The sequence below is a fragment of the Rhopalosiphum padi genome, chromosome 1 (genome assembly GCF_020882245.1).
Source record: "Rhopalosiphum padi isolate XX-2018 chromosome 1, ASM2088224v1, whole genome shotgun sequence".
NCBI lineage: Eukaryota > Metazoa > Arthropoda > Insecta > Hemiptera > Aphididae > Rhopalosiphum > Rhopalosiphum padi.
In genome coordinates, this window is record NC_083597.1 from 80,650,061 (window position 1) to 80,776,189 (window position 126,129).

Here is a 126,129-nt window from a genome sequence, read left to right on the forward strand (position 1 = left end):
TAATTAACTCCTATGTACCAGGCACGTGAGAATTAAATTATATAATCATAATAATTAATTTAAAATGATATAATATAAAACAGTTATAACCTATACTCTTTACGTGCAAACTTAGTGTTATCTTATCAGCTAATCATATTTACAAAAAGCGATGTTAAATGTACATGTTTACATACTGGGAAAAGTAAATTAACTAACCCATACTACACAAAAGACTGAATTTCAACTTGGATAAAGTTGTTAGTGTGTCTTTAATATATAATTATTTTTTTATAAGTTAACAAAGATTGGCCAAATAGAAAATATTTCTATCATTGGCAATAATAGGTGTAAAACAATAATACTAATTGTTAACGTAAAATTAACATCTCTTAGATCAATTAATAGATCTGTATTAGACAATATTATACAACATGAATTTAAACCCTCCCATTTATTTACTTATTTTCTGGCAGACCGTTACAGTAATTCTGGACATACAACGTGTAACTGACAGTTGAAATAAATCTGACCTTCGGCTTTAATCATGATCTGCGAAAATAAAAGTAAAAACAAATTTTAAAAATTGACACTAAAAAGTCTATGATGGCAAGCACAGCCGGGACTAGTATTTCTGTAGCTGATACCATTAGCTTTTAACAATAATACTAAAAACAATGACAAAAACGTTTGACATTTTGACGAGCAGTCATCGATGAAGATCGCAGTTCACAAATCCACACGCAACTAAATGCTGGGCTAGTGTTGTCAAAATGCGTTACGATAGCCGTGCACGACATAAATAAAAATTATTGATTAATACACATCATTGATCTCATAAGTGTAAACGATAAACTGACCTTGACTTGCAGCTCGAATCACTGAAACCAGCGCTCGACGCACGCACAAATTAATCGAAACTCGTTATGAAAAAACTTAATACGGCCAGAAGAGCGACGTGTAATGATGTCCAAATTTCCGACAGCCAGACAAAAATCGTATATTCGTATATGATACTGCGGGACAACTAGTGTGTAGTGTACATTTGGTAGTCTGTGCACTACACGGAACAAAAACAACGGACAGCGGCGATAACAACGATGGACGGACCCCCCGCAGAGCGAGAAGTAATAATGTTGAAACGCAAATCGAGGAAAACAACAAGACGAGCAACAACGTTGTCGATTACGCGAATAATAATAATAATAATATCTAATAATAAATAAATGATAATATTATAATGATAATGGAAATAATAATAATAATAAATTGCAGTATAAAAGAATTAAATTAATAGCTCAGGCGGCGTACACTGACTGTTATCACATCACAACGCAGGGCCGTAGACCAGCAGCAGCTGTTGCAGTAGTAAATACAGCTGTTATTGCATTATTGACAGACTCCAAACTACAGGTTAGCCGCGACGTTGGCCAATAAAAATTGTGCAATAACGAAGAAAGACGTGAATTCAATGTGATTCAAATAATTTCATCGAGCAAAAATAATCACAAACGGCCAAGTCGTGGCTGGTCACAGTAATAATAGTAAACTAGTAAATATTAATCAGTAAATAGATTTTGTCATAGTAGTCATGCAGTCGAGTACACGAGTTGCACGTGTTTTTTCTTCAATAATGCACGAAATTACGCGTAGAATAGCCAATAGGTATGTTATAATTATAAAATTGTAATTATTTTATACTTAATAAAATATTTGATGATTTTATATTTCTGATTATAATAGACATAATAATATTTTATATTAATAAAAGGAAATATAGCAAAGACATCACGGCACTAGAATTATTTCCAGGGGGGGACAGAGTGGGGCAAATATTTTTTTTACATCGGCTAAAGTTTTTTCAGCAATCAATGAGGTTATTAAATAAAATATAAATATGTTCGTATCATATAACATAACATAATATAGCTATTAGCTATATAATAGTACAAACTTTTGAATAGTTAAAAATGTTTTAAGAATGATGTAAAATACCTTATATAAGAAAAATTGTAATCACAGACTTTCAAGAACTATATTAACAATGATGTACAAAAATGACAATTTCTTTATTACTTTAACATTACATACCTTTGTGAATGAATGATTATGTTTTTTTACTTACATTTCATAAATATAAATTAAAGTAATTGTGTTTAGTAATGAACAGATGAATTTGTTTGACTCAACTTTAATGCAATGATTTAGGATATATGTGTTATCACATGTTATGTGTTTTCATCCAGTAATTAGTATTCAATAAAGGTAGGAAATAATAAAAAAATAAAAGATTTTCCTTATTAGACAATACTAGTAGGTTAATCCATAATAAAAAGACCAAAGATGTTATTTGTTCAAACTTCATTAAATCAATTATAAATTATTTCAATTTATTCCGCAATTTATAATGTTGTATGACTATTATAATATATCGTACATATTTTTCAGTGGGGGGGCTGGCGAGGGGGCTGAACTGTTTTCTGGGGGGGCCAGAGCCCCCCCTTGGCGCCGTGCCTGGCAGTGTTGTTCTGATTATTCGTGCATTGCATTTCACGTTTTATTAATTATGCTGACTCGGCTTTCAGCTTTCAGCTTTCTATCCAGTTATTTTATACACGAATACTTTAATAGTATTGTTACCAATTATTATTTTAAGACGTAGAATAAATTGTTTAAAATAATATAAATAATAACAATGAATTTGTTATAAAATAGAATATTAAAATAAAATCTATTCACTATAGAAACTAGAAAGTTAAAGCGGGCATTGCTGACTTACATTGGTACTCATTACTCAATGATTACCGTGTACACATTTTGTGTAATATGTCAAGAGCTTTTTCAAATTATATTATAATAAAGTATAGTAAATAAAAAAAAATATTACCGACTATTCATCAATGGATACAATATATTGATATATTACTAAGTTGGATATTATCTATTCTGTTGTTTTAAATGTATAAGTACACAAATGTTTATACTTCTCTAGAACATTGTCTTAAGAAAATAATATTAAATTTATTTTGAATTTGTTATTTAAATATGTATGTTTGTACAATTGTATATAAATAGGCTAATATAGAATCACAAATAACTTGGTCAATTTTGATGAAAGTTCAGAGATCAACTTTATAGATACCAAGAGGCAAGAAGGCAGGAAAGTTTAGAGAGTAGTTTGAATCACGTTAGAAAAAATATTTAGTGCTACATCCAATATGCCACAACTCGATTGTCCATCTCTTCGTTTACCTATAATATTTACATATTTATATTATAATAACATGGTTTGTATGTAATTATTTATGTATTATACAATTTTCTGGACACCAAGTTAAACCTTTGTTTCAATGAATGTATTTTAGTAATAAAATAGTCGAATTATGTGACATCATCTATCGATTTTTAGAGTATATCGTATAAAGTGGAATTTAATAAATATCTAAATTATTTTATTATAAAAATAAGTAAACTTAAAAAAGTCAACCCGAGTTCTGTATATAATGAAAAAAATTGTAATTATTACATGGAACCTTGAGTATGTTTGAACAATTAAATATATATTAAATAACTGCTGCAACCATAATAATAAATAAAAAAAATGTCCAATTTATAGTAGATATAATATAGCAGCCAGTAGATAATATGATATTTTGTCAAATCGTGTAAATTGGCATTATGTCAATTTAACCAGTAAAGCATTATTGTTTGTTATGACTTTATGACAATAATGGATTACTTTATACCTATCTCAGCCACGGATGAACGTGTTTAATAATAATATTACTTTTTAAATATAATTTAATTGCTAGATAATATAATATATCGATGAATAAAAGTGTTTGGAAAAATAAACGGAATGAATCATTCCTGAATCAAATTAACTAATCATTTAAATCATTTGTGTTTAAATATAAAAAATACATTGTTCGACAAATATTTCAATCATAAATTAGAAAGATTTTACAAGATTAATAAACTTTTAGTTGAGTTTTTAACAACAACATTTGAAGTGTCAATTTATTGACCAATAAATTACAGAGTTACATGATGATATTATTAAAAATATTATAAAAATGTACGTACTATTCTTATGGTATATTTTATAAATATCTAATCAATTTATATTACTTGATAAAAAAAAAACACTTGAAGCCAAATTAAAATGTAAAAACTCAACAGAACATAAAACGAATAACAAAAAGACAATATTAATACATATTTATAAGACGTATGAGTGAATGACTCCTATATAATTACAAAAATAAATACAATTTTAATAGTTCATTAAAAATAGTTTAAAAATCATTGGACAAAATTATTTATACAAATGTATAATATTTATTCAATGTTACATTCACATTTAATATAAATTTTCTTAATTCACAAATATTAAAGAAGTATATTTACCTATTTTTACCATAAGTGGTTAAACAACTTAGGATGTTTTTATATTATACGTCTTAATACTTATATAAATCAAATAAATTATTTACTATTTACATATGCACAAGTCCTTCAACGTTGTCAGATTTCATCTCATTAGTATTAGTAGTAGTATTAGCATTGAGATCATTTGATGTATCTTCCAAATTATTTTTCTGGATTGGTTTAACCGGCTCTTTTTGATTTCGGGTCAAATAATAAGTAATTCTAAAATTCAAAACCATGACAAAGGTTATTTTTAAATTTAAGTGACAATACTATAGTATATATTACTATTAATTGTATATACTGTATATCAGGGGCGGCCAAACGGTCGATCGCAAACGATTTCAAAGTCGATCGTGTTAAAATTTATTTTTAGGCTACGCACAAAGTTTGTTTCTTAATTATTATATATACTAAATATACTTAATAATAAAAAAAAATATTTTTATGGAAGTCTATCCTCAAAGGTGAAGTATATTTTTAGTAGATCACGGCCCAAAAAAAGTTTGGCCGCCCCTGTTGTATATTATAAAAATCTTACCCAAAACATCCGATTAATGGTACGGTTAAACATATGCTGATGATAAAAAAGGCACTAGGCATAGATTCCAGCGTTTTATTGTATACTATACTATATAATGGCAGGATTGCACTTTTTGATAAATTTTCTATGGCCATTCTCACGGAATTCATGGACCCTATTATATAGACACAAAAACACGGTTATAACATAATAATTAAATAAGTTGTTATTTACAAAAGGAATTTATTATGTGTTTTAAATAATATCCTATTATATTAGTTATATCTTATATCCTTATATCTATGATAAATGTAACGATATATGCATATAATAATTTTAAACATTGGTTGTTAAGGCATTATAAGTAGACATATTATTATTATTACTATTTATAAATTGACTAAGTACTTACCTAATTCATGAGATTCCACACATTTCGAAGCTATGGCACCTGAGAGAGCTAATGCTGCACCACGGAAAAGTTCTAATGGAGGTACTATAATATACAAAAACCGATTAATTTTTGTATTGTGTTTATTCATAATAAGTAGGAAAAATAAGTAGTTATAAACATTGGTTTTATAATAAACAATAGATAATATAATGAAGTCAACGTCTAATATCAGTATAACTTATACCATTATAAATTAATATTGTATAAATAATTTAATATTAAAATTAATATAATCTGTCTGTTCGTTTATATAATAATACAATTAGTTCCTAGTTGTTGGTAAAAGGCGAATTGATAGTATTTTTTGTTTTATAAGTTTGATTACTCAGTCGTGTAGTGTGTATATAATATTCGTTTATTTTAACATACAATAGGTAGTCTTTATTATCACTCATTTTTTTTCATTCTTTCAAACAAAAACTTAAATTTCTCCTTTGAAACTTTAAACGACATGTATTAAAAAATAAGTCGAATTATATTTTGTTATAAAAACAATTATTTAAGTAATTTTAAATTCAAATTTAGATTAAATTAAATATATCATCAACGATTAATGGTTTTAATTATTTTTTATAATTTTTAGTTTATAAATATTATTCTTGAATACTTGAAACTTTTAATGGATTTATTATATCTATGTGAAAATTACTATAATGTCATTTTGAAATATAATGTTTTCGGCGTAACTTAAATTAACCAACTTTATTATTTTAATAGCGATTTAAATGTATTTATTAATATAATAATAGACTGATAGACCGTTTTCTTTCAGATTATCAGAACCGTTTTTCGTATGTATAAGTAATGTTTTATAATTAAACTAGGTAGTAAATATAATAATTTGCTTCACAATAATGAGGTACAGTCGATTACTCTAAAACCGAGTGATTACTACCTACTTTTTTCTTTTTGAAATACCTCTATACTTTGCCAATATTTTGTACACTACCAATAATAGTATAAATTTATATAGAAAAAAGCTACAATAAAAAGATTCAATCGGTATAATTGTATTAATTTTAATCAAGAGGAATTATTATGTAGGTAATTGTTTTTTACGAAACTGTAATAATACTTGTATAATGTGGTAATTTGTATTAATATAATATTAAGAAAAGCATGTTTTAATTGTATATAAAATATAATACCATCAATAAATACAAAATTGTATCCAAGATAAATAAATAGGCATTAATTATATCTTTAGTAGATACTATAAAATATAAACCATGTGGTTTTGTATAGCATATTACATACTCGAAACTTTAAAATGTATTTATCAAATATTTTTATGTTTAAATAAAGTTAAGACATGTACCTACTCGTATTACATAAAATGTGTCAATAATTTTTTACAGTACCAAGGTCAATGTTTTATGTAGGTGAGGGGGCTACAGTATTAAAAGTTTACTTACCGAATAATAAATATTGCAATTTAGTAACTAATAGAAATCCGATAGCAGTTGCAATATCAAAGGAAGTAGCAATCAAGCCGATCATTGCATCATTCATTTTAAGTTTTCGACTCAAAATTCCAAGAGTAAACAGTGATCCTAAAATGTATATTATTTTAATAATAAATTTTTATAAAAAAAAAAAAACATGAACACCTTACCAAATAGCATGATTCCCATTGTGTACGCATTGAATAAACTAAAATCAATTTCTTTGAAGCCAAACTGCTTTCTCAAATACAAATACATCAGACCTATTTCACCTGCAAATTGACAAAAAGAAACATTATTTAAATTAATAATTCGTATCATATAAACGAAATAGGTACATTATATACGCTGCTGTTCCATTTATCGTCTTCCCTTACATAATAGTGCATCTAAACTGTAGTTAACCGTCAAAGACGCAATTTCGCTAGAGCCTATGCCCTATGGTAACCAACGCTTTTTTGATAAAGAGAAATATTTTAACTCACTTATATAAATAAATATATATATTGATTAGGACAAATGACCTAAAATGGAACTTGGAGCGGATTTCAAGAGCATAGAAGTATAGAACGTAGAATAGATTTAAAAATAGCTATGCGTATACAATTTATAACACGCATACCTATATAGCTGAATGGAGCGATAATAGAGTTTTTAGAGGCCACAGCCTAAGGTGTAACGTTGTCCGCACGGTACACTCGGTACCACATAGACATACATCACAGACGCGTGAAAAAAATAATGAATATTGTTGTAGTATGTATACAAATGTATAACAGCAGGATTTAGGCATGAAATCAATTTTATAATTTTATTCAAATATAGGCTGCCCCGCGTTAGTGGTGGGAGTAAAATTATGATGGTGACTGTAAGTGTAGTGTTTGGTATGTACATATAAAAAAAAAATGTTCAACCCCACCAAAAAAAATTGTTCACCACGCCGTGTATTTAGTTTATACTGCAGGTAGCGTAGGCCTATTAACACAGACTTATATTCAATAAACGAAACAAGCAATATATTATGTATGTATACTTAAGTGCAACAGTTAGAATTACACTACGTCAAAGGGCGGTACCGTGTTGTCGTATGTCAATATAATAATAAGTATATCGTCTCTGTATCTCACCCACAAAAGGAGCGCCAGTCAACGGCGAGGCGACGACCATCAGCAAGAGGATAAGGCGATTGTGGTTGTCCCGCTTGACGAACACGGTCTTGCAGCTCTTGACCACGATATTTGGGTCGAACGTACTCCTGTACAGCGAACCGGTCGCCTTGTACGGCTCGGACGTGTCGTAAATGAACAGCAGTCCCAGGCATAGAGCGACCGCGTTCAGGCACACGTTCAAGGCGAACACGGCGGTGAACCCGAGCCTCACGTTCAGGTAACCGCCGGACAGCGCGCCCAGGGTGGCGGCCAGCGGCAGGACGGCCGAGGCGAACCCGATGCGCATGGTCCGGTTGGACGTGTCTGTGATGTCGGCCAGGTACGCGAACATGCCGATGAAGAAGCAATGCTGCGACCCGGTGACGGACAAGATCAACGACTGCGTGATGCCGGTGACGGTAGGCGACACACCGCTCCAGAACACGGAGGACAGCAGGTTGAACGCGTCGCAGGTCATCTGCCCGATCACCGGCACGAACATCAGCGGCCGTCGCCGGCGGCCGTGCCGGTCGCTCCACGGGCCAGCGAACATGATGAACACCAGCGACAGCAGTTCCTGGATCATGTGCTTCCACACGTTGATTGTCGACACTCCGTGCTGCGCGCCGTTCTCCATCATACATTCCGGCGAGACGTGCAGGTCTGGTGCCGCAGTCGCGTTCGGGTTGCATCCCTTGTGCAAAAGCATGTTCGTGCCCACGTTGTTCGACAGGATGGTGGCCACGAAGTACAAGAACAGCATGGGCTCTATCGTCACCGCGCAACGAAACGTTTTGAATTTCGGCATGTACATCGTCATGATGACGCCGACGACGACACTCGCGTACCAACAAACCTAGTCTAAAACAAAAATAAATCGATATTGTTATAATAATGCGTTTACTGCAGCATTAGGTGTTTTTGTAAAATTTTCAAAAAATTATGTTAGATTTTTTTATTTTTTTATGATATGAAATACTATAGTTTTTTTTTTCAGGGATTCAAGAATAAAAAATAGATATTGGATTTTTTTTTAGTCTCTTTCAAAAAAAATAATAATAAATTAATTTACGTACGTAGGCAAATACTTATAAATAATAAAAATAATATAAATAATATAAATAATATAATAATATAAATAGGTGATTATAAATAATAGCAAATTCATCTACTACAAACCATAAAAATTATAATTTATAGGTAAATGATGTAGTGAAATACATTTAGGGTTGAGGTTAGGTTGAACTTGAACCACCAAACCTTCGTTTATACGGACCAGAAATTACATATATACTTTAAAATGCCTGTATGATTTTTATATCATAGCAGTCTAAAACATGTACACCTGGAAACCCCAACTATCTTCACATATTCGTTCAATCCTTGCGGAATCACTCTTGGTCTGAACCAAACATCCGCCCAAAAATCTATTGGACTATTATAGTAGATACTATAGGTACTATACGTCTATACCACAAGTAATGCAATATATTATCTGGACATGTATTAATTTATCTATAGTTATAAGGTAATAACATTAAAGCATATATCACATAATCCGTAAATAAATACAAGTATATTAACATTTACTCGAACGATTTTGTATGCAATTAGCTATATACTTATATACTTGTATATTATGTATGTATTTATAATTATATATGTTACGAGCAAAGTGGGAAATCCGAGCATTGTTACTGTTTTAAGTTTAATTTCTGCCGTAACATTTTGTCAAACTGTTACATGTTACATATTCGCAGTTTTGTTAGGCTAGTGTGTACGCACCTTTATATAATGCCCGAACATTTTGGGCAATGTAATAATGATCATTTTAATACTCGAATTGTTCATACATTGACCGGGCATTGTTCGAGATTGCCCGGGCAAAGTGTACCTTGCCCGGATTCAAGTAGGCAAAGTAAATTAAATACAGTGCGCTGCACACATTTGTATCGAATAGCATTTATACATAACAATAACACTATAGAAAACTATACTTAGATATTTTATTTGTACGTGATACTCGTAACCGACAATACGAACCGATCCGTAATCTTAACAATAAAGTGATTGCATATCGTACATTGCGAACACTATTGCTATTCACGATATTATACAAAAAGGTGTTTATCCAGACTAATGAGGTACTCCACCAGTATAAATTTCTTTAACTGATGAAGTGGCAAGAAAACTTCTAAATTAATTGGTAAAGACTAAGATATGATATGATGGTGTATTTGCAATACATTATGTAAGACCAACCGGTGTAAATGTAAAAAATCTGGTCGTCTTTGCAACTCAAAGTGCCACAATAGTGGTGTATGTTGTAATAATTTAAGTAAACTAATGCTATCTCTATGTGCTTAGAATTTTTTTTAGTAATAAACTAATAATTAACTAAAATGATTATAATTTAATAATAAAAAGTATATATTTTAATAATGTCAAACCACTTTTAGATAATAATATTAACTCTTCAGTTGTATGTACTGTATACAATGCCCAGACAATGTTAACTTATTCCAACTTTGCCCTTGAAAATCGGGCATTATACACATTGACCGAGCACTGTGCACAATACCCGACTTGCTACTTTACTCGTAACAATAGGCGTGCGCACGGGGGGTTCCGGGTGTGCCTGGGCACCCCCCCGACATGTAATTGAGGCCCTAAAATTTAAGTCCTATAGCATATAATATATGGGTCCGTATTTTAACTAATGTTACTAAAATTATATTTTTTCTAAAATATTTTGTAAAAAATTATGTTTTGAGATAAAAAAAATAATACAACTTAAAATATTTTAAATTTGCGTGGTAAAACTTATTATGATTATAACAGCTAGATGTTATTGACTATAAAAGTAAAAATAATAAATAAAAATATTGCAATTATCTTGAAAATAGATTTTAGATCCAACTATATCTAATGAAATATTATATAACTTGGTACTAGTAATAATACTGATTAATATGTGATATAATTTAAGTAATGTTTATTCAGGCATTATAATTTATTAAAATATGTACATGTCTTGTTAAGAGAGGGCCCAAATTAAGAAAAGGGTCCGAAAAAATTGTAGGCACCCCCGAAATGCAGGTCTGCGCACGCCTATGCTCGTAACATATACAAGACACATACGAACGAGACATAAAAAGGTACTCGTCGTCTTGTTCACTGAAAACAGATTTGATACACAAGAGAGAGCCAAGAGTATAATATATACAAATTCGTACTCAGAATATATTATTTTTCGGATTGTTGGGGTTAATAATAATAATAATAATAAAATATCATTTTTTTTAAGCTGAAGTAAAATGTTGTTAAATATTATATTAAAGTAGTTTAGTTAACGTACCATAGATCCACGAACCCTGTCATACAGTTATATAATTTTAGCTCGAGGTATATAGTCAAGTCTTTTATAGTGACTAGTAATTTAAGATGAATTCGGTGACCATAGGTTTACGAAGGTGTTTATGAAACGATGCGTTCGTAATGAACCAGCAAGCTCTAAAGTCGATAACCTATACTCGCATAGTATTTGAAATGTCTTTCCCCATGGTTATTTTTATTGATATTATGATTTTTTTTTTTTTAATTAATATCTCTGTAACATTGGATTAATTATGATTATAATTAAAATAACAATTTTTATCAATTAAACATGTCAAGGTTACACAATTCGCTTTATGGTTTATATTACTGCGATGAATGGTGTATTCTCTATCAAGTATAATCGCAATATGAAAAAAAATGTGAATTAAGCATGTTATCGGAATTTAATATTTAGCTATCTCAGTCACCTGCTTAGCGTGTTAACGATAATAAAACTATTTATTATACAATATAGGTATATAATATGATGTTCTATGTACAGTTACTTCTTAGTTCTCGCAAAGGATTATATTACAAAGCGTTTTTTGTGGGATATCGATTATTTGTATATACAATAAGAGTATAAGACATAATATATGAATTGGCAGAATTGTCATAAAGCCTGCATTAGAAAATTAATAATTATACATTTTATCGTAATAATAAATATATCGTTTGTGTATACTATATAAAATAAATGGTATATAATATATTTATGTATATTATTTATATTAATATTTAATAATAATAAAACTAAAACTAAATCAAATACACGTAAAAAGTTCAAATTTACCGCTAAATATCAATGTATTATTACTATTATTAATAATCGGAGTATGTATTTGATTCAGTTTTATTAGTTAAACAATCACAATAGTACATGGTTTGAGAGTTGTAAGATTAATACCACTACCGACGCCAGTTAGGTTCGTGAAGTTATAGCGATAAAAGTAATAATTTATACTACGAGTATATTGCGAATTTTAGTTCCCAATTAGTGCTTTTAGGATGCTCAAAAATAAAAATAAATATTATAATCCTTCATTCTATACTGACTATACTGGTTTACTACCACTTATCTTCAATCCCATAAAATCACCTCCTGCTAACATCACGACGCGGCTGAATAAAAACCTTAAATTTAATACAATCAAATTCTAGTGCTCAGTCGGTGCATATTCAGGATATATACAAATAAAAATGATTGCTCTATCCAAACAAGAGTTATTACTCCTGCGATTTTTCATAAGGTTACACCAAAACAACAAGATATTAGTGAGGGTTACGTCAAGGTCGACAGATATAACCAAGTCCATATTCACACATCGTATGATATAGGTAACGAAACTGCTTAAACAACAATATTTTATACAAAATCTTAACATCAAACATCAAAAATTATATTGAAAATTTTTGCTCTCAAATTTGAATTATTTAACCATTTTTTTTTTCAAATTACGTAATTACTTGATTCCCTTTTTCAAAATATCTCCGATCGTTTGATACCTTATAAAACTTATAATTTTAGTTATTAGACAATGTCTAGTCTAATAGACATTTAGTCTTGTACTTTTAATTATGAAAGAATTCACACAACTTAAATGGATATATTATTATGGTTATAGAAATACGACCGTGACTCATCATGATGACCGCCATGATGCATTATTTTTTATTCACAGCTTCGCTGGATAATATAATATTTAAATATTAAATACGTATTTAACTAAACGCGTATTTAATGCTACCATGCATGGCATGAATCGACAAGTTTCTAACCGGTATCTAGATATCGGTAAATATAATATTATTAAAGATCATTCATCACTGATCATAGGATCATATATCCTATATTATTAATTGAGCCATGTGTATGCATATATATCAGATTTCCCTTTAAGGGTTACACGAAATATTTCTGTTCAGTGACCTCGGATTGAAATTGAGTTTTCGGAAGAAGCTAGAGTCTAGACTCTAAGTACACGTTTTTGATTAATTTAAAATGTTGAACATTTTCATAATTCGCTTGCGCAATACAATTGTTTTTAAACGACAAAATGTATTTTAAAAATTTAAACATCAGATTATTCCGATTATTGTAATTATCTGAATCCTGTAAATATTTTATTTTTTTTTGAAAATTGTTTTCAAGAGGCTTTTAAAATTATAGTTATACCATATGCTAAATTCAATACGCCAAAGTTAGATTGGCCATTTGACCATTTCTATCGAATATTTCACAATGCAAGGCCGCCAATTTGCTTAGATTGTAATTAAGATATAATTATACTGAGATAATGTATGCTTTCTTAATATAATTTCAAGCTCATCTAATTATTATTATATTGAACACGAATATAATTTTAAATTATAATACCAGGAAAATAGTTTGTTGTGAAAGAAATATATCATTCATATCTATAAATCGCTTTAAGTAGGTACCCAGTGCCCACCAAGAATTGTATTTCAACAAATACATTTTATAGTAACGGCATACTATAATAACCCTTATTGCAGATGTCACAAAATAAATAATATTTTTATATACCTTTATATTGTACAAATTTTTATTGTGTCAGAAAAAACCTGTCTTTATCTACACATTATGCTAAAAATTACAATTGTACAAAATTATAGAACCAACTTTTGGGAAAGTTATAACTTTATAAGGTATATTATGTTCACCGCTGTAGTCCGTATATCGCGTTTAAATCTCAAAAATACATAACGACGTCTAGAACTTTAATTATTTTATAGCCAACTGACATATGTAGGTATTTAATATTAATAATATTAAATTTATTATGTGTTCATAATTTTATTTTAACTGGTTATTGACATTCATTATATGTAATATAAATTTGGGGGGGAGGGCAAACATTTTTTTAGTTCATATAAGATATAAGATTAAAATTATACCGAAATTGAGAATATCAAAAATTGTTCAAAAGGGGGGGCTAAAACCCTTTAACCCCTCTGGATACGCGTTAGGTTACACGTCTGAATACGCGTTACATTCTGCATATAAAGTCTGGGTCACGCTGTCTAGTATGACATACCCACAAGCCATAACACAAAGATAATTAACTAATAATGATCAACAGTATTTAATATCTATACAAAAATAGTTTTTAGATCAATTAAAAAGTAATTTTACAGCTCTTCGGACGAAAATATTTTTGTGATTCCATCATAATTGATAAATATTAAATTTTAAACACACGTTGAAATTTTTATTCTAACCATTTCAAAAAATTGAACTTTTTTTTATACATGGGGGAAGTTTTCCTGAATTTCCCCCACCCTTTGTACACCACTGATTATTGTCAAAAATCGTGTTCAAAATAGTTGAATATATTATTTATATAATTTAATTACAGACTACTATTAAATAATACAATAATTAATATAATGTTTATACAATGAATTATTTATTTAACTGTCCAACAAATTGGGTTGTTATACATAAGTACTTATTGAAATTAGTACTTCAACAAACTACATATAGTACGTTTAAAATCCATTTGAACAATTTACAATTCACTTTGCAGATAATAATAACACCAACACACCATTTTTATACTTTTTTTAATATAGATATATAGATAAGCATAATATACTATATAAAATCATTAACGAATAATGTGTTTATTTATGATGTATGTACCTTACAATACAATTATGACTTTGAATGGTTTTCCTATTTAATTAATGATCAGTTGTGGTTTGATAATAATTTTGATTAACTTCATTCTAAATTCGTTGAAATTTTAAATAATTTGAACCCAAATATTACAAAATTATAATCGTAACTACCTACCTAAATAATAAATACATTGTACATAGAATATTATAATTTATAATATTATTACGTCATGAGATAAGCCGTAATTAAAAACTTAAAAATTATTCATCTTTTTACCTTTGTCATAACTCATGGATTTTCTAAATAAGTATTATCTATTAGTTTAATTACAAAAAATTATTCATAATTATTTTCATTATTTTTACCAATAAATATAATTATTTTTCCGGTGTAAATTTTTTTTTTTTATTGAAATTAAACAATTGATTGACAATCTACATATTAATATATAGATACTTATTATTGTATTTCTCAAAATTATTTAAAAATTAAGATAGGGAATGAACTGCCACACGCAAATGTTTGTTATTGAGATACAGTGCATTTAAATAATTTATAGAAAGTAATAGTAAATTGTCATAGTAAAAATCAATCGGTATTAATGTATGGATAAGCATAGATACTCCATACTTAGCAGTTATGTAACTAGTCAATGGATTTAAATGGTCAAATTAAATTCAGTTTGATAATTACATAAGTACTTACATATCTTTTTGTAATAATTATTTTTTTTTTTTACATCTAGAATTATAATTTATATCGTCAAGTTAAATTTTAAAATATAAAATGTTATTCCGTCATTATTATTTTCATTTGTTTTGATTAAGTGTTAGATTTATAGTACCTAGTATAGTAGAATTATCAGTTTTTTTTAATTCAAAAATAAATTAAAAATTATATCATCATCATATTAGATAAAACAATAATAAAATAAAATGAAAAATTCTAAGAAATATGTATTATATTTAGTCATAAAATTATTAAAATCCAATAAGATCAACAAAATCTATTTAAGTATAAATAATTCGTTATTAACATATCTAGACTCTATAAATATGAGTCACACTTTTGAATTGATCCAAATAAATTAATCGTGTTTGGTGATAATATTGTACGAATTACGGTATCTGTAAATAATAAAATGAATAACCTTTAGATCAATTTGTATTAATTTTATTCTACTCATAAAGTGTATCCGCTTATCAGGATTATAATATAATAATATTTAAACTACCAATCTTATTATTATTTTTTATTTTTTATTTTGTATGTTGTATCTTATTTAAATGGTGTTATTGTATATTAATAGTTCCCTCTTAATCATTATTTATTAGTAGCACTGACAACCTTGCTGTTTATGTGAATAAATATTATGTATAATAATAAAAAATACATCAAATACTTAAGTGATTTTAATGAATTTACGTATTTGTTAATAATAGTTTTTTTAGATATACAAAGATACTATGTCTTACAAATAAATTACCTACTAATCAGTACTTATACTATAAAATCTAAGCAATTATTTAGAAAAAGCTTTTAAGTCTCAAGTGAGCAACATATATAAAAATATACAATGTACCAATTAAGAGCTACGCGGTAATTGCTTATAGTTTTAAATATACCTCGTATACGACATTATTCACATAAAGTAAATAAGATAAGTTGAACTAAACGACCAAAAGTTAGGCGTGTGAAAATGAAATAAGTAGTAGTATATCATAAATTATATAATATTATAACATAATATAAAAACATTTACATTTAATTTAATTTAATTTAAAAATAATGAAAATAATTATTATGTTAGATAAAAATGTCTTGACATTTTATAATTCAAAACATAAAAAATATGTTTATAATTTTCTCCATAAGATGACTAACTATTGGGAAAAACAAATTAGTAATTACAAATATACAATAATTATTCATAAACGAAAACTAAAGTAGTTTTTATTTCCTAAATAAATAATTTTAAGTCATAACTAGTTAATATCAAAAAAATTTCAAAGAATAGAAAGGAAATATAATAACTTTTATTTGTCTAAATGTAATGGTACATATTGCAATAAATGTTTGTCTAATGTATAATTTGATTAAGTTATTGGTTACTTATATTATTAAACAGGACAGGAAAATAGTGATAACTATCTAAATATAAGTCAAAAATATTATTATGATATTATTATTGGGAAGATTAAATTCTAAAACAGTTGATTAAAATTATGTCAATAATCTTATTCTAATATTGTTTACGTAATAAAATTGTATAAATGACCAGTAAATGCGGATCTCAACCATTAAATATGAAAGACCTATGGTCATTTTAATCACAACCAATGTTTTGAAAAAAATTATTTTATTGTTTTAAAACTTTCCATATTGTGTTTAAAATACAGTGACCTTGTCTATAACGCTAATTTAGCCAGGACAATTTAAATAGAGAAGTTGGTAGGCATTAAAAAAAAAGATCAACAGATTTGGATACAATATACCTATATTGAGTATATAATTATATTGTGTTTGTATATTTATATACTGATAGTGTAAATGTAGATATAGGTAATATAATATTCATTATAATGTCCAATATTTTTTTTAAACATATTATCGTACAAGCCCGACACAAAAAAAATATTAATATTTCAAAACAGTAATGATGCTTGGATTTCGAAAACGTAGGTATATAGTAATTTCGTAAACGGAATAAACAAATTATGGATTTGTAATAAATTTATATTACTTAATATTGTCATAGATAATAGATACCCTATATAATAATCTATGCACCATGTGGTTTATCTAAATATCATACATGGGTAGATATATACCCGAGGGCATGCCTGAGGACGGTGTTATAATATAATGTGTCCTAAATAAAATCGCTCTCGCAACATTCACTCTCGCGTTTCTCGCGAACACCGACTGTCATGCGTCGGCTATAATATAGCGGACTATAATAAATAATAATGTGTAGGTACGACGAGTATATTTTCGTTTCACGGAAAAAAATAATACAACAATTTATGTAAAAAAAAAAAATAATACGATTTTCATTTTTACGTACGATTTACAAAGCTTTATTTTCTGTTGAGGTACGTGTGTAGGTGTGTGATGTCGACCTTAGTCCAGTGACAACCGCACTAATAGAATTCGTTCGACCGGATGACAATAAAACGATGATTTGGATTTTATCGATGCTATTTTGACTCAAGTTACTTAATAAAAACCCATAGGTAACTGCCGGATCAATTATTGCAATACGAATACAAATCGTTCAGATGAAATGATCGCGATCGCGCACAGCTGCACACACACATAATAATCGTAAACACAAGCACCCGCAAGCACTCACGCGGACGGTCGCGGATGATATGTGCTGATGGACGAGTCGAGCAGACGGGCTCGCAAGGATCTACGTAGCGGCGACCGTACGCCAGCAGATCGACGGTGGTCGGGTCGCATACTATTTTATTTAATGCGAGATCACTTCTATCATTATTTTCTCATACACTTTATACACACGATTAAGTTAATTATTCCTTTAATATACCTGTTACATACCACCTTTCATCTAAACACGACAACCTGACACACGTATATACTGCAGGGAATAGTTTTTCCTTTACAACTATCCGACCGCTATACGCTCCTCTCAATCCTTATTCACGCGGATGATTTTCGTGTTTTCTAACACAAAATATTCACGTTCATACGACTCGTGAGTCTGTACCTGTGTACGATCAATGATCATAACAACTATTAACAATATTACTTTGAAAAACATAATCAAATCATTTTGTTTGTGGTGGTGATTTTTGATTTTTTAAATAAAGAGTGTCTATTTAAATGGCAATGGATTTTGATTTTTTTTTTTAAGTATTTGAAGTCTGGATGTAGTACGTGACTATTATACAGAATATACTTCATAATAGCAAACAACCCAAACTTGTTTACTTCCACCATATTAACCAATGGTTAAATAAATGTCTCTGAAAAACATAATCATAATATTCATGGTGATGATTTTTGATTTTTATGTTTAGATATGAATGGTAGCGGATTTTGTATTGTTTCACAAGTTTGGAGGTGACTTTTAAACGGAATATGCTACGTAATAGTGGAAAATGTAATTATGTATAGAAAACTCAAAACAATGATATTTAATATAGTGATAGTCCGTAGTCGATTTATCTATGATTTATATTTTTTGAATCACAACTAAATAACTCAATTTGATTGGATTAAAATCGTTATTTTTCGTTTAAATATACAATAGTGACGTTTAAGGAGAACGATTTAATTATTAGTAGCGTCAACATTTAATTTTACCTATTTGTAAAAAATCACCAGTTCCGGCCCTGTTTATGTAAAAATTGTGAACAATGTGCGATATAAGATATTGTAATAAGTAATAATCGATATTATTGCAAATAGTTCCCATCAACAATTATTCATAGGTTACTAATACCATTATACAAGGACTCTGAGTTGTATATGTATTTTATTTCATGATATGTCACAGGATATATTTTTATAAGTCGTGCCTATTTTATGCAAATATTGAAATACCCAACTAATGTTTCGTACGAGATACTGATTCGCCGTAAATTTTTCACTGAACATGTTTATTCTTGGAATCATAATATAATAATTTATTAGTTATAACACTCGTCACTCGTTGTAATACCAATGTACTATAAAGCGCATGTTATTTGCTGAACTTGGCCTTCAGATTGTATATTTATATAGTAATACACAAATAATACATAATATTATTATAAAATATACGCATTTTAGTATTTACTAACAAAATCACGACGAGATACAATAATAAACAAAAATTTCCGTTGTGAATATAATGTTGACGATTGCGAATATCAATTGTTATTGTATATTATATAATATATTATTTAACAAGGTCATCGAAATCGTGTTTTATATTAGATATTTCATAAAATATTCTATGCATGTGCAACACAAGTAACAGAATTAAGTACTTATACCAATGGTATATCTGAAGTTTGTCCAAGATGTGGACGGGTTATATTTTAATTTCTTTTACAACTTGACATATGGAAAGCGCCTCATGATTAATTAAGTTATATTATTTTCTAACGGTTTTATCATTATTTTTTATTTAATTCAATGTTAATATTTGTCAACTTTGTTACCTATTATAAATATATAGAAAAATAACTAACGGGAGTGTGATCTTCTCGTCGTCGCCTTTAAATTCTTTACAATAATCGAGCCCACTTTAATCTATGCGTACTCTTATACTTTAATTATACTGCTATCTGCTAATATTTATAGCTCACATTATTATGTTAGACTGTTACTTGTTAGTGATGTATACTAACGTAGAAACGTGCTTATAAATATAAATTATATAATCACACCACGCGTGCATACAACTCAACAGGTATACATGTGTGTTAGTTGTCAAATCGTATACAAAAACACACATACGTGTGCTCGAATATCGTAAACGATGGCAATGGAAAAGTTGGCCGAAATCGTCGACCATAACCAATTATTTAAATTTGTATGTAAATCAAGGATGTGACATCCTGCATATACACTATAAATTGTCACTTACATTATTGCACAAGAAATAGCAATTTATTTACCTAAAAAATTACATTGATTCAGTAGATCATTCTCGCACACATCTTAAACAAAAGAGATTAAGAAAGAGAATACAGTATTCTACAGTTCACTTATTATTAAATATTATATATATATATATATATATATATATTATATAATATATATGCACGTCGAACTGTTGAAGAACTTTACACAGAATAGTGATATTTTTTGGATGTAAACATATTATAAATATTATGTACCTAAATAACGAAATGGTATTTTCGTTACTTTCAAAATGAACGGTAGGTTGTTTGCACTTGTCATTGCAACAATGGACCATGGACCCATCTCACTATTGTTATCGTACCTCGTCAAGTATTCATTCCTTTTTATACCATTTTTATACCATTTACAATACTAAAATACATCTTGCAATTTATCTATGAATATACATATTGAGAGTTTTAAAAATTATAATCATCAAAAATAATGAATGAACGTATTAGCTAACGCCTAATTCACTGTTATTTACCTTTTGAAAGACACACTTTATAAATATACACACACAGGACATCGTTGAGAGCAATAACCTTTAAATGCAAGTATTAATAATCATGCAGACAAATAAAAATTCAAATCATAGTATACTGCATACTGTACAGTATCTATATTATAAAATTATGTTACATAATAGGCCTAGCCCATGTAGGATTATCATAAAATAAAATATATCGGCTAAACTCTACTTTTAAAATATCATTGTAATATGGTTATCAGAATAACTTTGATAAATTATTTAAAATAATTTAATTAAAGAAAAATATAAAATAATAATATTTTAAAAAATATTGTAATATTATTCCTTAGTCGGAGATTCGCTGGGCACCCAGCCACTTATGAAAGTATTTCTAAAACTATTAAATACTCGGGAACGGGAAGAGCACTATTATTATTTAATCGGCATATAGCACGTTAAACAACATATCAACTAATATACTGAATTGAATAATTTTTTCATAATTACAATATTAAAGGTAGACCAGTGGGCATTGGGCAGTGGATATCGCTCTGCTGTTTGTTAGGTATCTAGTGCAGGATCACTGCCAGGGGCGTATTTAGAAATGTCTTAAGGGGGGGGGGCAGAAACAAAAAGTTCAAATTTGCATACATGGGGCATAGAATTGTAAAATTGCTCATATAATAAAAATTAGTATAAAATACGGTGAATGGGGGAGGCACGAGCCCCATGTGCCCCTCCCTTAAATACGCCCCTGGTCACTGCTATAGTTGTGTTAAAGTTAAATTCAGTGACGTATCATGGTATACCAAAAACGATTCTGAGCGTAGATGGAGTGCCAGCAAATATCAACAAATATATTTCATGATAGGCTCTTTGATAAAACTATTAAAGTAATTTATTTTATTTATGGTAGTACGGTAGGTAGATTGATATATTTTTCAGAAAACATTTCATTTATTATATTATTAGTATATTAGTTTATCTGATATCATAAATCATAATAATATATATTTAATATTTATACCAAATTATATTATTGTTATTAACTTTTGACTTTTTAAGTTAATATACCTTACTGTAAATACCGTAAAACAGTGTGAATAGTCAATAGTAAATTCGTAGTATAATTAGATAGTATCTTAAAATGTATTAACAAGTTATGAAAATGTCATTGCGTGCTGTAAATTTGCTAATAAACGTAAAAGATTTAAGTCCCCCACGAATAATGTTTTTGAATTATAAAAAATAAAAAAAACATTATAAATTATCATTAAAATACGTACCTAATTTCGTCCAAATCTGAACTACAAATATGTATAAAAAAATAACTGTGCTTGTATATTTTTAGATTGTTTTGTTTCAGTATGAACTACTTGTGAGGAACATTGTTTTAAATTTTCAAGCCTTAGCTACAAAAATTGTCAAGCATTTTTAGTTTTTCCTAGCTAAATAAAACAATAAAAAAAATAAAATTCCGTAAATAGCACAAAAATATTTAAAATATTTTGAAAATTATATTATGATAATAAATAAATATTTGGTGAAAAATTCAAATAACTATGTAGGGTTATTTAAACATTTTTACGGCTCAAAAAAGTGATGACAACAGATAAAAATACACATCAATGTAAAATCAATTCATTAATTGCTCCACTCAAAATTTAAAATACAGAACTTATTATAATGTGTGAGTGTAATATAAAGATGAAATAATTAGGTAACGTAAATATAAAATAAAATATAAAATAGTTCAACATATACACGACATACACATTATAGAGTAGGTATTTGGTACTGGTACAAATGTATAATGTATTATAGAATTATTAATTATTATATGTATAAAACGGACCGAAATATGTAGAATTTAGATGTATTCTATCACTGAGACCGAGTCTGTAAGCTGGTTCACGTCAGACACCAGCGGGTTTAAGACGGCGATGAGCAGTCTCCTTTGCCACTTAGCCTAAGTCAAGTTTTTTTTAAATATAGAAATATTATGCTTTAACCAGAATTCTTATAAAATTAAAGTAAAATGCTGTTGACAGATCCGGGATCGTCGTCGATGAATTATTAAAATATTAAATTAGATATTATTATGAATTTAAAGCGGTTTTTGAATTATTTTTCCATTCGGTGTGCGTCATTTCACTACCACATCAATAATAGTAATATTAATTATTAATTTAAATACCCATGTATTATATAATTTATCGTTTTATATATTTGTTATATGAATTGTTATCTTTATATTATTAGACCATAAATAAGAAGGACATAAAATACAATTAGTCAAATTTTTAAATCTTAATTCCCCTATCTGCACACTTGGTAGGTGATAAAATCCACCCGTTACGTCAGATGTTGTTAAAAATATTATTTTGTATTTATGATTTTACAATTATTTAATTACTAGAACTAGTATTTTTCTACGAAATAAATATTTTGTATTTTTAAAAAGAGATTTATGTGTCGATATTTATAATTATAATATTTATTTTTTTTTTTTTTATTTGTTTATTTAGACAGGCAAGATGCCCAATAAAAAGTGAATATAAAGGTCAATATATAGTGATCTATTCAATAAATGTCGAATAATAATAATAACAACAACATGATACCTTTTTTATAAAAGGTAATCAATCACTAATCAACATTTATTCCTATTCTTCGGTATGATACTATGATTACTAATTAAAATTATCACTGATCACCTAACAACATTTATGTACAAATATGCATCATATGTATACCTATGTACTGTATATATTATGTGAAAGCTAAACAGAAAGATTTTTTTATAGGTTTTAATCTTTTACATTTGTGAGCCATGGCTCATATACCTACCTATAAGACATAAAAGTACTAATGAGAATAAATATCTATTTTTGTGCATTGACGAGTGTGGACGTATTATTACACTGATGAGTTTAATACTATAAATACGTCCTTGAGATTGAAGATTTTCTCACCATTTGAAATCGCATTGACTTTTTTAAAAGTCAATGTGTTATAAGAAATTACGTTTGGAAAAAACCCGACGTCCTCGAAAATATATTTAAATATTCATCGTGAACTTAAGCCTAAATTTAAGCAAATAATGCAGTTATAATAAAACAAATAAAATATACCTACTCATATCATAGTAAACGTGTTGTATTATACATATGAATATTTACCCAATAATATATTATACTTCGATTAAAAAAAAAACTAAAATCCTTCAAGTGGTTATGCTGGTTTCAAAGACAACATTCACTAGAATATATCTATGTATTATATTAAACGTAATAATAGTCATCATAATGGAACGTGACACGCGCTATAATTTCTATTAGACTGTATCGTTTTTTTTTGTTTTTTTGAATTTCTCATATGTACCTATGCAATATGCAAATATGTAATGTATATACAAAATATAATAAGTTTGTACTTTCAAAATTTTCCCAAATATTGATCAACGATAGATTTTATTTGTTTTTTTTATATACAAGTACTAAACCAAAAAACAAAACTAATTAATATATTATATAATGTTATATTGTTATCTATTATTATAATCGAGTATCACTGTAAAAAACGCTATTAAATTTCAACTTTTAATGACTCATAAATTTAATTTTCAAATTCGTTTTTTTAAGTAAAAGTGCTTTCAATACCTAATTACATTTAACAATACATGTTAATTTACAAACTTAATGCTGCGTGGTCTGTGTGTATTTTAATTTCAAAGACTAAATTTACAGTTTATAAGCTTGTGCACATTGTATACGGTAGTAGGTAAATTGTAATTAAATTTTTTGTTACAAGTCTGTTAATTGGATGGTATATATCATATATCTGATTTCTTTTATTTATAATTTTTTTTGAAACTTTTAAAACAGTTGAACCCAAATAATTTCATATATTTTGTCATTCACTTCAATTAAACAATATTGAATAAATTACTAATAAAATTACATATTGTATTTTATACATGCAATAAAAAAGTATAGCTAAACCTCAAAACATAGTCTATAATTATTCATTATAACCCACGCGTGTTGTAAAGTATTTGTGTAAAAGTATTCAAATACTTTTTTACTTATTGAATACTTTTTTAAATACTTTTTAATTTGAATTATTTGAATGGTATTTTAAATAATTTTTTTTTTATTCCTTTAATTCTTAATTTGTTTGTATTTTAAATCCTTGTTAAATAAAAAACGCTTGCCAAGTCAAAGATCGGCATGTAAACTTTCTTGATTTTCAATTTTTAGAAATTTATTATTTGTATGCAATATGTATGTATAATATATTTTATTTTCATTTTCATTTAGTGAGATAGATCTCCGAAACCGGAGAGCGGATTTTCTTGTATAGGGTTTTGTTAGATTCACATTGGCCAGGAGAAGTGCAGTGAAGATTTTCAGAACTTTATCTTGTATAGTCAATTCACTACAGAGCTTCAAAAAAATTAAAACACATTTTATTGGGCGTTTTTTTTATGTTTTTCAGCTTTATAGCTTTGTAGTGAGTTAACAATTGAAGATAAAGTGCTGAAAATCTTCACTGCACTTCTCCTAGCCAATTTAAATCTAACAAGACCCCAAATAACAAAATCCGTTCTTCAGTTTTGGTAATCTACCACGCTAAATGAAAATCTAGCATAAAATAACTATTTTTTAACTGTAAAAAACTAAATAATAATTTTTTTAAATTTTTAATCCCACATTTTGTATCTACTTGACAATCCCTTTTTAATGAGCTATCAACCAACTTTTTAAGTATACTAGTTTTGGAGAAAAGTTAAAAAATAGAAATTTTGGGACTGTTCACGCCGACGTTTTTGTGGATTGAAATCGTTTACCGCTTGGGTGTGATATCGGATCTTTCTCATTAATATTTTAAGTTAAAGCTAGCTTAATTATCCACCTAATTATTACAACTGAGTTACATTTTTATCATTTTCCTATTTAACATAAATTCTTGAAGTTTTAAAAATTCAGACTTTTTTCATTTTAATTACCGTGCCGTCGTCGTCATGCTTTAACGTTATAAAATAATATTATATATTTATATTATATTATTAATTATTATTCATTTATGAACAATTTTATATCGGTTTAGGTTTTCATCTTTTAAAAAATAACGAATACGACAGATCAGCATTTTGAACAAATAATGCTTTTAAAATACAACACTTGAATTTTTGATTTATATACCTAAATACGTAGAATTAAATTTTAATATAGACAATAGACAGTATTTGGATGGTATTTTAAATACTTTATTTTATAAGTACTTGAGTAGTTACTCAAATACATTTCAAAAGTATTCTTTACAACACGTCAACACTGATTTTAACAAATACAAATACAAATACAATTTTTCTAGGGAGACCTATGTGTACACAAATATATTTTTATACTATAGCATTGTTATGTCTGATGTTTAATTTTAATAAGCCAGGTGATAAATACCTTAAATTATAGTTTATTAACCGTTTTTAAATATACATAAATGCATAACATATAGGTATAAATCATCAGTCGTACCGAAAAACTGATAACTATACTACATTTAATCTATAATACAGGTACCTAATAAACTTGTAGGTTGTAACCTATTCGTCATGAAGTTAGTATTTGATATGTAAATACTAGCTAATTAGTAATTTTAGTTATGAATTTATTTTAAAATATATCATTGTTAATTTTTTATAATAGGTATATTATATAGATATAAAATTAATTATAATGACACCTCAATGATGAAAATATGTATCTTTATCTACAAGTTAAACACAATTTTTCAAAACATTTAGTAAAGCGTTTTGAAACATAAAAGGTTCAAGTTAAAGTAATAAATACTTCGAAGGCCATGATTTAAGTGTTCGCATAGGTAACTAATCAATTTACAAATTGTAACAATATATAATTTTACATTTTACAAAAAACTTTAAGTTTTGAATTTTGTAGTTTACAACTATATTTGTGGTAGGTATATATATAAAATGGCAAATGTATAATTATAACATAAAATTAATACGACTGCTGTAGTTATCATTACCTTTACAACTGCTCCACATTGAACTGGCTCTTAATGAAAATAATCAACAATTCTTCAAGATTAATAAACTACCCGTTGTGGTTATCGAGAAACTAAACGCTTAACGAAACAGCCCATCTCAATAACAATCTTATCAAGCATAAGGGCATACGTAACTACTGCAGCCAACAGTCAAGGTGCGTCAAATGCGACCAAGATCATTCTACTGAAAAGTGCACCAAAGATTGTAGCCTCCCGATTAGGTTAGCATTATGTTCTGGTGCATATACAGCATACTATAAAGTTAAGGTTATCCAATACACAAAAAACTGACAAAATATTTAATATACAAAAAACCTTATGGTAAAATTTCAAACTTAACACATCCCCATACGTCGTCACATATTCAATATATCCACTCCCAGCGACAGTATATGCCAAAATAACAGCCTCTCAACCAACATCCTATACTTCCGATTTAATTTCTAGAATAAAACCTTATTAAACTCTCTAATCTTTCTACTCACCGTCCTTTTAAATAAACTTACAACAAACTGACTATAATAGTTACCATTTTCAATGTCAAAACACCTATTCACAAATCCCATTAAAATAAATATCATTATTCATTATCTATACTTAATTGACTTGTAAAACTGTGTATCCGATAACTGTAATATATTTTATATGCTATTTTAATATTAATATATTATTTATATGGTATATTAAATAAATTATATGATATTAAACTTGTAAAAGTATTTATTTGCAGAATGATTTAAAATAAATTAAAACAAAGTAAATTGGCGTTTTAAAATTATTCATAAAATTAATATAGTTTATTGCGCAAAGTGAATTTTTCGAAACTTATTTTTAAAATAATATATACTTGTAACAATATTTACAATAATACATCCTTGCAACCTGTAAACCATTAAATGCCATATGGTCAAATTATTACATACATATATTATACTATACTACTATAGATACTGTAATAAGTAGTACATTGCATAAATATACTGAGATCCATTTTTCAATCGTCTACTTATAGGCGGTTTAACATTATAATATTAAGAAATTTACCAGTTAATTATCCCAATAAAAATCTTCAAAATTGTCGGAACTAATGTCTATATTCTGTAACATTCTTTATAAATACTAGCTATTAAGCAATATTTATAAGTTAGATGTACATTACGAGCTCTAATCTTCTATAAAATAAGACCATTTTCATTAATGTAACAAATAAACTCACGTGGAGTGTTGTATTTAACAAACTACATGGACTTGTATATGCAAAATTGTTAATGTAATTAGTCAAACTCATTTTACTTAATTGAGAACAAAGACAAAAATAATATAAACTTGGTTTGTCGATTACACCTAATATTATCTATATCTAACTACGCGTAGTCATATTTTCTATTTAACTACAACTGATTGTAAAATATAGTTCACTTGTAATCACCACTTAAACCAGTGATAACTTTTACGCTAGAAACTAGGCCCCACCGGACGCCGATCTTTTAAATAGGTAAATCAAAACTATAACTATAAAAAGTGAACTCGACCCGGATCATGTACATCTATATAGTTGATATAAAATCTTATTTTTTACCGAATGGCCATCACGTCCATCATATCGTAATTTATTCATAATCCTGGTGTAGTATAACTTGTAGTATAACAGACTGTGTGACAAACCGGTCAACGTACTTATCCTATTTTCGATCTAAATGTACAACATATTTTCATATTCACAAATAAAGTAAACAGTTTAAAAAATAAAATTTATCTGAATACTTACATACCTGTAAAATCACAGTACCTATAATGATATTAATCTAATTAAACATTAATGACTTTTACATCTAATGTATTATACGCATTTGAGAATTGAAATATTTAAAATTATATTAAATTATAGATATATAACTATTTGTTTTATATAGCTGTAACATTTGTATTTATTTATTAAGATACGCAGATACGGGATAACCCAAAATGATAATACGCGTAGTATAAAGTTATAATATAATTTTTAGAAGTATACCTAGTATATGAAAAAATATAAAATAATATTTTTAATAAATACTAGTAGATTGTAGGTATATATGTACTATGCAGAGTATCTGCTTTTATTTTATTATTTCTATAATTATTATTATTATTATAACTACTATATTAGTTCTTATAGTTTTTCAATCAATAATTAAAAAAAAAATTTAATTCTACTGGAAATTCAATAAAAATATACAAACACAATTATTTTTTATAGTTATTTGAAATTTCCTGGAAGAAATTACATATTTTAACGATTATGTTAATTATATTGTTATAGTTGAAAAAACATTATTAGTGGGAACTTAAAACTTTAACACATATTATGAATTTTATAATGATCTAAAATCATTTTAATTTAAATATTATCTCTTATTTAGTAGTTAGATATATTGTAAATTGTTATGTACAATTATTTTATAAATGTTTAAGGCGGCGCGTTTGATTCTTCGAATAGGTCAATCATTGTTTCCCAAACAGTATAAAATAAAAATATCTAGTTGAAATTTACATAACATAATTAATTATAATTTAATATAAAATTTAAAGATATTAAAAGTTGGGCCTATATGAATATGAATTAATTATATGTTTATATTATAAATAAACTATTATTTTGACAGTTATAATCGCCCTAATCACCTTGACAATTATATTTAGGCCAAAGAACGGTATGGCCCGCGCTTCACAATAAAAATCCGCAGTTCACCCTGAAATTGTTTATATTATATAAATCAATAATATTTAAAATTATTAAATATTTCTAGCTAATAACAACAAAATATAAAAAACGGAAAGCCGTTCTGCTGTCTAGTAAAAACAAAATGTATTAATTTAAATAAACAATAGATAATAATATAATTCATCGATAATTAAAATTAATTATGCACAAATATAAATCCCATATAATATTATAATTAATAAGTAGATAGTTAATTATCTAAATCCGAGTCTTTAGCTGACAACAGTTAAAATTATTTGATTATTATTATTATTTATTATATCATAATCATTTCAAAACAAAATATACTATAATATAATATTGCGATTTGGGACTAAATAGGCAATATATTTTAATAATATTGAAATTAAATTCACTTGATTATTAACGCAGATTAACTATTTATTTACGTTCAGGACCTAAGATCTAGTAATAGTTCATTATTTATTTGTATTTTAGCTTATTGGTACCTAGTAAAAAAGTGTTATCTATACTTTTATAATTTTTTATGATTTTTAATATTAAAAAATAAAATAAATATTATAAATATTATATTTTTGGTTAGATACAATATAAAATATTCTTACATAGTACCTACCTATTAGTAGCCCTATAGTTACAATAGTATATAGAAAATTATACTTATTTCCAAACACAAATTTACTTGTTAGGTACCGTGTATTTAATTTTAAAGGTAACAAAAAATATTTCGAACGCATGACTGAGTTTGATTCGGAGTTTTTTACTGCATACTGGACATACATCTATTTTTGATAAATTCTAATTTTTAACTATTTTTATATGCGCTTGCTCAATAAAATAAAAAATTCTTAACTAAGAACCACTATTTTTTGGACTGTTTTATTTTTTCTGAGCAAAATTTTATCTTTACAGTTTTTTGATATCTTCAAAATTGACATTTTTAGGACAGTTTTAAATTAGGTGATTCGTATAATTATAGGTATTATTATAATAATTTATTTTGATTAAAACTACAAGGTGTATTTATTATTTCATCGAATTTATAAAATAATATCATTGAAATTTATCGATAAATTATACTTATAAATGCATGATTAAGATAGAGCGTTGATGTGATAAATACAAAATTACCTAATTTAAAAATTTCGACTATCCTAAAAATATCAATTTTGAAGATATCAAAAAACTGTAAAGATTATAATTGCTAAGAAAAAATAAAGCAGTGAAATCCAGTATCAAATATAGTGGTTCCTGTTTAAGAAATCTTTATTTTACTGTGAATGCGTAGATAAAAATAGTTAAAAATTAGAATTTATCAAAAACAAATGCATTACTTAATATGTCCTGTATGCAACAAAAATTCGAATCAAACTCGAAGTCATACGTTTGAAATATTTCCTGTTACCTTTAAAATTGAACACACAGTATATATTATTACTTTTTTTATTACAGATTGTAAATTTTATTTTTTAGTAATAAATTTAAAAAATTAAAGAACTTTAATTTACATGTTTAGTACAAATTTTAAACTTTAAATCATAAGAATCATATTGATTATTGCTATTTTAAACATGAATAATGTATGTATTTCAAATGTAGGTTATTGCAGTCAATTTCATAAATGCTATGACTACATGACACTGGTTAATAAATTATATTGAAACAACTCACTGAGGTCTGAGGATATATAAATGAGCACGTAGCAATTTCGTATTATAATATAATTATTCCCTTACGATTTTAAATTATTTTACTGGACTGGCAGTGACCTATCACAGATATTAAGATATAAACTAATTAAAATTGTTTAAAAACAACTGAAACAAATATCTTTAGATTTTCAAACAATGATAGAAAAAAATGAAATATTTTGAAAATACACATCATTGTATAATACAAAAATTATTTCTTCGGCTCTTCGCTATGATCGAAAATTTAAATAAAGTAATTGTTAGCTTCAGATTGACTAATCTATACCAAGTTAGACATTTTTGAAGAAAAAACTGATACTGCAGCTGGCCGATATTTTTATACAAGGCTGATAGATTTTCTTTTATTTATATTAAACAAATAATTTTTTTCTGATTTAATTAATCAGGTTCAACTATTAGGTTATCTATGTATACGCGCATCATGCTAAATTAGTTTTTATTTGCTACATTAATACATTGTACTTATAGTTATAAACTTATAATTATTATTTGAACAACATATTATATAAAATATATATAGGTACCTTCAGACTATGTTTATAGTATGGGTACGTCATTCAAGCCCACAATTATGTTAAATATGTTATATGTTAAATTTGAATACAATGACAGGTATCAATGACCATTGTATACGAAAAACGATTCTGAACGGAGATGATTTGTCAGTCTAGGATAATTAGTAGGATATATTTATATTATATGATTACCTATATTTAAATTGTAATATATCGTTATTTTACACGTTTCGTAAAAAATAAATTTCATACGCTCATACAATTTTTTTTATATTGACGCTGGAGTTTTTTTTTACAGTTATTTGAAGAAAAAATTATGGATAACTTTGTGTTGAGTTTTTTAACTTTAGATATAAATTACAAACATTTTATGAATTTTTAACTTCGAAATTCCTTGCAAAGTTGCAAGTGTTCCCGATTTTAACATATTTCGTAAACATTTAAACTTTTAATGCTTATATGAACAAAAATTGTGATTAACAATTTTTGATTTTTTTTTTTTTTTACTACAATTAAAACAAATTATAATAAACCTTGTATGTATTAAATTTTAAAGATTTTTTGGGAAGCCAAATTTTTTTTATCGGGATTTCAAGAAAAAAAATTTAGAATAATCAAAAATTGCAATGGACTATAAATAAATTAAAAAAATTCTAAATATTTTAAAAAATTAATCGTAAATATATAACGCTAATACAAACATTTTGTGAAAAATTCAAGTATTTACAATGATTCGTTTTTGAGTTACAGCAAAATCAAAAAATCGATTTTGTCGAAAAGTGCACTATATCCATAAATATGCGTAAAAATTCCCGTTTTTCCGTTACTTTTTCGGGGTTTTTTCTAACGCTTTCGATCTACTTAAGTACCAACTAGATTCAATTTCCTTTTCAAAGAGGGGCTGAAGTCAAAATTCAAAGCACTATTACTACTCCAAATCGTGATGACAGACACAAAAATAAAAAACACACATCATTGTAAATAATAAATACATTCATCACTCCGTTCAGAATCTAAAATACATTTACTTTTAAAAACGATATTTTATTTTAAAATTGTTTACCCTAATAACAAAAACTATAATTAAATCTATTAAATTTCTGTTTTGCTTTTTTCAGTGATTATTATATAATAATAATATTCAATTTAACAGCGAAAAAACAAAATACACAATTAAACAAAATTAACAAATAACTTTTAAATAATCGGTAGTCGGAACACGAATCCTTCAATAATTACATGATATTCTGTTATACAGTGAAACCTGTATAAAACAAACAGTCACGAGACCAAAATAATTGTCCGTTTTAGACAGCTTTCAGTGTTTTATAAGTAAAATTAGAAACATAATATAGAAACTGAAAATTTTGTACGTATATTATATTATATATATTAATATTGTACATATTATTATAATATTTATCATTATTATTATATTATTATATTTTACATATACGTTAATAGGTTATAAATTTAATTTTAATATTTATCAGCATGTTTACAAATAGACAAACCGCTAGACTCTTTACAACGAATAATATTCACCTTTTGTTTTAACTTGAAAGATTTACGCGGTACAGTAAGTGCCATTGCTAAGAAAAATATATAAAATTTGACTGCGAACCGATAGAAACTGAATAGAAACATTAGAATTACTTATGAGTTATGGTTTTCTTTTATACGTATTATTACAATTTATTTTTGATTTATTTCTATATAATTGTATCTCAACTTCATAAATTCAATAGTTACTCGCAATTAACGTTATCGATATCGGGGATAATGCAATCGGTCGTAATCTATGTTTTCGCGTGTACTTAATTGCGCTCTGTACTGAAGCTGTTTCGTAGTTTGTAGTGTTTGTACATACTTAATTTGATATAACATTTAGATTTGAACTAGGATTTTTGTCCGTTATGAAATCACCGAGGTAAAATATTGGTGTCCGTGTCTGTAATACAAAGAGTCCGTTATAGACAGGTCGAAACACATTGGAATGCCTATCTTTTTGCCGGGACCGGGTCATTTTATCCGTTAAGAGAGGTGTCCGTTAAGTCAGGTTTCACTGTAATTTTGTGTGTATCGAAAATATGATGTTCATCACAAGAAAAATATAATAGATATTTTATCATAAACCATGAACGAAATAATAATATTTGGTAGTCTTCTCTTGATTTAGAATACATTAAATATGTATGATAAAATTGTATGTTTAACGAAAAACTTAATAATATGAATATTTTTTATTAAAATAACAAAATAAGCATTACACTAATTCATAAAACAAGAAAATATTTGAAAAAATATGCAAAAAATTTACACACCAATGCATCCCTGGTGGGGATCGAACCCACGACCTTTGGATTAGAAGTCCAACGCGCTATCCTCTGCGCTACAGGGACTGTTACGAATTTTTGTCAAGAACCATGTTCTTGGTGTGTAATATTAGTTATAAATTATCAACAAGAATATTAAATATTTTCAAAATTCAAATACAGAACGTATTTATGCAATCAAATTTTTTGAACGACAAAATAATATCATTACTATATCAGTGACAGTTCTGTCTATCAAAAATAACTTAATTCAATCAAATAATTCACCTGCGCTCCTCATGAGTATTCATCGTCAAATTGTCAAAACTTATAGCCTTATAGGTACCTACTTAACTCAAATTGTCTTCTTTAATTGATCGTGGTTACTCGAGTAAAAATTACATTTTCATTCTTTAATTATGAGTGTTATAGCAAATATCATAATTTTCTTTATTTAATCTCCCTCTATTCTTTCTTATGTTAATTTAAAAGCGCCTTCCTGTCTTACATGCCAAAGAATTCCTTTTTTTATTTCTTTTGCTCAATTCTCATCACCCTCAATCTGCAATGCAATTAATCGAATACCTAATTAAAATAAACAAATGAGGACCTCTCTATCCTTTATATCAGATACTTACCAGTTACCTATCAGATGTTTTTTTATAGGTACCTACCTACTTATTTTACATAATATTTGTGTTTTAATTTGCCTTTGATTGTAATACATTTGATCCATCGGACATTATAATTTATAATTTTTATTAAAAGCAAAAAGGTATTTTATTTTATAATTAATTTAATTATAATTAAGTAGTTACTAATTACTACGATTAATTATGCATCTACTTTTAAATGTTGTCTAATCTTTACTTTATAACAATACAAATTAGGTAGGTACATCAATTTTATTCAATGTATTTAGTAATTTAAATTTAAATGAAGATGAATGTGTTAATTTACTTAAGGACATGAAACTAGACCGGTTTCTAAATGAAAAAAAGTAAACGACTACTACATTTTTATACATTAAACGTGAATATTTAACAAATTCAATCTTCTAGTGAAACTTCCACACTTCGTAGGTATCAATATAATATTTAACTATTACCTACCATCCTTGTTTTTAAAAATTGTAAAAAATCCTAAAATTTTTAATTTATAGGTAAAACTATCACCAAAAACATTTTCCAATCACAAATCATAAAACCTATATTTGGAATAAATATAACAAGGAATTGAATCGTAAAAGTTTATCAGATTTGTACATCCCTGGTGGGGATCGAACCCACGACCTTTGGATTAGAAGTCCAACGCGCTATCCTCTGCGCTACAGGGACTGATAAGAGACAATTAACAAAATTATGTTTTTCATTCGAAATTTTATTTGATATTTTTATAGATTAATTTATAAATTATTTTACAGACTAAATTATAGCACTCACATCTTAGACACAAGTAAATTTCTATTACAATTCCAGTAATTTCTAGAACAGCGGACGAAACACTTACCAGACATTGCAAAAACAGCCTTTAGATAATTGAATAAATTATAATAGGCAAGCATACATTTTTTTCGTAGATTTTAGATAATTAAATTAAAAACCTAAACTATGATAATTTAATAAATTCAATTTTATCTTACAGAGTTTTTTTATTCAAAACTGTAGTTTCACAAATTGTGCTGTTTTATTAGTAATATATATTATATATCAGCGTTTCTCAACCTATGGGTCGTGGTGGTCAAAAATAATAAAACACCAATTTTCAAAATGAACTTTTCGTTCAAAATTTGGATTTCCCAACGATATGATACAAATTTATACTTAATATAGATAGGAGGGGCCAAGGGTGGTCGCAAAGTGATTGAGCATATTTTATACTTTTTTAGTATAGTTCGTAAGGGTTGCGAGACTAGAAAGGTTGAGAAACACTGTTATGTATAATATAATATATAGTACATTAGTACCTAGTGCCTACATATCTTTATAAAGGTCGTGTTACTTATACGTTATATAAATATATATTATATAAGATATAAATGAGATATTGAGATTAAATTTCTTATTTTCGTGGACTGTATTAATTATTAAATATAATATACGTATAATTGTGTAAGGTCTATGGAGTCTTACGATTTCAGGTTTACGTGATCGGACGATAACAACAGTGGCATCTAGTGCTATGAGGTTTTCAACACGTGCCAGATAACCAATGGGCTGTTAACATTTATCACTAGATGACATTATTTTAAGTTTTTGTCTTAGATTTTTACTATGTGTGGTAGTGTGGTACTGTGGTCGTGGTGTTAGTAGAGATAAAAATGATTGATTTATAATTAAAAATATTAAATACCTATTTAAATGTAACTACTAACTATTATAGTTCAAACATAATTGACGAAAATAATACTTGTTTATTTGATTTTTTAACGCGAACTTCTAAAGTCTCAATATATTATATTATTATTCAGTATTCTCGAAGTTAAAAAAATGTTCACAAGAAGTAATGTAACATCAATCTCAATCAAATTATTTTATTTTTTCAGTCAGTGGCGGCTTGAATTTTTTTCCTCGAATCACATTTAGTATTTTTTAATATTTTTACATTTTACACCACTTATGCACACCCTAAAATCGAATATGTGGATTATTCTCAAATAATTTTTCTTAGAAGCTTAGGACCTTTTTTTTGGTCATCAAATCTCTTCCTTAAACACCTAAAGAACCGTTGTCTATTTATCTATTACTATACAACTTCTACTGAGTACCCATTTACAGCTATCTATCTATTCTATCTATTTATATATATATATATTATATTTATTATTTATAATTTAATTATCAACCTTTAACAATGATCCAGTCTATCTTTTCCAACCCACCCACCCATTAATATTATTGTGAATCAAATATACCCCTTTCGAGCCGCCATTGCTTTCAGTCTATAGATCTGACTCAGGTGGCGGATGAATGACCTTATCCACAGAACTAGAAAATCTACTGGTGTAATGCTCATCATCATCAATAAAATAACTAGGTGCCTGCACAAACTAAGTTAAATTTTAATATACTTATAAGTTATAATATATTATATACTATACATTTATATGACAGCCAACATCCATAATCCACATAGTTTTTTCTAAATAAAAATAGTAATACTAAATTAGTTAAAGGATCAATTATAATTTATTATTGTTAATAAATGAAACAGATATCTTAGTTATATTTTTTAATATTTTAATTAGTCTTAGTCCTGATTAAATTAATTTTTTCTTGCCAAAAGATATCACTTGGTCAGTGGTCACATTGGTATAATTACGTGTATTTATATTAACTGTATTTTTTACATCCTATGATGTGTTTAAACCAATATCATTGATTATTTATAATAATCATGTAATAAATGCCAATATAGATGTCCTTTATTATTTTGCAAATCAATAAATCATTGCTAGGATTTATTAATCTATTGGCATTTACTAAATCGCCCTTGATCCTCACTGAATAAAATATTTCAGTCAATCCTATATTTTTGATGAACAACCATCTTACTTTGTTTTTTATTTAAAACTTTGTAGTTTTATTATTTTAGGACATATTATATATAATCAATTTTACGACTTTCATACTTATAATTTTGTTACAACAAATGTTAATTTATTGAACAATATGCACAATAGCTATACCTAACCTACAGAAATTAAAAATTAAACAGTATAAAGTTGAGTAAAATATATAAGTAATGCAAAATAAAGACAATCTTAATAGATAAACCATTAAAAAATATTAAGTATAACATTTAAGTAATGAAAAAATATGAATAAACACTCTTATTGAAGTGATGTAAAATAATTCATTCCTATGAATACAATAATGGTTTAACATTACATAAATAACAAACAACTATAACATTTACAAAATATATGTTATAAACAACACAAACCATTATTAAATTCTTTTTATATGATCAATAATAAAACAATTAAGCTCAATACATCACAGACTTTCATAAATTGACAATATTGATTCGTTTAAATTGGTTTATACATAAATTAAGTATAGAATAAAAAAATAAAGCATTCAAAGTGTGAGAAATAAGCTGAGAGATAGTCAATAGTGTTTAATTTTCTGCACTATTAATAAGTGATACATTAGAAGACTGGGTAGATTTCATATCTGGATCATCACTTTCCATAAGCTCACTAATTTTATCAACTATCCACTAAAAATAAATGAATAAATTATAATTAGTTATATTAATAAATATACATTATGTTTAGATATAAATACATACAGAGCATAGTTCAGGGTCTGATACCAAAACTAATTTAACATTAGATTGTTTAACTTTGAAACACCACCAACGACGTAAATTAGGATTATGTTTTCCATAGAGAGATATTCCGTTTTGTTTTATTTTTGGATGCCTAGTCATGGCTGACCAAACATATTCCCATTCAATCTAATTGAAACAATATTTTAAATGTACATTTTTTCATAATATTATAATTATATAAAAAATACTTTATAAGAACCAGTCCAGTAACTCCGAGTAATATACATAACTCTTTGTGATGTGACTATGAAAATTTCTTTATCAGTAGGCATAGTTGGTATGTGATAAATATAATTATCTGATAGTTTATACACCCCTTTTCCAGCAATCTGTAAAATTTTATCTCATAAAGTAGAGTATAATATAAACATTTTAACTTTCTTACCATACAATTTTAAATAACAGGAATCTTAATTTGCTTTTGCATTGAAACTCTGTCAATATTAATTAAATTCTAGATTTCTTTTATTAACTCATTAGAAAATAAATAAAATGTAATAAATAACCTCAGGAGAGGGGAAAAGATCAAAAACTAAGAAACATGTTTTTTGCAAAAATATTTTATTAAAAAACAAATTTTTTTTTTTTATTATTTTTCTATTCTAAAATTATTTGAAATATAAATACTACATTAGGTTAGGTACATAAATGATAATACAGTCCAAAAAGTGCTATTATATATTAAATATAAAATAATTACAAGTTGAATCATTTAAAGGTAATTTGTTAATACAATTATTTGTTACATTTAAATTAATTAATGTAAACAAAAGATGAAGAGTAAGTTAACAGTGATTAGAAATTCAAAAACAAAGAAGAATATACACATATAATTATCTCAATTAATTATGTAAAAGATAAATCTAATAGTATCTATTATCTCATCACTATTTCCTTACTCTCCCTAAGTCAATAAACAATAATACATTTAGTAAAAGAATTTATTTATACTAACGGTTTAAATATAATTAAAAACATTAGTTTGGTTCACCTTTAAAAGTTTATATCCTTCAGCATCTCGTTTACTGTATGGTCGTACTTGTTTATCTTCTCTAAAAAACCTTGGTAAACGAACACGTTGTACTTCCGATGTAGTATCAGTAACCCTGATTAAAAATGTCAATAAATTTTAATTTCAATTTAATGATTTGTTAAATTTGTGTGTCATCTCATTATAAACGTACAACATAGGACAATTTACAATCATAATAATCGATTTCACTCAGTTATTTTTAAAATCATAGTGAATTTATTATAGAATTTAAAGGTAAGATTAATATCTAGAGCATATCGAAAGCTTTTTATTGATATTTTAATTACAAAACAAGTCATGGAAATTTTAAAATGTAAAACAATTACAAAATGCTCATAACTTAATTTGTAATTAAAATATCAATAAAAATCCTTGAAATGCACAACATATTAATCTTACTTTTAAATTTTAATATAGTCAATTTACTGAAATTTTAAAAATAACAGTAAAATAGATTATTGTGAATACAAAGTTTGCTATGTTATGTTTGTTAGACAGAAACAATATATGCAGGTATGAAAATTATCTGAAGTTGTATACATCATGCAATTAATACAAACCGTTTTATGGTGTTCAAAGTTCCACTAGTAAAATCTAATGCTCCAGATAAAGGTCTAGCTACAAGGCCAACCATTCCTTTACAACCTCCCTTGAAAAATCCTTTTATGCCATCACTACGAGCACCACTAATAGGTTTTTCAAAGACGCCTTCTACACCTTCCACAACACCCTAATAAATTTTAAACCATTAATTATAACAATAAATGTATTATTGTATTGTAATATTGTATCACACTTAAAAATAAAAATAAATAATTACCAGAACAAAACCTCGTCCCCCTTGTGCTAATCCAGCTGGTATATTACTTGGTTGCTGATTCATTATTTCTTGACGCTTTTTTTGATAATCTTTGTCAAATGTTAAAGCAGCAATACCTTTTCCTTTAATATTAAAATTAATGTGTATATAAATAAAAAATGATTAAAAACAATTGAAGATTTTTTTTCAATTTAATAAATTACCCATGGCACCAGTAATTCTTCCAACTGCTCCTGCTGCACCTCCAACTGTATGCCCAAATAAACTCTTTACTCCTAATACTAATCCTTCGGCAAATTCTTCAGGGCCTTGAATTGCACCCTTAATTAATTAAATAAATTAAATTTACCCAAAATACCAATCAACGTTTTTAAAGTCCCATTAACTAGATTCTATAACATCTAAAGAGGATGATAACACACTACTTGTTTTTCCTCTCTAATCCAGGCACATCATAACAAATTTGTGTTTAGCCAAAATATTCTTGTGTTGTTAGTTTTAATAATAGAAAGAATATGTTTGTAAATTGGTATTTTTTTGTATTAAAATTTTTATGTAAGTTTTAAAAGTACATAAAATATTGCAAGTAAAATCTCAGGAAAGCAAATCTACAAATACAGATAATGTTCTTAACTTTAAATTTGATAAATTTTAATAAGAGGATGTCGTACCTGTATGTGTTATCTCCGTTTTACTAACATATACTATACCAAAATATATGTTCAACAATCCTAATTTTTGTGTTGAGCTTAAATATTAAATTGAAATTCTCTTAAAGGTATAAGGTTAAAACTTAAAGGTAAGAACATTATCTGTGTTTTTTCCATATTTTTAATAAAATTATGAGTATGTAAAATATTAATATTTAAAAATACTGATAATTTACTTAAAAATTAAAATATCATAGAAAACTGACGAGTAAATATAGATATGTTCTTATTTATAAGTTTGATAATAAGGAATTTTACTCTAATATTTAAACCAAACACACAAAATTGGAACTATTAAACATATATTTTAATATAGTATATCTTACAGACAGAGACAACATGTGCAGGACGACATCCTCTTAAAGCTAACATAGGATTAATTCTGCTGAATGTAAATTTGCTATATTGTATGTGAGTTAGACAGAAAAAACAAATACTGCACCGACGTACGACATACTCTTAAATTCAAAAATAATTTTAATCTTAATGTTTATTTTAAAATTGTTAAACTTAGAATCTTTAAATGTACGTAGACACTTATCATACAACACCTTTCTCACAAAATTGCTGAATAACGAGATTGATGATTCATTTTTATTAAGTCAATTAAATTTCAAAGTCAATTACCACTACACTTGCAACAATCATTTATTTTATATTCCTCATTCATATAAAAAGTATACATCTACAACCCCATAAATATTTTAATGTCTTTGGGAAATAATAAATTATTTTAATAAACATTGAATGTATTATTATTATTATTATTATCAGGGCCGGCGTTATGTGGAGGCAAAGCAGGACATTTGTACAGGGCCTCGAGTATTCAAAAGCCTCACGCTTTTAATTACACCTATATTCTATAGGCTATAGGTGACTATGGTTATTGGTTAAATAAGTTTTGCCCAGAGCCTTGCAAAAGGTAGCACCGGCCCTGATTATTATAATTACTATCATTCTATATATTAATCTTTTATCTTTTATTATGTTAAATCTTATTATTTTAAATTATATTATATTATTGTTATTTATTAAAATATATTGTGAATTGGACTTTTGTCCATATTAATAAATAAATAAATTATATACTTGGAAAGGTTCATAAAATAAATCTTCGACTCCTTGTTTAAAGCCTGATACCAGACCAAATGGATTTCCCAACACATCAAGACCCAAGACAAGCACATAAAGTTGTTTTATTAGTTGACTGACATAATGATGTTGAGCTTCCATCATTAACTGTCGCTGATTAAGCAAAACATATTGTCTTTCAAAAAAAGCCAATCTATAAACATAATATTGTTTTAATTTTTTTAGAAATTAAAACATATCTAGTAGTTTTTTTTATAAATAAAATTATTTCTATTATTTAACAGACATTTTTATATAATATTATAATACTTACTTTAAAACAACATCTTGAACACTAGTAATAGTTACACCAATACTTTGCAAGATTATATTGATAATAGGAGGAATATTTTCTAATTCATCTCCACTTAATGAAAATGTAACGTGTATCTAAATTTAAAAGAGTATGATTTAAAATTAAGTTTATAGACAATATAATATTTGTGGTAAGTAGTTATATGCTGATTATGAAATTCAAATACTTTACAATTACAAACCTTAAGTGGTGAAAAATGAAGCATATCGTAATAATTCTTTTGTTCTTGTAAAGAAAGAGTTATCATTTGAGATTGTAATGGCTTACTGGCATATGTCAAATCTTCATTGAACATTGTTAACTAAAATAAAATGTATGTTTTGATTTGTGACATACAAATTAACTATGATAAAATAATCAATTAAACAAACCCTTTCTTCTTCAGAGAGCTCATATTTTTCAGTCATTTTTATTAATGCATTGATAAAACCAATATCAAGTTTGATATGAAACTCTTGAATAAGCATTTTATAATACTTATATTGTTTAACTGAACTATATTTATTCAATCGTTCTACAATGCTAAGCTCCACAAATGGTTTTCGTTCTAAAATATTAATTTATTAATTAATTAGAGTTAGAATTAGTTTTCATATGCAGGATAATCCAAAATATGTAGTCTTTGAATACAATATTTATTTAGTTTAATTTCAGTTCATAAATTATTTGTACATAACTTTCCTTAATGTTAAAATGTACTTTTAAGTGTACATACTTAGCAACTTAAATAACTTTAATCTAAAATTTTAATTGTTATTGGTCATTGACCAAGCACTATTTGTTAATATGAATACAATTAAAAATATATCAACTTTAAGATTTTTATAGTTAGTTTTTCTTCTTTTTTTTTTATGTACAGTATTCAAAAAAATTAAACTTGATACTATTTTAAGCACACTTTAATAGCTAAATTCAAAAGTAGTCCATGTATATTTCAAGCCATTTAATTTATTTACGCCCCTGATCACGCCAAGACCTAGTTATGGTTCTATGTACCATAAATTATTATAATATTTTTATAAAATATCATAACTTACCAGTTTGTGCAATTGTTTTTGGTGGTGGTACAGGAGCAAATACAACAGGAAAGATACAATTGTCTATTTGACTATCAATTTGTAAGTTATTGATTTTAGCATGTATCTGGGATGTATAATCAGAAGATTGCAAATTAAGCCAAAATCCAGTATTGTAAATTCGTCTAATATTTTTTTTAGAAGGTTTTGTAACAACATTTTCTGCAAAATTCACCTGAAAATATCAATTGATATAAATTTATTTAATTTAATAGTAGGTAAAATTAATCTAAAACATACCTCAATATTTAATTCTTTAATGAAGACAATGGGTTCATTTTCGCCAATTGCCAACATTCTAGTGTAGCGTATATAAGCGGTTTCAATTAATTCACATTCTTTTTTTGTCATTGGTACGTAACGAGAACCACTTAATTTTTTTGTTTCCCATATTACTCCAGAACTATAATAAAAATTCAACTTAAAAAAATTTCAATCTAAAAAGCACATTTTTAATTCTGAGCAGAGAAATTAATGTATAGATTTTACAATTATGTGTTTTATTTTATTATTTGTATATGTATTCACAATAAGTAAAAGTAAAAATATTTCAATTGCCAACATTTTTATTTATTATTTTGATATGCATAATATTATAAAAATTTAATAATGCCTGCCTATCTAGTGCTACTAACCAAATGTAAACGATAATTAAATCTCAAAAATATTAATCATTAAATATATTTATAATTTTTACCTTCCAATTCTCAAGTACATTAATTCCATACAAACATCATTATTTACCAATGATAAACCTAACGAATGTATAGAAACTAATATTTCTCTATTTATTATTTCAAGTTTGCTTGAAGCTTGACATTCTTCAGCTATACTAGCATCAGTAGTAAACATAAGAATACGTTGTATACCATCTAAAAATGAAATCCAATACACTTTTATACCATCATCATGATTGAATGTCCCTACACCGTCCTGGAAAAATATATAAAAAATATAATTCAGATTAAAACAGATTTTTTTCATATATTTTGATTAATAATAATATGTAAATTTTTAATCCAAAGTATCTTTATCTATAGAACTATGTTTGGAACTTATTAACTGACTATTTAAAAATGTTATAGTTTTGAATATGGAAATCTAAAAATAAGTATTGAATAAAGTCATTTGGTTAAAATTAACACATAGTATGTAACTATATATAATTACTATAGTATATATTTTAACTTATATTGAGTTGAATTTAAAGTAAAAAATAATCAATATTAATATAATTATTATTTATTTAACTAGTGTATAAACTAGTTGAATACAGCATTTTTTTAGAATTATAATAAAAATAATATCCACAAAGAACTCTGGAAATATATAACTCTGATAGTCAATAAAAGCAATAGAAAATTATATTTACTACTCCTAACATTACTTATACATAGAAAAAATAAATAAGTATTAAATGTATATTAACCTTTCTTAAATCTGCTTGATTCTGCATCATATTCCAATAAATAATAGGGTTATCTGTTGGAGTAGTCCATGCAAAGAACATTTTATGTCTAGGCGGTAATATTTTTCTGCAAAAAACAGGTAAGTTATAAAATTGTGTAAGTTAACACTAAAACTTATAAGCAATAAGTATAACTAACATTTCATCTAAATATTCTGACAAATCATGTTCAATAAACTTAAGATAACTTTCTGTATGATTTATAATTAAAGCAGGTGCCATTCCCTCCATGTAAGGACTAAATGTGATGTAAGTTCCACCTTCTGTCATTTGAATATCCACTTGAACAGCACTATACTATAAACATATTTTTAATATTAAAAACCTAAATATTATTTTTGATAAGCAAAATTATTGTTATATTTATTAGTATTCATTAATAATAGTAACTAAAAATATATGCTATAACATAAATTTAACCCAACTAGTAAAATAGTTTTTAATAATTTACTTTATTTCGGAGACGTATTAAATCACTTCTTGATTTATAATATGGCAATGGTGTTGAAGCATCCAAAGTACCAGTTACACGAAAAATAAATATTTTGTCTACATTTAGTTTATCTGTTATATTTTGAGGCCAAAATGGTATACAGCTATTTGGATCTACCTATTTAAATAAATTGCACAATTTTAATATTTAAAAGGATAAACTCTAATATTAAAGTATACTTTAATCCAAGTTTGTTGTAATTTATACATTTCTTGAACATCTATAGCAAATGGACATTGATTAGATGTTATGTAAAATGGAGTAAATGTAACTTGTTTTGTTAAAGAATTGTTAGTAAGTTGTATGTGTACACCCATCTACAAAAAACAAATACTAATAAGAAAAAAATATTCATAATCTAAAACTTATGATAAAAATATTACTTGATATAGAATGTTATTTGATTTACTCATAATAGAACCAGAGTTTCCAGCCACATCCAGAGAAAATTTATCAGACCAAAGACCTGAATCAATTTTAACATAAGCTTTTTTATTAGCGAAAAATATCTTTTTTTTAAATGACCACATTAAAGGTTCTGTAGAATTTGGTGAATGTTGTAACATATTTGCCTCATCATCAACAGCCTATAAATAGTAAAAGTTACAGGTAATTTTTTTAGAATAAACATTTGATTATTACTAAAATATTTACATAGTATTTTTAACAGATACCTTATAAGTAAGAGTTTTTCCAGTCTTGTTAATCATCCAAAATGGACAATAAAGTGTTTTTATATGTGTTCCTCCTTCATGAAATTCTGTTCTTATGCCAAAATTTATAACATTTGCATTTGTATCAGGCTTATCCTCATTATTAGTAAATGACCAAATGGAAAATTCATCTGGATGTTCCTCAACAGTACATTTGCAATCCCAATATTTATCTAAATATTTGATCTGTAAAAAGAAATTATTTAATACATATACTCAAAATTCATAATTTTTGAATTATAGTATTAATAAATAAAATAAATACATAAAGTATAAATTAATAAATATACAAGGTATCACCAAGAATGCTACCTCTTCTTTTTATCTATTATCATTTTTATATTGATTATATCATTTAAGCACTATCATGTGGCTACTTTTTACTTCCTTTACATTTTTTATTTTCTTTACTTTTCTTAATAATAGTTAATAATAAGTTATTTAGGCTGTGATTCAATATGTTATCTACCACCAGTTTTTTGGTTCAGTAAATCATCTACCATATATATATTTTTTTTTAATTTAATATAAAATATTATTAAAACACAAGATGTGTTATATTGAAAAAATATAAATAATAATTAAAATATTCAATAAAAATGTTGAAGTAATTTTAATATTAAAAAAAAAACTAATAATTAAATATTTAGATAGATTTTAATAGGTATTACGGTTGTTAGTATATTGTATTCTAAAATACGGTTTTTTTTTAGTACGAGCTAAAAACCATGAGCCTCTGTACATAATTTCAATAATTGTAATTATTTTATCTTTTATTTTTTTACCTTCAGATCTATCATAGAAAAGATTTGAATCTAACCTGGATAACTCCTCGAACTCTTATTTAGTTTTATCACTTTTTTCAATGGAAATCTTAATTTTTAGTAACTTTGCAAGCAGTATTAAACTGTACTAAACAAATTGATTAAATTATAGTTTACCTATAGGTAGATAACATATTAAACTAAAAATAGAATATAATATATATATTCGTGATTGTAGTCGGTAGATAATATATTGGACCATATCCTTTACTTCAATTAAAATTTCCCAAAATAATTTTATTGTATTTTATAGATTTCATTAAACAAAATATAATCATTTATTTGAAAAAAATATTCATAACTGAAATAACATATTATTACTTTTAAATAAAAAATAATAACATAGCACCATGTTATTTAATAACAAACAAAGTACATAAGACAAATTCTACAAATAAGTGCTTAATGAGAGACTAAATTAATTTTTTTAAATTTATAATAGGTAGTTGTTATTGATTTCTAGATTAATAATTAGCACTTAGTTGTAAAATTTGTTTTCCTTTACTATATCTAAATTAATTAAACTTATTTAAATGTTTATTCAAAACCAAGTTATAGATATAAATACCTGCAGTGTAAGACAAGAATAGCCAATTTCTACAATTGGTAAGTTAATTTTTTCTCCAGGAGCCAAAGTTTTTAATTCAGAATCACCTTGCATTAAACAATCCAAATTTACTGGTAGAGCATTGACTAATATAACTGTAGGATATAAATGAATATTGTAGCAATTACTAGACATCAAATATCGATCAGTGTGCTCAAAATATATATGTTCCATATTTCCTAATAACTAATAACAAAAATAAAATATTTATGATATTCGAAACATTTTTATAATTAACTTTACTTGTATAAAAAATGGATCTCTGTCCTCAACTTGATTTGGTGGACACTGTAGCATTGCGCGTAACTTCATAACTGGTTGAATATCTTTCCAAATAAAAGATTTAACACATATTTGATATCTAGATTTAACAGTATTATTAGAATTGTCAAAAACTCTATTATAGATTAATTTACTTTTCCGGACAAAATAATATTTCTTTAGTTTGTGAATAAATTGAATGAACGGGCAAATTGAATGGTTTGTTGGGTTTTGCTTTACCGATCATTTTCAATTTCCCTTGTTTCTTATAATAAAGAAAAATGCTTTCATTGAAGTGATTATGAATCTATGTCAGTAAAATTATAGTTATTTAAATAATCAAATCTTATTTTATAAATATAAAATTACTTGTACAACACTTCGTAATGTTACAACCATGCTACCATCAATTACTTGAGTGTCAGTTACTAATCCCCACGGTTCATTTACAGTACTTAGTTTATGTTTAATATTAAAATATCTTTTGTCGGCCTTTATTAACGGTAAGCTAAATTCTGTTACATTATTATTTTCCTGAATCTAAAAAGGAAATATATCATTTTAATACTCTGTTCTTAAATCATACTAGTTAAAATGATTTATGCCAACCTTAATTTTTAGAGATCTTTCAGTTATTTTATTCTGACGTAAATGATCTGACACCGAATCATCATTTTTTAGACAAAGACTGATCTGTTCTCGATCTTTTAAAACAGTATTATCACCATTTTCTTCTAAGTCATTTATATTGTACAACTATAATTCAAATAAATTAAATAATTTAAGTAAATATATATTTTTTTGATCAATTATTACTTTAAATGGTGTATTTGATATCATGATAGTTATATCAAATCCAAGATTATTTTGTACGACATATGGAGCAGCTTCAATTCTTTTTGAAAGTGGTATTTCTGCTGTAATTGCTTCATTAAACGCTTTACCTAAACTTGTTAAAACTTCTAAAGCAGTTTTTGTCATTGTTATTTCAATAGTTTCCTGAATTAAAATAACAACAAAATTAATGTCTTGCATACTCGTGTTATTAATTCATTTGTTAAAAATCATACATATGATATCAAAGAAATTTTCATTGTTGGCTGTCTTTGAAATACTTCTTCTTGAGAACTTAGATTTTGGTCAAAAGTCTCCAACTAAAATGTTAATTAAATTAAGATTATTAATTGAATTAATTAAGTTTAAATTGTGTACCTTAATCTCAAGTAACCACGGTTTATATTTAGTACCAATAGCAGATTCAACTTCAACAGGCTCAATAAATGGCTCCCAAAGAGCTAATCGACTGTTATAATAATTCATTTGCATTGTTAATTCTCCTGCTACAGATAACTAAAAATAAAATATTAAAATTATATTTTGAACTATACAAAATGAAAATAAATAAATAATTTTTAATATTTAAATAATTATCAAAATAATTTAACAATAAATGCATAGATTTTGAGAAGATAAAGAAAAAAAAATTGGTTCTAAAACCAATTAAAAAAAAAAAAAAAATCAATTTTTGCTTAGTAATTGTTGTATACAGTTAGAAACTATTGTTTATAAATGTTAAACATTAAAAGTACTTTCACAGAAAGTTTGTTTAAACTCTTGAAATATTACAGTATTTAAATAATTAAAAAATTTAATGTTGAATGTCATTATACAAAAAATAATTTCTAATCTCATCACAACTCTTAAAAAGTGATTTTTGAGCATTTTTAATTAGTTAACAAGTATTCGGATATACAATTTAATCATCCTCACATATCGCTGAAGCGTTAGTTTTATTTATTTATTTTTTTGTTTCAATGGCCTATTCTCTAGAACTATCAGTCAGATTTGAAGAATTGTTTTTTCATTTGATATTCCAATTCTTAAGGAAGGTTATAGATTATTTAACATGCCACTTATGAATATTAGAAACCAGGCTTAAAGAAAAAGTCAGAAAAACACTAAGCATTTAAAGTAATAGCATGGGTAGGTGATATGAAAAGGGAGGTCAAAGGTAAAAAATGTTCACAATATCAGTTAACGGTAAAATACATTTTAAAAAGTTCTAAATAAGAGGTGGCCTATTTTTTACAGGCAATGAAGTGCACACCTAGTTTTAATCTATTAATATAGAAAATATTTAAATTATAATAAATTAAATCCCTTGTATTTAGTTTTTAAACAGTTTAAATTATATAAGAGCAATGGTTAAATAAATTATTTCATAATAGTATAATTAGCTTACCTTAGAGCTCCAATTATTAACTGAACCATTAAATGTACACTCTGTTAATAACATTGGCATTGTTTTGGTGCCAATTCCTGCTTCAATGGTAAAAACTATCGAAGGAATAGATATAATACAGACTTCACTTTTCTTTAAAACAGGTAATACATCATCTTTGTCTAAATTACTAGCTTCAACACCCAACTCTGGAATATTTCAGTAATATCAATCAGTAATCAATTTTGAGGAACTTTAATAAATATACTAACCAGTTTTTAAAAACCAAAAATCTGTATCATTAAACATAGTTTTATTCCACAAATCTTCATATTTTTGTTCATCATACTTGTGTTCTTCAGTTAAATTTTCTTTTTTTTCTGTCAAGCTTTGATTGATACGATTTAACATTTCAATATTAGCTAAGAAATACAAACATATTCTAAAAATCTATAAAAGTTAAATTAAATAGCTTTTTAAAAATAATTACCTGGTGTAACTGATATAATCAAAGGAGTCATTGTTACATCAACATGAAGACAAGTATCATCAGGTGTTGAACCAATAACATTTATAGTAACTGGTCTTAATATCTATTTATTATAAATATTATATATAAATAAATAGATTAAATTTAACATATTTATAAAAACACATAAAATAAATATTAACTTGATTCATTGTATCTTTCCTTCTCATAGGATTATAGCAACAAGAATATATTTGCAAATCTTTAATTTCTCCATTTATAGTTTGACGAGTTGGAGTAGACATGCGTAGTTTCAATGTGGCTTCAGTCTGAAATTAATTTATGGTAATTATAAAGTTATTAAACTATTTATTTTAATAATATTACATTCATAATAATTGCATTTGTATTGATGTCGTCCAAACTTTCTACTAATATAATATCAGGTTTTTCTAATTGTACTTTTAACAAAAGTGTTTTATTGTTATCTTTTTGTTCCAGGGCATTTGATTTTTCTTTCTACAACATATATGAAAAATAAAGAATTTAAAAATTTCATAGTAGGTATATATATTATTTATTTTATTTTATTACAACAAACCATTATGTTTTGTTTGACATTTTTTGTCACATCATTTATTGCTAAATCTTGATTTTGAGATGGCAATATAAAGAAATTCAATAAGTACTGAATATATTCCACATTAAATATTAAATTAAAACTAAATATTTTCAGTTGAACTATAATATAAAAAAGAGTTAGACAATTTGTGATTTTAAAGGAATTTTTGAATAATAAAAATTACCATCAGATCCAGCAAGGGTTTGTTTATACTTCAAATCAATAGTGTTTTTCAAACTTTCATTTTCGAGATTACTTTTTTTTCTCTCCATATAACGTACTACCTTATTTCCTGGAGATTTATTTAGTCGTGTATCATCTAGTGTAACATCTAACAAATTTAATGTCAGAGCTAATGAAAGATCTGTCTGCATTGATCCGTCTACAGTTAATGAGGAAAACATAAATTGCCCCATACTATTATTCTTTATTTGCAAACCATTCTAAAAAAATAAATAAATAAGTGATAAATACAAAATATATTATTCTTAAGTTATTAGTATTATAATTGTATATCATGATGTTATTGTATAAACAACAACATAAGTGTTTTAGTTTCTTTTTTTGTCGCACTAGATGGCAGAAGTAGACCAATTTTTGCATGGTACCACTTTGCCACTTCACTACAATCATTTAAACTTTAAAGACTTATAACTCATAAACTATTTGTCCAAAATTTTATATTATACATCTAAGTACTCCAACAAATGTTCTATTTTGTAAAAGGAAATTAAAAATGTATGATGTCATTAAAAAGTCAAAAACTTAAAAACTTACATAAAATATAATTCATAATAAAACTTAATGTTCTTAAATAAAATAATCACCTGGTATAAAAGATTCTAATTATGGGTGGAGAAATGAAATATTTTAGATAAACCTTCTACTCCCATCTCTCTCTCAAAAAAAAATCCTGGATACGTGCCAGTTGGTGGGCATATCATTAAAGTGGTATTCATGTAGTTACAATAAACATTTTAATATATTTGAATTGTTAATGTTTTAATAAAGAAATTAATGTATAGTTTTGAACATAATTCATTAAAGAATTCCAAAAAACAAAATATAATTTGTTATAAAGAGCGATCAATAATAGTAATATAAACACTTAACATTCATAGGCGTGCGCAAAGATCTGAATTTCGGGGGTGCCTACTATTTTTCGGGCCCTTTTATTAATTTGGACCCTCTCTTCACAAGACATGTACATATTTTAATAAATTATAATGCATGAATAAACATTACTTACATTATATCACATATTTATCAGTGGTATTACTAGTACTAAATTATATAATATTTCATTAGATAGTACGATCTAAAATCTATTTTCAAGATAATTGCAATATTTATTTATTATTTTTACTTTTGTAGTCAATAACATCATCTAGCTGTTATAATCATAGTAAGTTTTACCACGCAAATTTAAAATATTTTAGACGTATTATTTTTTTTATCCCAAAACAGAATTTTTTTTTTGCTACATATTTTAGAAAAAATACTATTTTTATTCTAGTAGCATTAGTTAAAATATGGACCCATATATATGCTATAGGACTTAAATTGTAGGGCCCCAATTACATGTCGGGGGTGCCCAGGCACATCCGGAACCCCCCGTGCGCATGCCTATGTTAACATTTTATAAGACTATTATATGAAACCTAACTTTACTACTACAACAAGTGTAACCTAATTACCAAAAAATGTGTTTGATTTCATGAAACTATATTCACAGATATAATCTAAAATAAATAAATCTGTTAATTAATAATTTTTTAAGAATTACAATAATCAAATTGTAAATTAGATGATACTAATCTCAGTTTAAATATATATATATTAAAGTCAAAATTAAATTAATTTATCAATTACCTTATCAGGACCTTCTTTAAATAGCTCTAGTATAATATTTTTTACAGAAAATTCAAATTTAGCTAATGTTCTGATTTCTTGAGATTGGGATTTATCTTTTTCAACATCAACAATTACTTTGATTTCTAATAAAATAAAAAATAAAAACATTTGAGATATTTTAATTTACAAAATTAACTATAGAAGTTTTCAATATATACAACTAACCATTTGAATTATTTTGTGATGTGCTTAAAGATGATTGATTATTTGGAGGAGTCGAGACATCTTTTCCTTCACTTAGATTTTCATTTAATACCTTCATTACTAAAATGTAATCAATATGACTAACAGTTACCTATAACAATTACAATTAAATATTAAATTAAATTCAATTTTAGATATATGTAAAAATATTTTAAAAATTTTAATTATACTTTGATAGAGTCAAATTTAGCCACTACATCAAAATCTGGGTGATCGGTATACCATGCTGATGATAAATTACGTTTTACAATTAGAGAAAATGTAATAGGTTGTAATAATAGACAGTCAAACACAAAATATTTAATACCATCATTCAATTTTACTCTGAAAATAATATATTAAAAATATATAATATTATACCTATATATTACAAACTTATAGTAATCAAACCTGGATACTTTAAGATCTTGTAAATTTAAACTCAATTGATCAATAATTGCTGGAATATAATCAGTTCCTTTGTGAATGACTAAAAATGAATTAGTAATGGATAAATATCCAAAATCAAAACATAATGCTTCCAAACTAAAAGAATTTTGTGGTACAACAATGACTGGAGCCTTTGATAAAAACATAATTAATTTTTTGAAAATAAGAAAAGAGAAATTAAATAATAAATACATACTTTCAGATTAATATCAAGAGCAACTCGAGTAGCAGATTTCACATTCATTTTAGCAGTAGCTACAGCAGCAGCTCCTGCTTCATAAACAGCAGCTTTACCAGCTTGAAAATGATTTATAAAGCTCTGCGAATAAAAATAAAACAAATGCAATTAGATATATGACTTTATATGGTTATTTTTATAAATGAGATAACTTATTCATTTTAATTTTTTATATATTTAATAAAGAGTAAACAATACTTACTAATAATTTTGTCATAAAACTATTTAAAAATACACATTTTATACACCCTGATGAAATTGACATAAAAATTTCTGGTGAATCATAATCAACAAGAAATTGTTCATTATACATTATCATTTTAAATTTCAAAGCTTCATCATTTTCAGCAACATGAATAATCTAAATATGTAAAAGTCAAATGGTTCATAAATTATTATACTAAAAAAAATAAAATAGTAATTTTCTTTGACAATTGATTGTTTAAATTATGCTAGTCTAGAAGTGTTTTGATTCTATGTAAAAGTTGATCTTATTAAATAAATTATATTAAACAAGACTGATTATATTCTAATTGAAAGCATTTATTACTTACATGTTTATAAATTGTATCTGACGATGGATCAAAAACACTAATATTTTGTAGTTTAGCATCAATCTGAATATCAGATTTTTTTATTGAAACACATGACTCAAGTTTAGTTATAAGCATATGAGCTAAGTCTTCAGCTTCAGATACAATTATCAATTGTATTTCACCTATTTGAGCTACTAATTTTAAATCTTTGATGTCTTTGTCCTCGGATTTTTTATTTACTAATTATAACAATTTTAATTTTAAAATAAATAGCAATATTTTATTTAATTATATCATACATACATTGTTGAACTTTATTTGCAGCAGATTCTTCAAGAATAGTTGACAATGCATTAGAAACTAAATGCATTCTTTTAAGTTTAATAGGTTTTTGAACTTGCAACGGAGGTTCTGAGTTATAACTATACTGTTTTTGCATGTTTGTTATATTAGTACTGACATTGTTCATCCAATCAAAAAAGTAGAGTAATGCATCTCTATTAGCTGTTGCTAATAACTTAGTGAAATTTAATTCAAGTAGTTGCAATACGTTATCATTAGTATAAAATTGTGGAGAGTTTTTATCTACCTATAAAAATAGATTTGGTTATCATTTAAATAATTATCAAATAATAAATTTATACTAACTAGAGTATACTTCATAAGTAAGAGGTACTGGTTTTCATCTTCATTTGGTGTGTCAACTAAAGGTATAATAGTTTCTTTATAATATTGAGCTAAAAATAGTCTACCCAATTTCAAAGCAAGACTCGTATTAAATGATTGCTGAGTTAATGACAGTTCTAGGGTAAGCAAATTAAAGTCTAATAATGGACTTAACCAAGAGCCTTTGTCATCATATGATAACACTTTAATTGATAAACCTAGAATTACAGAAAAACAAGAAAATTATACATATATTTAATATCAGCTAGAACTAATAAATAAATATGATTAATTATATTTTGTGTATTAATCTCACGTTTAAGAACTAATTTAACATCTAATGATGTAAATTGCACATTTACATCTGAAGATTTTTCTGCTTCTTTTCTTTGGCTAGTTAAATTTTTGGTCATATTGAATGAATCAATTTTTTGACGTAATGACATTGCTGAACCAAGTATATCAATATCCTTAAGAAAAATTAATATTAATATTTAATTTTTAAAAAAATGGATAATTTTGGTATTTTAAAAATTATTTATTTTACCATTCAAAATGAGAATAATCTATTAAAACACTTACATGAGGATTATCATCAGATTCTTTAGCTTTCTTTGGTAAAGGAACACTTAAAAATACTGACAGAGCATCCAAAATTCGATTTTCTGATGTAATATAAAATAAAATAAATAATAATATAAAATAACAAATGTACAAAAAATAGAATATACCAATATAATTTATTTATTTAAAATTTAACTATTGATCAATTCATAAAAACCCATTTTTAAATAATTTAATTTTAATAAAAATCTTATTAGATTTATTATCCACGCTTATTTTTTGTAATAGTATTTACTATTTCGATTAAAATATACATTATTGCTAACTACAAAAGTCAATTTAATTATATCAACTTCTTTTCAACTAAGAAGAATTAACTCAAATTGTATATAATATTTTACAAAACAATAATATATATTTTATAAAATGTGGTAACTATGTAAATACTAACACCACTAAATTATAAATATTAATGGTTAATGTTAATTAATTAGTCAATGAGTAGAAAGCTAGACAATACATAAACATCATAATAAAATATTTAAAATATATCAAATTTTAAGTAATATTAATTCTATATTCACCTGCAATTTTTATATCAATAGCTGGAAGTTCTCCAGTCACCTTAAGTAATGGCAAACGAGGATCATCAGTTATTAAACATTTTTCAACTTGAATGGATAGAGTGGTAGGCTTCAGAATATAAAGTTCATTTTGAAATGATTCATTAAACTTATTTTTCCACTTGTCACCTTTATTAGCAATTAATATCTAAAAATGAATAGTTATTATTATCATTACATACATATTTATTTTTAGTATTATCACATACTTGAGCATTTTCTAGTTCAATGTAATAGCGATCATAACTACGACTAACAATTTCTTGTAAAACTTCAGATTGTGATGCTCCCATTTTATGCATTGAATGAATACTTACTAAATTCTCTGTAGTTTGTGGTTTAGATTTTATTTTTAAACACCCTAAATTAAAAACTAATAAAGACTGGTTTCTGTAAAAAAGAAAATTATGTTAATTAATATTTGCTTATTTTTAATATTTTAAAATAATTTATTACTTTTTGTAAAATCCCCCATGAGGTATAACAATGTAAGATGGCATCATATCAATCTTTAATTCAAGTCTTTTATGTTCCTCTATGATATGCTGCATACCCAGAGCAGATTTTTCTTTGATCTCAGCTAGTTTTGTACCAGCTGCTACTTGTAATCTTTTTAATTAAAAAAATGTTGATATTTTACATAACCATAAAATAAAATACAATTTTTAAAACCAATGTACTAAAATATAACTTAATATTTGAAAATATTGAAACATAAAAATAAACTATTAACTTATTAAAAAAACAAAATGTATACTTGACGTACTGTGTTGTAACATTTGATTGTTGTATGGTGAATATATTCATAATTTTAATTATAGTTTGAGCATCATATACCATTTTTAAAGGTCTGAATGATAATATTACTCTACTATCACAATTTTGATCAAGAGGATTTGTTTCAAACAAAAAACTGAATAAAAACTTTTGTCTATCAAAGCTATCTTGATCAAAGTCTTGATTACATGCTAAATCTTGAGCGCTTTTATATTGATCAAATGATTTAGAGATAATAAGTTTTGGTATTGTATTTGATTGTTGCAGACCTAATACTGATAATGTTTCACCAGAAGCTTCCACTCTGAAACACAAATTATTTTATGTAATTAAAGGAAAATAATAAATTACAAATAATTATATTATAATACTTTATAGCATTAGCTGTTAATCTTCTTTGAAGTTCCAGAGAAAATTCTTTAAAACAAACAGTCAAGACTTTTTGTGTAGATGTAAATTCTTCGTCAAAAACAGATATTTCTAATTTATGCAAACAAAATTTAAATATTGTGTCTATAAATGTTTCAGGATAAATTGTTGTAGCTGAACTTTCTTGGTAACCTATTGCTTTATACAACTTTTCTTTTTCATTTGCATTCATAACTTCTTCAAATTGCTTAACTAAAAAACAAAAATAAGTCAAAATAAAGTAAGACTTTAAGACTTTTATTAAAATCATAAATTACTAATATCTTTTTCTTTTTCTTTATCATTTTCATTTTTAGAACGCCAAAAACTAAACCAGCCACGTTCTGATTCTACTTTTTTTATTTCTTCTTGAATTTTTCCTTCTCGTTCGACCTATAAATAAATAATATTTATAATTTTCATAGACATAATTAGAGAAGTTTTAGTATATTTTTTCATTATTTTTGAAAAATTTAATAATGATGTTCATTTTAACAATCTAAAAATTTAAAAATTTGAAGTACAGTAATCCCTCGTTATCCGCGTTGAGTTGGCGATTAAATTGTAAACAAAAACATTTTATCGTTATTATACAAACTAAAGATAATTTATTTTAGAAAATTGTAAATAATTGTTTTTACATATAAGTTATAACTATACAATTATGTTTATATATACTATATGCACAGATAGATAGATATCTATCTTCTAAATCTATCAATGAGGTTTTTCCTTTGGCAAACCAACAGATTGAACGAAATGGCCTCGGTTTCGATATCCGGGCAACTATGCTGGAACCTAACCCTTCGCAAATAACGAAGGATTACTGTATATGTATATGTATGTTAATTCAGAGATTCACAACCAGGGTGCTGCAAAATTATTTGAAATTTATGTTTAGTCTATAGGCCATAGGACATAGGGTGCCTCCGGATTTTTAAAAAATGACTAAGGGTACCAAAAAAGATTGGGAACCTCTGTATTAGTTTATTACTTATTTTCCGCTGGAGAAAAAAATATAAAACCACACTACATAGATGATAAAATAATTTAATTAAATTGATTAATAACGTAAAATTTCAATATTCAAAATTATGTTTTAAATAAAAGATAAGGTAAAGAACAATGTATTTAAATAATATTTAAATTATTAACATTTAATTAAAAATTGTACTCAAAATTCTTACCATATTTTCTACTTTTTGTCTCGTCAAAATAATATTCATCACATCTAAATGATTTTCCAATTCAGATATTCTATTTAATGTTGTAGTTGACGGTTTTTTTGATTCGAGTTTTTGTTTATAAAGAATACTATACTCTTTAACTAACTTCCTATGTGAACTCATATGAATCCAATCCCAATTTCTATGTATCCTTCTTACATCTTCTTCCAATACACATTTATATGCAAACTTCCACCTAAATTCAACAAAAAAAAAAAAAAATGTACATACATTTTAATAAAAATATACATTAATTAATATAATATCATTATAATTGAAATAATAATAACATTAATAATAATAACGTCTTAAACCAATATTCAAACTTTATAATAATCAACACTTATTACACTATGCTATTTGTTATAGTAAAAATCTAAAACTTCTAAAGCAAGTATCTAATATTTCAAGTTAATGTTTATTAGTTATGAAACTAGAAAATATTAAAGTATTATGCAAACAAACAGATATATATATATATATATATATATATAAAATATTTGATTTACTACAGAATTAATTTAAAATTAAAATTTCAAAGTTATGAGTTGTACAACTAGTCATATTAACATTATTTTAAGATAAAAATAAAAAATAATTACACAAGTCATAAATCTTAATAGTTGTTGTTATAATATAATATTTTTAACATAAACATGTTTTATATTATATACCTACTAAATGATTCTTTTATTGATAGGCACTTCTTATTTCAAAAACACTGTTTTGTAAATTACAAATGGTAATGACCTAAAGTTATGTAAAATTTTTTTTTCCAAAAATGTTTATGAGTTTTATTCGATAAAATCACCCAGTTCTAGTATATACATAAATATTTATTTTGTGTTACCTTTCAATGAAAAGTATTTTTATACTTTGTACATTAAATAATAAATATTAACAACAATTGTTATTACCATTCTTTATAGTTTCCTTTATATTCTTTAAGTGATGGTCGGTATTTTCTATAAGGCATTGCTTTAGTTAAGCGATCTAAAGATTCAGCAGCCATAATTAAATGTTGATATTGAGTTTTACTGATTCCTAAATCATAAAATATTACTGTGTTAATAACTTTAATTTTAAATAAAAATGTATTGTGTTTCTGTAAATATTGTATTTACTTATGTTTAAACTTTCCATATCAATATAAATAGAATATTTTGGTATTGTGTAATCACTACCATCTAATTCTGGTTTTGGATTCATTTTCATTTTAGCTTTAGCGTTAATTGGACCCAACACTAAAATAAAAAAGTTATATTTTTCATTACTAATTAATAATTAATAATTAAACAACTATTACAACTATAAATAAATATTTTTATTATAACTTACAATATTCATAACCATCAGGAAGAACATCTTTCTTTGGTATTCCATTTATGAAAGAATCGTTGTACGTTTCTCTTGGTTGTTCAGTAAATAAATTACCTTTAGAATTCCAATAAACAGCATATCCTTCCATAGATATAATCTAAATAAATGTCATTTAAAAAATTACTAACCTTTCAATTATAAAACTACAGCATTAAGGGGAAATACCTAAAAAATGACAATGGTACAGTAATTATACCTGTACAACCTTGTAAATATATAATATACATTTTTATGACCATTTAATTATAAGGGTAAGACAAGAGTTGTGGATATAATTAACAGTTTATTAGTTTATTGAAAAAAAAACTACGAAAATCCCATACCCTTCTCGTCTTGGAATGGCGTAACATTATAAACTTATATTTAATAGTTTACGTATAGTTTCGCTAGTTTTATTATAAGAGTAAATAATCAATCTATTGTCAAATTTAAAGTTTACATTATCTTTGTTTTCAGAGTAAGTTGTTTTACACTGAAAAATGTATAACTCACTTTTAAGTTAAAATATTGAAAAAATATTTTAGCAAACAAAAATAATGTTTTTATATATGATAATAAATCATTAATTTCATTATAAAAATAATGAAACTAAATAAATTATATATTATATTCATCGGTGTGTCTATGGATCGTGACTGTTATACACAGGCACGACCTGCAAAGTTTGAAACATTACATACAATTTCATATTAGTTATTTATTCCTAATAAAAAATGAAAAATTGATATCATTGTCATTAGATGAAAAGCTTATTTCAAAATGTTGGTGCCATATCCCCAAACTCTAATTTTTTTTTAGAGGGGGTCTATAACCCCCTCAGACACTCCTCAGAATACAGCACAGTTGTGCACGACCTGTGAATGAGGTTTAGATACACCTATGAATATATTACATTATATATAAAATAATATAAATACATATTGTTTATTTGCTACATTAAGCTTGAAAGTTGGAAACAAATAGAAAATTGGCTTCCTCTTAGTAATAAAAATAAATTAGAAAAAGAGGATCAATTTCTCGTGTTTGTTTAATTTCTATTACTTAAAAAACATTTTAATTTCTTTATTAATCACAAATTAACTTTCTAAACACTAGCTGTTGTCTGCAGTAAGGTAACCCTACCTATTAACTACAAAATATGATGCTAATTTTTGAATATTTAATAATAGTCACTAAGGAAGAGTACACATTTTCTCTTTAAATATAGTTTATAATTTATATGTACCCTTCCTTTAAAAAAAAAAAACCATAGGTTTGTCACTGGTTAAAGCCCTAATGTTTTAATACTTTAATACCTATATCATAAAAAAATTTAATGTATTTACAAATTTATAAAACAGTATCAAAATACATTCTATCATAACTTATTTAAATTTTACTTCTTAAAATGTATCTACCTTAAAGATCATTGCTAAGGGATCTTGACCTTTATCAATAAATCTATTCCAATTTGAATCAGTTGAATGAGATGTTATATCATATAATGTACATCCAAAAGAAAATGGATGATTAGGGAATGTTACTCGATCTTCATATCTTATATGGATTGTTTTAATATTGATTTGCACATTTCTGACAATCTGAGTAGCCAACTTTTCAACAAAGGAATCTTTTACATTATCTTGATCCATTTCTAAAAAATTGTTTTACAATAATATTAATCTATTAAATATATCTAATTAACAAGTAACATACATTTCAAGACTAACTAATTATCTAATAAGATATTAATAAATAATGTTATGAACTATGAAATTTAATCATGCATCATTATACAAATAAATGAATTTAGAAAAATGATTCATATTTTTGAATTAAAAGGGAATATTATAGAATTTTAATAGCATTTAAACTAAATTTATCATACATAAATTGGAAAACATTTAAAAAATCAAAAACTTTATGAGGACGTCTCACCCACATGTGTTGTTTCGTTCTTACACACGTACGACATAGTAAATTTTCGTTCACCAGTTTCAATAGTGTGCTTTTAGTTTTAATATTAGAGTGAATTGACCTATTATCAATTTTTTTTTTTTTAGCTTCTACAGACCATTAAAGACTTTCGCTGCTTCTACCAAACCCCTCCATCAGTCTCTGTTGTCCGCATCCTCAGTTCTTGCTGTTTCATCTACTTAAATTAAATCTTTCTTTACCCAATCTAGCCAACGCTAACGTGGTCTTTCTCTGAGACATGTTTTATTTAGTTTAGATACCAAAACTTGTCTCATTAGACTGTCCTTATATTGCCATATGTGTCCGGTCCATTCCAGTCTCTTCGAGACTAAATATTTTTGAATATTTGGTCCGTTAATAATAATATCTGTATTAGTTCTCCTTTCATACTGCCCTGTTTCCATATTATATATGGGACCAAATATTCTTCTAATAACCTTTCTTTCAAATGCTAATAACTTAATCTCGTCCCCTTTAGTGGTTTACCATGTTTCGCAACCATACATTACTATGGGTCGTAAATAGGAAATATATAGCTTTCTCTTAGTATTTCTGGAAAGAAGCTTAGAACGGAATAATTTGCTCTTTACATAATATCCACGATTTGCCGCATTTAGCCTCAATCTTATTTTGTTATGCATATCATTCATATTCTTCAAATTGATTCCCAAGTATTTAAAATCTTCTACTTGTTCAAATGTATATCCATCAACGGTGAGATTCTGTAAAATCCTTAGACGCCTACTCATGATCATAAACTTAGTCTTGCTCTCGTTTATATTGAGGCCCATTCTTTTACTAGACTTAATTTATTTATTTGTACTTTCTTCTACTTTGATTTGAGAGTCCCCAAGAATGACAATGTCATCAGCATATATTAACAGTGTCCTGTCACCATTTAAATCCATTTCTCGGGTGTCATGCATATCTCTCACTACTCTTTCTAGTGCCATATTAAATTAATGTTGGTTTTTTACGATATTTTAATTTTTAAATGAATTATGAGCATTTTCAAGTATTTTTCATACTCATAATCACCTAAAAATTAAAATATCATAAAAAACCAACGAGGGAACACAAATAATGTTCTTACCTAAAAGTTTGATAAATTCACTCTAATATTAATATTAAAAGAACACTATTGAAACTGGTGAACGAAAATTTACTATGTCGTACATGTACAAGTCAGAGACAACACATGTCCTCTTAACTGTCTAAATACCACAACAAGTTAGCAAGTATTTAAACATTATAAATCATGTCTAGAAAATTAATTTTTGAATATATAGTGGAAACTTGAAGTCGCCACCGTAATAAATTTTTATAAAAAAAAAATTAAAAACAAATATGTTAAACGGTATTGAGTAAATATTCTAGGGTTTTCATAATTAATTTGTTGTTTTCCCTGATTATTTTCATAAGTACTAGGAGTTACTAAAACAATGTAATACAATTGTCACTTTGCTAAGGAACTAAAATAAAAGTTAAATTTAATTCATTTAGTCTTACAGAAAGTACATAGAGAAGGAATAAAATATATTTTAAATATATAAATTTTATAAACAATTTAATGTTGCTTTTATAATACTTAAAAAAGATGTTTTCAGAATTTATAATTTAATAGTATGTATGCAAAAAAAACTATATTTTTTAGTTAATATTATAGTTGCACATACTATTTTTTTGTTGATCCAACAACTTAATATTTTCTATTCTTGAAATTTCATTTTGCTTTGCAGTTTGTTTGTTCTTTTCTTCTTTTTCCACATCATAAGTAACATCTTGTGTTGGAACAACAAGTAAAAAAAGACTGTCAATGGATGCTTCTACTGAACCACTATATAGATTTTTCCATGGTATTTTTAAAACCAACTTTCCTATATAACAAACAATAACACCAACATGTATAAGTAATAAATAAAAATAGAATTTAATATAACTAAAAGCATTTAAGTTTACCTAGATGTCCATAAATAGTTCTGATTGGAAGGTCTAAATTGTCTAAACATGTTTCTTTTAGTTTAAGATCTCTTAAAACAACATCTCCTAGAAACAAAAATTCATTACAATTTATTACATTTGATAATATTCAAGGGATTGAAATTATACATAATATACATTATTAAATAATTGCAACTATTCTGAAAATTATTGTGTACATCTAAACAGAACCTATTACTTAGTTTAGAATTTAACAGTCTAACAAAAGACATGATAAACGTAGTGTTGCGCTCACGCGTAAAAAACTCAAAATTGCTAACATCCAAATAACTTCAAAACTAAGACTGACTGACAAATTCTGATTGAACCATTGTTCTTAAACAGTTAATATAAGTAAGTTCCAAAAAAAAAAATTGAAAAATTTGCATGGGGTGGTTAAGTGCATTTTAGCCATGAAGGCTACTAATTTCAATAATTTATGTATACTTAGTATTATATAATAATATTGTATACTTAGTATACATTAAAAAAAATAGACCCTTTTCTCAAGATAACTCATCTTAGCCCTCAGATTTAAATTATGGATTTGAAATATTGAATGAAACATTAAGATAATAATTTAGTTTAGACCTCTATGGTATATGATAGTAAAAACTATAAACACATACGACATACCTAATTAGATTTAAAAAAAATAATTCTTATACAGATAAGATAACTATTTAAGGAGCAAATAAAAAACATAATTGGTTTTTATTGATAATATTCAACATAATCTTAAATACTAAATATTTTTTAAAAATTATCAACATATTTCAATTATTATGAAATGCACTATTATTTACAACAACAATAATAATAAATTAATAAAATATAATATAATAATATAGGTGTGACTGAAATGCTTACTAAATAAATGTAATAAACACAACATTCTTTTATTTTAAACTTGTGTGTCTTATTTAAAAATCATGTTTTAATAACTAACATTAATTAAAACAGATTATCAAGGTCAAAAGTGAAATAAAATACAAAAAACTATTTTTATTAAACAAATAATTAGCAATTATATTAGGTAGTTCTCATAAATGTTTAACCAAAGTATAATATTATTTTATACACTTAACAGGATATAATTTATGAAGTTATCTATCATTATTTCAGTATTAGTATAGTTAAATTTAAAAAACATAATTTATTTTATTTTTTTATTACAATTAAAATATACTAACTGTAAAAGTTTAAATCTAATATAATATAAGCTTGATATTAATTTATTTATATGATGTAGTGAAAAAAAAAAGTAACCAGACAGTTACATTTTATAATTATGGACTGTTTTTTAAAAGTATATTTTATTTTCAGAAGATTTTAAAAATCTTAAAATTAAATTATTTAATGACAATCAAATAATACTGTAACTAATAAACAAAACTTGTTTAATAAAAGGCACAAAATACAAATCTATTGATATATCTTCGGCTTTAAAAATGACTAACATAATTATCATATAAAAATATTCATTCATCAGAAAAAAAAACAATACTCTTCATTCATAGAAATAATTAAAAATGTTGAATTGCTAATATATAATGATAGTTATATATATACAAATATTTAAACTCAATAATCAATATATTGTTTTATATATTTATAAACCAGTAATAAAAATATAATATGAAAAAAATTAGAAAAAATCAATCTTATAATTTTTAAAATTATATAGATAGTAGCTACATATAAAATAATGAGTGAAATATTAGCAATAGTGCTTCAACCAAAATACTAAAATAAAAATAATACAATTTTAAATCAAATATTAATTAAATAAGATCCTTTACTTTTACTTTTTAATTTATAAGGCAATTTAAAAAAATATGTTACATCAAATCAAAACAGACTAAATAATAAACTAGCCACAAAAATATTTTAAGGGCTATACAAAAAAAAAATGTTGGTACTCAACATAAAAGAATTGTAATTATTTATACTTACCACCCCATATTCCAATATTCAGCTGAGAACTATCTAAATTCTCAACATATTCACCAATGAACCTGTTGAGCACATCAGCCACCAAAGATTCAAACACCATAATTGCTGATGAATCTTGATATTATAGAATAAAATCAAATATTGTATAACACATTGTTGCTAAATAAAACAGAAACAGTACTTAAACATCCACATAATACAATAAACAAGACATATGTAAAATTAATTGGTTTTACTTACATTAGAATCACATAGAATAAAAGTAAATACACATTAAATAGATATAACTACAATATAAATGCAAGTTTGATGTTTGATGACATAATCATTAATCATAGAAATTTAGATCTACCTTCTACGATTCACTATTCACAATTATTCACTATAGACAAATTATTAAATTAATAATATAAGAGATAACGGTTGATAAAAATAAAACAAGTTTTTATCAGTTAGTAACAATATTTAATAGCAATTTTACCAACCTTAGTTTGCAATTAAGACAGAATCACAGAATATTATAATTCAATTTGTATAATATCTACTTCTATATAATATAGTATTTTTAATTTTTAAACATCTATGAATCTATGATCTGTATTTACTTGGTTGTACCACTATAGAATAGATCATCACACTGATCACGCTAGAAGCACGAACTAATCAACTAAATAAGATTAATATATATCTAATAAATCGGGTAAACCCACGGATCAAGTTATATTATATCCTTAGTCCGATGGCAAATCTTAGAAGTGCCATCACCCTTCGGTTAAAAGGTCATTTTTCGGCTTTTGCTCCGTTGCTCGGCCAAACCTAGTTGTGCTTATGACCAACCTCATTTAGGCAAAACTTTATTATGCATACAGTATACACTATTGTGCCTTTTATCGTAAGAGCAAAACCCCATACCTACACGGCTACGCTAATATTAAATATAAATAATTATAAAATAAATATAAAATAAATATACCTAACTAAATAGTAAATAATAAATATGCTTAAATAATAATAAAAATTTAATAATATTATAGGTACTTGTATAATGTTAATTTAAAGAATTAAAAATGTAGTACATTTAATTGTAAAAATATAATATTGTTTATTTGTTGCTAGACATATATTGGAACCACACAAAATATTTTGTTGTTTATATTTACAGCTTCTTGTAGTGCATTTAGTTTTACAAGAATAAAAAATAAATCCTAGTTTTCCGATTAATGGATTTCGAATACTCAGTCATGTTATTTCGATATTCGGACATTTGATACATCATTGATATAATATAGTAATTTAATAGTTCCTTGCACTGAAATATCTGGTTTTTGGCATATAGGTAGGTAATATAGTGATGAAAAAATGTCAAAATTCCATTTTTTGTTCCTATTTTATAGAATCCATCGTCAGTAGACAGTATTACCATTGATTATAAATATTATAATATACTACTCGTATATATATATATATACTAGTACCTATTAAATTTATAATCAATGGTAATAATATAACACGTTATTTGCATCAACTTTTCGTCTTTCAATACAAAGCACTGTCATTTTTAGTCGTTTCGACTGTTAGAGGTGGAAATTGATTTTCACTCATTGATTTCATTGTTTTCGCTTGCGCTACTAATTTATCAATATAGCTTTCTCCCGTGTTCTTTTAACTTTTTGTTCATTCATTTCATCTTTATTTTAATTTTCTACAAATTGTAGTAAAACATTTTCGTCATTTACATTGTATATTATATCATTGGGTAAAAATTACATTTTTAATCCAAGGTTAACATTTTCTAAAAATTACTTCATATGGGGGTTGTTGTACCTATACATAATATAACGAGTTAATAAAATTAAACAAAAAATAACATCATTGAATTATTACCCTTATTTTTATTGAGTTGCCTGTATGTCCCTAGATTTAAATCTACAAACACACACGTATACACACATACTACATACTTACATACACTATACACACACGACACATTAGCACTCGCCACTCACAGGATTTGCTCGGCGATCCTGCATTCCTGCCCATTCCTGTTGAGTGTTATATACATACATCATATACATTCACACACAAACACACAAGTTGGTCGGTGCATACTGCATAGCACGGTCTTAGAACTTTAGAAGATCTTCTAAAACCGTGGTGTGTAGTATATATAACAGTATGTAGTATAGCCGTAGTGCGTACGAAGTACAACGATAACCGAGCTATGCGCCTATTATTGTTGGTTCCCGGCCCCAATAACGATAAATTAACAAGATACGTGTAGATGTGTAATCGTAATAAAATTATACGATAAGTCACTATTTATATTTAATATTAGTGTAGGACGTGTAGGTAGTTTAGTTAAGTGTTAAGACGGTTTGACCCACATGAGGTTGGTCACAACTAGGTTTGTCCGGACAAAAGCCGAAATACGACATTTTGTCTAAGTTTCCAAATTTGGAAGGAACCAAGGAGTAAGGATATAGTTAAAATGTCATAAAATGTTCAGTTTATTATTATTACTAACGCTTGGGAATGTACCTACTACATAACACAACATTCTACATAAGTTGCTCTAACATGGTTCTAAAAATATCGAAAATACATATAATTAACAATTTTTTATAAATATTTAAGTTCTATAATTTTGACGAAATTGGATTTTTAAACAAAAACTATCTTATTAGGTAATCATTATTCATTCTTCTCAAAGTGGCTAAGCTAATCCTGCCTCAACTATAGAAGAATTTAATTGTGTATTTGAAAAATGATTATTGCTCAGTCATCAGTCATGAACTCATGAATCATGATAAATTAATAACTCTCGAGTCTCGATTCTCAAGTCTCAATCACTCAAGCTCCATAGTTTATATATACATATCGGTCATCCCGTTTCTTTAGTTTCTCGGTTACGATATCTTATCTCTAATGTTTTCCCGCCATCAATGTAAAATGCAACAAGCTACTTTCACAGAATAACCTGTGCTATTTTACCTTAGATCATATAAACATCTTGAAATTTTGATAACCACGATTATATATCACGGTTAGATAACCATGGTAACTAGGAAGTACTTTAGATTTTTTTAATAGGGCCACACTGGTCTGGTCCACGGCCTGTGGCTAGATTAACCATAATAACACGATGTAGTATCTACATCGTGTATAATAATTGAAAATAAACATGGACAGCCATAACCAATAATCGATAATCCGCCATTCCGAATCTAGAGCCCGTTGTTTTTCTTATCAGGCATTCGTTATTTTATTAATTTTGTGACAAGTTATGATTGCTGACTGGGGAGTAGAGGCTGGAGACTTCTTGTAGAATTATAGCTTCTGTTTCTGTAGTTTGTAGAACTACTGACGAGTGACTACCAGATTAGAGAGACTAATTGTTCATGTATTTAGGTACATTGTATAACATCTTTAGTTATTTAAATTGCCACTTATCAGTGACTACTTAGTTAGTATAATTAGTTGCATCTTATTTTTCACATTCATAAATTAACGGTTATTATTCAGTGTTACAACATTAAGTGTAAGTATTACATCAATTCTACATTTTTTTTTTTTTTAAGTGAATAAGATTTGAGTGAATTGAAATAACTTTAGTTCTACAACAAAAAGGTGAGATTCAGCAGTCTATTAAATAAATTTTCTAATGTGAAATTTCTACTCAATGTTTTCATTTTCCCCACCTCATATTAGTCATATTATATAATATACTCCACTCATTTACTCATTGTACTCTCGCATGTATAGATTGTAAATTTTCAAATAAACAACAATAAAAATAAATAAATTTGATTAAAAAATGTCTAAACATATCATGTACTTATAGTGGTATATTGAAGTGTTTAAATACTTTGTTCAAAACTTTTTTCTGGAATATCCAAAGTACCAATCTTATATACATGTTTAATAGTTTTAATTAATAATAACAATTGTTATGTATACATTTTAGTAAATTTATTAATTGTATGAGTTTAATTTCTATTTGTTGATTCTATATTGTTATTTTATTTGTTGAACCATGTTATTTTAAATTAATAATTATTATACTAGATACTGGATGGTTAATCAAAATTTATCAAGCTATTTCATTTCCCTTGCTTATTCACCCTTCATTATGTAGATGATATATTTATAATTTATATTGAATAAAAAACCTTAGACGCCATTATAGATGTATAATATATTTATTGTATTATAAAAATACAAATGTATAATTAACTAGGACGTTAGTTAGGTATTCTTATTTATTTGTTTTTATTTTTACAGGTATAATTGATGTTTTTAGACCAAACTTGCTATGTGATATATTTTTAAAATAATAATTTGAAACTGAAATATTTAAAGTATTTCGTCATAATCAAACTAATTTTCTTGGAGTGTTTGCCATTACGATTATATAGTAAATTTTTAATTATTTTATTCTTGTTTTTCTGTTATCTATAAAAACAATTAAAAAACTATTATTTAAAGTTCCAAAGTGAGAACTGAGAGTTTCAACTTAATTGGACATTCATCTTGATCTTTAGTTTAAATATTATTTCTCTTATCTCATAAGCATTTAACTGTTAATATCAATAAAGTGCTAGTATTTGTACAATTTGTTACTATGTTGGTATATTAAAGAAATTTAATTAAACATTGATATTTCCTTCTGATTTTCTATTTTCATAATTTGATCCAATAATATTATATCTAACTACCTATTTGACTTATTTGGCATTCATTGGTTGAATGTCAAGTATCTGAATAACCATTTGTTTTAGATTCTGAGTAGAGCAATAAATATATTGATTTTACAATGATATGTGCTTGTTTTTTGTGATTGTATACACAAAAAGTAGTTGAAAAAATGTTTTAATTTTCAACTTTGATGATGGTTTTGAATATCAAAATTAAAAACAGTATTTTTAAAAATAAATGGATAAAACAATAAATAAAATTAAGAAAAATCAGAATTTTTTAACCAATATTTATAAAATGTTTATCTACAAATATTGATAAAAAATATTTCATTCAATCAAAAAGTTTGAAAATTGAATACAGGGTTCATTCCATACAAAATCTACTCATTATTGCGTAATATTTTTATTTATTTGTTGTTGATTGTTATATCATAATAAAGTTAGCTTCTTGAAATTTTGAATGAATTTTAGTTTAATTTAAAATCTTTGCTACTTTACATGTATCAAATGCAATAGTAACTTTATCATAATTGTCACTATAAGTTTAAATTCAATATTTATCTTTGTTATTTGGTTTATTATTGAGTTATAATTTTAACTGGTATTTTTGTTTTATAGATTTGTCAACATGAGTAAGCGCAGAGCAGGTAATGAACTAACTAAAGACAATTGGGACGAGGAAGAAGAAAAAGTAGACCCGGGAACATTCCAGGTAGCAGATAATTCTGTATTGAAAAACCGAATTTTGAAAAGAGCTAAAAGAACATTACAAAGAGATGAATCTGGTGAACTAAAACCAATATTTTCTGGATTTTCTGGTTTCAACAGTTTGTCTAATAATTTTAATTCTAAGCAAGCATTTTCCTTTTTGTCAAAATCTAATAACACACCCAGTGAGAGTGGAAATCATCCATCAGCATCAACAATTAATTCATTGACTACGTCCAGTAGCTTAACATTTTCTGAAAGCAACAGTTCCAAAAGCTCAACTCCACCAGTTGTTAATCATGTTAAGGTGATGAAACTTAACAAAGCATTTGTTAAATTTATTACAAATGCTGTGGAAAAAAATCCATATTGTGTGTTAACACCTTCACTAAAAGACTATGAAAAACAAATGAGCAAATTTGTTGATCTTTCTAATTTTAAAACAAATACTCCTGATTCATCAATGACTTCTACTAAAGGTTTGCATATTTTAATATTTATATTTTGAATTCTAAAGTTATGTTAAACATTTAAATTAAGTTATCTATGATAACTTATCATTTATAAAATAATTTATAAATAAATAGTACATTTTAAGATTTATCAAAAATGCATAGTTACCAATTTTTGCTGAGTATTGGTGAAATTCATTTTTGAATGTATTTAATGTAGAATATATTAAAACAATTTTAATAAATAATTCAACTTTGATGTACAGTTTAGATAGAAGCATAAGTATTAATTGGGATGTTAAGAATTTTTGTCATTATTAGATTGATTTGAAGTTTGTAGTATAAAATTCTATATCTAGTTCTGATAAAAATAAAAATCATACAATATTGGTATATACTTATACTCTTTATCTTTAATAATAATATATAACAGAGGTGGCCACCTTAAGGCTTGGGTTTTATTTATAGAATTAAAATTTACTTATTATGAATTTTAATTATTTTAGTATAGATTTATAAAAATGTTGGTTTTTGGTATCATTATATTTAACCCATGTGGATCGCAAACATATTCATATTGGTTACCTCTGATATATAGCTTCAGTAGGATGTACCCCATCATCCAACCCCAACCCCCCATAACTATGCCACTGGTCAAGTCAACAAACAGATGTTGCTTAATCACAAAACTTGTCACTTCCACGATGTCTTCTTAACTTTATAGATCATAGAGTATAGAATTAAAAAAAATGACACAGACTGCCAGTTTGTTTGCCATCAATTCTTAACCATAGATGTATGAAACAATTAGATAACCAACAACTGTCTATAACATTCTTAAAAGAATGTGAGAAGTATAGCAATATAAGAGCAGTGTTTACAAAATATCTTAATTGATGCCTATGCATAAATGTAAAATATTTATATAATACAATTGTAATCATTGGCTTGTTGGTATGAGGCTGCTGGTTTTAATAGTATTGTGTGGTATAGTTACTGTTTGTAACTGTAGCTATCTAGTTTTATATGTTTATTTTCTATGCTCTTAACAGTTACAATAATATAAAATTGAAATAACCTAAAGTAAACTCCTGTTAGTATTTTTTCTTTCCATAAATTTTTACCGACTAACACAAGTCAAATTTTATTAGATTCCTATGATGTAGATGTTTTATATATACTGAAGAGTAATTCACACCTGGTCCACTATTTTGAGAAGTTGAGATCATCTCCCATAGAGTTTTAAGCTTTAATTTAAACAATTGATTACATTTTAATATAGGTTTTTAATAAAATGTTTCAGTTTCTCCTCAAATATCAGTAAAGGAAAGTAAAATAACACGTTCAAAGAATTCTGATGAAGTCAAAAATAATTCTGTCAATGTTCAAAAAAGTGAAACTAGTTTTACTAGCCCACTTGGTAATTGGCCTAGTTTTGGTAATAAAAGCCAAGATGCTAATGTCAAAGAACCAAATACAAATATTTTGAAACTCGATAAAACGGCTAAAGAACAAATAAAAGAAAAAAATGTAGAAACAAAATCTCAAATATTTTCTTCAGAAGAATCAAAGAATACAGTGAAAGGCACTAATGGATTAAAATTTGGTGATTTCAAATTAAACAATCGGTCATTATCAACTTCTGCTACTAGCAAGTCTCCTGAATTTAAATTTACTAACAAGTCTCCTGAATTTAAATTTACTAGCAAGTCTCCTGAATTTAAATTTATTGATAAAAAACAACCTTCTGTAGATAAACCTACTGTATGCAAAACATTAAACACAAAGCCTCCATTTAATTTTGGAAGTACTCTACCGTCATTTTCATTTAAATCTTCAGAACAAAATGATGTCAAGCCACTCTTTAGTTTTGGATCAAAATCACCTACCTTAACATTTTCTCCTGAAAAATTGAAGACTGAAATTCTAAACTCAAAAGAAGAAGATGAGGATCAACCACCAACTGTGAAGTTTACACCCGTTAAAGAGAAAAATGCAATTTTTGAATCTAAGAGTAAATTATTTTGTTTTAAAGAAGGTAAATATGAAGAACTCGGAATTGGTCAATTGTATTTAATACCAGTAGATAAAAAACTACAATTAATTATGAGGAACGATAATGCCTTGGGAACTATTATGGTAAATACGTTACTGAATGAATCTGTTAATTTTACTAAACGTAATGCAAAAAATGTTCAGTTAACATGTATTCTTGATCCTACAAAAAGTACCAAACCACAAACAATTCTATTCAAATTCAAGGATTCAGAAATCACCGATTCGTTTGAAAAAGAACTAACCACATTAAAAAAGTAGTTCTGCCATTTTAAGTTTTTGATTACAAAATAATTGATTTTCATATTTATATATTTTGAATGTTTTTCCCAGATTATTATAGATAAATAAAAGATACCTAATATTGTGCAAGAGGTATTGATGTAAGTAGGTTTCATTCATATTAAATAAACAATAAATAATATACTTTAATGTTTTAATTATTAACCACCGTGTAATGTAGATATAAATGTTATATTGTCGTTATTCTTAATTTGATATTTTAAATCACCCAAGAGTTCCCAATCTTGGTCATTAATGGCTACAATGATGCCCGGTCTTACGGTGTTGCCCTTCATAAACAAATCACATTTATCTTTGTCGACCAATATGTTGTCTTTAATCCAGAATAAGAGCAATCCCAGTGTCCAAGGCTTTTCCATTTCTGGTAACAGCACTTTATGTTTCTTTATATTATTAAACAGAATTTGAAGTCCACTTGTAAATTCAGTAGTTATACTCAGTCCTTTTTCCATTATGTTCTAAAAATCTAGACAAAAAATATTTTAACATTAAAAATATGTGAAAATGAAAATTTAATATAATATCGACTACTGTTACCTGTAGATACCGGATTAAGTTGTATTTATATTTTATTGTAAGTTTGTAAAACAGTATTGCGGCAAACAGGTTAAATAGTAAATAAGCAATGCAATTATTAATTTAAAAACGTAAGATTTAAATAATTGTCAATTGATGATAGTATAAATAAATTATTATCACAGTCACAGAATAAGACAACATTATAATATACTCAAAGCATGATTGGATCTACGCCGGGACGGTGAACGGTCACCTAGATCCCTCGACAGCTAGATCCCGGTGACTAACTGACGCAAGAGGATCCAATTGACGCGAGATTAAAATAATCATAAGGATTTTACAAATTAATCAATTTTGTAATTAGTATTATTAATTTTTAATTATCAATGTATTTAAATGCTTTTACGTTATTACATCGTAGTAACACTAGTTTAACAGTTCACAGTTGTTATCTAGCATAATCCATATAATTTTTGTTTAATAGACAAAAAATATTTTCTATTATAACCTAATGTTTTAATAATACACGCATAAATTATTTCATAAATAAAGCTTCCATAATGTTAGGTTTCGTTTATACATCTAATAAAAAATTAAAATGTAGTAACTGAATTTACTGAACATTTCACTTCTCAGTTAAAATAGCCATAACTCATGTTTGGTCACCATCTTATGTTTTTTTTATATTAATCAGAATAGTACCTATATAACTATTATAACTATTAGTACAACTATTTAACTATAGCTACTATTATATAATTATTATTGCTTAAAAGTTTTAACTTAATTCATATTCTCACTCCCAGTTTCAAAGATTAGTCGTAAGTCCAGTGGCGCCGATCTATATTCCATGTTATGGGAAAAAAATGCTGGTGTTAGACCCACCTACTAAAAAAATGTTTAGTTAGTTACGTTTGAATGGTACTATATTTATTTCTAACTATATACATACCAGATACTGCATAACAAACTATTTCTGATTATCACCCGCCCACCCATAAATATTTCTGGGGAATTTTCCCCAGTTCATACCCGTGTTCGGCGCTACTGTTAGTACATATACCAAATTTTAATATTGACAAAACTGTATATTTTAACGAAAAATAACGATTATAATCTATTTTGTTTTAAGTTATAACAAAAATATTATTTAAAGACACCAATTCGTGTATTATTATTAACACTAACAGAGAAGTATTCAAAATATTATGTAGATTAGTTTTAAGCTGTTTATGCCATAAATTTATTACCACCTGCAGTGGCGGCTCGTCAGGGGTTTTTGAGATGGCGATCTCACCATAAAAAAAGGTAGTAAAGCAATAAAAAGTTTGAAGAAAATTGTAGTACCTATAATTTAATATTTTTGTCTATTTGGAAAATAATTATGATGGTTTTCGATATTAATATTGATTATTGATAATATTATAATATTTTTACATTAATAATGAGAAGACGGGTGTCATTCAATAATAATACGGGTGAAAAATATCGATAACAACAACTAATTACTAATTTATGCGATGCCAATGGCAGAAACTTTGAAGGAGTCTAGTCTCAATGTCCTGAACAACATCTATACAATCTACCCCGCCATCCGCCTTGTCGAGCATATAAAATTTGTATAAGTACACAATTGAGTCTCTCGAACGGCAGACTCCCGAATAAATTTAAATGTCTGGCTAATAATAATATTACAACATAATAATACAGTATATAATCTATGGATATGGATCTATCATATTAATCTATAATCTATGGTAATCATCAATCTTCGCTATTCGTCGGAGACGATTGACGCTTGTAATAATTTTAACGGAGAAAAAAATTGACGTACAAATCGTTAAACCGTACTTTAATATATATAATATTTTACACACATATGCCGTTCTGTTCAGCTTATTTTTATGAAATATCTCAATATCTTCAATTCAAAACGTGGTAAAGACGGACGAGGAAAGGTGTTCCTGGGTCGGCGATGTGGTTACTGAACGTATGGACATTAAATACGACACAACTAAGTTTCACAAAAAAAATCGATGTTTACGTGAGTTTGATTTTCTATAATTTTGGAGCTTTAATTTACTTTTTTAGACATAAAATAAATACATATTTATTGCACCAGACAATCTGCTACACACCGGGTGACGTATACGTATGCATATTTTATTCCCGATGCATAAAATACGTGAAACCAAAAATACATAATCGTCATATTAGTATATTACCAGACCCATTTTATATAATAATTTAAATTTATATTAACTGTATAAATAGCATTTTTCATTTTTAACTGGCCGAGTACTTGACTAATATAAGTTTTTTTTATCCCTAACAAAAATAAAAAGTTTTCTGAAAAGACGCATTAATATTTTTTTATAATTGTCTGAATTTTGAATTTTGATGACATATTTAGATATTCATTTCTGTGAAAACTATTTATGCTCAACCGATTTTTGTTTTTTTTGTAGTAATTTAAAAACGAATAACTGTAGTTATTTGAAAATTTCAACAAATGTTAATGTTTGCATTTCTTATACATATAATAATTTTCAAAATATTTTAACTATACACTTATAGGATAAAATAACAATAGCATAATACCATAAATAGATGCATCTATTATATATATATATATATAATATATATATTAATATCGCAAATTATCTGAACATATTATTAGAACCTATATAAATAGTATGAGTAGGTATGTATTATTCCTAAACAGGACGGTACCGAAACGAGAATGATATAGTCACATGTGTATATAACGAGTCGAATGTGAATAACTACTTGTATTTAGAAATTAATTTTATTGATTTTGTAAGTCCTTCTTTATTATATGTAGATCATAATCTATTAACTATTTAGTCTGTAATATTAATTGAATGATTCAACTTTTAAATATTTTTAAAATTATTAATCATTTAGTACAGCTAACCCGTAAACTGCTGTATAGCTACTATAGTAGGTGACTACAACACTACATGTAGACTAGGTTAAGTATGTCACTATAACGAATTTGTACAATTTGAATTCAATTTTCAATGTACAATGCATTAATACATTGTGTACAATGTAAAATTATGCTGGTCGAAGATGGTCTTATTTGTTGGTGAGAAATTTTACCAAACAACTATTGAAATAATAAAATTATAATTTAAAAAAAAATTCAGGATATACAATTATTATGGTTTTACGTATGAAATTAATTAGATACCAAAAGTTTCGTATGCAATACAGCTGAAATATAAAAATGAATCCTATAATATCACAAAGAGTTCTATAAAAAAACCATATGATCTATCATATTATTATAATATTTGTCATCCATGCAAACATCAATCGTCGTCATTTGTAGAAGACGATTAACCATTCTAATATTTTATTGAACAGTCGTCAAACAGTACATGACAAGTGCTCTCATTTTCATAAAAAATTTCAATAATTTCATTCTGAAGGGCAAAGAAGACGAATGAAGAAATAAGAGCTAGCTGTTTCTTCGGTGGCTGATGTGCACGTTTGAACTTTAATATGGCACAGCTTGATTTCGTCGAAAAGCGTCGAAGGATACTGACGTAGGTTAATTTTTCTATAATTTTAGGGTAGTAATAAATTTAGTTTTTATACTTTAAATAAATATTTATTGACTTGTATAAGCTGCCACCCCGATTACTTAGACCTATATTTTATTTCCGATAGCCGGTAACCGGCGGGTTATTGTATACGACCCGTTTTAAATTCTTAAACGATGAAATCTTTTTTTTAATATTTTATTATTTTAAAGTTCTAGATAATATTTTTTTTCATAGTAAATTATTTAAGAATATACAATTTTTATTTTTGTCTGGTCCGCAAACTGTTTTTAATTTGTGAATATGGCATGAGAGTTCTAAAAGGTTAAAGTTAAAAAATAGCCAAGAATAAAATAAATTCGTCAATTATACCTTGGATCCTGGACGTAGCACAATGAATGTATATTGATTTTAAAATTTTCTATCTGTTATGAATTCTTGTAGCAAATATGATATATTTAGTACTTTGGGTGGTTAGTAGTAAAATAAAATAAAAAATTTCAGATCTTGTCATAATATCGGAAAAACTGGAATCATTACGCTATATATATACTTGTATAATTTCGACAAAATTAATTAATTTAATAAGTTTTAGTTCAAAAATTCTAATCATAGAATGTTGAAAATTTTACCAACTATCTACATTATGATTTCCTATACATTGTATAATTATAAAAACATTTTAACAATTTGAAATAATTAATTTTTTTTTTTTTTTAAGCCGATATAAATTATTGATAGCAAATATGATTTAAAATTTAATACAATGTTCCTCATCAGTCACTAAATTACTGCAATAAAAAATGTATAGTCACGATATTATATTTTTTTAAACGTTTAAAATCAAAATTTTTTTTAAATCTATACAATTTTCAAATTATTTTTTCATCAGATATTTATATACATATATAATATTGTCTTTTTATATACAAATTTGATATAGTAATTCTCATTAGCTCTTTTAAATATAACAAATATAAAAGGTTTATTGGAAAGTCACATTATTTTTTACGACTGAAGTTCAATATTTTATGACTTATTGAGTATTAATTTTTCATCCCCAAAAAAAACTATTTCTTGTAAAACGATTTTTATATTGTGTTATAGACTATAATACTATACATAGTTTAAAAACAAATAATCTTATACACCGATAACTTAAAGTCTTAACTAATTTTTTATGAGAGTATTTCTTATTTATGTTATTATTTTAAAAATATTTTCAAACTATATATATATATAAACAATGTTCTTTATTTTTTTATTATTACAAATTTTTAAAATTTTTTAAATGTTCAAATTATTTTTTTCATTAGTATTCATATAAATATTTTCTTTTTATATCTACAATTTTAAAATGTTTTATAGGAATTCTCATTAGTTTTTTTAATGCAAAAACAAAAATAAAATGCTCACTGGAAACTTATATTATGACTGTTTGAAGTTCAATATTATATAATTTATAAATAAATTAATAAAATATGCGTCTACATCGATTACATCATCCGGGTAGCGGATTTTTCATAAAAATGAATATATTTGATTTTAAGTTTAAAAAGTAAATTGATTAACTAAAGCATTGACTAGTGACTAGGTACTATTTGTTACAAGAAATCACAATAAACGAAATGTATGAATTTTTTCTATTATGATAGGTGTCTTCAGACACAATATCTACAGACAGAGGTAATTGCATCTAATGTAATAGATAAGTAAGATAAGTTAAAACACTGCACGTGATTAGAATCAAAATAATGTAGAAATAATAACTTAGAAACATAAAGATATAGATCATAATTCTTTTTTTTAAATACTTAAAAATATAATTATTTTTATTTAATTCACTATTTTCATAGATTAAATTAAATAATTTGTTATCATCTTCATTAGAATAAAATATTAATACTTTGCAATATCTATAAAGATTTGGTCTAGTTTATATGTTTCAATTTTACGTATGTCAAAGAGCTAAAATATAATAATAAATCCTATAAAATCACAGAGTACTATAAAAAAAAAAAATTATAATATTTATCATCCGACATCCATGGCAAACGACAATCGTTGTCATTTGTAGAAGACGATTAACAATTCTAAAAATTTTATTGAACAGTCGTCAAACAACAGCCTTCAGTACATGACAAGTACTCTCATTTTCATAAAAAATTTCAATGATTTCATTCCGAAGCGTAAAGAAGACAAATGAAGAAATAAACTAGATATTTCTTAGGTGGCTGTGCACTTTGAACTTTAATATGACACAGCTTGATTTCGCCGAAAAGCGTCGAAGGATACTTACGTAGGTTAATTTTCCTATAATTTTAGGGTAGTAATAAATTTAATTTTTATACTTTAAATAAATATTTATTGACTTGTATAAGCTGCCACCCCGATTACTTAGAACTATATTTTATTTCCGATATCCGGCAACCGGCGGGTTATTGTATACGACCCGTTTTAAATTCTTAAACGATGAAATCTTTTTTTTAATATTTTATTATTTTAAAGTTCTAGATAATATTTTTTTCATAGTAAATAATTTAAGAATATAAAATTTTTATTTTTGTCTGGCTTGCAAACTGTTTTTAATTTGTGAATATGGCATGAGAGTTCTAAAAGTTTAAAGTTAAAAAATAGCCAAGAATAAAATAAATTCGTCAATTATACCTTGGAGGCTGGACGTAGCAATGAATCTATATAAATTTTAAAATTATTTAGTTTTTTTTTTTATCTGTTATGAATTCTTGTAGCAAATATGATATATTTAGTACTTTGGGTGGTTAATAGTAAAATAACATAAAAAATTTTAGATCTTGTCATAATATCGGAAAAACTGGAATCATTACGCTATATACTTGTATAATTTCGACAAAATTAATTAATTTAATAAGTTTTAGTTCAAAAATTCTAATCATAGAATGTTGAAAATTTTACCATCTGTCTACATTACGATTTCCTATACATTGTATAATTATAAAAACATTTTAACAATTTTAAATAATTAATTTTTTTTTTTTTAAGCCGATATAAATTATTGATAGCAAATATGATTTAAAATTTAATACAATGTTCCTCATCAGTCACTAAATTACTGCAATAAAAAATGTATAGTCACGATATTATATTTTTATAAACGTTTAAAATCAAAATTTTGTTTAAATCTATACAATTTTCAAATTATTTTTTCATCAGATATTTATATAATATTATCTTTTTATATACAAATTTAATATACTAATTCTCATTAGTTTTTTTGAACCTAAAACAAAAATAATATGTTTACCGGAAAGTCACATTATTTTTTATGACTATTTGAAGTTCAGTATTATACCTATAACTTATTAAATGTTTATTATACACCCACCCTAAAAATAAATATTTTTTCTCAAATAATTTTTATATTTTGTTATAGTTCAAAAACGAATAATCTTAGATACTTAAAACATTAATTAAATTCTTATGAGAGTATTTCTTACAAATAGTATTTTTTCAAAATATTTTGAAATTATGTATATTTACGATATTTTGTTATTATTTAAAACATTATTTGTAGGGACATAAAAGTTTTTTGTACATGTTATACTATACGTACACAATGACATTTTTTACATACGTAGATTAATCTTAAGATATTATTTATTCAAATTATTTTACGAAAGGGTTGTACCTATTAACTCAAAAGTATATAACAAGAATATAATACGGTATAAATTATATTTATTATTTATACAATATTATAATAATAATTATGATAAATGCAATGTTTTCGGAAAAAATGTAGCTTGTCAAACTTTACACCAAAAATAAATATTATAATAATTGGTCTAATTTGGGTAGTAAATAGTAAAATAAAACAAAAAATTTCAGATCTTGCCATAATATCGGAAAAACAAAAAAACTGAAATAATTACGCTATATCATTGTATAATGTCAACCCGGAGGACGATTGGCAGTATCATTAAGAAGCACATCTGAATAACAAAAATAAATGTCGCAAGGCTGTGTTTGTTTAATAATATAATTTTTTGAACAGTACTACAGTATATTATGAATATTTACTTAAATTATATTTAATTTTTATGGTTTTTTTTCAAATAATATACTGTACTACGGTTTTAGGTGTTCTTTTTATTTTAATAATACGTTGATAAATTACTAATTTTTTCAATTTTTTTTTTCTTATCACAAAGCTAGTTCGTCATTGTGTATGTTTAAATTTATATTTTTTTATAGTTATTGTGCTGTTTAACTTTCTTATAAAAGAGAGTGAGGAATTAAAAAGGTGGCCACCGAACAGAAAGTTAAACTACAATATACTATAATCTTTTTATTTCATGTTTACATTTTTAACTGATAAATTATGAATATAAAATTTCAAATTAATTCAAATTCAAAAATAAAAGAACACCAACATAGATTTCTTAAACAATAACATTTTACTATAAATTTAAATTACATTTAATCAGCACATTAGTTGAAGTTTTATAGGAACCGAATATTTGGCTGGATCATGGACTACCCACCGACGGAGAATTTGTCATTGAGCTGAAGGAAAATGTGTCAGCACTCGGCTTCGTTTCAACCCAGAGGAAGATTGGCAGCATCAATAAGAAGGTCATCATAATGTCAACTGTCCAAAGGATTGGTTTGTATTATATTATAATTTTTAGAATCGTAGTAGGTACAGTATACTATATATAAATATATAATATTTAATAGTGAAGAAGAATTTGTCACAAAACTGATGGAAAATGTGTCAGCACTCGGCTGTATTTCAACACGGAGGACGTCTAGCAGCAGCAAAAAGAAATTCAACTGATAATCAACTGTCCAAAGGATTTGTTCGTATCATATTATAACTTTTAGAATCGTAGTAGGTACAGTATACTATATATAATTATATAATATTTATTAGTGAAGAAGAATTTGTCACAAAGCTGATGGGAAATGTGTCGGCACTCGGCTTCGTTTCAACCCGGAGGAAGATTGGCAGCATCAAAAAGAAGCTCATCTTAATTTAGTTGTCCCCCCTTTACGCATTAGCGCTCATCTCTCATCCACTCATCCAACACATTGACTACGCCGGCCGGCAACACACATATATTATACACATTACCCGTTTTATATTATATAGTATTATTAATATCCACATAGTTTAAGTTATTGTATATTTTTTTTATTATTTGAATGCATTCATATGATCAGTGGCGTATTTAGGAATTTTATGATAAGGGCAACACATATTTTGCAGCCTCCCTCCCCATTAAAAAAAATTAAAAAACTTCTACGCCGCGCAATGGTGAAACTGTTAATACCATAGAATACCATGTTATATAAATACTATATAGTATTTTATACCTCTATGGCAATGGCACACATTTGTTGTGAAAATTATTAATTATTGACGTCACTGCGCCAGTACTCATAAAGTACGAAATTCGCCGTTCTGGACAACTGGACCCAAAACCCCTACCTAAATACGCCCTTGCATATAATGCGTTCTCGCTTACGATGTGGATTAGGCCTACTGGGGACACCACAATAAAAAAAACGCGCCTCGTGTAATACCTCATAAAGTTATTAAACAATACGGACAATGTTATTGTACGTCGTTTAATAATAAAGGTGGTGTGGAAAATTACCTAACACTGTTATTCTTATCTTATAGTTACTTTGCATACATTTTTTTTTTATTAAATACCAATTAAATAATTATTTATATCAAGAAACGAGAAATATTATAAACTTATAAATAAGTCTAATATAAATTTAACATTAAAGGAATAAGTGGCCATACAATGCTTGTAAATAAGTATAGTCACCCTGTTAGGTTAATGGTTGGGTTTTAATGTACTTACCTATTATAATAAATAGGTATTTGAGCAAGTTCTTTTAAAAATTATTTATAACTATAAGTTCTACATTAACATAATCGATAATTCATATATCGTGTAAATTAGAATATAATGAAACGTTACTACTTATTTAAAACATCGAATCTAATATAATTAATGGAATTAGAGATTTTACTAACGCCATGTAACTTACTTATTGAGTTATACTTCATACTATTTCATAATATTTTTAAAATTTAAATTGTTATTTAAGTATTTTTTTTTAGACAAGTTTTTTAAATTACTTCTGATTTCTGGATTTCTAAATGACGTGGGAGATTATAGTTAATATGGAATCTAAATTTTCTTTGAGGTTCTAAATGTCCAATGGGATCCAGTTGACGTATATGGATCTACTTGTCGCGGGATCTAGGTGATACGTAACCCGCCGGGACCATTCCCAATGTTCCATTTCTTATCACGCATGCGCTAATACAATATTTTGACAACATAGTTTCTTATCAATTATTTCTGTAATTATCTAAGTCATGATAAATAATAATTATTAATTACACGACATTCACATTTGTATTTCGTAAATAATAAAAACTATAAAATACATAACAGAAAAAGTTGTATACAATTATTTAATATATGCACAACTGCACAAGTCAATTTCATTAGCTCTAGCCCATGATATTTGTAACAAAATTATAATATATATGGTATTAGAATTTTATTTTCAAGTTAATGTTAAAAACTAGATTTTTTATTATACCACTGTAAAAAATATTAGTCTTATACTCATATATTACATTACAAATACTGCACTAAAATATCTGCATTTTATTTCGAATTAGAGCTACTGATTTTTTAATTAGTTAACGTCACGATTAAAGATTAGGTATATCTTTAATCGTGGTTAACGTACATATGACCATTGATTATAGAATAGACTATTCTATAATCAACGATATGACATAATATTTTATATTTCAAATATAGCGCGGAACATATAGACCAATAAGATTATTATTTTCATGATAAAGAAAATTTACTTTATCATGGATAATACTATAGCAGTTAACTTTGGATTATAGAAGCGGGAAATGCGTGTTGTTTACTTGTATTTAATAATTCTAAATTTTTTAATTTTTATCTATGCTGTTCAATATTTAATAAGTATTTATCTATCTATTAATTACTATACTTTATAATTAGTAGCTATTTTTCAATAAAAAATATCATGGGGCCGATTCCGATTGATCGTATTATAAGCATAAGCAGTGAAGATCAAGTAAATGTTTATTCACTAAATTAATATTTTTATTGATCATTTTATGAGCTTGATGAATTATAATAAATAGGCACACAAAGCGGAAAACATACTTAACGTCTCAGATTCACATCAGACATGGCGTTGTAAACCAGGTGAAAAACAAGCTACGGTTATTCTTCAATTTTTAAAACCATCGGTCATTAGTTCCATTGACGTTGGAAATGATAATTCTGCTTTTGTAGAAATATTTGTAGGAAAATCTATGTCTGATGAATTTCAAGTAAATATTGCATAATCATGATTGATTTCACCTTACTTTAAATTTATTCTATAAACTTTACATTGTAGGTACTATTGGTAACTTCTTCTTTGATGACATTGCATGAATGTAAAAATGGATTAAATGTAAATAAAGTCCGGTTTTTTGACACCGACCATCTATCTTTGGCATCTAAGGAATCATGGGATAGAGTAAAAATTGTGTGTACGCAACCATACATTAAACAGAGCAAATATGGTTTATCTTTTATAACATTTCATTCAAAAGATATAGAACAAAAAGCACCTATCCTGTCACAATCTATTCAGCTAGGATCATTTACATTAAGAAATGATGATGAGTCTGATGACATTTCATCTGTCGGTCGATTATTTTCCAAGCGTAATGAAAATAAAGATGTTGTAAGGATGCCAGAATCCCCAGTTAATCGTTTACTTGCAATACATAAAAAAAACTTAGAAACAGGAAAACATAAAAATACAAATTCTACAAATATTAATATTCAAACACCTTTAATGAATCAAAAGATCTCCAAATCTCCAAAAGATTCTGTAAAACTAAAAAACATTGATTTAAATGTTAAAAAAACTGACACAATTACAATGGAAGCTGTTAAAAATAAAGGTAAAGTAATATTGTCCTTAAATAAAATTAAACTTAAACTTAAAATGTTAAATTTTGTATTCTTAAGAAACTTATTTAAATAAAGACACTTCCGGGTATTTTATTTCTAATAGTTTAAAAAAAAATTAAAACTATTATATTTTATTATTGTTAGGTTATAGATGTGTTAAAACAATGTTTACATTTTGTAGTTGAGAAAATACGTTTGTTGGGTTGTTTTTCTTTAGATGCATTTAGATTGCGTATTATAACTTAAACATATTATATTTATTATAATTAAATATGTATACATTTAAATAATTTTGAAAACAGACCAACTTAAAAAAAATTCATCCTGCATTTAAAAAACCATAACTATTTTAATAGACATTTTTTTATAGCTTATAAATTTTTATTTTTATTTTTTTATTATTATATACAACTTAAATCAAAATGTATTCTTTTATCTATTAGAAAAGCATAGATAAATGTGACTACATGTTAGAACCCAACAATATAAATTAAGTGGACTGTATTTTTCTCAAGTCAGTCAATATGTCAACCATTTATTCGATCAATAAAGTACAACTTATTGAAAAATATTTCACTTTTTTTAAATAAATACCTCTGTTGCATTTTGAATGTTTACAAAATACTATACTATTGTATAATTTGTATATGTACAATATATCGTTCAACATCAGAAGTTTTGAATATCTGTGAACTCATTTTTGTATTTTTACTTTTTAAATATTTTTTAATTAATCAACAAAGTAGAGATTATAACATCAATTAAAGGTAATTTGTTCATTGTTAAACATATATATTAAGATTACATTTATAAAATATTATGTTATAATACATTTTTGTACAATATTCTATGTCACTCACATTGCCTTTTTTCCTAGGTTTTACAACTACTATAATAAGCACATAGTATATTTATGTTTTTTTTTTTTTTTAAGTTACTAAAAAGAAAGAATTAAGTCCATCATCTCTAAACTTGCAACCATCCAGAAAAAAAATTAAATTATTAAAAAATCCATTACCAGTAACAAAACCGTTCAGTGAATTATTGAACAATGTTGTGTTTGTAATGAGTGGTTATGAAAATCCATATCGTAGTAACATTCGTTCAAAAGCTTTGGAAATGGGTGCCAGATACAAACATAATTGGGATTTGTCTTGCACACATCTAATGTAAGTAATACAAATTAAATTAATAAATTCATTTTTAAGAGTCACTTAATTGAAACTAATTTTTTTAATCATTATACATGTAAAACTAGATGTGCTTTTATAAATACTCCAAAATATAATGAATGCAAAAATCAAGGTACCTATCGTATAGTAAAAAGTGATTGGATTGATAAATGCTATTCCAATAAATGTCGATTTCCATGGAGAAGGTAATGTTAAAAATAAAATATATTCCATCAAAATGTTACTAAAACTAACTTATATTTTTAGGTACGCTTTGGATAAATTGGAGCAAAATAAACCAGAGAGTGAAGATGAAATATGTGCATGTTCTGATTCGGTCCAAACTGATGATAGTGATGATGAATGGAATAGCATTTCTGTAAAGTACTGCATTTAAACATTTTAACAGTACTATACAGTTTAAATTACTTAACCTATTTTTTTTTTTGTTATTAAAGGCCAATACCCTCAACATCACAAACAAATAATTCAGTAAATCAGAAAAATACAATATCACCATATGATTTAGATACTGACATTGATTCGGATTCAGATATTCCTAAAGATATATTAGTTGATGAAAGCAATGTACCATTGCCATTAATAGATGATATATTTCGTAATTGTTTATTTTATTTATCTTCCAGTTTAAATCCTTTGTTAAAACAAAAATGTAGTCGCTACATTATAGCACTTGAGGGGTAATTTATATACATCATAAAACAAATTAAATTTTACATATATGTATTTATTATTGTTTTTTTTTTTCGTGTAGAAAATTGAGTGAAAAAGATAAATGTCATTATATTGTTTCAACTGATGCAAATGATTTACAAGTAAGATATTATATTAATGTTTAAATTTTATATCATTAATTTTTTAAAATATATATTTTTTCAGGTTAAGAATTCTGTAACTCCACAATGGATTTGGGATTGTTATGATGCAAGAAAAATACTTCCATTAAAATAAATATTGTCTTTCTATTACTAAAAAAAAAGATACTTAAAATTGTATTTATTTTTTATTTATAAGTATTTTAGAATAACAATTAATAAGCTATGTTTTATTATAATGTAGTTTTTGTTGATTAGGAGCTCTGAAAATATTTAACTACTATTCTTAAGACAAGAAATGAATACATATCTAGGGAATGAATTTCATTGTTAATGCATATTTTTAATCTGATTAATGGTGTGTATGATTTAGATAAATAAAATTTCTGATTAAATTAACCTGATTTTATTTACTGTTTTTATTTTTTTTTGTAGCTTTTTCAACAATTACATTTTTTTTTCTTTACATATTTCTACATATTTGGTCATAAATTATATTTTAGTTATTTTTGATTCATTCAGATTTTTTAATTAATTTTGAAGACTACAAAAATGTTCTACATATCTAAAGGCTAAACATTTTATGGAAATTATTAATTTAAAAAATAATTTTTTTGTAAATATTATTTATTTGTTCATAAGATTAAACATCTGGAAACCTGAAATATGCCCTTGTCAAATGTTAAATCAAAGAAGAATTGTTTATCTGTAAAAAATCATTGACTAAAAATATAAAATAATATTAGAGATTTATTAAAAACTAAATTGTCTAAATCCCAAAGAACTATTGGACATCAATGATTTTACTAAGATAAAATATGTCCCCATTACATCATTTATAAAAAAAATTGCAAAACCAAAACTTGTAAAAAAAAAACAAAGGGCTATAATTAATATTTTATGCAACAAGTTAAAATAAGACAATTTTTAATGAAATCAAAGTTATTATAAATTTAAAATTGTTTGTAAATACTATTAATCATTTTTTACAAAAATAATAAGTATGTATTAAGTTTTCTGATTAAACTATTTGAGCCAATAAAAGGTGTCCCGTGAGGATTTACCCATTGCGATATCTGTCGGGGGCGGATTACGCATAGGCAACCTCTAGGCTAGGCACGTGCCCAGGGCGCAACATCTTTCGGGGTCGCCGTAATTTTTCAGTATATTTATATTTATATTTTTATAATATAATAGTGTTGTAATTCCTTGCTTCCTTGGGGCGGAAAAATGGTAAGTCCGTCCCTAAATATCTCCTGAAATAATGGAGATATCATAATTCTGTTTGTAGTTACTAGTTTGTATAATAAGATTCGTAGCATGATGTAGAGAAGATCTACATCGTGATTCACAGAATACCACTATCACATTAAATAATTCGCAGTTTTTTTCGAAAGTAGAAAAAATCAGGAGATTAATGAAATTAAAATATTGAAACTTCAATATTTTCAGAAAAATTAACTCTACAAAATGGCTGTCTTTTTAAATAAGTAAATTAGGCAAAGAATATTACTATGAAGATTTCTATATCCGTGCTATGAAGTTAGGCAAGTTTTTTTGAAAATAATCAAATAGATAAAGTTATTTTATTTCGATAGCAATAGTTGGTAGCACGGACTAAGATATCTTAGTCCGTGGTTGGTAGTAATTTTTAAACTTATCATTTTTTGGACAAGTACTTATCACAGCAATCAACGATTTTTGATATTATTATCCTATATCGTATTATCGTAATACGAGGGCACGTGAAATTCCTATTTACTACTTTGCCAGTGGCCACATTGTAGATTTGTAGCAGTAGCGACTACGCCGACTAGTTAATAGCGATGTAAAATTTAACAGTAAGTTTTATATACATTCTTAAATCATTATTGTGTTTTAAGATTTTTATGATTTATTTACATACAAGAAGATACATTTTGCGGAATTTGAAACATGACGAGATTTGCCAGGGCTCGTGGGTCTAAATCATCTAATCAAAAAATACCGGAAGAAGCAACACCATGGTTGGAAATGAAAGAAAAGCCACAACAAACTGAAGACGACGACTCAATGACAACCGCGGTGGAGGTATCGGAAGACAATCGCAGTAGCAAGTACAACTCGTATTCGAACGTGGACAAATTTGATGGGTTTAGCGTGTTAAAAGAGGACGCAGTGAAACTGCGAGTAGAGAAATTCAAGTTAATAAAACAGGGTGTGCCCAGACATCAGCTGAAGGCTCAACTGATGCCGATGCGTCGACGCGCTGAAAAGAAACTCTCCAGGCTCAGACAAAAAGCATGTTTTCATTGCAGGCAACCTGGTCATATGCTGAATCAATGCCCAGAGTTAGGTACCAACACTGCACTTGGAGTGTGCTTCAAGTATGTTGCTTCTATGAGATATATGTAAAGAATATAGAAGAAAACTAATTGGTGACTGATGTTGACTTTGCCTCACTATTTCTATTCTAATATTTTTAGAACTATAGATATCTAAATTGTTTGCATTACTATCTAAGTTTAATGTTTTAGGTGTGGATCAACAGAACACAAATTAAGTGAATGTCGTAATGCAGGAAACAATAGTGAACTCGAATTTGCCAAATGTTTTATTTGCAAAGAAGAAGGACATCTATCACGCCAATGTCCTGATAACCCTATGGGGTTATATCCAAATGGAGGAGCTTGCCGGTAATTTATTTAAATAAAAATAAAAGAAACATTTTATTCTAAACAGAAAATATTTCCTCGTTTATAAAAATTTACCAACTTATTAATTTAACCAGATTTCAGCTACACAAATTAATTAATTTTGTTACAATAATGTGGGAATTATAATTTGGTACTGTTAAAAAAAAAAAAAAAAATATTTAAATAAACAGAAACTAAAATGTTTCCAGTCCCTTTGAAATAATTATTTAATTGACTAAGTTTGTATTAATTATTATAATATCTTATTATATTTCTAAATAGCATAACTGTTCTTAATAATCTAATAAACTAAATACCCATGCTAATAAAATATCAATAATAGAAAATAAAGACATTTTTATTAATAAATATTTGTAAATTTTAGATCTTGTGGAGATGTTACTCATTTTGCCAAAGATTGTCCAGAAAAACAAAAGAGAAAAAGAGAAGAAGATTTACCTACAGTTGGAATAATGGATAATCGAGCAATTGAAGATTTAGATGATGAAAGAACAAGTTCCAAAAAAAACAAACAATGGAATTTAAAACCATATAAAAAAAAAAAATTAGTCATAATGAAATAAACATATTTAAACATCATTCTATTAATAAACATTTAAAAAAAAAATTGAATTTTGCTTATTATTTTAGTATATTATAAAAAAATGCAAATAAAATATTGTGTAGGTATTTATTCCTACAATATCATTGCACAGTGTTCAAGAAAGTCGATTAAATTTATCAACAATTACAATATAGCAAGTATTACTGATTGATAGACAATATTGCATTATAAGTTAATTTTACATAATAATATCCTGCAGGTACTATGCTATAATTTGTTATGTGATTTATTATTTTACTTGTTATAAATATACATTTGTTGATTTAGACTTTAAACACTCTTTAAGAGGACGCCATACCCGCATGTGTTGTCTCTGTCTTACTAATGTACATAATAACAAATTTTTGTTCAGCAGAATACATTTTGTGATGTTAGCTTTAATATTAGAGTAAATTTACCTATTATAAAATTTAAAGGTAAGAATATTATCTAGACAATGACATGATTTTATTGATATTATCATTTTAAAGTTATGGTTCAATCCAAACATGTTTTTGATACCCACTCATTGGTCCATTATATTTTAATGAATCATTAGTAAGATAAATTTTGGTAGATTATATGTTGATTGGGGTTGTCTTGTTTTTATAGATATATATTTAATGGTTAGCTTATTTATTATTATGTGTGTTTAGAAAACAATACATTATTTATAAAAATTGACAATTTATGTATATACACACTTCTAAGTTAAGCAATCCACGCAATTATTTAGTTTCCAAAATGTTATGATTAATAGCGTAAAATTGTATATATATTAAAATAAACTAATGACAAACATCAGTAATTGGGAGTATCACAGGTTTATTCATTGGCAATAGTGCATTATGCATACTGGTGTAGCTTTCTACCATATTGGCCTTCCAAAATTAATACAAATTATATAATATAATACATAGTAAACCTTTTATAAAATATTAGACAATTAATGTCTATTATCATATGTGATTTAAAAGTAAGAATAATAAGTAATAACCTTGGGACTTGCTGGGAGACTTTTTTTTATATTTAATGGAGGCATAGTAACCCTTTCACAGAAAATTGTTAAAAATTCAAATATTATTATTAATTAAATATGTACAATAGTACAAATAAAATATAATAGGTTTTAAAAAAAACAAACACCCCTCCTCAAAAATAAAAAAATGAATGTTACATGCAAAACTGCTTATACATATTTCATACATGTATTAGGTATCTGGTATATTATTAGTAAATATGCTTTTAATATTTTATTTTGATTGATTTATAAATTAAAGAGTGTGGTAGATTATATAATTATTTTATCGTTTTTGGATTTAATAAAATAAAATTCTATTTTAATTGCCTTTACGGGCTTTACGGACTGCAGGTTGATGTTATTATAATAACTGCAGACCATTGTACGTCTTAACTTTGAGTACATAAAAACGTAACAATTATATTATAATTGTTGTAATAAACGCCAGCGAAGTTTATGGATTTAGTATTATATATATATATCAGATTTAACACCCAGCTGCCCCATCACCACTCACCCGCTACACAACCCCCAAAACACGCCACCCGTCACCTCCCCCGCATCAAACCAATCCACCCACACAAAAACGAGCACTTACACCATAGCAAATCCCCCCCACGGGACGGGGAGACTTTATTGATTCATTCCCCGTTTTGTGCGCAGCCCTCTCATTGCCTGGCAACCACCACCTGTAACGTGTCACCGCCACAGCCTTCGTCGTTGTCGTCGTCGCGCCGTCATCGTCTTCGTCGTCGTCCCCTTTCGTTTTCTGACCACACACAATCTTTCATTCGACCTCGCACACACTGTCCGACTTATATACGCTACACCGGTGGTAGTGCAGGTGATGATCTGCGGCTGACCGAAATCGTCCGTCGTCGAATCCTGCCAAAGTGCACGCCGGCATTCAAAAGATGAGAGGGCGCGTCCCGTCCACGTTCGCCGTGCGCGTTTTTTACGTGATGGCGTACACCGCGGTGGCTGTGCTGGGCGTCCGGGGCACCGACGACAGTCTACGGTCCGCGCTGGAAGCCATTTCTGACAAATTAGGATCTACGTCCCCGCGGGTGGCGGCCGCAGTCTACTTGAACGCAGGTAGGTGTTGCTGCACGACGCGGCGATGAATTCGCGTAATATGATAAAACCCCCTTAAAACGGAATTGCTAGGGACCGACTATAGGTAGTATACGACTTTTCTGTTATATAATATAAAGGATAAAATATGAGTTTTAAAGATATTTCCATATTATAGAAGGGGAGGAGACTCCGTTATAAGAAGGTTCATTATATAATATGTATTTATATTATTATATTACATAAGTGGGTTAGTGGCTACACAGAGATTGTATGCAGTGACCTTCGCCGCGACGGGTGGCTGTGGGGTTAATTCGAAGTTTAATGTATACAAGGTCTTCCTCCAAATTTGTTTGACAAAAATGGTGAGGATTAAGTTGATCTTACTGTGTGAATGTGTGACCCTCACACTATGAAAATCCCTTAAGTAGGTATATTATGTATAGATAATTGACAGTGTACGCCATAATATGATGGTTAGCGTTAATCTGAAGCTCCTAAAATATATTAAACTATTTAAACTTGGGGAGGGGCTACGAGGAACTTGTATATAATAATATTGTCTACAGTCTATACATAAGTACATAGGTAATACACATACTGTTGTGTGTCGACGCGATCTCACTCCTTTCCTCACCTGAGAATAGATTAATAGATTGCATAGTTGAATTTTTTTTAATTGTAAAATGGATAAAGATAATAGGTACAACAGGTAATATCATTGTAGTGCTAAATTTTTTTTTTTAAGTCCTTTATAGGTAGTGTTAGGGAATGTTATAGTGTTACGCTTAAAAACAACTTCTCCATTACAATATGTTGTCTTAATCTGCCATATCAGCCTACATCAGATCATGATGTATAAATATATATATATATTTACATATAAATTATAATACACACGTATAAACGACTTGTCTACAGCGCTGCTAACTGCTATGATAACTTGTACTCGACGTAGGTACCTATATTATATTATTTTATATATTATATCGATTTATATACTTGCCATTACTTGGTGGTTAAACATCGTCGATAATGTTTCACCTACTCTACCTATTGATCCGTTCATCTTATATTCCCAACATAAAAGATAAGATTAATTTGAAGCAAATTTATAAATTAAGTTCGATGTAGAATACTGCAGTACAAATTTCCCGAGCAATTCAATCATCCAGTCCCGCCAAGTTTTCTTACCCACGTTTCACACGTGTGTGGTGTGTATAAATTATAGAAAAGTTTTATTTAAGCGTACAGTTCACAAACATCACTAATCGATCAAGTACATGCAATATATGCATCCATCATTTAACTTATATTATGATGCACATATAGACAATACAAAGTTGCAGTTACATAATTAATAACCTTACGAATAAACTCGTCTATACATGTTTTGAACATTAAATGTTAATATGTTATCATACCTGTGTATAATATGTATTATGTGTATGTGTGTGTGTGAACATACATTTCACGATTAATCGAATAGGTATTCATTTAATTCAAGGTTATACTTTGATGAGTAGTATTAAACTAATTAAAATTAAATGCATTTCATTTTTTTAATAAAATAAAAACTATATACATACGTCCATATACTCGTTTTTAGCAAAATATACATACAACATACACACACATATATATATATATATATAATATATTAATATATGCCAATAATATTGCTTAAACGTATATACCTATTATTTATGTGTAACTACTAACTACAGTCACTATAAATATATCTATTCTACATACATAAATTAAACTTCCAATTTCACATTCATGACCTCTTATATAGTATTATAAAAAGGTTAGGTTTAAGGAAATTAAAATTAAACTAAACTGAAAAATAGAAAGGTAAATAATCATCCAACTATTTCATAGTTCGTTGTTCAAAAATTACAATCACATATTTTTAGATACAAAATAAAAATTGCAAAAATCATATTAATATATTGTACATAGATACTATACTGCAGTGGCTCAAATGCATAAGAACATTTTGTTAGTTGGAAGTAGACCAAATTAGCTATGTAGCTAAATTTATCTAAAATTTTTCGAAAAAATACGCCTTTAAACGCACATACTTTTAATAGTGATGTTCCAATAGTGCGGAACGTGTCGGAGGGTAACTTGGGCGTGAAGCCATAAACACACCCCGTGCGGTCGGGCTCTAGGTACCAGTTATTGAGCTATATATAAATATAAATATTTCTAATTTCTATAAAAGCTATTATAGACTCATATAAAATAATGACGCACCCCCTGCAACTTATAAGTCATTTGTTTGGCCCAGCACGCCACTGCACAGTACTAATGCATAGTGGCATAGATTATAAAATATATTTTTTAGATTTTTACGTTATATACAATACAAATACATAAGTGTAATAGCTACCTATACATATATTATATTATTAATTAATGAATATATTTTTTAATATACTATAATAAAAAAAGTAAACCATTAGGTTAGGTTTGGAACATAATACACCTACAATTTTTTTTTTAATTTTAGATGACGGTCAACCAGAAGATATTGGCTACGGTTATCAAAAAAATTTAAGAAATTATGGAAATATATTTGAACAAGGAGTACGAGTACCAAGCAATAAGAATTACGAAGATGAAATAGCTGAAAAGTTTCTTTACTATTTAGCTAATGAAAGTCCTCAGTACAATCAAAAATCGTGGAGTAAAAAGTCGATATTTCGCGAAAGAGAAGGCTCCGACACGCCGGACAATTTACAACAATTGAAATATGATAGATACGCGGCACCTTCTGCTTTTCGCGAACGGTACAAAACTAATCCCAACATAGTACAAGATTATAAAAACAATATGGATAACCAAGGTGATTATTTGTACGCGTTAAATACACTTATAGACAAATACATAGAAGAAAATGTACAAGGCATGTCTGACGAAGAACTGGAGAGTTTTCTGAGAGCTCAAGAGGAAAAACGCAACATACCGGAAGAATATCAAAATGTTTACGATAATTATTATAAAAGGGCAAGCCCGATGAAAAGGCAGTATTTGTTTATCCCCAGGGATCATACGAGAAGAAATAATAAGTATCGAAGTAAATGGGTAAAACCGAGATTAATGAAAAGGTCGAAGAAAAATGTCGCGTTAAATGAATCGCACACAGACCCAAAAGTGGCCGCTGAGCTTAATAATATTTTTCTGGGATCAGAATCAAACACAAACACCAACACCACAACAGATATAAATAATAGTGTTAATCAAACAGCAAAACCAGGAGTGGATGGTAGCAACTTAAAAATAGAATTGAAAAAAAAGTCCATCGATTGGAGTAATTATTTTGGATATGATCGAAAGTATGTTATTATTTTTCTAAATTATTATTTAACTATATTAATAAATATACTTATAAATGATAATAACGTGTTTATTTTATTAAATTTCAGGAAAAAATCGATCGAGAACATACCATCCGAAGATACCATTTTAAATCAATATATTCGTACTTATGAGAAAGAAAATGAAGCAAATGAAGAGAACACTATCAATCTAAAAGATGAAAAATTAATGTGGTTGGAAGATACGCTAATTAACAACGCACTGAAATACACAGGAGCTAATCAAGGAACCAATGATCCGGAAGAAATAAACAACGTCAAAAATCAAGTACTTGCAAATTTGAATCAAGCATACTATATTGAAAAACTTAGAAATGAAAATAACGAGATGCAAGGCAAGTAACATCAAATTATTTGGTAAATATACCAAATCATAAGTCAATTAATTAAAATTGTACATAATATAATATAATACACATGATTTTTTTATTTTAGAAAAACAATATGAAAAAGCAGATTTAGTTATACCTGCAGAAAATAATAGTCAACCTATGAATTCTATATTGGATATAGCAGAGTCAAACAAAGAAGGTAACATATTGTACAACTGAGTTTAATGTAAATATAAAACAAATAATCCAACATAAATATTTTTGTTAGCTGATCGTAATGAATGTACTCAACTTCAACAAATAACTCAGAACTGTTTAGAATTGGGAGGGTCAGCTGGAGACTTAATGTTGCCCGTATGCTCGCTTTACCGTGTTTGTAGTATTTGTGTAAGTAAAATGTAGCAACAAAAAATTATGTTATAGATTTACAGTAATAATAAAATTGTTTATAAATGTTAGGAATCGGAACAATCAGAATGTGAAGATAAATTTATACAAGGATCTCACGAACTGTGCAGCAAAGCTCCATTGTGTAGATATTTTTCACGTCGTATATTACAACTTATGCAAGAACAACCACTACAAATACAATGTCATAAGTGCATGGTTAATTTTTTACAGAACGAAGATTAATAGATGAATCTTTAATTTGATCATAACATTAATTTAAAAAAGTGGGACGTTATGCCTATAATAACATAATATAATTATATATATATATATGTATACCTAAGCTTAAATCACATTCATTTAGATGGTGCTAATCTGTCTCAGAGTTACCAACTTTGTTTTCGCTGCTATATGCAAGTTAAAATAATAAATAAGTAGTTTATTCAATACATCTGTCTTTAATAAATATTACAAAATATTCATAATACATATATATATATATTATAATAATAACATAAACTAGTTATTTGATGATTGTCATCAGTATTGTTATAATCCTAATAAACTTAAGATGGCTTAATCATATATTTAAATGTTTTTTTAACAATATTTATATATAAATATGAATAGAAACAAATGTATACCAGGATATATTCCTAAAATATAATTAAAATATGAAAAACAACCTTAATATAACAAAATATTATGATTAAAATAATACTGTTTATTAAAAAAAAAAAAATGTAGTAATAGAAATATAAATCAAATTATATATTAAAAATTATGAAAGTAGTGGTATTTTGATCACAGTATTACAGAGACGAAATTATTACAATAGCTTAGTAAAGCCAAGGTAAGTGTGAGAAGCTTTACGGTTAAGGTTTATACCAGAAGACATTTCCCTAAGTCTAATTAAAATTGATTCTCCAGGTTTAAAATACTCTACAATAGATGTGAAACATGAGATTTCTGTTCCAGAGACACCCACTGCACTACATACAGACAATGTTTCATTTAAAGCAGCTGTTACTTTTGTGATAGAAAAACTGTTCCTCTTAGTAGATGACAAATAATAAACCTAATAATAAATAAAACTTATTAAGTACAGAACTAATTCACATTATGTTATTATAAACAGTTTAATTCCTGTCTTTTTAAAATATATCATGATTGTTTATTTTTGAAAAATGCTAATATTGGGCATTTAGACATGATAAAAAAAGGGTGCAACAGTAAAATTTGGAATCTCAGTTTTATACATATTGAATACATGCAATAATAATTGCTTTAAATACTTCTCTATTGTGGTAATATAGATGAAAATAGATATTGTGAAAATTATTTGATCATCACAAGCATTGTTTTTTAAAACAATTTTAGAAAAACTTTTGAGGAAACAAAATAATTTTAATAATAGTTTAATTAATACAATATCTTAATTTTTACCACATAACCAAAACTCTTAAAGTAAATAAAGGTTTTTACTACGCTATACTCATGTATAAGACAAAGACAATTTATTTGAATATTGCACTCTTTTAAGGAAAATGTATCAGTAAGAAAATATATTACCTGTATGTTAACTAAATAAAGTCCTTGGTCAACTATTTCTAACAAAGTTCTTCTTGAAGTTAATTTTATGGGAGAATACGAGTCAACTGGTAAACTTTTATTTGACAAAATCCACGGCCCTAAGATACCTGTTCATAAAATGATAGTCAATAATTGAAATGAAATTTTAATCTTGCTAAATACTACGTTTACACTAGAATAGGTAGTCAATCAAGTTTATTAAATCAGTTAACACTTAAGGCAATTATTGACTTAATACATGAAACTATACTAAACTGATAAAATAACATTAATGTATAATTTTGTTCAATTTGCAATACATTTTTGTAGTTTAGGTGTAAACGTAGTAAATTACAGAATTACAAATTTATAATGAATGCTAATGTACAAACTACCATTTTGTTCAAAATCTATATTTGGTTGAGCCAAGTAGAACAAGGACATACTTTGAACTAGAAGCAAGAAAATTAAATAATAAATATCAAAACAATAATTATATTTGTATAAAAAATATAAAATTACATTTTGTAGACTTGGTCGATCTGGTATGTCTAATATTTAAATTTTTCATTTTGGAAAAGTCAAAATAAATTTCATCTATATCACCTTCAGTTAAGTCAGTCTTTGAAGATGTTTTTAGTATGCATAACCTCTCGTTTGAAAGCATAGTTTTCAAATCGTGAACAACATGATAAATATATATGACTAAGGATAGCACCAATAAATTAACAAATATCACAATTATATCTTTTTTCTTCAAATAATAGTTATTATTATTCATTTTAATTCTGTTTATCTGTAAAATCTTAATTTAAAAATTAGGACAACAGGAATATAAAATGCTGTAATGTAAATTTAAGATGAAATTACCTCGATAAGAAAAACAATCCACTAAATGTTAGTTTAAGTTAGCCCTGAAGACTGTAATTTCACAACGGAATTTTAATTATTAGTCGAATTAATTATTGAATATTGATGTATTACAATATGTTGTACGACATTAGGTATGTATCGATATTTTGTATCATAAATTCGCACGTAATGAATAAAATTTGAAGTTAACATATAATAATTGAATAGTTAAAATTAAATGTATAAATAATAAAAAAAACAATTTACATCGTAAAAATAACAATATTAACAATAGACAATGGTACTAAACTAATACTTAATGGTATTTTAGAATATAGAACAATAGTTATTGTTAAATTAAATTTATTATAAATAGCTAATTTCAATATTTTATCATTAGAATATATATTATCATAACAACATAATCAGTATGGTGATTTTCGCGCCATTTGTATTAACTACCTGTAATCAAGGTGTGTCGTATATTTATCACATAATATATATATATTTTTTTTATGTATATATCATGTAATATGTATAAATCCACCACGCCAAAAATAAAATTAATTTTATCGGTCATTGGGACGGGACATGGCCAAATGGCAGTAACGCCAGTAACAATAACGGTTACTAAACAAACAGTGGCGTCATTTGGGGGGGGGGGGGCAACTTGGGCATTTGCTCTAGTCTAACATTTACATCAACCTTAAGTCGGTACATTTAAAAATTATATGAAGTCTTATTTTTAACTACTGTTATATACTCTTTCGGTTAAGGCCAAAAGGTATATATATGTTGTAAAAGAGTTCGTTCACTTACGGGTTGTATTCAAAACACTACACAAAATCTGTTTAACTTTAAGAAAATATTTTATTAATTATTTTATTATAAGAATATTTTAACAACACAGTATTATACGAATCGGCTACTTATTCACGACTAACTCTTGCTTATTCTACGTTCTTGTCTTGGCGACGCAGTCGCTTACAAAAAAAATACACATATTGCTTACACTACTATATTATTGTATAATATGCTTACTAATCTAAAGTGTGTGTGCAAGGGTTCTTAACACTACTAAGGGTCATTGTTATAAATCATAAAATTTGAGTTAAATAAAAACTGAAATGACGCCACTGTAAATAAATAACAATATTGTACACCTTTCGGTATTCGGGTTTATCAGGTAGTCTACGTTTAAGTTGCACTAATAACTGTCTATACTCTATACTCAGTCCTCAAAGTATAATGTACCAATCGGCGATCAGTTTCTGTCCGGCAACACGCACCTCCCCCATAACGACATAATATAGTAACCGGTAGAAGATGAAAAAACTAAAAAGTGCGCAGAACTGGTGTATTCTACTTAGACAGAGTAAAGTTGTACTTTAACACAGATATATAATATGTATACCTATTAAATATTGATATAGATATATAGTTTATTATCTATATCTGTGTACTATAATCACGATTAAAGATATAAAAATATATCTAATAGTGACTATTATACAGTCAACAGGTTATTTTCTTTGTCTATGACAGGTACCTAATACGTTATCAAGTGTTGGTTTATGCCTTTATGGAAGCCGCCGGTATTCGGTAAGACGTGACTGCGTGCCCTAGTGACTAATGACTTTAGTAGATAGTATAGTATGAGTATCATGTCTGTCGTCTGATGTCATTGAGTTATTGAGTCATTAGTCATTACTCATTCATTATTCTAATTTCGAGATGAAAATTCAAATATTCACTATTTGTAGTGTTGTAGTCTGTAAAAACTATAGCCTGTATCTCGTACTAGCCGTACTTGTATTTACTATGGTAGATATATTATATTATTATGGTGGATAATGGAAAGTGATAACTGCCATTTACTGATTCACTGGTGAGTGATGGAAATAGGAGCTACATGAACTGTGATAAACATATATACTGCTCTGCTAAGCAAAAGTTTCGCAACTTGAAAAAAAATTAAAAAATGTGTTACATACGGCATTTGATAGGTTTATCAGTTTTACATAATGTTTGAAGATAAAATACCTCTAAAATTACATTGAATAGCCTATACACTCAATTATCGTCCTTTGAAAACACCGTAGATAACAAAAAAAATTAGTAGTACTAAGTAAGAACGCCGCATCTTACACTTACTTAGCATAAACGCCGTAAATATGACGTTCATAAACTTGGCCTACCCACTTTATCCAATCTACTTCAAAGGTATTTCCGAAAATAGCGATTAATAAGCAAGTTATAGCAAGTTAGTTTTAAAATTTAGCAAGTCAATTTGCAATTAGAAAATTACAATTTCTATTTTTCACATCAATATCTTTTTTGGCCGGAAAATGAATCTAGTTAGTGCTTCCAAGAGGTCAATCTAGAAAACTCACAGAAGTTTCCAAAAGTTTCCAAAAATACAAAACTTAACCATGTCAACTAAAAGGCTGATCATGTTGAAATTTGTTCAACTCATTAGTTATTAGTGTTATTACCTATGTATGTAAATTATATTTTTTCTGCTTTTTACATTGGATATACCTAATATTACACTACTAGCCACCAGTAATTATAACCAGTATCAACGGGTTGTTGCAGATATCACATCGTTTTATTCTTATTTACTGTATACTACATAGTTTTGTACTTTTGTATGCTATAATTTTTATGAACATTTAATATTGAACAAATCAATAAATTCAAGAATTATACACAAAATATCATATTAATATTGTTATAGTTTGTTTTATTGTAGATATACGAATAAAAATAAAATTTAAGTTCTTTGATGTACCTAGTATATAGTATGTACTATTATTATAAATATATTATGAACTATGCAAGTCACGTTTGAACGTTTCTAACCAAATTAGTTTATCCCAACAAATACAATTATATTATAATTTAAAATATATTTAAATAAGTTCTTGGACATGTAAATATGTTAATATATATGGAATTTTCGCATAACATTTCTATGTTCTACCTGAGTTGCAGAATTATTACCTAACATTCTAAATAGCTTATATTGCTAAGTGCTAACTAATAACATAAAAGTAACTTTTATTCGTATAATAACCAAAAAATACTTATATATTATTAGGTATTTCATTGCATTAAAAAAAAACTATAAGGGTATGTTTTATACTAAAATAGACTAACAAATAATTATATAGATATAATAAAATGAAAAATACAAAACTGTATTTTTCTCAAAACTAATACATTGATTTTTAGGTTCCAAGTCAAAATATCTTCAATACAAAATATCTCCGATTTAAAATATCTCCAGTACAAAATATCACAAAACGATCGTTGAGTGCTTTGGCGTTTATTCCAATAATTAATGTTATTCGGACTTTTCAAGAACTTATAGATTCAACTTATTTTTTGGAAAATGAAGAACTATTATCTCCAATAATTAATTATTTTGAAGATACCTGATACGTGGATTGGGCGACCAAATCGTAACAATCGGAGACGCTCACCACAGTTAGATTTTTGCATGTGGAACTGTTATGATTCAGTACTTAAACATCAACCACGGACCAATAACGCGGTTGAAGATTGGCATCATGCGTTTAACAGTGGATGATTTGCAATCTTAAAAATCTTAAATTTTAACATTATCTTGATTTGATTTTTTATTCATTTATTTATTTTTTTAAATTTTTATTACATTAGTTACCTACTCAATTTATTTAATTTTGTTTAATTTTATATTACATCACCCAATTGTCTACAACTTTAAATTATAATTTGACATATATTAAATTGTAATATTAATTTTGTGATAAGTTTTTATTTTCTGTTTTTGTGGCAAATATTATTGTATACACGTAAAAATCACTGTATTATAAATACAGTCGATTATATTATAATACATTATTTATTGTGTACTTGTAATAAATAATAATAATAACATATTACTTTAAAAATAACATATTATGATTACAATAACATATTTTTAAATATTAAAATATTTTTATGGGAGATATTTGCATTAAAGATATTTTTAATAGGAGATATTTTATACTGGAGATATATTGACCGGTCACCGATTTTTATAGCACTTTTGTTTAATAGGGTAGTATAGGTAGCGAGCTGCGGCGTCCCTAGACAAATGTGTAGGGTGTAAAACAATTAAGGTATAAGCTCAGTACTTCCATATCCATATTATAATAGTTCCAAATTATTTATTATAAAATAATTTAAATATAGGTACCTCGTACCTATTTGTTTTTACTTGTTACAATCATATTTTAAGAGTAGGTATGCCGTTTACGGAACAGATATAGATCCAGAATGTACTGCTAAAGGGATATCCTGTGGAGATACAAACTTCTATTAAGTGCATCAAATTGCAAAATTGGGTTTAGCAACCGTCACTAGTTATATAAAAGAACAAAAATACAGTGGCTGGGCTATTTTACGAAAAAAAGTGAAGAAGAAACTCAAGAAACCATCAGAGTAGTCATGGAATGGAAACCGAAAAGGAAAGGTCTCGAGGAAGACCGAGGAAGAGGTAGCTAGACGTGGTTGAAGAGGATCTTAAAGCTCTGGGAGTGCAAGAATGGAAAAAAAATTTCAGCACCGAGATATATGGAGGGGTATACTGATAGCGGCAAAGGCTCTAATTGAGTTATAAATGCCAGTGAAGAAGAAAAAAAAATTAGTCAAAATTTAAAAATAAATCTACTAAATACTTTAGAGTAAAAAGGGGTTTCTCATTTGAAAAACAGAAGTTTGCATTGCTACACAGGACACCCCTTAAGTAGAAATACAAAGTTTAAATATTTAAACATGATTTTTAAGTATATTTGGAAATTCCAAAAAACAGAATTTGAATAAATTCAATATTAAAAGAAAAATGAGGGTGTGCATGCTTGGTGAATCACTGTAAATATAAATTATGCAATAAGTACCTATTTAAAAATTTCATAACGTTCATTTAAGTAGGTAAAAACGTGTAATGTAATAGTCAACGGAATACGTATTGTTGTCTTTTTGGAAATGTATAATTCTATTATTTTTTCATTTTGTCAATTCCTAAGAATATTAATTAAATTTTGGTAATTATTCAATATATTATCCTGTTCTATTCTTTTTCGTTCAACATGGAAATACAATTATTTATTCGTAAAATTGACACAATAATAAATTACTCATATTATTATAGTTTTTGTTGAAACTTGAAAATTAATATGTTTTCGAGTATCCTTATGTATTATAATGACGTTCCTATAAAACATTACAACACTTTATGTTTCTATGATATATTATCGTATATTATTATACCTACGGATTGTTTTGAACCGTGTAACATCCTATAATCATTCAACATAATGACGTCACATTATTCATATCCATGATTATATTATTATTATATTCATTTTATTAGTATATAAATTATCGATACTATTATACTAATACCTTTTTTAAAAAAAGCGTAAAAGTACTTAACACTCTTGTGAAAATAATATTTAATAATTTTGTTGAAATATTAAATTGTAATTTATTTATCACACTGTATATTGTAAACAATAAGTAGTGTTCAAATAGGTAGGTACCGTAGATTGTCTATATAAATAGGTATAGTATATACGCTTATAAGTACGAATACTGCGATAATATGATAGTTCATAGGTACTATAGACAATATTAGACTATAATATCAGTAATATCAGGTACTGGTATGGTTCTCAAGTTAGTCGAGATATCCATTGCCTCATTACATTAATTCGTTGTATTGTTATATTTATTATTATTCACGATTTTAAATTTATTTATTAATTTAACTTTAAAGCATGTCGGGATTACTTTACTAATTTCTACCATTAAACAGATTTCAAGGAATCAACAATTTATTAGCATACTTTTAATATTATACAATACAAAGGACGGAGAGGCGTTTTATTGTCTTATATCCCCCCTCAATCATATTCATTTTTGTTTATTGATTTTTTTATCATTTCAGAAAACATGTATAATTTATTGTTAACAATAAAAAATTATGTTTTTATTATTTATTAAGTATAATTTTTAATATTTATCTATGTTAAATCGATTGATAAATATAAAAGTGATTAATTTCTAATAGCCGGTAATTGCTGTATTTTGGGAAACCATGGCATATATTTTCTGAAACTTGAATAACTGAGTCAATAATGATTTTAGAATTTTTTGAATTTTGTATATTAGTTTGCTATAACTTTTAGAATATTAAAAGTAAGAAAAAAAATTAATAAAATAGTCAAATTTATGTGGCAAGGGCATGTTACTGAGTAAAAAACGTCTGGCAGTGAAAGGGTTAAGTTATATAAGCATATTTATCTCTACTGCAGGGTGATTTACAAAACAGCATGATATTACTAATCACATAGTACACATTGTACATACAAATAATTATCCTCACACATGGTTAATGAAAAAAGAAGTTTGCTATTCCATTTTAAATGATTGCTTAACTTACTCAGCTTAATTACTCAAGAAAAAACAATGGTCTATACTTTAAAAGTGTAAACATTGTATTGTGTTTTTCACAACTGATGGTATGAGAACTGGGAAGTTCGCATTTATAAATCTGAGTATTGAATATATTTGAATCATTTAGATTTAGTGCATAGAATTGTGGAAAAAAAGTTTATGAGGATAATCAATATAGTCATACAATATATATTAGTATATTACACTAGAAAACGTATAGGTATTTAACTAAAACAATTCCATAATTAATGTCTAGGTATTCCACGAGTAGGTACTTTATAAAGATGATTATTATGTAACTTATGTTATTAAGTCTGCAGATCTATTCTTTATTATTTTTACAAAAAAATGATCATAAATAGTTGAAGATAGTATTATAAGCGATACACTTAATCAAATTAAAAAATAATAATAATGTCTATCGTAGGTTAGTATTAGATAAATTAATACAGAAATATAGAAATACACTATTGTTTCAATATTGAAAGAAAACAAAAATGTGTATTGAATATAATATATTATATATTATATGTATTATATAATTTATATAATTATGTGGACGTCGAGAAACTTGAAATGTAATGAATACAATACACATCACTATGAAATGTGTAATAGTGTTTAATAATATATAGTTGAGTGATTATTTTATCGAATAATAAACATTTATTTAAATATCTATTAGCGTTTTTTAAAATATTTTTTTGCACAATTTCCAGTCGAAATAAAATAATTATATTTTTAATATTTTTTATCGTTATCACTTTTAAATTTTTTTATTTTATTGAATAACAGCATATATTATTTTTAATTTCGTATTTTGAAGCAGAATATTTTTAAAAATATGATTCTTTTAAAACAATGTTGTTATATTTCGAATGGTAAATATGTAAAAAATATTTTTTAAAACTTTAATAGATATTAAAATAAAAATTTAATTAAAGTTGTTCGATAAAAGAATCATATTTTTAATATTTTTTATCGTTACAACTTTTACCAACTTGTACCTATATACATGAAATCATCTAATGATTTGTAATTCATGTTATAATACTCGTATATATATATATAAATTATGTATATAGGGGAAAAATGATTTTTTTCAATTATATTTTTTGTAAAAATAAAAATAATTATGTTAAAATATATCAGTATTTAAAATTAAAAGTTATTATTATATAATTATAATAATTAAAAATAGTTTTTTAATTCACAGGTAAATGCGAGAATAAATTTTTTTTTCCATTATAATTGGAACACAATTTATATATCCTCCTTTTCAAAAAAATGTACATGCCTCTGTCTGTAGGATACATGACAATATTATTTTTTTATAAATAAAAAATAAATATATTTTAACTTTTGAATCTTTTTTGTTTAATTATTTTTTTAATCGGGTCGGGTGGAACTATGGAGGTTAGACGTTTTTGGACAAGGTCATTATTTTTTATATTAATTAGTTTAGTGTCGTTTAGTACCTCTTCACTATGTACCTATGTGTAAATAAATAAAGCTGATTTGGACTCATTTGCATAATGGGAGGTTGACCCCTGCGCCCTTTCCAAAGTTCACTTATGACTATTGAACGTCTACATATTACGTTCGCCAGTGTCTTATTAATTATATAATGCCACAGGTTATAGGTACATCATACATGAATATAAGACGTGCTAGATTACTTTTTTTGGTGTTATGGATGACGCGATTACATTGGTCATTATTATTATTACAACTATTACATTTGTCGCATTGCACACTGCAGATAAACAAAACCTATTATTATATATTTCTAAATACAATTATGAAGTGTGGACTATGGTACCAAATCTTCAAAGATTATTTCAAAAAAGAGCAATGTCATGATAAAAACATTACCTGTGTGTAAGAAAAAAATTGCTTGAGTAAAAAAAAGGTTCTTATATTAATTATACGTTTATAAAAGTCGTAATATCACGCGACGATACGAGTGCTAACGCTATAACGCTACAATAGTAAGTTAAGAACTACTCTACACTCATGACTTCATGAGTAATGATTTATGAATCATAATAAATTATATTTTCGAATTTTCTAGACTATTTATCGGTTATCCATACATTTATAATCGGTATTAGTAATATAGATAATACTTATTTATAGATAGCCATATGCCCATATACAGATATAAATTATCTCATAGATAAAATTCAAATTTGATACTTATATTAATTTATTACTCAAACAATCATTAGAAATTACAGCCCATAAACAAAGAAACATTAAAAACGCATAAACTGTTCCTAAATATTTCTTATCACTAAGGAACGGATTTAAATGCTCTAAAAAACAAAAAAAAAATGGCTTTAAAAATACGATTTAATGCACTTATAACAGAAATTTTTTTATAAAATGCACTAAAAAAATTTTCTAAAATTATTTTTAACATTGAAAAAATGTGTTTAATTATATAAATTTTTATTCTTAAAAATTCTCTATATCTTTTTTTTACTTAGAAAATTATTTCCAAAAAATGAATATACAATTTAGATAGATACATTGGTTAAACCTTATATTTCATAATAGCACTGTATAATCAGGTGCTGCTTAATTTTCATAAAATTTTATCAATTCCTATATAAAAATTGACTTAAAAATAAAAAAATTGCACTAAAAATATCAAAATATAATCCTAAAAGCAAAAACGTCTGAAAAATGTAGAAAAATTAAAAAATTAAAGTTCCTTTTTTAATTCCTTTATGTATCGAGTGAACTTGGAAGTGTTTTGAAAGTGCTTGGAAAGCAATGTTTTCGGACATTCGGAAAAAAATATAATTTTCATTTAAATCCATTCCCTAGTAATCACATACATAAATTATAATATTGACAAGTAGATGCTAACTGATAAGCAAATATCAATTTGTAGGTTTATTTGATAGTAAAAATCAAATTTAAACAACATTCAGTATTTAATACGTATAATCCGAATCATATGTCGTAATTTATTTTTATTTTTTAAAACATTCGTATTAAAACTGTTGAATATTTGTTTCACAATACCTGTAAATTGTGTGTGCCGTTAGGCAATGATGGTACCTAGTACTTAAGATGTTTGACAGGCGCGGTAGCGCCAGATCTTAGTTGTGAAACCGGTTGTTAACTTGTAAATTAATAATTTTCCCATATACTTCTGAAATAGAATTATAGAACAAAAAACGATAATTGGTTTTCAGAAGGTAACTGTTTTTAATTTTATTCAAATATAATTCGTAGTTATATAGTATAGGTACCTAATATCTAAATAACTATTTATAACCTATACAGGAACAATTCGGTCAAATATTTTGTACATTAAATTGTACATATTTCTTTCAAAAAATGAAAAAATAAAATAAAATTTGATTTGTATATTAAATTAAATAATTTTCAGCATAAAATGGATAGAAATTAAATGTCAATAATAGACCTGAGTTCCATTAGTAGTAACTATAATAATTCTTAATAAATTAAATATTATTTTATATTTGTATATGATATAGGTTTTATTATAAAGGCATAGTTAAAATAAATTTTTCAACAAATATTATTCCCAGGGTAGTTGGTTTTAAATATAAAAAATGTAATGTTATATTATATGTTTACATTGATTTGACAATAAGTGGGCAGTGGCAACACAATATACGTATATGTATTATGTATACAATATACATCATAGATTTTATGCTGTATAGGTACAATAGACTTGCAAGTTGCAGTAAATACGTATATATCCTTATGTGTCATAAATAATACTTAAATAGTAAATAGGTAGCTACTCTCTAAGACCTAACAAGTAACAGACGAGAAGAAGCATAGGTAACGTATAATTTTACCTTTAGGCTGTAATCTACGAACGTATCCGATATATATATATATATATATATATCTGTCAATTATTCTTATTAAAAAACCTACATGGCTACATATCTACCAAATATAATTTATGGTAATTATAATTTAACCAAACTATACACGTAAGTAACTCAGTTTAAGGATCAGTCTTAACTAGCTAGTAGTTTTAAAAGTATTATTTTTAAATTAATAATTTTTTTAACAATTATCAACAATTTGATTGGATCATTTGACCGCGATGATTATCATGGATTACTACATTGTACTTTCTTGCATGATAAAATTAGAAAATAAAGTATGGATGTATATAAAAACATCTTGATTTAAAAAGTATGATTAAAATATGTTCTTTTTGATAAATTTTATATAGTGTGCCAAATTTCCAACTGAATAATTTTCTGAAAATGTTGATATATTATACATAAGTATACGTAGGTGAAGTGATAGTATATTTGACAACAATTTTACCATCTATTCAAATACATTTTAATTATACGTATACTCGAAGTTTAGTAAATATATATATATCATATATGATTACTGCCAGTTTATTATATACATATAGCCATAGGTATAAATAGTATATTTTATTATACTATATGTATTTTTTATGCCCTCAAATAAACTATTTAGGGAGTATTCTATTATATTCTATTATTCTATTATCTGTGCAATTTTTTAATTTTTAATGAAAAATTGATTTATTATACTTCAATACAAACGATTACATATTTATAAAACTAGTTTTAACTTTATTTTACTAAAATACGAATCATCCAAATGATTGATGCCTACGCAAGGACAACTTTCGCTGAAATATTGATTAAAAATATGAGTGATGGCATCAGATAGGTCAAAAATTTATAAAAAAAATTATCCAGTTTGTAGATAGACAATTATTGACCAATGTTAGAGTTGTAAAATATATTGTGTCGAACGGACAACCGTTTAAAAATATGAAAATTATTGAATTCAAGAAATTAAAAAAAAAAAAAGATTCAGAATATAAGTAAGACTTAAAATTAAGTGTATTTTCAAAAAATTAACTACTGCGTCCATAATATACTAATATTTGAAATATTTATATAGACTTATATATGTATCGTTTTTAAAACAGACAAAGTTTATTGCAAGGGGCAATTTTTTGATACTATTATTATAGTTGCAAAGTCATATGACAGTCAAAATAGAGAATAATATATTTAAAAATGCTGCACGACATTAAGGTTAGGCAAAAATGGGCAAATACGTTCAATCATTCACAAGCGCACACGGAAATAATAAGTGACAATACTTAATCGTTTTTTATAGATCTGAATGCAAGACTCACATTAATTTAAAACTTATAAGTATTATATAATATACTTTTAAATATATGTAGTACCAATACGTTTACTTATATAATATTATCCAGTATACAATTAGTAGATTGATATAAAAAACGGTTTAAAACTTTAAACCATTAAACAAAATATTTTAATTTTTTTGATATAGCAATATATTATCATGATTACATCTATACCTAATGTAGTCATTGTTTTCTTTTTAATATTTTATTTATTTTAGTTAAGTAATTATATATTTATTCATTTAAAAGGTTGTTTGAAATGAGAAGTTCCCACGGTTTTTCAAAAGATATAATTCTACCTCCTTCTCCTCACAAAAATAAAAACTTAATTTGAATGATTTTTGCTCATATAGTCATATTGGTATTACAAAGTACCATATATATATATTATATATATGTAAGTATATACTTTATATATTATTAGTTACTACGCTATATTGTATTGTGCGTGTAGATGACGTACGAATCCAAAGTAATCGATTAATGCGGTTTCACTATATATTTGAATCGGCCGATTCCCACGATTTAGTGAAAACTTAAAGTATCTATAGACTATAATTATAAGTTTTTGAAAAATATTGTGACTATAATATAATTTTGATATTTTTAAATTTCATACCAAAAACTTTTGAGAAATATTAAATTAAATGTTCAAGATTTTCGTTCAAGCAAAAAAAAAAAAACGACAATACTTTATTCAATTTTTTTTTAAAATTAAATTGGATGAACATTTTATATATCTTTGGTTATTTGTTTTTAAATTACACGAAAAAAATAAAATCAATTTTGCCAAAAACTAGTTTTTTTACTTAAGACTCCCATTATTATAATGTTTTTGTTTGTTTTTCCTGTTAATTTTGAAAAATACAGAAACGTGCAAATTAAATCCAATTTTCTTTTAAAAACCACCTTTAAAATTACGAATTGAAGTATTTTCTTTAATACACATACTTTATTCATCATTGTAAAATCAATCATTTATCACTCCGTTTAGAAACTAAAAACAGCGTAAACGTCATTGCCTTTTTAATAAAATAAATGTCATAAATATGTATATTAGTACATTGTTGTGTAATCTGGTTTGATGAATTCAATCAGTTTAACAATGTTTAGCCGTTTGGGTAACATTATATCAGTATAAATGGATACAAATATCAGTAATCACTAGGGCTAGGATTTCTAAGCATTTGCATGTTTTTTTTCTTAAGTTAAAATTGATTAGTTGTCAGATATGTCCACGATTTGGCTTATTCTTGATTAAATAGTACAATTTTTTTTGCATATTTTTGCATATTTTGAATATAACGCATATAATTGCTATTTATAAATTTTGGAGAATCTTGTTAATTTTAAATGATATTTATTTAATGAACGTCTATAATTATTGGTTTATTTGTCGAATTATCGTAAATATACTATCTATCTAAACTAAAATAATGGACGTAATACTAAAGAAGAATAAGGGATTCAAAACATTTCTAAAAACGTGTAACATTAAAAATGGTTAATATAAAACGGAAGAAAAATGTTAATATTACTTTAAATCCGAGACAAATCACGTCATTTAAATATGCTTCAACAACATTGTGTGATATGGAAAGGAGTTTCAGCCAATATAAATCTTTGATTTAATCGTCGGTCGTTCATATTTTAAAATTTTTAAAAATAAATGTAGTAATACGTATTAACTAATATTTAAAAAAAAAAAATTGTTTTTGCATATTTTGGTAAATAAAATACATATTTTACAATTTTTACTGCATAGAAATCCTAGCCCTAGTAATAACTATAGACTGTGATTAGGTAAATTTGGTATAAATATTATAATTTTATAGAAAAAGGATGATTCACAAGGGCGAAGTGACGGCGCAGTAACGATATACCATTACAAACTATAATAGTTTAATCTATAATCTATAACATTACAATAATTTTTCAAATTATTCTATAAAAATCACTTAAAAGATACAACTGAGGTAATTACTGTGGTAGTGTGGTACACGTTTTAATGGATTATCATCCTTTATAAGCTATCATACTTACTGCAGCATTTAACCTTAGTCCTTAATGCGTTTAAAGTTTTCAACAAATAAAAAAACATACAAAAATACTACGTCATTATACATACAATAAAATATATACATTCAAAATATAATATACGTCGTTATATAATTATGCGTTTTAAGTTTTATAAATCGGGATGTTTGAGGACCTATGCTGCTGGACGAACAATGTATAATTATAATAAGCGTTGAGCAGTAATAATCATTAATACAACCCGCTTTTATATACCTATTAGGTACTCACAAATTACAATAAGCTAGCTACGGATCTATTATTTCTTAATTTATTTTTACAAAATATATTATATTATATACGTGTAGCCGCGTAGGTACCATGCCAATGTCATAATCACCAATATTTTTTATACATTAAATCGCGTAATTTCAGTAATTTTCAGAGATATGATTGTATGCGAATTACACGTATCTGCCTGTATATGGTGAGAACCTATACTTGTAGATGACAAGATATTCAACGATACCATCGTATATATTATTATCATAATGTATGTAATGCCGAATTGGCGTAATATAATGCACGAACTATACTGGAAAATAATTAAACAACGATATAAATAATATAAAATAGTCAAATAGCCACCTTCGAAGTTGCTTGTTCATCGATTTATTATATAATAATATATTTAATAGGTATTATCCACACGTAGGTACCTATAGCTAATTCGTCGACATTTGACGTATTGAGCAAATTTTTATTTTTTAACACGTCAATATAATTATATATATGTACATAAGTGTTAACTGTATAAATTATAATATATTATATTTATTATTTAGATAAAATTATTCTAATCGTTTAACATAAATTTAATATACTGTCCGTATTTTTAATTGTTATTAATTTATCTGCATTACGTGAGTTGTACATGCAATCTTTAGGTATGGTCAGGGTCTTTAAAATTTTGTGTGATACGATTTTGGCAAAGGTCGCATAGAATCATTTTTACTTTAAACAATCAAATTTAATATTAAGATAGAATACGATAGTAGTACTATTTAAACATTCTAAACGTATATATACTATATAGTAAAACAATTTAAAAACTAATCATTAAACGCATTTACAAATTGTAACTGTTTGTTAACCCCGGGAAGATAAAAATAAACGAATCAAAATCATCCTTTATCCTTTATCTCTAAGACCAAGAGACTGTCCCTCTGCAGTATTGCTCAATAATCCCTTAATTCACACTACCCAACAATAATAGAATACTTATGCTTGAACTTTGAAAAGCGCCTAACTTGGGCTCAACATCTTAAAAACAAAAGAAAAACCGTGAACTCCATCCACTTGCTCCACTTACGTCTACGATCTAAGACAGTAACAAACTATTTATATACATACAATCATAAGACCAACGTAGTCCTATATATGACATCCATAAATAGGGCTCTGTTAAGTTCTCTAACACGAAAACAAATTCAGGCATTCCAGTCTGTCTGTGGCAAATTGTCTCTGTTTCCTGGTTCATCATAAATAATAATCTCCACAAAGACCTAAATATTCCAACTCTCTCGCGACTAACCAAATCTTACAATGTCTCTTTTCACTCTAAGACCTAAGTTAATCCATCACGAAAATCCACTGATAAAACGTCATCATTCTATCCTATTTTAAAATTCACGATAACTTCTAGAGACGTCTTAAACGAGTCTAGATATATCTGCTAATTTAATCTGTTGGGAGGCACTACTGAGTTCTCTCTCAAATTCGTTACGTCTCGTTATTATGTATTCAACCAAAATTACTTATTGTACTTATATTAATATATTATGTGTATAGATTGTTATTATATTTTAATGAATAAAAAAAAAATTAAAAAAACGGTTTGTTAATATTTTGTAAAAATAAAATATACGTAATATACAAATATATATGTACGTAATTTTTACTTGTGAGGGTACTATTATAAAAGTTTTAATAAAAATAGTTGTTTGCTTAAAAAAACCCACAAAATAATGCAACGTAAACACCAAATATCCATTATACACATTAGTTATTATTATATAGATATGTAATTTAGAAAATACTATATTTGTACTTATATACATTATTTGATGGACGCTCCTCTTATATTATTATATGTTACTTCGAAACCATAATAATTGTTTGTTACAAAAACGTGAGTAAATAATATATATTTTGCACGAATTTTCAGATGTTTAAGCAATATAATACATTAATATCTATGTATATAATATAAATAACGTACCTATATGTATACTATACATAACATAGCTGTCTTTACACTTTACGTCGAATAATTCACGAACGGGTTAGAAAAAAAATAATATATATATATATATATACACACGGGTTGGTTTAGTTAGTATACATAAGAATATAGTTTATGAAAAATATAAAAAAAAATTATATATATATTGTATGAATATATGCATTCAAGCATATACAGCACCCAGCGACGACCTTTATTATTATATACATGCCCGTAAGTCAAAACAACTCAGTAACGTTGTGTATATTCTATAGTATAAGTGGTAAGTACATAGTATACAGTATACATATATAACACATTACATATTATTATATGCATATGCTATATGCAGTAGTATTTGACATTATAATGACCGTGTCTTATCGATTCAACTGCAATTTGTTTTACGAATTACCTCTTTCACGTCTTAAAACAATTAATAAAATTAATACGTACCCATAACTGGTACATAATATCTATACAGCGATGTTAATGGGTATAATATTATGTGTGTAGGTATACACGTCTAAAAACATCTTGACTAGGTCTCGGTGGTATACTGTTGCTCAATAACGAGTGAGCAGGGTTATGTCTTATTGTGCCGCTGCAGCAGACGATTTACGGAGTAGGCAAAACGGGAGTGATTGTCGTGGCCATAAAATGTTTATAAACGACCGTTTTAGCCATCTAAAATTCAGTATCGATCCGGCGAGCTCATCCGACAGATACCATAACATTGTATACCATATTAACCGTCGTAGACAACTCAGTTTTTCAGTCCTGAAACAATCATGTCTGGCTTTAAAGTGGTGAGTTGATATTTGAATATTTTTAAATTTTTTCGAACAGTCATACGACTCTTTCGTTACGCCTCACTATTGTACATTAATATATTCGCCACTCTAAAACGCACTTTTCAAATGTATATGGTTTCTCTTGTTCCCGTACAGATGATGCGTTTTGCCGGAATAACGGCTATGTTGTTAGTTGCGGGCTGCTCTTCGCAGACGGCGCCACCAGCATCGGTGCAAGTTGTTTCAACTTCCCCATTACCGTCGCCATCGCCTTATTTCAATGCCTTCAGACCAGCGGCATACCCGCAACAGTTCATCGGTGGACCACAGCAACAGTTTAACGGTGTGCTGCCCCAACAGTTCATCGGCGGATCCAACATCCCTCAGAGATTCTACAACAACGGCCCAAACCCCGCGTACGTCGGACAGTTCGTGCCCATCTTACAGCATTCGTTTGACATCTCCCCCGATGGCAGTTACAGTTTCAGGTGAGCGTGGTGATAACGATGGTTTTCGCGTGTTTTGTAGTATACTATAGAACTACCACAATGGCATAATACGCTATATGTTATAATATATACTCATCGGGTGTATGGCTTACAGTTACCAATCCGCTGACGGAACACAGAGACAAGAAGCAGGAGGTTTGAGATATTCGTCCGTGCAAGGATACCCACCAGCAATGGCCGTCCAAGGATCATACTCCGCCATAACTCCAGAAGGTAACTGCATATCTATTATAATAATATGCATAACACTATACGTCGTACGTCATAAACATAACGAATGACATATTACAATGATAGTCTCGCGTACGTTTATTTTTCATTCGATTTTCTTTCCTTGCGGTCGTCGAATTTTCACTGCCATCTGCATGTAATTTAATATTCAATCACAACGAATACATACGAAATGGAAGTAATAAGACGTCGATGGACCATGATGTAATATTATATTGTACCTATAAACAAAACAACAGCGATTGATTCGGGTTTCGAATAAATACAATTCGAATGTCCGTCACTTTTACTTCTCGTCTCGACTACCTCCGCGATAATATGGTCGCATTGTAATCATTGAACAATATTGTACCTATACAAAATATAAGATACTCGCATACTCGCATTAACCCATTCAACAATAGATATATGGAGCTCGTAACACTAAAACATAATACCATATATTATATTACATTCATATACCTATTATTTAGTTTTGAGTTGGTATAATTATATTATATTATATCGGTATAATTTTCCATCGACGAACAGTATACAATTATACCTATATGTATAAGTTTTTAATAAATGTGGATATAATACATTATATAATTGAAATATTATGTAAACTTTCGATAAATCAATCGTCATTTTTTCGCATGAATGAAATATATACCTATATAGTCTATACAATTAATATATAGGTACATACCGTACATATATTAGGCATTCGATTTTACATACATATATTATATTATGTTTTCGTGTTTTAATTGTATATAGACACTGTATTATATGAGTATGATTAAATTATTATTTTAGGAGTTCCAATTGAAGTTGCATACATAGCCGATGAACACGGATATCAGCCAACCGGACCAAGTGTCCATCCAGCAATTCAACGAGCAGTAGCACAACAAGTGGCCCAAGCCAAACTAGAACCACCACATTTCAACAAATAATGATGCCTAAAATGACTAAAATATATTAATGATAACAATCCTGAAATTTGTAAAAACAAAAATAAAGTCCAATAAAGCGATGTACATTTAAAAGTAATAACAATGTGTATGGTTATTTCATTTCTAATTCCTAATCAGTAATCACAAATATATTACAATATACTATTCTACATTTCTACACAGTAATTATGTTTAAATTACTTCTGTGTGAACAGATTGAAGAGCTACTAAAAAAATTATTTTTATTAAATTTTAACATGTGCCTCATACTAGAATAACCGCTATTATTATAGTATATCTTAATGGTTCAATTTTATTTTATTTGTTCGTATATCTTTTGATTCTCGCAGCTTATTTTAGTCTTAATATTTGTACATAAGTATCTATATAAATAAATTTAAAAAAGTTTTTATTCAAATTGAACTATAATTGTATATGATAAATATATTAATTCCTTCTTTAAAATCTATTGTTTTTCGAAATTTCTGGGTAAAAATTTAAAACCTAATTGTACGCATAATCCATAATATTATATTAAGATATTGATTCACAAAAGACTTTAATGCAATGAACATTTTCAACTCACCTAACTTTATTGTAAATCCAACACTGTAATGCAGCCCATAAAATATTCAAATTTTTGTACTACAAACATAGTCCCAAATCTAAATAAAAAAAATCAATGTTCAAAAAACTAACACTTATGCTTATGGACTTCTTTCTTCAACCAATAACACTTAATATAATTTAAATAACAACATAATATATAAATATTAAATATATTATTTCATTGCTGTTAATAAAATAAAATAATTATTAATTTACTCAAAACAAATTGATTTTAATTTACTTAAATATATTATTAACCTTTTAGTTTTAAAATAATGGCCTTAAAATAGTATAGTAAAATTTTACCAAAATAAAAGAATTTTCAAAAACAAATATTTTTTGGTATGTCTATCTTTTTTATTTAACTATACTGATACAGCTGGTTGTGGATTGAAATTATTGACAGTAACCATATATTAAATCGAATATAAAGTGAGTTTTTAATGGTTTCTCGTGATAAAGAACTTCTCGAGGTTCACCATCGACCAAGCTGATAAAAATAAAAATAGCTACTCTCAATAACAATGAATAATAATAACCAATAAGTAACACAAGATATTGTTTACTATGAACTATGTGTCTGTGTTCTGTGTAGAATATACTATATAGAATATAGATAGTTATTAAAATTTAGTTTGACTAAAAAGTAAAAACCATTAAAATGTGAAGCTATAAAATTAAACCTTTAACCTATTATTATAAAGATATAATTTGAATAACACACTTTTAAATTTCGTACTACACACTTCACTTTTCGTACTACACTAAGTGTGTCGTACTACACACAATTTTAGGGACTGTAGAGTGTAACGTATTAAGCTAGAATCTTAAAATATTACGTAAAATGCTAATATGTACCTACAATACCTACATAATCATTTATACAATTTATTTTATTATAAGTAATTTGTACATTATTTATATTTTTCATTAAAGAATTTATTTTTCAAGTTTTTATAAATTCAATAAAGAATCACTTTAAGTATAAGTAGTATAACTAATTTAAGATTCATTCAAACGAGAATTTTACAAATTGGAACCGGCGATTGTTTGTTTTTTCTACGTAGGTGTGTGTAATATACGAATTGAGTAATGTTCTATTTCAGAATTCTAAAAACCGATTTTAATTGGTCGCCAGACATCCACTTGAGATTTTTTTATTTTTAAAAAAAATTGAACTATGACAAATTTTTAATTTTTAATAATACAACTGAAATTCTAAACATTTATAATGCCATTCATATTTAATATCTCTCAAGTGAAAAAAGAAGTTGAAATAAACGGTTGATTTTTAAAGTTTCAAAAGGCTGGTATGGAATTAGTTTCTGAGCTCTAATCTCACTGACCAAATTTGTTACCATAAAAAGCTTGCTCAGTTCTGTAGTTCTGTTACCAAATTCACATTAATAAAATCGTTAAAATTTTCAATTTTAAGAAACTTTTGCATTACAAAATCATACTTGAAAAACTACTCGGTGAACTACGTTATGGAACACATAATATGTAATTAAATAATTTGAAGAAAGTTTATTTCAAATTAACATCTAAATTTTTAATTAAATTTACATATATTAATAGTTATTTTTATTTTTAAAATATACCTGTTGGTTTTAATTTCAACCGTCACTAGTACATATTTTTAATCATACCTAAACTTTATTTCTAAGTTGAAAGTCCTAAGCCTATAAAAATGAGAAGAAACATGTGTAAACTTAACTATCTTACTCCGAAAAAAGGAACCAACTCAAATAATAGTGGGGTTCATTTCAAATTTAAATGAGCATCAATTAAGCTTAACATTAAATAAGTTTTTCGAACAGGAACCAACTCAGCCAAATGTGAGCCAATCCAACTACATTGTCTCAAAAGTTATTATATTAACAGAACTCTTAAATAAATTATTATTAATTAATTCAAAATGGGTATGTTGTGCCATACATCAGGGTTCAAGGGTGGGGGAGATTTGGGGTTCTAATCTAATCACCCACATCACGTTTTTTTGTATCTAGGTTATTAACAGCTACTGGTTTTATCGAATTAAAAGGAAGTTTACTTCAGCAAGACTCCAAAAGTATAATATATTATCAAAAAACTACTGTAACTAATAAACACTATTCACAAAAAAAACGGAAATTTTCAAGAAAATCACTGGTAAATTACGAAAAATATTTTTCATAATATTTCCTCGATACCTGGTACCAAGCCCTGCAAGTGTTTTTGTTTTTTATAATCTAAAATATACACAACTGCATAAAATTCTCAAAATTATCGAGATCTGTGAATTGTGATGCATGTATAGTGTTATTATTAATTATTATTCGGAATACGGCGGTGAAGCTACCTGTGGAAGGGTTGCCTATACTTACGGATATGGACTATCACTATTTGAGCCATATTTCATAGCAAGTAATAAATTGCTTTTATATTAATGCAAATTGTAATTATAATATATGAAGGACAAGGGTATATATAGATATAAAAATAAAACCAGGAAACTCGATATACTGCAATGTACAATATGATTTGATTTGATTTCAGAATATCTCGTATCCTCATGACCTCATCATTGTATAACTCGCTGAAAAATGTATATATGTAAAATGTAAAATGTATTATATTTAAATTAAATACATAAATGATAAATCAGTGTATCTATAAAAAAAAAATGATTCTGAGTGAAGGAGACTTGAGGATCAGCATCTAAGAAAAGCTAATGTTATATATACATTTTTCAAGTCACAAAAACATTTTAAGTACAGAATATTTTAGGGGAAATGACTATACACCTTTAAGCAAAACTTTTGTTGAAGGAAGAGAACACCTGTACATAAAATATAATAGAATGTTATTATTAATGTTAAAAATTCGATAAGTAGGTATCTATAGGTTGAATCTACCAAAATTATCGCTTATGACTTATTATAAGTTAATACAAACGCACTGTATAATAATGGTGTAAAATGGTTGAATTTAGATTAAAAAATCCTGTAATGAAATATCGAAGTCAAAATATTTAATGGATTTATGAATGTAAAGTAAAAAAAACAATAGATATCGGATAAAAAGTAAAAATTTAAAAAAATAATAATACCTAATCAGATTATTTGCTTATATGATTGTAAAATAATACTAATAATAATAATAATAATATATACCTAATAATTTATAAATATATACATCAAATTTTAAGCACATATAGCATTATAGCATTACATAATCCCATCATCTTCCTAAAAACCTGATACACTGACACGCATATTAAAGCGTAAAAAACGTAAATTATGTAAAGATATACTAAATTAATTAAAGAGATGTTACCAACGAATTTCTTCATCAACACAATAATCATGTCATTTTAATTTGTATTATACAGTACTTATTTAAATTAATTGGAAAAATCAGTAAGTAGTTGTAATTCGAAAAATAATACAGGTATTGTAATGCAGTTTTTTTCAATGTAATATATGGCTAATAGATACTATATAATATCTTCATTATTTTTCGAATTACAGCTACTGACTTTCCAATTAATTTACATACAGTTTATTATCAAATTAGCTTATTGTAATAGTTGACTGTAAAAATTTTTTTGAATAAAAAAAAAGTTATAAATAATTTTTTGAGTATGAATATATTAAAATATATATATATATATATACTATTTAGGCATTTATTTTTTTTTAAATATTTTAGATTATAAATGTAAAATTAATTTATTCTATAATAACCAATTAAATAAAACAAACCATTAAATATTTAAATATATATAATATACATTATATTATATACAATGATATTAAAATAGGAATAATTTGTCCCCGATAGAAGGTAATAGCTAGGATAATAATTACAATAAATACTGCACTACACATCTACATAGATGATATTAGTTAATAAAAATAGGTACTATTATAAAACGTAATTTAGAAATATTTGAAATCGTTAATAAAATTAAGCATACTTATTTTGTTTATACTTATTGGACTTGAATGAACGATATCATTTCAACCATGATACACGTCAACAATGACAACAATAACAACTAAAGATATTATCTGTTTTTTGTAAATTATAGATATTATACTATACGTAATGGTTATACTATTATAAATTATTCATTTTATGAACATTTATTACATTATTATATTATTTATTTTATTATTATTTCTAATGTATAATGTACCTACTATTGGAACTATAGGGCAAACGGATATTTTTTAATTATTATTTTTATCCTATCCGTAGGATTTTTAACCTTGAATTTTTTGTTCGATAAATATTTTACCGTATGTAATTTATATATTTTATATACAGAAAAAGGTTCATTATGTTCATGGTATAAAATGCTTAAAATTGGTCCCATTATTTTTTAAATATTATATTATTATTGTAGATAGAAGATAATGTATATGATGTATACAATGGTAAATCCAGCATCCTCCAATGATGCTTTTTTTAAAAATTAGGTACATCAAAATAGCTAAAATCTATTGAGGAAAAATAGTTATTAATTGTTCGAAATTGGATAATTAAACGTAATTATCGAATTTCATCAAAATTTCAACTTCAAACGCGTACAAAAAAAAATATGCCTACCTATATGTATTTTCTATTTTTTATTTCTGTAAGAAAACTTTTGAAAAACCTTGTATAATATTTTCAAGCTTTTGATGAAGAAACAAAAACCTATTAATATTGCTTGAACTTGCCTATAAATAATCCAAAACGAAACCAAAATGTTTTGGAATTATACCATATCGAAAATTTTCTTACATAAATATTTGGTAAACAAGTCCCTAAAATGATTTTTTAATAAATTACAAAAAAAAATTTTAATTTTTAAAATTGGTGTCATTGTTACATAAATCTACTATCGCGTTGCTTTTTTAAATTATTTTTTTGCAATTATTAAGAAAAGTACTTCTAGTAGATACATAGGATCCAAGGTCGAAACTATCAAAATTTGATGAGGGATGTCATAAACTTATAGAAAATGTACGATTTCAAAAACCATATATTAGCCGATTTAGAAAAAAATTTCTGAAGGTTTGATGTGGTATACATATTTAATATCACAAACTATAAAAAGTGGGTTACATTCTTACATTATAGTCATTTTTACCCTATTGGCCTGTGTTGACTGTTGAACTATACTAAATATATCAAAAACATCATAAGTGAACGGATTCACGACTCGCGTACCCCACTTTCCATATTCCCTTTTTGAAATCAATTCATATTATTGAGTTTTGACACAACTGCAAAGAATTAACTAGATAAAATTTGCTACCAGAAATCTTCGTGTATAATATTGGTTTATTATTAGCGATTACATGGTTTGCTATAATAGTTGTTATACATTATACTCATAATTTAAAAATATACCTAAATTATAAAATATGGATTACCTATGATAAATTCTAGTATCTATTAAAAATCTAAATAAAGACCTACAGCAGACTAGGAGAGTAATTTTATATAGAACTAGTTTAATTATATTAATTGCATAATATGTATTTAAGTTATTAAAGCTCAATGCAATACTAATGGAATAAGTTAGAGCTTAAAATGTTTTGTTTGTTATTTTATATAATATATAGGTTGATATCAAAGTATTTACCAACCTAGTACCTAGCACATTATTAGTTAACACGTCATTATGATTATAAGACTATACATTTATTATATTATGACTTGGACTTTTTTGTATTGCATGGTGCAAGCTATGTAAGTACTTAAGAAAAATTGGGAAAACAGGAAAATGAAAAAGCCATTATAATATGAACATGTTTCAATGTCTCCATCATTTATTACTTTATTATGAATACTAATACAACGCTTACAAAATGTCAAAATATGATTTCATTGAAACGATTTTAAAACAATAAAATTCAGACATATTTGATTGAAAAAAAAAATTCAGTTCAATTGTACATAGTAGGTAGTTAATTTGTGATTAAAATAAAGAGTGAAATTTAAAATTTAAAAAAATATAATTTTAAAACCAAAATATTTTTTTAGAATTTAATAGCTAATTTTTGTTTCAAATTAATATAGGTACCTAACAGCTACCTTAAACTGACCAAAATTAAAATTACTAGTATTTAACTATTGGATTAAAGATATGTATAAGTAGTATGTTAAATGTATAAATATTAATTATTATATACCTGTATATTGTTATTGGTTGTAAAATATAATAAGCACCTACCGGCTATTGATAAACTACAGCTATTTTTTTTTTTTTTATAGTGATTATTTTATAATTTAAGTAATTTTTTTTATTGGCCATATAATGTTAATATGACTAATATGTTAGTGTTCAACACTTAAAAATCGAAACCTATACATAAACGATATTGTACATGATACAACGACTG

At 26.3% G+C, this 126,129-nt stretch overlaps 10 protein-coding genes, 1 long non-coding RNA gene, 2 other non-coding genes and 1 pseudogene across 23 annotated transcripts in view; 6 read left to right on the top strand and 8 right to left on the bottom strand.

The window, feature by feature from the left end:
• Nucleotides 1–1,260, bottom strand: part of LOC132932074 (E3 ubiquitin-protein ligase RNF13) — an 8,732-nt gene extending 7,472 nt beyond the window's left edge. The window contains exons 1-2 of one of the 2 annotated variants that reach the window (XM_060998274.1): nt 840–1,260; nt 442–531 (exon numbers count right to left, since the gene is read on the bottom strand). The gene's annotated coding sequence lies outside the window, so the exon portion shown is untranslated. The remainder of the gene's footprint in view (nt 1–441; nt 532–839) is intronic. The other variant, XM_060998273.1, reaches the window with a different exon arrangement.
• Nucleotides 1,261–4,092: 2,832 nt separating this feature from the next.
• Nucleotides 4,093–18,399, bottom strand: LOC132917382 (proton-coupled folate transporter-like). Its single transcript, XM_060978098.1, has 7 exons — nt 18,072–18,399; nt 7,960–8,841; nt 7,003–7,104; nt 6,803–6,940; nt 5,346–5,429; nt 4,952–5,108; nt 4,093–4,632 (listed from the first exon to the last, which is right to left on the bottom strand). Exons 2-7 carry the CDS (start codon nt 8,798–8,800, stop codon nt 4,479–4,481), a joined length of 1,476 nt encoding a protein of 491 aa, XP_060834081.1. The 5' UTR covers nt 8,801–8,841; nt 18,072–18,399; the 3' UTR covers nt 4,093–4,478.
• Nucleotides 18,400–34,472: 16,073 nt separating this feature from the next.
• On the bottom strand, nt 34,473–34,545 carry Trnar-ucu (transfer RNA arginine (anticodon UCU)). The gene has a single exon. It is a non-coding gene; the product is annotated as a tRNA-Arg (tRNA).
• A 1,177-nt stretch (nt 34,546–35,722) lies between these two features.
• Trnar-ucu (transfer RNA arginine (anticodon UCU)) lies at nt 35,723–35,795 on the bottom strand. Its single transcript has one exon. It is a non-coding gene; the product is annotated as a tRNA-Arg (tRNA).
• A 2,286-nt stretch (nt 35,796–38,081) lies between these two features.
• Nucleotides 38,082–66,816, bottom strand: LOC132918582 (intermembrane lipid transfer protein Vps13). Its single transcript, XM_060979892.1, has 61 exons — nt 66,658–66,816; nt 66,418–66,576; nt 64,441–64,527; nt 64,158–64,358; nt 61,923–62,158; nt 60,484–60,622; nt 60,270–60,389; nt 60,063–60,189; nt 59,107–59,341; nt 58,198–58,312; nt 57,883–58,132; nt 57,501–57,815; nt 57,191–57,343; nt 56,944–57,124; nt 56,696–56,882; nt 56,130–56,212; nt 55,864–56,017; nt 55,530–55,765; nt 55,185–55,470; nt 54,900–55,120; nt 54,548–54,706; nt 54,304–54,426; nt 54,069–54,238; nt 53,849–54,002; nt 53,640–53,769; nt 53,433–53,557; nt 51,745–52,003; nt 51,540–51,679; nt 51,326–51,457; nt 51,142–51,267; nt 50,960–51,062; nt 50,742–50,891; nt 50,491–50,678; nt 49,461–49,598; nt 49,319–49,402; nt 49,065–49,247; nt 48,858–49,004; nt 48,618–48,788; nt 48,404–48,555; nt 48,231–48,348; nt 47,949–48,173; nt 46,518–46,742; nt 46,227–46,430; nt 46,023–46,160; nt 45,802–45,960; nt 45,490–45,647; nt 45,312–45,417; nt 44,580–44,815; nt 44,123–44,285; nt 43,844–44,057; nt 43,178–43,353; nt 42,988–43,107; nt 42,765–42,880; nt 42,449–42,644; nt 40,853–40,970; nt 40,650–40,771; nt 40,390–40,559; nt 39,788–39,902; nt 38,985–39,125; nt 38,755–38,922; nt 38,082–38,682 (listed from the first exon to the last, which is right to left on the bottom strand). Exons 2-61 carry the CDS (start codon nt 66,515–66,517, stop codon nt 38,581–38,583), a joined length of 9,750 nt encoding a protein of 3,249 aa, XP_060835875.1. The 5' UTR covers nt 66,518–66,576; nt 66,658–66,816; the 3' UTR covers nt 38,082–38,580.
• Nucleotides 62,361–64,151, bottom strand: LOC132918583 (uncharacterized; annotated as a pseudogene).
• A 2,772-nt stretch (nt 66,817–69,588) lies between the features above and the next one.
• LOC132931873 (nuclear pore complex protein Nup50) lies at nt 69,589–74,755 on the top strand. Of its 4 annotated transcripts, XM_060997935.1 has the most exons (4): nt 69,589–69,825; nt 69,996–70,044; nt 71,733–72,301; nt 73,578–74,755. In XM_060997935.1, exons 3-4 carry the CDS (start codon nt 71,743–71,745, stop codon nt 74,588–74,590), a joined length of 1,572 nt encoding a protein of 523 aa, XP_060853918.1. In that variant the 5' UTR covers nt 69,589–69,825; nt 69,996–70,044; nt 71,733–71,742; the 3' UTR covers nt 74,591–74,755. The 4 variants fall into 4 exon arrangements, with proteins under 4 accessions (XP_060853918.1, XP_060853916.1, XP_060853919.1 ...); XM_060997933.1 differs by lacking the exon at nt 69,996–70,044 and having other exon boundaries at nt 69,589–69,955; XM_060997936.1 differs by lacking the exon at nt 69,996–70,044.
• Nucleotides 74,749–75,342, bottom strand: LOC132931874 (ubiquitin-related modifier 1). Its single transcript, XM_060997938.1, has 2 exons — nt 75,170–75,342; nt 74,749–75,098 (listed from the first exon to the last, which is right to left on the bottom strand). The coding sequence occupies exon 2, from the start codon at nt 75,082–75,084 to the stop codon at nt 74,773–74,775; it is 312 nt and encodes a 103-aa protein (XP_060853921.1). The 5' UTR covers nt 75,085–75,098; nt 75,170–75,342; the 3' UTR covers nt 74,749–74,772.
• Nucleotides 75,343–82,992: 7,650 nt separating this feature from the next.
• Nucleotides 82,993–84,222, top strand: LOC132917849 (uncharacterized). The gene is made up of 3 exons (XR_009660346.1): nt 82,993–83,368; nt 83,443–83,564; nt 83,639–84,222. It is a non-coding gene; the product is annotated as an uncharacterized LOC132917849 (long non-coding RNA).
• Nucleotides 84,223–85,476: 1,254 nt separating this feature from the next.
• LOC132917723 (DNA repair protein XRCC1) lies at nt 85,477–89,162 on the top strand. 2 transcript variants are annotated; one of them, XM_060978602.1, is made up of 9 exons: nt 85,477–85,854; nt 85,925–86,116; nt 86,185–86,740; nt 87,685–87,919; nt 88,009–88,128; nt 88,190–88,306; nt 88,381–88,623; nt 88,698–88,758; nt 88,823–89,162. In XM_060978602.1, exons 1-9 carry the CDS (start codon nt 85,804–85,806, stop codon nt 88,892–88,894), a joined length of 1,647 nt encoding a protein of 548 aa, XP_060834585.1. In that variant the 5' UTR covers nt 85,477–85,803; the 3' UTR covers nt 88,895–89,162. The 2 variants fall into 2 exon arrangements, 1 of the variants encoding a protein (XP_060834585.1); XR_009660321.1 differs by having other exon boundaries at nt 85,480–85,854; nt 88,381–88,541.
• A 1,284-nt stretch (nt 89,163–90,446) lies between these two features.
• Nucleotides 90,447–92,066, top strand: LOC132917648 (uncharacterized). 3 transcript variants are annotated; one of them, XM_060978479.1, is made up of 4 exons: nt 90,447–90,599; nt 90,668–91,124; nt 91,275–91,433; nt 91,819–92,066. In XM_060978479.1, exons 2-4 carry the CDS (start codon nt 90,694–90,696, stop codon nt 92,015–92,017), a joined length of 789 nt encoding a protein of 262 aa, XP_060834462.1. In that variant the 5' UTR covers nt 90,447–90,599; nt 90,668–90,693; the 3' UTR covers nt 92,018–92,066. The 3 variants fall into 3 exon arrangements, with proteins under 3 accessions (XP_060834462.1, XP_060834464.1, XP_060834463.1); XM_060978481.1 differs by having other exon boundaries at nt 90,459–90,599; nt 90,671–91,124; XM_060978480.1 differs by having other exon boundaries at nt 90,463–90,599; nt 90,642–91,124.
• A 1,670-nt stretch (nt 92,067–93,736) lies between these two features.
• LOC132931853 (uncharacterized) lies at nt 93,737–98,689 on the top strand. The gene is made up of 6 exons (XM_060997896.1): nt 93,737–94,153; nt 96,651–97,476; nt 97,567–97,853; nt 97,954–98,049; nt 98,119–98,237; nt 98,310–98,689. Exons 1-6 carry the CDS (start codon nt 93,973–93,975, stop codon nt 98,481–98,483), a joined length of 1,683 nt encoding a protein of 560 aa, XP_060853879.1. The 5' UTR covers nt 93,737–93,972; the 3' UTR covers nt 98,484–98,689.
• Nucleotides 98,690–98,774: 85 nt separating this feature from the next.
• Nucleotides 98,775–101,051, bottom strand: LOC132931854 (uncharacterized). Of its 4 annotated transcripts, none has more exons than XM_060997900.1 (5): nt 100,683–101,051; nt 100,335–100,608; nt 100,205–100,264; nt 99,813–99,940; nt 98,775–99,318 (listed from the first exon to the last, which is right to left on the bottom strand). In XM_060997900.1, the coding sequence occupies exons 2-5, from the start codon at nt 100,591–100,593 to the stop codon at nt 99,070–99,072; spliced, it is 696 nt and encodes a 231-aa protein (XP_060853883.1). In that variant the 5' UTR covers nt 100,594–100,608; nt 100,683–101,051; the 3' UTR covers nt 98,775–99,069. The 4 variants fall into 4 exon arrangements, with proteins under 4 accessions (XP_060853883.1, XP_060853881.1, XP_060853884.1 ...); XM_060997898.1 differs by having other exon boundaries at nt 100,335–100,617; nt 100,683–101,050; XM_060997901.1 differs by having other exon boundaries at nt 100,208–100,264; nt 100,335–100,617; nt 100,683–101,044.
• Nucleotides 101,052–117,313: 16,262 nt separating this feature from the next.
• On the top strand, nt 117,314–119,243 carry LOC132917815 (endocuticle structural glycoprotein SgAbd-9-like). The gene is made up of 4 exons (XM_060978746.1): nt 117,314–117,474; nt 117,616–117,947; nt 118,063–118,181; nt 119,001–119,243. Exons 1-4 carry the CDS (start codon nt 117,457–117,459, stop codon nt 119,138–119,140), a joined length of 609 nt encoding a protein of 202 aa, XP_060834729.1. The 5' UTR covers nt 117,314–117,456; the 3' UTR covers nt 119,141–119,243.
• Nucleotides 119,244–126,129: the final 6,886 nt, after the last annotated feature.

What these genes read in the sequence shown, in the direction of transcription:
- LOC132917382 (XM_060978098.1), bottom strand. Translation starts at nt 8,800, where the DNA reads ATGACGATGTACATGCCGAAATTCAAAACGTTTCGTTGCGCGGTGACG. An exon ending in AATGGGAATCATGCTATTTG is followed by an intron (nt 6,941 to 7,002) that starts GTAAGGTGTTCA and finishes TATACATTTTAG; the next exon opens with GATCACTGTTTACTCTTGGA. An exon ending in ATTGCAATATTTATTATTCG is followed by an intron (nt 5,430 to 6,802) that starts GTAAGTAAACTT and finishes TGTATATTATAG; the next exon opens with TACCTCCATTAGAACTTTTC.
- LOC132918582 (XM_060979892.1), bottom strand. Translation starts at nt 66,517, where the DNA reads ATGGTGTTTGAATCTTTGGTGGCTGATGTGCTCAACAGGTTCATTGGT. An exon ending in TGTTAAATTAGTTCTTAAAC is followed by an intron (nt 55,766 to 55,863) that starts GTGAGATTAATA and finishes CTGTAATTCTAG; the next exon opens with GTTTATCAATTAAAGTGTTA. An exon ending in AACCCTTGCTGGATCTGATG is followed by an intron (nt 51,680 to 51,744) that starts GTAATTTTTATT and finishes TTTATATTATAG; the next exon opens with TTCAACTGAAAATATTTAGT.
- LOC132931873 (XM_060997933.1), top strand. Translation starts at nt 71,743, where the DNA reads ATGAGTAAGCGCAGAGCAGGTAATGAACTAACTAAAGACAATTGGGAC. An exon ending in ATCAATGACTTCTACTAAAG is followed by an intron (nt 72,302 to 73,577) that starts GTTTGCATATTT and finishes AAAATGTTTCAG; the next exon opens with TTTCTCCTCAAATATCAGTA.
- LOC132931874 (XM_060997938.1), bottom strand. Translation starts at nt 75,084, where the DNA reads ATGGAAAAAGGACTGAGTATAACTACTGAATTTACAAGTGGACTTCAA.
- LOC132917723 (XM_060978602.1), top strand. Translation starts at nt 85,804, where the DNA reads ATGGGGCCGATTCCGATTGATCGTATTATAAGCATAAGCAGTGAAGAT. An exon ending in GGAAGCTGTTAAAAATAAAG is followed by an intron (nt 86,741 to 87,684) that starts GTAAAGTAATAT and finishes TTTTTTTTTAAG; the next exon opens with TTACTAAAAAGAAAGAATTA. An exon ending in TACATTATAGCACTTGAGGG is followed by an intron (nt 88,624 to 88,697) that starts GTAATTTATATA and finishes TTTTTCGTGTAG; the next exon opens with AAAATTGAGTGAAAAAGATA.
- LOC132917648 (XM_060978479.1), top strand. Translation starts at nt 90,694, where the DNA reads ATGACGAGATTTGCCAGGGCTCGTGGGTCTAAATCATCTAATCAAAAA. An exon ending in GCACTTGGAGTGTGCTTCAA is followed by an intron (nt 91,125 to 91,274) that starts GTATGTTGCTTC and finishes TTAATGTTTTAG; the next exon opens with GTGTGGATCAACAGAACACA. An exon ending in CCAAATGGAGGAGCTTGCCG is followed by an intron (nt 91,434 to 91,818) that starts GTAATTTATTTA and finishes TGTAAATTTTAG; the next exon opens with ATCTTGTGGAGATGTTACTC.
- LOC132931853 (XM_060997896.1), top strand. Translation starts at nt 93,973, where the DNA reads ATGAGAGGGCGCGTCCCGTCCACGTTCGCCGTGCGCGTTTTTTACGTG. An exon ending in TATTTTGGATATGATCGAAA is followed by an intron (nt 97,477 to 97,566) that starts GTATGTTATTAT and finishes ATTAAATTTCAG; the next exon opens with GAAAAAATCGATCGAGAACA. An exon ending in ACCGTGTTTGTAGTATTTGT is followed by an intron (nt 98,238 to 98,309) that starts GTAAGTAAAATG and finishes TATAAATGTTAG; the next exon opens with GAATCGGAACAATCAGAATG.
- LOC132931854 (XM_060997900.1), bottom strand. Translation starts at nt 100,593, where the DNA reads ATGAATAATAATAACTATTATTTGAAGAAAAAAGATATAATTGTGATA. An exon ending in ATCGACCAAGTCTACAAAAT is followed by an intron (nt 100,265 to 100,334) that starts GTAATTTTATAT and finishes TCTTGCTTCTAG; the next exon opens with TTCAAAGTATGTCCTTGTTC. An exon ending in TTTATTTAGTTAACATACAG is followed by an intron (nt 99,319 to 99,812) that starts GTAATATATTTT and finishes ATTTATTATTAG; the next exon opens with GTTTATTATTTGTCATCTAC.
- LOC132917815 (XM_060978746.1), top strand. An exon ending in GATGGCAGTTACAGTTTCAG is followed by an intron (nt 117,948 to 118,062) that starts GTGAGCGTGGTG and finishes TATGGCTTACAG; the next exon opens with TTACCAATCCGCTGACGGAA. An exon ending in CTCCGCCATAACTCCAGAAG is followed by an intron (nt 118,182 to 119,000) that starts GTAACTGCATAT and finishes TTATTATTTTAG; the next exon opens with GAGTTCCAATTGAAGTTGCA.